This window comes from Mesoplodon mirus, assembly GCF_964341445.2.
Source record: "Mesoplodon mirus genome assembly, chromosome: 16".
Lineage (NCBI taxonomy): Eukaryota > Metazoa > Chordata > Mammalia > Artiodactyla > Ziphiidae > Mesoplodon > Mesoplodon mirus.
In genome coordinates, this window is record NC_138992.1 from 27,117,994 (window position 1) to 27,262,172 (window position 144,179).

General features: G+C 38.6%; 1 protein-coding gene across 1 annotated transcript; it reads right to left on the reverse strand.

The window, feature by feature from the left end:
- Nucleotides 1-1,484: 1,484 nt before the first annotated feature.
- Nucleotides 1,485-117,797, reverse strand: TRHR (thyrotropin releasing hormone receptor). Its single transcript, XM_082601430.1, has 6 exons — nt 117,631-117,797; nt 74,645-74,791; nt 44,534-44,627; nt 38,685-38,906; nt 37,263-38,136; nt 1,485-2,053 (listed from the first exon to the last, which is right to left on the reverse strand). Exons 5-6 carry the CDS (start codon nt 38,049-38,051, stop codon nt 1,646-1,648), a joined length of 1,197 nt encoding a protein of 398 aa, XP_082457556.1. The 5' UTR covers nt 38,052-38,136; nt 38,685-38,906; nt 44,534-44,627; nt 74,645-74,791; nt 117,631-117,797; the 3' UTR covers nt 1,485-1,645.
- Between the last annotated feature and the right edge of the window lie 26,382 nt (nt 117,798-144,179).

Here is a 144,179-nt window from a genome sequence, read left to right on the forward strand (position 1 = left end):
GCCAATTTTCACCAAAGCATATTTGGGACTGAGGTTCTGGATGGCAGAGTCTCCATGAAGCAGCATTTAAAAACTGAAGTTTGAAAAATAGAGTGATATATTCTTCGTAAAGAAGGTGTTTATGTGGGTTATTATCATTAGCAATTAGGTTTCAGGAAAAAATCCACAAGATAAGTATATACCCTGGAAAGGGAAAATGCCAGTCTATGGGGCACTTAGAAGTACACAGTACTTTTTGACCCAGTCATTAAAAGTCAGTTATTACTGAACCAGCACCAAGGACGATTTTTACACTTGGCCAGATCTTAGTAGGTGAGTCAATTGAAAGGGATTAAAGTAGGACCTGACAGATTCACATTCACAACTCTCTAATAATCACTGGAATAGAAGAGCAGGCCTAAGTCATAACTATAAAGAGATATTAATAATGAGATGAAATTAGTTTTAGCTCTATTGGAAATAAAGCCAACAAAATTTTGCATTGCTTTGATTTAGACTCTGTAAACAAAATGTCACAAGCATTTGAAAAAAAAAAAAAAGAGAGAGAACCTACAAATGACAAGCAGGCAGGAAAGAAAGACACTTGCAGACAAGTTAAAATCCATAGACTACAATGCTCAGTGGGGAGTCTTCAGCTGGAAGTGTAATAGCCAGCCTTTGGCTGACTTAGAATAGCAATTAAGCTTTTGAGAATGTGTCAGACTTTTAGCTAGATTCAGCTAGAAGGATTTGCTTGACATAGCTCAGTAGTTTATAGGATTTTCTTCTCAAATGCTCAGATAGGATTTTCTTCCTTAAAAGTCTCAGAGGAAGAAGTAAAACCTTATTTTGAATACTTGGTCTTGTCTTGGCTACTTTTCAATATTAATTATATGTTAGTATGTATCTTCACAGTTATTTAATCTTGATATTTCTCCTGTCTCACCCATCATTTAGAAGCCTTGTAGAGTACAGAGCTGGGTTTATCTAAATATCAAATCTACATGTCTTCTCAATTAGTAATTTTGGCTATTTTGGGGTTTGGCTATTTACATTAAAGTTGAATGGTGACCACCTACACTTTGTAAGATAAAAATCAACTCAGAATTTTATAAGCATTATGACTTTTTTTTCATATCGTGAATATATTTGTCTGAAATCTCATTTTTACTCCTCAAATTTTTTTTCTATTTTTCTCTGTAGTTTCAAATATTCATGAAAATAGCACTGTACTTTATTAAAATGAAATGCTAAATGAAAACATTAAAAATTTTCATGTTGCCAAATTACCACATGTATAAATAATTTGGGAGGGGTGAGAAAATACATTTGATAAAGTTATTTTGAATAAGGTAAACTGATGTCTAGATTTCATCTAAACTTCACAGCCCCAGAAAATACAGTCTCAAATTAAATGGAAAATTTCCACCATTTGGATCTTTCACAGATCTGCTCAGTTTTTCTATGATATACATTTTCTTGATATGAGAAGGAAGCTGTGAATCATTCTAATGGGTTAAAGTATCTTGGGGCAGTAGTGTTAGAGCACTGGTGAGGACTTTATCTGCCCTGTCGTCACATACCAGTATTGTCTGTTTCCTCTCTTGGGTTGATAACTGCACAGATTCTCATTTTCTTTATCATCCATTTTCTTCTACTTCATGAATCAACTTTGGCTAATGGTTATTTCAGAAGCCAAGCAGGTGTCATCAAAAGACACTTTCGTGGCAGACAAGTAAGTGTCAGTGACAGTGATGTCATCAAGCTCTGTGCTGAAATGATCTGACTCCTTGATGACGCTGTAATTGAGGGCCACACTGTAGTTAGCCGGTTTCTCCACCGGCTTCTGCTTACAGTTGCAGAGCTTTCTGAAGGCTGCACGGAATTTCTGGGACATGAGATTGTAAATCACTGGGTTGATGGCACTGTTGAGATAAATGCAAATTCTGCAAAAGAGCAAGAACCAATTTTCTTGGAAAGGGCTAGAGAGAAATGAGTTGACAACCACAAGAGTTCTGTAGGGCATCCATAAAAGGGCAAAGAGAATGACAACCACTGCGAGCATCTTGGTGACCTATGGAGAAACAGAAATGCAAAGCAAACACAAATTAAAACAAAACAGAACCAAAACATGAAAATAAAACGACTCCGCCTCTGCCCTCCTCCAGCATTTAGTTCTCAAGATGTAGTCTGAGACAAGGACTTAAGTGCAGGCAGTTTACAGTGTTTGGGAGATGAACCCAGGAAGCAGGATTAAAGGCATAGAAGAGAGCGTGACAGAGGAGGAAAAGCCAAAATAGGGTGTGTTTTTGAGACAACTCCCACTGTGGGCAACTGTGGATCAAGTAATGCATTTCGGGATCATCTGTCCAGACAGGGAAGCTGAGGCATTTATCTACTGGCTGCCATCTCCCCTTTGTTGAGAGGTGCCTTAGGGGCTTTAAATGCATGGTACTTCCAAGTTTCACCTACCTGGAAACTCCTAAGGGCTTTAGACAGAACCTTGAGGCGGAGAAGAGGAGAGACAGTCAGGGGACATTGGATACCTGTAGTGCAGTGTTCTCAGCAAGCAGGAACCATCCACCGTAGCCATGAAATCATGGCTGAAACCACAGTCTATCTAAGAGGATGTGACCCAGGGCAACAGAAGTGTCTGCGGTAAACACTAAGAGACCTAGGGTCTAATCCCATCTTTACTCACCTTTCCTTCAACAGCAACACTTTACATATTTTAAAATAAGTTTTTAGCTATCTATAGTCTCTTACAGAGTCTGACAAATTTCAGCTTCCTCAGCCCAGACTTTCTAGATGTTCTGAACTTGAAAACTACTGCAGATAGAAGGGGCTGATACTTCCTCTTTCATCTTTCTCAACCTCTCAGCTGTTTTCCTAAAGCCCTCTCCACCAGCCTCTATCTTGTTCTGGCATTGAGAGAGATCCTGTTTGTAGACAGGGCTTTTAAAAGTTCTTTAGTGTAGAAATAAGGATTCCACAGCTAGATACCTACTCTGTCATTAGTATCTACTATAAATTCAGCTCCTGTACTTAATCCTGATAATAGAATCCATCTTGCTCTCCTGTGTTAGAATACCTTCCGTTCCCCTCCTAGCAGTCCTTCTGATACTGGGGCTCTGTCCTACCCTTAACTATATCTTGTCCACCCCAGGAACTCCCCATGAATTCCACATCGTGGGTGTAGTGCTACCCTCTTGCTGTTATTCTATAGTAACTGCCTCCTTTCTTGGCTCATATTATTTGCTGTAATACTTCTCACTTAGGGACACACATAGCCTGTATTGTTTTTTGGACCACTACTATCTCTTTTTGAACAACTCCTACAACTTCTTTGCAATGGCACCTATGAGCTATCTATCCACCTACTCTCAAGTTCCTGTGTTTCCTCTGCTTCCAGGGCCATTTGATCACTTTCTTGAAGTCCTCCCTCCCCTCTAAGAATGTGCCCAAGCCCTCCTGCTCTACCTCACTCACTGTTCCCTGAGTGATCACTATTCACTGTCCCTCTGACTCACTGCATGTAGGATAATTACATTTTATATTTGGCTTACTGGGGTAGGGAAGTTGTTCAGTGGGAAGATATGATTTTCACATTGGTTCATATAATACCAAGTAAAACATGTCAGAGATTCTTGACTTCTTTCAGAGATAAAGAGGATCTATTCAGACAAGAGGTTAATGGAAGCCTGCTTTTTCAAAGCTGACTTTTAAGATTATGAGTAAATACTTTAATTGATCCTAGGAAACTAAAGGCTTAATTCAGTGATAAATACTCTGAGCTTTGGAAGGAGCCATAGTAATTATCATCTTTATCGTCATCATCATCACTCACATCCCTGCCTTTTTCCACTGCCTGGTACTCCAGGTTCTCTGATATCAGGTCACTGCTTCACACTTACCAACATCCTCCCACTCCTTGCCAAGGACTAAGCATCTTATATTTGAGCCCCTGGTTTGATTTACAATTGGATTGCTAGCATCACATTTGAGTCTTTATAATGGCCCGTCATAAAGATATGTAAACATAATCTTATTTAATGTTTTTAATAACTCCACGTGTAAGCTAGTATTGGTTCTCTTCTGCATATGAAGAAATTGAGGTTTAGAGAATATATGTGATTTGTCAAAAGACACATGGCTAGTAAGTGACAGCCATGATTCAAGCTAAGTCTGCTTAAGCCAAAGCCCATGCTCTTTCCTTTATACTTTGCTCTCCCTGTGAAAGCCTTTTGCATTTGCATTAATGATATTTCTACCATGTTAATCCCACATGGTTGCCAAAAACATTTAATCTCTTCTAAGTATAATTTCAACATACTTATTGCTGCTGAATCTCTGAACTTAAAGGTTGAATTTTATCTGTTTATTTTTCCCTACTATTTTCAGATGAAACACTGAATTCACATATAATATCTACCTACCTCTTTTTACTCATTGTCTCAAAGAAAAACAATCTGTTTCTAGGTTAGTATCTCTGCCATGCGCTTCCACAGGCCCCCATGCATACTTTGGCATCACTCCCCAAACTTTTTATTGCAATGAGTTACATTTGTCCACCTGTCCAATAGATGGTGAACTTCTTCAGGACATGAGTAAAGTTTATTCATTTCTCTTTCCTCAGGTATTTAATACAGTATGTGACATAAGATAGCCCTCAATTAATGTTGAATAAATTCAGGCATGGAAAGAATTATTTCAAAATATGTAATCATGATCCTTTTCTGTTTTTTTTTCATTCAGTGAACATTTATTAAGCACTTGCCATATCCTAGGGACTTTTCTAGATGTTGGGGATTCAAACGGTAAGGCTCTCTCCTCTTTTCATGTTGCTTATATCAATGCATTGTGAAGTCACTGACTTTATACATTAAAAATAAGCAGACTATGATATGTGCCTTGTGATATATATGAGTCCAGGGTTATGAGGAAGGATTAACTTACTCCACCGGCAGAGAAGGAGAGGCTTCATGAACCTGGTTCCCTTGGAGCTGCCCCCTATTCACTCCATACTCCATCCTGGAGGAGACACCATTCCTCGAGTATTCCTTTTCTGGGTTTTAATATTCCAACATACTGTTAGAGGATTTTTGCAAACACTTAATTTTTTAATATTAAAAATCCCTTTAAAATAGAGATTGGTTAATTAGTAAAATGAGTCCTTAATATACTTCAGCTTTTTGTCTGAAATATACATTTTTTAAATGTTAAGGAGGTGTTAAAATAAAACAAATGCAGTGATGTTTCTAAGACTGACCCGGAGGAAAATATGTCTCCAGTGGGATAATAGAGAATACATTTAATCTCACTCATAATTATTTTTAGTTAATTACAAATATCTTTGATTGAGCTTAATCACTTTCTAAAATGTTCACAAGTTTTTGGTGTAGCCATAGCTTGGATTTTAATAGTTCTTAATATAGGAGCAAATACCCAGAAAGGAAATGTCCTAGAGATTGTCTTTCATACCCAATTAATTTCACTGTTGGTTGCTGAAGTTTTATTTCTGTTGTGGTTCCAAATAAGTGACAAAAATGCAAATTTGAAAATATCTTTGGGCCATTGTTTTTAGGCATTGACATTTTTACTGGGGAAATGCATGGGATACACAATGAGTTGAAAGATTGCTTATTTATAGAAGCCTCTGCCCTAGGACCTAAAGGTCTTTGAGAAACAGCATGAAACAATCTTCAGGGGAAAATGATCTTACCATATATATACATACATACATACATATATATATATATATATATATATATATATTTTACCATATATTTTTGATTGGGAAGGAATTAATTTACCCATTTACTCTAGGAGATTCATTGGCATTCCTCCTGTGTACCAGTCAATGTCCTGGCTCTTGAGGATTCGACAGTGACCCAGAGACACATTGCCAATGGCTTCATGTATCTTATAATCTGATACAATGTGACAAATGCTAAGACAGAGGAAAGTTTTGGTTCTATGAGAGCCCCTGATCTGGACTTGAGGTTGAGGATTGGTGGGTGAGGATTTGGTCTCAGTGATAGTTAAGCCAAAATCTGAAGATAAGGAGAGGCAGGACAAGTGTTACTGCAGAGACTGGGTGTGTGTGACAATCTGTAGGCATGAGATAGTGGGGCATAACATGAAGACCACAAGTAATTTAGTGTGCAAGTTCTAACTGCAGACCATGGAAAGAAGTGGAGCGATCTCTTTTCTCTAGGAAGCTTGTGGAAATCATAACAAAATCCATCATTTTCTGTGGGGTGCTTGGCATTCCTTCTGCTAGGACAGAAGGGGAGATGCAGCTGCCAAAGGGGATGTAGAGTGTTGAGTCCTAAAAGGGTCAGCTCCATGGAGCTAAAAAAGTCAACGAAGAAGTAGGCAGCCATTTTTGCAGAGTATATTGAGGGCAAGGAAAAGAGGTCATAAAAATCAATTGATTAAAACATAGTGTTCAGCTGGAGAAACTGCTTACAGAGATGGCTGAGAAGAACAGGATGCGAACAGGAGGGTCTAAGGTGGGCAGACCTCTGTCCTTGGCCACCATGGTGAAGGGTTATCTTTTTCGTGAGTATCAGCTGGAAACTTTAGAATCAAGCCCTACTATATATATTTTACTCTTTATGATATTTAATTATGTGGAATAAGTACCATATAATTCTCACAAGAGAGTTTCAATTCAGTCCTCAAAACATCATTTTGTAATCTATAAAATCTCTAGATAAAGACCCTATTCAAGGATTTCTTTTCTTCCTTTAAAAATTTTTTTTTTAAAAACATGAACTGGGTAGATGTCTATCTGACTGTTAAGGTTGAGATTACATTTCCCTGAGTGGACACAAGCTCAACTTTGCATATGTGTGCTGTCTGTGAAAAACCAGAGGCTAACTAGTTTCTCTATTCTAGGCTGCTGAGGAACCTCGTTTTACTAACTACTATCTCTAGTACTAGTACTATGACTTTTACTACAAGTTCTAAAACTATTAGCTAACGTTTGTATATTACCTTTAAAAAGATAGTGTTAGGTTTATAGAAAAGTTGCAAAGTTAATACAGAGAGTTTCCAAATACCCTACACCAAAGTCTCCCTATCACTAAGACCTTACACTAGTATGGTGCATTTCTTTGTCACAATTAATGACTATTCTTACACAGAATTAGTTAACTCCATACTTTATTCAGATTTCATTAGTTTTTCTCTAGTGCCCTTTTTCTGTTCCAGGATCCCATCCAGGATACCACATTATATTTAGTCATTACATCTTCTCAGGTTCCTCTGGGCTGTGACAGTTTCTCTAACTTTCCTTATGTTTGATGGTCTTGATCGTTTTGAGGAGAACTGGTTAGGCATTTTATAGAATGTCTTTCAACTTGAGTTTGGATGATGTTTTCCTCATGGTTACAATGAAGTTATGGAGTTTTTGGAGGAAGGCCACAGAGGTGAACTGCCATTTTCAACACAACATATCAGGGGCGCAGGCTATCAGCTTGACTTATGACTAATGATGTTAACCTCATACATTGCTTTATTGAGATATAATTTACATATAATTAAGTTCACCCACTTAAACTGTTCAATTCAGGTGTTTTTAGTATATCCACAGAGCTGTGCAACCATTACCACAATCTAATTTTAGGACATTTTCATCATCCTGAATAGAAACCCTATACCCGTGAGCAGTCACTAGCCCTAGGCACCTTCCCCAGCCCTAGGCAACCACTAATGTACTTTATGTTTCCATAGATTTGCCTATCTGAATATCTCATATAATTGGAATCATGCAGTCTTTTGTGTATGACTAGTGTCTTTCACTTAGTGTAATGTTTTTAACGTTCATCCATGTTGTGGCTTTTATCAGTACTTCATTTCTTTTAATTGCTGAATAACATTCCATCCTATGTATATACCACATTTTATTTATCCACTCATTTGGGTGGTTTCCACTTTTTGCCTATAATGAATAATACTGTTATGAACATTGGTGTACAAGTTTTGTGGGCTTGTATGTTTTTATTTTTCTTGGGTCTATAAGTAAGAGTGGAATTGCTGGGTTGCATATTGATTTTTAAGTTACAAAGTATTCAAGAATATTAAACATTTAATATTTGATGTAATTCTGAAATAATTCTGATAATTATTACAATAATGCCTATTTTACAGATCAGGACTCAAGAAAGATAAAGAGTAAAAGACAAAACTAAAATAGTTGGGACAACCCTCTTAGGCTACTCTTGTAACTTGGAGAACAACTACAAGACAGAATAGCATGAATAAGAGGAAATGAGTAGTTTTGGAGAAAAGCATTATTTATTTATACAAATAAAAACTTTAATTTATCAGGCAAGCCTGCTTAGAGTGGGTTCAAGAGAAGATGGGAAAAGTGGATAGTGATTATAAACATATCTTTTGAGTTTTTCTGGGAAAAGGAGTAGAAAAGCAGAAGGGCTGCCAGAGGGAGATGAAGAGTCCATTTTTCTAAAGATGAGAGACATCACAGCATGTTTGTATTTTGCTTAGGGAACAATCCCCATAGAGAGGGGAAATCTTATGATCCAGGAGAAAGAGAAAGAAGACAATTGGAAGAACTATGTTCTTGAATAGGGAACACAGTCCAGTGCCCAAGTGGTGTGGCTGGCCTCTTCTCAAGTGTAGACACAAAATTACTTTTTCAATATCTTCTTTTCTTTTCTTTTTTTGTTCTTAGCCACACTTGATCTAAGCAATCAAGATAATCTGGGAGAAAATGCCACTTTCTTGTCAATACCCTGAATCCTGAATGAAGTCCTGATAGCAGTTAATTGTTTAATTCCTTGGAATTAACAAAGTACTTTCATTGTCCTTAAACCATTTTCTGTTCATGTCCCAGTGAGATCTGTAGGACAGGTGTTATTATTCCCATCTCATTGATGAATGGAAACAGCTCAGAGAAGCAGAGAAGTAAGGTCATACAGCTCACACATAAATAGCAAAGCTAGTTATTAAACTAAGCTAGTTATTAACTAACTCTAAGTCTAGTTTTCTTTCTAGATAATTACAAAAATCAACATATATGGTAAGCTGAAGCCTCCAAATTTGCTGTAACATATATGCAATGGAATATTACTTGGTCATAAGAAAGAATGAAATAATGCCATTTGCAGCAACATGGATGGACCTAGATATTGTCATACTGAGTGAAGTACGTCAGACACAGAAAGATGAATATATGATATCACTTATATGTGGAATCTAAAAAAATGGTACAAATGAAATTATTTATAAAACAGAAATAGAGTCATAGATGCAAAAAAACCCAAACATGGTTACTGGGGGTGTATGGGGGGGAGGGATAAATTGGGAGATTGGGATTGACATATACACACTACTATATATAAAATAGATAATTAATAAGGACCTACTGTATAGCACAGTGAACTCAGTACTTGGTAATGACCTATATGGGAAAAGAATCTAAAAAAGAGTGGAAATATGTATATGTATAACTGATTCACTTTGCTGTACAGCAGAAACTAACACAACATTGTGAATCAACTATACTCCAATAAAAAATGTTTTTGAAGTATTTGGAAAGGATAACGTTATTGGCAGGAGTCACTGGTAGCCCTGGAATCACATACGATTTTTTGCCCCAAATTGGAGTGTTACATTTAGAAAGTACTGATTAGGGAGAAGAAAACTGTCATATCAAGGCAGATAGGAATCCTTCATACCAATTTCCTAGGGAAAAAAAATTTAAATGTGAAAGTAATAAAATGGGATAAAAAATAAAATGGAATAAAAAAATAAAATGGAAACTTCTTTTTTGGGTTACAGATCAATTAATAGTATGCCATTTATGAGGATCTGCTTACATAGAATCTGAGGACATTTTGATTAATTATCAGAGATTGGTTTATTAGTCTGCCTAGGAGGTCATGGGGAATGGTTGATACCTCAGTACTCTGGGAAATTTAGTTGGAATTCTTGTACTGATTCAGAAAAAAAATTGATTTTTGATTCTATGTATGATTCAGAAAAAACCCTGTGCCTGGTCATGGGTCCTGCTATTATCTGGACATTCTCTCCTGGGAGATAAATGCTGTGGCATAGTCCTTCTGTATGTTAGGGAGGGACAAAGTGCAGTGGGCATAGAAGGAGCTGGAATTGGTGTCCAGCATCTTGGTTTCACAATCCACCTCTGAGTTCTGAGGAGATTGGGCAGGTCACATCACTTATGTCTGAACCTCATATTCCGAGCCAGTAAATACACAATCTGGATTCCTCTCAAAAGTCTCTCCAGTTTGAACATTCTGAGAAAATCCAACTTATATGTTATTAATGGTAACACAATATTCAGACATGTTTGTGATCATTTTCACATAAATGGGATTTTGTTATTTGGGGATTATAAGGCCAGGCAAAGGGAAATAACACCTGGAGCATATGTATCCCTGAAGATGCTGATGAACTATAGGAAGAGATTCAGTTCCCAATCACAGTGATTGTTGGTAATCATCTTAATTGCTGCATTCAGAGAGGTGATGCAGTTTCTTGAAGTGTTGAAAAATTACTAGAATTCATATTAATTTCCTGTAGCTATCTAAGAACACAGTGCATCTCTAGACCCAGGACCCTGGTTTCCAGACCTACTATTATTTCTTTTTTAAAGTTCATTATAGGGCTTCCCTGGTGACACAGTGGTCAAGAATCTGCCTGCCAATGCAGGGGACACGGTTCGAGCCCTGGTCCGGGAAGATCCCACATGCCGCGGAGCAACTAAGCCCGAGCGCCACAACTACTGAGCCTGTGCTTAGAGCCCACGAGCCACAATTACTGAGCCTACATGCCACAACTACTGAAGCCCACGTGCCTAGAGCCCGTGCTCTGCAACAAGAGAAGCCACCACAATGAGAAGCCCGCGTACTGCAACGAAGAGTAGCCCCTGCTTGCTGCAACTAGAGAAAGCCCGCGTGCAGCAGTGAAGACCCAATGCAGCCAAAAATAAATAAAATAAAATAAAATTAAAAAAATAAAGTTCATTATAACTGAAATATTGTTGAAGACATGGAGTTATAGAAAGATATAGAGGTATCACTTTGAGAAGAAAGCAAATAATTAAATCCTTTTTTAGGAGTACTGTCAATTTAAAAACTGAATTTATAGAAGATTTAAAAAGAATAGCCAGAGAAAAATTACTTAATAAAATGTACCAAGGCCCATTCAAACCTTTGGCTGTCATTTAGGTGCAGAATATCTAAATTTCAGGGCAATCTGAAAAAGCTTTCTTAGAACTAAAAGGGCAAAGCCATATTACAGGAAGTGACAACCATATCAGTAAATGTCCTCAAAGAATATTTACCACTCTTATGAGTGAGCATCAAGAGCATCTTAGGCTAACTTCAGCTTGTAAAGAGGCTCTTTATCAATATTGGATCCCACATTCTATAATGCCTAAGCTCTGTTTTTGGCTTCATGAACAAAGTAAATCAACAACTAACTTTTATAGGATTGCATAACAGGTTGGGAGAAGCCCTTTGTATGCATGCCTGTGATATAATAAGTGTTCAATTAACAGCTGAATTATTATTGAGTAAATACTTATTTTTTGCAAATGTTAAAATGTAATTGTGGAGGTCTGTGTGGGTGTAGGGCTCTTGAAATTAGCGAAGTGCTCTAGTTCTTGCACTTCTGACTGGAATATCTCCATTTTCAGAAGTGTACATCCTTCTGGACACAGTTTGTTGGTTAATGGATATAAAAGTTAGCCTTTAATCTTCTAATGCCACTTTTTGAAGGGTGACAACACATTCTGTGTTTGGAGACTATCCACGTTCTCCTGCATTGCTGCATATTAGCAAAGTGTTCTGTTACTGGGAATATTTTGCTCTCAGGTGGCCTATGATCAATGTGATCGATGACCTCTTGCATTTTGTTACATCAGTTGAGCCAACTGAAGGAAAAACTTTACTAGACAATTATATAAATCTGAATTTAGCCAAGCTTCTACACTGATTGGGGTGCTCTGGAATTTTCCACTTTCAGCTTGTTCTACTTTGTTCTGACTTAGTATCTGCACAGGCAGTTTAAAAAAGACAGTTATAATCAATGTGGGGTGCTTCATATCCTGGTGTGAGATCATTGACGGGATTTAAAAATTAATGATGGGGCCAGAAAAGGGCTTGGAATCAACTCAAAGTCAGTTAAAGTATAATAAAAGTGAATAAAGGCTGAGTGGTGATTCATGGTGGAGAGATTGTGGACTGTCATATGCTGTGTTGTGGATTACTTACAGATTTCTTCACAAGAAGTCACACAGGGATGCTAATGCATGGGTTCTTGACTCCACCTGTCAAGTACTATATCTAAATGTTCTATTCAGAATAGCCATTCTGGCAAGAATTCTGGAGTGTTTTCTGGGCTCTACTCTGATTAAAAAGGTCCATAAAAATGTTAGCAGAGGTTCACAGTAGAGAAACTGTGGTTGTATTTGGTGATGCTGAGGAAGGAGAAGTAGTGATTAAGTGAAAAAAATGGTGATACAAAATTTTTCAAGTATAAATTTGTAAGTGTGGTATGTCCAGTGAAATTGAAAAAAAATTTCTTCACAATTCTAGGGGTGTTGAGGAAGGTGGACTTGTCCAGCAGAACTGTTTCTCGAGTGAGACGACTGGGGGACAGGAACCTTTCTTTCAAGAGCAAAGACAGGCAGAGGCACAGACACATGAAGAGTGAGAAAAAGTGATGGAATGTTGAGTTGTCCCAGTTAGTAGAGCTAGGGTTCAGGGTAAAATGACACCAACACCTCTCAGGGTAAGAGAGACTCTGAGTGGCCGGCCGTGAGCCTCACTTTCTGAGAATCTCTGAGAATCTGTGTTAGATGGGGACTGTGCAGTATTTCTTAACATGTTTCAATCTAGAATGAAGAAAACTGGATGAAAATGAAAGGTATTCCAATCTAGCAATGGGAATTGGTAGATGAAGGAAAGAGAATTAAGACTTATGAAATATTTACTATGTACCAGTCAATGTGCTTGGCATTTTCTTCATGATAGCCCTACTTTATCTGCATTTTACAAAGGGTAAGACTGATGCTGAGAAATGTCATACATTAAGGAATAAAGCCACAGTTTAAAAACATGTATAAACATGTATATTTGACTCCAAAGTCTCCTTATCCTCCTTACTATAATACCTTGAATTTGGGGAAGAAATACTTTTTTCCTGAAGTTTGCAAAACCAAAAAGAAAAAAAAACCATAAAACGTGCTGCTTAAAGGTTGGAATTGATGAAGGCTGTATGTGCAGAGGAGCAGGGAGGATGAAAAACTAATTCTTAAGAGAACCTTCCTACACCGTTGGTGGGATTGTAAATTGGTGCAGCTATTATGGAAAACAGTACGGAGGTTCCTCAAAAACATAAAAATAGAGTTACCATATGATCCAGCAATCCCACTTATGGGCATATACCTGGAAAAGACGAAAACTCTAATTCCAAAAAACACATGCACCCCACTGATCAGAGCAGCGCTATTTACAATAGCCAAGACATGCAAGCAACCTAAATGTCCAATGACACATGATTGGACAAAGAAGATGTGCTATATATACACAATGGAATACTAATCAGCCATAAAAAAGGATGAAATAATGCCATTTGCAGGAACATGGATGGACCTAGAGATTATCATACTAAGTGAAGTAAGCCAGACAGAGAAAGACAAATACCATATGTATCACTTACATGTGGAATCTAAAATATGATACAAATGAACTTATTGACAAAACAGAAATAGACTCACAGACATAAAAAACAAATTTTATGGTTATCAAAGGGGGAAGGGGTGGGGAGGCATAAATTAGGAGTTTGGGATTAGCAGATATAAACTACTATATATAACATAGATAAACAACAAGGTTCTACTGTATAGCACAGGGAACTATATTCAATATCTTGCAATAAACCATCATGGAAAAGAATATGAAAAAGAATATATATATATTTATCAGAATCACTTTGCTGTACACCAGAACTAATACAACATTGTAAATTACTTCAATTTTTACTTCAATTAAAAAAAAGGGCCGAGATGATGTTAAAAAAAAAAAAAGAAAGAAAGCCTCATTCTTAGCTCAACACAGTGTTTATGTCTTAGCACCTAACAGAGATATTCCTATTCATACTGCGATACTAAGTCCAGATAGAACATATTTTTGGAATGTTTCTGATTTCAAGTTCTTCTGCTAAGAGTAGAAAGCAGCTGTGTGCTAGGTAACATGTGCAGCTAGACTTGAGGATTAGATGCAAAACTTCCGGGCCTCCCTGGTGGCGCAGTGGTTGAGAGTCCGCCTGCCGATGCAGGGGATACGGGTTCGTGCCCCGGTCTGGGAGGATCCCATATGCCGCGGAGCGGCTGGGCCCGTGAGCCATGGCCGCTGGGCCTGCGCGTCCGGAGCCTGTGCTCCGCAACGGGGGAGGCCACAACAGTGAGAGGCCCGCATACCGCAAAAAAAAAAAAAAAAAAAAAAAAAAAAAAAAAACTTCCTGCAACGCTAGCAACTATTGTAGTTTCGGTATTGGTTGCAGAGACTGATAACTGTGCAGGATGAAAGGCTGGCTTCCTTCCTGTGGCTTGGATGTTTTCTTGTTCACAGGAGGAGGGTATTTGGAAACATGCTGGGAAGGGAAAAACTCAGCTGCCACACCTGGGATTCAAATTATAATAACATCTCAATTTAGAAAATGAAATGTCAGTCTGAATTCTTTCATGAGCCATGCTGGAACACTGCTGCAGTTCATCTGCCGTGGGTTGAACGTCCTATTTAGTCTTTTCTAAGTGTTCTCTCTTCCAGGTAAATTATTGGAGAATGGCTAAGCATGTGGAAAAGCTTGTCTTAATAAGTCTTGCTTTGGTTTCCTTACCTTTGTACCTAGGGTATGTTTAGTTCCTTTGATCATTTTTCTCATTGGAATGAGACCTTAGAAATTCTGAATGAGGCATCTTGGCTGGCTCTGAGCTGGGAATCCAGTTACTGGCTATCACACATCTGTGAAGATACTAATCCTTCCTGAGGGAGCTATTTCCCGATCTCGTCTCTCCCCTGTGCTTCTCTGGCCTCACACGGGAGACACTGTAGACTGTAATACAGACTAGTGAGCCCTCAGCTGCTCACCACCCCCCCAGGGGACGGGAAATCAATGAGAATATTTTAAGACGTAGAATATGAATGATGGAGGGGAAGGGAGGTAATCTCTAAATAGCAGTAAAGCTCTCAGGGCTGCCAAACTTTTAGTGGGCATTTAGTGGTCTTGCTTCTAAAGGTCATGGACAAAGTCCCTTATCATGGGGCTGAGAGCACTTGGGAGGCAGCCAACTCCTTCTCTACCTGTGTCCGTCCCTGGAGAGACAGCCCGTACCATGCTTGGGTCCATCTGGAGTTACAGAGCTAATTTTCTAGCTGTCCCAAAAGAACCCACAGAGACAGCCAAAAATGGGGGAGATACGTTTCTTTTCTTCAGCAAGCCATAAATTCAGCATTTTCACTGAATTTAAATTTCTGATGTGTTAAACATGGGTCTTAGAAGATTTGGTTTGAAATTTTAGCTTCACTAGTCATTACCATTCAAAGCTTTCTGGAGCCTTGGTGTCTGCATTTAATATAGGAAAATTTATGTTTGAAGATTAATTGCGAGGAGGACATGAAAACAATACTCTCTAAAAATACAGACTGGGGGGTATAAAGCCTCCTCTAAGTTCCTTTCATCTCTTCCTGTTTATTTCTTCTGTACTAATAATCACATTCTGAAGAGATCCTGTTGCTTCATTTGGTTCTTTGTTTATAGTCTCTTTTTTTGTCCTTAGAATGATGAGGGCTGCTTGAGGATCCCTGTTCTGCCTTACATACAAGGAACAACGTGAAGGTCTGGTACCGAGTAGGTGCAATAAATGTTCAGGAAAGAAATGAATGTACAAATGAAGAAACAAGTCACTAACGCTATTCTAAGTTTTGCTCCCTCCATGGAATTCCACGTGGTTGTTTGATACTTCCAGCCCTAATTGCAAACGTCATTCTTATTTTGGGTCTGTTTTCTTTCCTGGTACATAAGATCTTGATGGTGGGAATAATGTGTAGTGCACATTTTTATCTCTAGCCACTGAGGCAAGGTTTGGCATCAAAAAATGCTTGAAGTTAAAAATTAAAATCAGTGTGTAGAGATTCAGTGTCCAGAAGGGTCATGATAGATCAGACTGAAATTATGTTGAAGAAAAATTTCTGGGGAATAGTCTGTAGAAATAGAGAATTGTTGGATATGTTGTTATGAAGAACTTATGAAATGTAAAGAGCTAAAGAGATGCTAACTCAATATGATTTATGCTGAGTTCATTTCCCATTACTGGATGTTGACTGATACTCTGTTAATGTATACCAAAGTAAGGTGAAGGTTGCCTCCAAAAGATACAAATCTCACTTTACAGCCATTCTTGTTCTGTTCTTATCTGCTGCTGTCAAATTTAGTCATCTGTGGCTTCTCTGTCACTCATGAAACTGTAGAAAACTATTTTTCTAGATATCACTCTGCATCTTAAATTTGTATTTTTAGAGCCTTTTGAAATCAAGGATCCTCCCATGTAACAGGCAAAGCATTTTCTTCAGGAGATACAGAGTCAAGTGAAGGCAGGGGATATACTAGCTGCTAACTTAGCCTGTCTGTGATAAGCTTGAACTTTTCTGTTTTGAATAATTTTGTGGAATTCAAACATATTTATTTAATATGTACTTATCATTTGTTTTTGAACACCTGTCATTTACCAGTGCCTGTACTAAGTATATAATATTTTTACAAACTCTTTTTTTTTTTTTTTTTTTTGCGGTACGCGGGCCTCTCACTGTTGTGGCCTCTCCCGTTGCGGAGCACAGGCTCTGGACGTGCAGGCTCAGCGGCCATGGCTCATGGGCCCAGCCACTCTGCGGCATGTGGGATCTTCCAGGACCGGGGCACGAACCCGTGACCCCTGCATCGGCAGGCAGACTCTCAACCACGGCGCCACCAGGGAAGCCCTACAAACTCTTAAATAGGATTAGTTCAGGGGTCAGCAATCTTTTACTATAAAGGGAGAGATAGTAAATATTTTAGCTTTTTGGGCTGTATAGTCTTTGTCTCAACTACTTAACCTGGCTATTGTAATGCAAAAGCAGCCATAAATAGCACATAAATGACCAGGCATGGTTCTGTTCCATTTAAACTTTATTTAGAAAAACAAGCAGTTGAACAGGATTTGGCCCATGACTGTAGTTTGCCAACCAACTGAAGAGTTGAACACTTTAAATAAAACAACAAATGGCATATAATGTATTTCAAACTATTGTTGTATTTTATGACTAATTTTTTTCAAGTTCTTCATTTCATTATCAACAGAGCTTATGAGAAATATAAACCAAGTAATGCTGGCTTTTAGCTCGCGAACCAAATTTTGATTTAAAATTTGATTTCTCTTATGACAGAGTCATGGTTAGCATTACCTCTCTAAAAAATATCACCTAAGGGGCTTCCCTGGTGGCGCAGTGGTTGAGAGTCCGCCTGCCGATGCAGGGGACACGGGTTCATGCCCCAGTCCGGGAAGATCCCACATGTTGCGGAGCGGCTGGGCCCGTGAGCCATGGCCGCTGAGCCTGCGCGTCTGGAGCCTGTGCTCCGCAACGGGAGAGGCCACAACAGTGAGAGGCCCACGTACCGCAAAAAAAAAAAAAAATCACCTAAAAAATGTAACGTTAACACTGTACTTTCAATAATCCTGGGAGCTACTTTTCTAGAAGATATGATGCACTCTCATGGGTGACTAAGTCAGGAGTGTTGCAGAAACCAGTATAGGAGCCAGTTGGAGAAGGTGCATTTACATGTTGATTGGTAGTTGGTCCTCCTGTCCCTAAGCAAGCCAGGCCTTTGGTTTTTATATCATACCCTCCTAATTTACTAATGTCAAAGACTCTTCTTTTACAACAGTCACTCTGTGCTGGTATCCTGGTTCCATCACTTACCAATTGTTAGACTTTGGGCGCTACTGAAACTATTTCTGAGTCTCAGTTTTCTCTTCAGGGAAATGGTGAAAGAAATTTTACCTACCTCCCAGGGTTTTTGTGTGGAAACATGAGATGATGTAGATCAAGTGCTTATGCTAGGGCTTGGGACATAGCAAATGCTAGAACAGCGAAAGGTATTTTTGAAACTAAGAATAGAAAACACTCATTACTTACTATGCATCAAGTGCTGTTCTAAATGCTTCATTTACACATTAACTCATTTAATCTCAACAACAGTATTGTGAGGAAGGTACTATCATCTCCATTTTACAAATGAGGGAACCCATATACCACTTACAAGGGGTAAAACTGGGATTTGATCCAGGCAGTTTGTCCCAATCTGCTCTTTAACTACTCCGGCTACCATCGAAAAAACAGAATTCTCTTATCCTGTCCCTAAAAAGGCAACTGTCTCTTCTTCCCCAGTTGAGAAGGGAAGATAGAGGTTGTCAGGCTTTCTCTTACAAAAATGAAGAGGCCTAACTCTGTATTTGGGTAAAGGAACATTTATCACAAACCTCTCTCAATCACTGACCTACCTAGAGGTCCCTATTCCCACCGCTGGGAAATACTTCAGTTCAGAATTAGAACGTAAAATGCATTTTCTTTTAGAATAAGTGCTATACAAGTTTATGAAATATAATTAAATAGTATCACTAATGCTATACTTCCTGTGCGTAAAAGCCAAATGACTAATGTTAAGCCAGCCTGTTTTAACATTTCATCAATAGGAAAAACCCTGTTATTTCAGGCATTGATTTATAAATGACATTTACTAATGCCTGCATATAGAATCAAAATAACACTGCACTCTGCAAATGGGCTATTTATTTGATATCTCTGACTGCCTATTTAAAATCATACCCCTCCTATTTCAAGTTTTCATATCCTCCTTATCTGCTTAATTTTTCTCTACAATCTGATACACTATGTGTGTTTGTTTATATATTATGTGTATTTATTCCCTGCTTCCCACCTCCCACCCCCCCCGTTAGGGTGTAAGGTCTATGGGACTGGGATTTTTGTATTATTTTTTCATCACTGTTTCTCAAGGTCTAAACAGTGCCTGGATCATTCAAGCAGGTGTTCAACACATTTTGTGGAATGAATGAATCAATTTAACTGTCACATATATAGGAAGAAGTTCCCCTTTTCTTAGGCAGATAGGCCCACTCTATACCTAATCTCTGAGATACTAGTACCGTGGACAGGTATGTGAGGAAGTAGAGTGTAGCGCTGCTATCAGAGGGTTTAGATCAGATGTTAGGATTAAACTCCTTCCCCTCCTATTTTTTGACTGGGGGCCCTGAGCTTAATGTTGCTAAACCTCAGACCCCTCACCTTTAAAACTGAGATGAGAAAGTTATGTCTATGTCAGAGGCACAAATGAGATGAGATGTGAAAATCCCTGAGAAACATGCCTGGTTCAATGTAGCAAAAGCTCAATAATATTACCTATCAAAAAGGTTAATAAACAACTGACATCTAGGCAAGTGGGACAGACTACTTGCCTGGTTACACTGGTGGGAGGAAGACAAGGCAAGTGGCCTGGGGCATGATTTTAACGGAAGAATCTAAGGTAGCATATTTAAACAGTGACTCTCCACCTGGGGTGGGGACGCTTTGAGGAGGATTGTAAGAATCCCTTGGAAGTTTCAGCCTTTTCCGGTAAGCGGCCTGAGGTGACCGCTAAAAATGGTTCACTATTCACTTGACCGAGAAAACCCCACAAAATCATGTGAGTCAAGAGGTTCAAATCTTTGTGCTCACTTTAAGAACACTCATGAAACTGCCCAGGCCATTAAGGGTATGCATATCCAAAAACGGTTTTGTGAATTTTATCCTTGCTAATCACCATGCTTCAAGTTGTCTTCATGACAAATTATTGGTGTTTTTGAAAGAATAGTTTATATTCCTCCATGTTACTAAATAACTTGACTCTACCCTTAATATTGGGATTGTACTGAGTCAGTTTAGTAGAGGCAGGAAGATGGCCTTATTGAATAAATAGAATTCTAGTTCTAATATCTTTACTCTGTAACTCTTTAAAAGATAGCAGCAGCATCTGAAAGTGGGTCTACATTTACATCAGTTTGCAAAAATTATTGTGCCTTCCTTAAATGTTACCAAGAGTTTCATAATGGTCATTAAAAATTATTTGAGAAAATTCATACCATCACAGCCTAGAAATTTCTGTCTTTTGGCTGAGTTTAATAGGACCATGAGTTTTCTTTTGGTGCCTCAGTTTTCATGATTAAAAAAAAAAGTTCCAGAGTGCATGGATAATTTCCTATTTTAAAGCATGTTTAGAAGGGGACAAGAAGCCTGATATGATTTAATAACCTCTTTTGATTAATTATTCTGAGGAAATGGGTGGAGTTGGTGAGGAGCCAGCAACAGAAGCTGTTATTCATTAGCTTAAGAGCCACAGTGAATAACAGCAGTTTCCCACCTGTCTGAATTTTGGGTCTGCATTGGATTTTGAGTGGCTGGCACAGACTTCTTGAGATGGGAGAGCTCCCCTGAGGAATAAAAAAATATTCTGCGTGATGCTGAAGTGTGAAGAGTAGCACTGATAGAAAAAAGTGTTATTATGTGGAGCCTCTCTGGCTTTTGCCTTTAGCATCTCAAGAGTCTTGGTGAGGCACAGGAAGCCGGTATGCTTGAATTTGAACAAGAAGGGTCAAGCACCCTCGATCGTGTGGATCCCTATTTATTAAGGGCGTCTGCACCTCATGATACCCTCTTTCTCTGAGATAAAGTCAAGAGCAAAGTTAAAGTAAAGGACTGTGTGCAAAATGGAGTGTGTTGCTTTTGTCCCAAGGCTAATTGCTTTTACGTGTGTTTCTAAAATCCTCTAAAGATAAAGTGGACAAATATCATATGATATCACTTATATGTGGAATCTTAAAAAAAAAAGGGTACAAATGAACTTATTTACAAAACAGAAGTAGAGTCACAGATGTAGAAAACCAACTTATGGTTACCAGGGAATAAGGGGGGGTGAGGGATAATTTGGGAGACTGGGATTGACATATACACACTACTATATACAAAACAGATAACTAGTAAGAACCTGCTGTATAGCACAGGGAACTCTACTCAGTACTCTGTAATGACCTATATGGGAAAAGAATCAAAAAAAGAAGAGTGGATATATGTATATGTATAACTGATTCATTTTGCTGTACACCTGAAACTAACACAACATTGTAAATCAACTATACTTCAATAAAAATTTAAAAAATAAAATAAAGTGGAAAGAGCCAAGATGTTTGAGGGGAAGGAAAAACAGACTGAACACTAGGCATGTCAGCTGAGGATGCTGATAAAGGAGAGATCTGGCTCTAGGTGATGAGGAAGGAGTTACTGCCTATGAGCTGGTCCTATTCATGATATTTTTTGAGTAAGGGGTTTATCCAGGTACCTGGCTCCTCTCCATTTGGAGGCAGGGCTCCCCATGGCAACTTTGGTGAATGTAGAAATCCCTGCCCTGTGGCAATGCATCACATCTGATGTGATCTGGCCCTTTGTCCCAAGATCCTTGCCTCCATGAAGGGGAATGAAGTGCTAAATGTGAAATTGTACCCATTGTGGATGTGTCACTTGCTGCAACAGAAAAGGAAACAACCTTGAGGACCATGAAGTGGCTCTTCTAAATAGGGCACCACGCATAAAGACCTCTGACTGTCCGAACAAAGTGATGGATTTTCCTAATTTGCTGGAGAAGATGTTTATTGGAATAAGTCCCAGAGGAGGTCCACTGCAAGTACTCAGATGCCACTAAGAAATTAGACCGCCTGTGATTTACTACTCCTCCAGTTCATTTTTTCTAAACAGGAATGCGACTGAACAGTTACCATTCTACCTGTCATCTACTTTTCCCATTTCCCACAATGAACTGCCATGTCCCCTCCCTCTGCCATTGCCCCTTCATTCTCAATCAATATTGTCCATCTTATCACTGAGAAAATAGAGACCAGCTTGTGAGAACTCACCACTTCCTGCCCAGAACTTAAAATTGATCTGCAACAACACAGTCACCCTCATCTCTTTTCCTTGTATCCTATTCATTTCCTCTTTCAATCACTCACTTTTCCATTTATTTATTTAACAAACATTGATTGGGTACCTCTATGTGCCAGGCACTGTGCTAGGCGCTAGGTGATGATGTAAGTGGGTCAGTGACTTAGACACAAACCCTGCTGACGAGGAAAGGAAGGACGCACCCTTTTCTCTCCGAGGCTGACTGCTTTGCCTGCACTCTTTATGGTATCCCTTCTTGCATCCTCAGGAAGGGTGCTCTCTCCATACTCAGTCTCACTTGTGTATCTACAAATAATTCCTCCCACTCTACCAGCTCTTTCCCATCAGGATTTATACAGGCTCAGGTTTCTTCATCTTAAGAAATAAAATACAAGTAAAACAAACATAAATACCCTGCCCTGTTTCTCACTGTCATTACTGTTCTCTCTCTCATAATCAAGTTTGTTAAGACAGCTGTTTACTCTTACTCTCTTTCCAGTCTTTTCCCGCTTAGAAATTCATTGACCAACTCCATGAGATCTGATTTATTCCCCCTACACTTTATGGAAACGTTACTCACAAAGGTTACCAATGCATGTTTTAGGCGCGTTTTCAGTTCTTATCTTTTCCTCTTTAGTGATCACTATTGAAAGTCCCTTCCTCTGGCTTTTGGGACTCTACTTCTCCTGTTCTTCCTCCTTCCCCTTTGGCAATTTTTTTTTTTTTTTTTTCCGGTACGCGGGCCTCTCACTGTTGTGGCCTCTCCCATTGCGGAGCACAGGCTCCGGACGTGCAGGCTCAGCGGCCCAGCTGCTCCGCGGCATGTGGGATCTTCCTGGACCAGGGCATGAACCCGTGTCCCCTGCATCGGCAGGCGGACTCCCAACCACTGCGCCACCAGGGAAGCCCTGACTTTTTCATTTTTATATCCTAGTACCTAATACAGTGCCTGACACATAGTAGGTTTTCAATTGAATCATAAATGAGAAGGTACGAATTTGTCCTTACTTCCACTATTTTCCCATTCCATATAAGAATGCACTGGAAGGGACTGTAATAATTGAACAAGGCCATCTTTAATTCCAGGATCATACCTCCACTGGGCACTACAGTTGGTTTATACAAAGGTAGTAACTTGATTGCTCTTAACTTATTCAGAGACTTGTCTAATTGATTTGTAAAGAAATTCCTGGTGGTCCATTCTAGCACTTTATAATATCTAGTCAAATATTTCTCCTGTAAATTCACCCTGAATCTGAGCTTCTTTCTATCTTTCCCAGTAGAACAGAAACTATCTCAGTGCACACTTTTCTCTCACTCTTCCCAGCCAGATTTTTCTATATGCATAATATTTCAAATGTTTGCCAAGTAGAATCACTCACAAAGCTGAACTCTTATCAGAGGAAACACGGCAGGGTGTCAATACTGCACATGGGTCACTTGACTTTAAAAATGATCTTTGAAAAGTGATGGGGTGCTCTGCTGTTACTCCGTCTCTTTCCTCTCTCGTTCTCATGATCATGCCACCTCGCTCACTGAGTCACTTCCTTATTTTCAAAGCTAAGAGCTGCTGCCTGCGGAAAGTATGCTGAGTTCTCCCATAGTCATAAATCCACATAAGACTCAAACAAAAAAGGCACGGAATGGAGAGGCGAAGGATGCTGTACTTACTTGCAGCTACTATAAAATTATGTTCAGGCAATCTATCCAAGAGAGATAGCTTTTGGCTAAAAGTGTTGTTTATAAAAGGTTGCAATATTTTCTTTTCCAAAATAATATTATCTATTTTTATGTCAACTAAATATGGATGTCAGGTGTTTTACATTATTCATCCTATTCCATGTGCACATGTATTTAGCCTTGTTTAATTTTCAGAGCTAATTTAATTTTTAGTTTATTCAAGTTCTTTTCAGGTGCCTCCCATGCAGCTCTGCAGAGCTGTGTCTGACTCTAGTGGCAAGGACACAACGCCCCAGTTTTAGATAAATCCACTTATTCATTTAACCGAAGCTTCTCGCTCTCCTTGGCTCATTCTTCTTTCTTTACTTTCCCGCCTAACTGGAGTCATCCACTACAGCTATGCCTTTGACACTCTGGGTGTTCCAAGAGGGGGAAATTGTGTGGTGTTTTTTTTTTTTAATCTGTAGCAAAGAATCCAGTCATCTTCTAGCCTCCTAAATGCAGACATTCCTCCAGAACTAGGTTTTTGTCAGTCTGTCCTTCCATTTTAAAAAATTCAACTCTAGGGGGCTTCCTGGTGGCGCAGTGGCTGAGACTCCACCTGCCGATGCAGGGGACATGGGTTTGTGCCCCGGTCCGGGAGGATCCCACATGCTGCGGAGCGGCTGGGCCTGTGAGCCATGGCCGTTGAGGCTGCGCGTCCGGAGCCTGTGCTCCGCAACGGGAGAGGCAACAACAGTGAGAGGCCCGCGTACCGCAAAAAAAAAAAAAAAAAAAAAAAAAAAAAAAAAATTCAACTCTAGCCAGAGTCTGGATCAAGATGGTGCAGTAGGAGGACCCTGAGCTCACCTCCTCCCAGGGACACACCCAAACTACAACTATATGTAGAACAACTATCTCTGAGAACAACCTGAAGACTAGCAGGACAGCTTTTCTACAACTAAGGATATAAAGAAAAGGTCACATTGAGATGGGTAGGAGGGGCAGAGATGTGGTGCAGTCAGAACCCACAACCCCAGGTCAGTGATCCACATGTGGGAGGGATATCACAACCATGGAATTCCCCTCTGAGGAGCTAGGGGTCTGAGCCTTACACTGGGCTCCTCAGCCCAGGGGTCCTGCACTGGGAAGATGAGCCCCCATAACAGCTGGCTTTGAAATCCAGAGGGCCTTATGGCCAGGAGAGCTGGAGGGCTGTGGAAAACTGAGATTTCACTCTTAAAGGGCTTGCACATAAACTCGTTCCTTCTGAATCCCAGCACAGAGGTAGAAGCTTGAAAAGAACCTGGGTCATACACAAAGGAGAATCATTGACTAACATAAAGGCAGGTACCAGAGGCACAGGTATCTGGCGGCACTTTCTCTGGGGACGAAAGCACTGGTGGGTGCCAATTTTCTTTTACTTTCCTTTCACCTAGCTGGCCCAGTGCTGACAAGTGCCATTTCTGTCACACTCCATCAACCTAGGTAAAACCGTGCTCCCCACCCTGGTGTTCTCTGGGACCCACCTCACTCAACCCACCTATCCTGGCTGGCCCCTCTGAAGTGGCTCTTGTCCTCCCCAACCTGTCAGGCTATTCTAGCTGGCACAGTGCCCCTTCAAAGTGGCTTCAGCTACAGGAAGCCAGCCCCACATATCGATGTATCAGCAGCAATCGAGGTTGGACCTCCCAGCCAGCTGCACTGAGGGCCAGCCCCCATATCAGCATGCCTGCAGCAGTTGCAGACAGGTTTTGTAGACAGCTGGGACAGGGACCAGCCCTGTCCACCAGGGAGTCTGCAGAAGTTGTGGCTAAGCCACACAGCTAGCTGGCCTGGGAACCAACTCTGTCCACTAAGAGGTCTGCAGCTATCATGGCTCAATCACAGTAGGAGGACATGCACATCCCACACAGGGGATACCCCTGGAGCACCTGCCTCTTTTGACTAGGTGAGATCATACCATTGAGCCCCACAGAACACCTTCTACATAAGGCCATCCTTTCAAGACTGGGAGACATAGCTGATATATATATAATATACAGAAACAAACGCAGAAAGTTAGGCAAAATGAGGAGACAAAGAAATACCTTCCAAATGAAAGAATAAGAAAAAACCTCAGAAAAAGAACTAAATGAAACAGAGATAAGGAATTTACCAGATAAAGAGTTCAAAGTAATAGTGTTGTAAAGATGATTACAACACTCGGGAGTAGAATGGATGAACTCAGTGAGAACTTCAACAAAGAGGTAGAAACTATAAAAAAAGAACCAATCAGTATTTTTTAGTAACTGAACTAAAAAGTACACTGGAGGGAATAAACAGCTATTTAGAGGATGCAGAAGAATGGATCAGTGTTCTGAAAGACAGGGTAATGGAAATCACCCAATTAGAACAGCAAAAAGAAAAAAGTATAGTTTAAAAAATGAGGATAGTTTAGAGACCTTTGGAACAACATCAAGTGTACTAACATTCACATTATAGGGGTCCCAGAAGGAGAAAAGAGAGAGAAAAAGACAGAAACCTACTGGAAGAAATTATGGCTGAAAATTCCCTAACCTGGTAAAGGAAACAGACAATCAAGTCCAGGAGGCAGAGACGCCCAAATGAGATGAATTGAAAGAGACCCACACCAAGATACATTATAATTAAATTATCAAAAGTTAAAGATAAAGAAAGAGGGCTTCCCTGGTGGCACAGTGGTTGAGAGTCTGCCTGCCGATGCAGGGGACACGGGTTCGTGCCCTGGTCCGGGAAGATCCCAGATGCCATGGAGCGGCTGGGCCCGTGAGCCTCGGCCGCTGAGCCTGCGTGTCCGGAGCCTGTGCTCCGCAACGGGAGAGGCCACAACAGTGAGAGGCCCACGTACAGCAAAAAAAAAAAAAAAAAAAGAAGTAAAATAACATATCCAAAGTTACAGAGATAGGAAGTAGAATTGAACTTATGTTTTTCTGACTCTAGAGCTCATGCTAGACTCTGCCTTCGGGTAGATGTCCAATGTACGGGACCCCTGGCTCTAACTGCAGCCTGAGCTGGGAACTTGAGCTTTTCAGAGAGGTGGGAGGTATGAAGAGTGGGGAGGGCTTTACAGGTGGGAAAAATTACATGAGCAAGGTTGCAAAATCAAATGAGCTTATTATACATGGGAGACTCTGGTGAGACATACCCGCATCTATGAGGAAGGAATAAATATAGTTAAGACTGTTCTTCCTCTTGTATTCTGTGCCATGCTTGCTAACACCACTGCCTGCCCAGTCACTCCAGTTGAGAATGTGGGACTCACTTTAGGAACTTCTTTTTCATTTGCCAAATTAGTAGTTAAATCCCACTGATTTAACTCTTGTATATCCTTCCTAGACTTCTCTACTCTTACGCCCAAATTCAAGTCTTCTTTGCTTTTTGCTTGGATTGCAAAAGCCTCATTTCTGTTTCCCTGGTTATGGGCTGGCTTCATTGTAAAATTTTATGAGTGAAGTTCCCGAAAGTCAAATCCAGTTTGCCACTGGCCTTATTAGAGTTCTTCAGTGGTTCCCTGGTGCCTTAGCACCAGATTTAGTTGCTTTCAGTGGCACACAGGGACTTCCAAGGTCTTACCCTGGGCTCTGCTTGGCTACGTAAATTCTGCTGGTTTCATGTTGGCCTGGCGAATGCCTACTCATTTTTCTGAAGTGAAGTGACTCTTCTCTGTTGAGGGCCTGCTCTCCAGCCTTATGTATGGTGCTCACTCATTCCTTGTTGCCTCTTCTGCACACTGTACAGCCTAACTTTGTATTTTCCAACTGTTTTTTTCAACTTAAAAAAAATTATAGTTGATGTACAATATTATATGTTACAGGTGTACCATATAGTGATTCACAATTTTTAAAGGTTATACTCTATTTATAGTTATTATAAAATATTGTCTATATTCTCTGTGTTGTACAATATATCTTTGTAGATTATTTTATACATAATAGTTTGTACCTCTTAATCCCCTAACCCTAACTTTCCCCACTCCCTTTTCCTCCCCCCCACTGGTCACCAGTAGATTGTTCTCTATATCTGTGAGTCTATGTCTTTTTTGTTATATTCACTGATTTGTTTTACTTTTTAGATTCCACATATAACTGATATCATACAGTATCTATCTTTCTCTGTCTGACATATCACTTTGCATAATACCCTCCAAGTCAATCCATGTTGCTGCAAATTGCAAGATTTCATTCTTTTTTATGGCTGAGTAATATTCCACTGTATATATGTACCATATCTTCTTTATCCATTCAACTGTTGATGGATGCTTAGGTTGCTTCCATATCTTGGCAATTGTAAATAATGCTGCTATGAACATTGAGGTGCATGTATCTTTTCAAATTAGTGTTTTTGTTTTTTCACACCTGTCAGAACGGCTATCATCAAAAAGACCACAAATAACAAATGTTGGTGAGGATGTAGAGAAAAGGATACCCTTGTGCACTGCTGGTGCGAATGTAAGCTGCTGCAGCCACAGTGGAAAACGGTATGGAGGTTTCTCAAAAAACTAAAAATAGAGCTACCATATGACCTAGCAATTCCACTCCTGGGTATATATCTGAAAAAAACAAAAATACTACCCCAATGCTATCACCATTTTTGAATGGTGATCTTTTGTATTTTACAGAAAGTTCCCATAAGACAATGATTATTATTGGTTTTCTGGAGTAATGCCTGACATGAAATTGGTGCTCAATAATTGTCTATTAAATTAAAGAAACAATGGATGAACATAGCCAGAAAAATGATGAAATGGTCAGATTTTAGAGGGCTTTGAAAGCCAGTCAGAGGAGATTGGGGATGTTTCTTTTTTTGTTTTTTATTTTTGTTTTTTTTTGAGGTACATGGGCTTCTCACTGTTGTGGCCTCTCCCGTTGCGCAGCACAGGCTCCAGATGCGCAGGCTCAGCAGCCATGGCTCACAGGCCCAGCTGCTCCGAGGCATGTGGGATCTTCCCGGACCAGGGCATGAACCCGTGTCCCCTGCATCGGCAGGCAGACTCTCAACCACTGTGCCACCAGGGAAGCCCATGGGGATGTTTCTTTTTGAAAGAAGATGATGTGTGCAAATTGTTTTAGGAAAATTAGCCACATAGGAGTGCTTGGATAGATTTATTCTCATCTTAATACTTCTGCTCACACTGTTTCCTTCCTTAAGTTGCCATCCCTCTGCATCTCTGTGCATTCGGTCCAATGTAGCTCTCTCATTGGGGAGGATATTTGAAAGGCTCTTTGGAAAGCCAACAGGATTCTGTATAAAAAGTAAATTATGATTTGAGTCTGCCATGTTTCTAAGTCAGTCTATTCTGTCTGGAAGGGGGAAATCTTGCTCAAAAGTCTTATCTAGTAACAAACTCACTATCATACTAGCTGGTTGCTAGTTTTTCTGTTTTGGAATTCGAAAGACATTCAATAAAAGACAATAAATTTTAATTAAAATCAGTGAAGGATATGGAATAAATAAACAATAATTTTTCAGGGAGCAAAATAGAGTTTTGGAATTGACTTAGCTCCAAAGTATACGTGTATGTACTCTTTTACACTTTCATTTATTATGTATGATACACACACATAGAGAAGTGTACTGATCAGTATTTAACAATTGGCTCTCCACAAAAAAAGGGAGGGGCCCTAAAATGTCTTATTTGCTGATTTCTGCAGTGTTAGTACTCCAACCATGACCAATTTTAAGCAACTAGTGTGATGTCACTGAACATAGATTTGGGAAGAAATGCTAGCCACCTGCTGTATTGCAAAGCCTGTACTCTTTGGCTGCAACACATGACTATCTATAAACTCTTTTGGAAGCCTGTGACATGCCAAATTCAGTGCTGAGGGCACTGGGGATATGGGCCCTACTCTTACAGATGTTAGTGGCAGTGGGAAGACCAACAGGTAACAATTATGATACATAAGAATTACTAAACCAGAAGTATATGCATTGTAATGTGGACACATAGGTAGAATACCTAACACACATGGTTATAGCTAAGCATTCAGTTACATAGATCTGCCTGAGACATTCAGGGAAGGCTTGATGGGATGCATGGGGGGCACCGTTTGATCTGAGACTTGGGTGATAACTGAGAGTTTGCCAGATGAAAGATATTCTGGCTGAGAGAACACAGCAAGTTCAGAGAACTACAAATAATTCAGTATCACCGGAGCATAAAGTCTGAGTTAGGAAAGCCATAAGTGATGAAGCTAAAAACATATAAAGGAGCCAGGATCTTACTTGTTATGCTTAGATGTTTAAACTCTAGGCCTCTGGGAACTTTAAAGCATTTTAATAACATATCTGTTTGTTAGAGAAACCCCCTAGTGAGAAATGTGCAGAATGATGTGGGGGGACAGGGGAATGGGAGTCAGAGAGGCTTGGTGAGGTGTGTCCTGAAATAGAGCAGGTGAGAAATGGTGAACTAGGACAATGGTAGTGTGACGGAGTAGGTCAAATAATGAGTTATCAGCTAGAATCACTAGCACTTGACTATTACTTGGATTTGGGGTGAGTATATAGGACAGAAAAGAACTTAGAAGGACTCCTAGATTTGTGGCTTGGGAATCTAAAATAGGAAAGAAAAAAGAGGTAGGGGTTTACGAAGGAGAAAACAATGGATTTAGTTTTAGACATATTGGATTTGATGTAATTACACGATGTCCAAAACTCAATTAGGCGTAGGGGTCAGGAGATGTCTTTGCTAGCGCTGTGTACTAGACTTTCATAGTTGGGAGTTGTAATCATGGGTGTGGGTGTAAGTAGGTAGAGTGACAAAGGTCAGGGCTGGGGAGGAGAGATGGGAGTTAGATATAGCAGGACCACAATCTGGTTCAGGCTTCCCTCAGTAGACAGTTCACTTTCATTGCCCCACTTCAATGATACTAGACTACTCCCCCCTTGAACGTGCCCAGTCCTCCCCCTATCTATTCCTCTCTTTCTGTTGAACTTTCTTCCTTTTCTCTCTGTCTCCTTATTGCTGCGTTTAGACATTCCGCCCATCTTTACAGGTCCAGATCAATGCCATATTCTCCACAGAGCTTTCCTCCATTCTCCGCCATTTTGCTTTTCCCCTCATGGAGGTTTCGTCCTCTATTGTAGAACATAATGGTCTGCTCAGGATTATTTGTGTACATGGCCAATAGTGAGCTCCTTGAAGATGAAGAGTGTGTCTTTCTATATCCCAGTAGCCCCCCCACCTAGGAGAGCACTAGGTGCTTTTAGGGTTGTGAGTGAATGTTTCATTAAGTTGAGGAGGATAGTGAATATAAAGTGACCTACTGCAAAATTCTGCTTAATGTTGACCTAGTTCTAGCTTTATACCTTTCACCCTTCCTCCAACTCATAAAAAAAGTAAAGGAGACTAAGAACATGGTTACAGCCCAGACTTAATCTGTCTGGAACTTGGAATATCTGCAATTTGAAGAATTCACAAGAGGCTACGTAAAGTAATATACTTTGTCATTTTCAAGGTTAGCTGATTTTAAGGTGTTTTTTGGTGTGTGGTAAAATCAAAAATTCTGTACGAGTGCAGGTTTTTCCTTTTTGTAGGCATACAGGAAAATTTATATTTCTTTACTGGTGAAATTATGTCTCAAAGCTGCAAGCATAACATTGGGAATACACAATGTGCACTCATCTAACCGAAGGACACAAAACATGTAACTACAGGGCACTTTTACTGAGGCAATTTATGACATATGTAGTTTTTCCTTATATAGGATGTGAACTGGAAAATGGAAAACTTTTCTTTAATAATAAAATAAGATTGCACACTTAGATAACTGTGTGCTAAGTTACAAAAATTGCACTTTTTTCCCATCTAAGAGATCTTTATACTATTAAGGATATAGTTGAACCCAGAAAAATGGAACAAATAAAACAATTAAAAATGAAAGGTGGATCTGTGAAAACAGTACCAAAACAGTCCCAGTAAACTTGAGGAACCTCTGATTTAGGCCTAATGCTGGAGAGTTTAGTATCATTAGTACACCCTTTTTTGTTGTTTTTTGTTTTTTGCCGCACCCGCGGCATGTGGGATCTTAGTTTCCCGACCAGGGATCGAACCCGTGCCCCCTGCAGTGGAAGCACAGATTCTTAACCACTGGACCGCCAGGGAAGTCCCAATATGCCTTTTAAGGTTAATCGTTGATGAAGCTACCCACACGGCTTAAGGGACTTTATGTTTCCAAATGTCAGCCCTACTGCCACCATTATGCCTGCTTTCCTTTGTTTCTTAAGTGTCTTTCCTTGTTCAAAATTTCTTCTTTAGGGCTTCCCTGGTGGCACAGTGGTTAAGAGTCCGCCTGCCGATGCAGGGGACACGGGCTCGTGCCCCGGTCTGGGAAGATCCCACATGCTGCGGAGCAGCTGGGCCCGTGAGCCATGGCCGCTGAGCCTGCGCTTCCGGAGCCTGTGCTGCGCAACGGGAGAGGCCACAACAGTGAGAGGCCCACGTACCGCAAAAAATATAATAATAAAAAAATTTTTTTTCTTCTTTAAAAAGTAGGTAACACTTGAGGCAGGAGTTGGAGGGAGGCAGGGGGAGACGAGAAAAGACACATTTAAGCCCTTTCTTTATCTGAGTTCTTAATTTTCCATGAGCACGTCCTACTCAGTTTACTCAGAGTCAGAGTCAGGAGGCTGCCTAGGGGAATGGAAGTCACTGAGAAGTAAAGGACTGATGGAAGGGTAGCTGATGGTACAGGAGGGAGGAGAGACAAAAAAAAAAAAACCCAAAAAACCCTACAAATTTTGTCTGATGCATCTCATCTGATTTGAGTAACTCCATGAGGAATTGTTAGTATCATTTTATTAATGAGAAAACTGCGGCTGAGAAAAACTGACTCACATTCTTATCCATTTTCTTTTACTTTGTGCTATCCTTGAGAAGATTAATTTCACATTTTGTGTAAAAACAGCATATAAAATTATATATCTGTATATTGACTATAATGATATAAAAAAGATCAAGTGAAAACATGAAAAAAATATGACTAAATGCTAATAAATTGTGGCTTTTGAGAGATGGGGTAAAGGATGCTTTTTTTCTTATTCCCAGTTTTCTGTGTTTTCCATAATACGTGACTGCTTTTCTGTCATCAGCAGCAATAACAGCAACAACAGCAACAAATAAAAGGCATATATTGCTTTAAAAGCAAAGCTGCCTTTGTCTCTTGGGTTACCAACATTCCTCTAGGAAGGTAGAAGGCTTTTAAGAAATTTATGTAAACAAAGACTGCTTGGCATTTCAAAGGCTTTTTAAGCCAAACAAAATCCATAATGAAAATTTTCCCATAAACTTTTGGAGTTTCTACTTGGACTATGTTGCACAGTTTCCCACCAGTTATACTATAAAAAACAAACAAAAAATACGTTAGTGTGACTCAACTGAAAATGAAACTGATAGCCTGATCTATAAAATATTCTGCATACCCCGTACCCTGTGGAAATAATATATTTGAATTGAATGTGTTTATCCATAGTGTAGTCCTTTACCAAGATATTTCTGAGTCTCCAAAATACTGAAAGATCCAATCAATTCCTTTGAAATATGCAGTCAATGATAAAGATATTTTATCTACACAATGCTGAACACCTGAACTGACTGAACAGCGAGAGATCTTTTGGGAATGTGTAGATAGAGCTGAAATGGGAAAAATGTGATCATTTAAACCATGTCTTCATTATCATTACAGCCAACTGTAAAGCAAAAGATTTCGTCAATCAGATAATTCTTTTGTCTACACAATTCCAAGCCATTATTCTGAGTAATTTGTTTCATTGAATTTACCAAATATTTAGTTGGTTTCCTAAAACATAATTGAATCTGAATAATAGGAAGAAAAAAGATTCTGGTCTGAATTTTCTGCATAGGGGATATAAGTTAAAAGCAAACAAATGAACGGGCAAAAGCCCCACACTTGTCCCTTACATATAAATACTCTTTTATTTCTTCTTAAAACGTAGTTCTTTTAGGCTATGCACATTTGACTTTCATTACTTGGTTAGAAAGACCTGGTGCAGACAGAATATTTATTAAAATGTAAATTAAAATTGCCTGAAAGAAAAAACATGCAGAGAAAATATTAGAATAATAGTCCTTGGGTTATAGGAGGTGGAGTTAGAACCTTTGGAAGATTTAAGAGAAGAACCGTTTCAGAAGAGGAAGAGCCAGATCAAAGGGTCACTGATTTTGGACAAAACTGACTCCCCCTCATGGCTCTCATTCCATTCACTGGAGGCACGACCGTTCTTCCAGACTCGGAACCCTGAAGCCATATTGAATTGTTCCCTCTTCATCCTTTGTATCTGATATGTCCACATCTCACCCTCTCTTTCTTTGAAAGCTCTCTCCGGTTCACACCTTACTTTACATTCTCCTGATAGAGAGTCGTACTACTTCCTGCCTGAATTACTACCAACAACTTCCAAAGTGGTCCCTCTGCCACAAGTCTCTCAGCCTCCAATCCTGCCTGGTCCACAGCTGTCCGATTTATTGTCCCCAAACATCACTTTCCTCATTGCTGCCACCTGCTCACCACTCACTTTCTTCATTGTCCCTGCACTAAGTTCAAACTCCTTGCTCTGCCTGATAGTGGGGATCCTCCACAGCCCTTTCCCTCACTCTCCTTCTCTCTCTCTCTCTCTCTCTCACACACACACACATCAATCCAATCTTACTTTTTGCTGTTCCCCAAAGACTTCATTTTAGTCAACCAAATCACTACGTACTATAAAAATCCCCTTCCTGACCCCTTCTCCAAATCCATACCATTCTCATCCCAGCCATGTCCTTTCTGTGTAAAGTGCTGTCCCTCTTGACTTTTACTTTCCAAATTATCCTCATCCTTCCAGAGCCTTCTCAAATGCCACCTCTTCCATGAAGGCTTCTCTGATCCCTCTAGACCCATAATTTCCTTTCCTTTCTCTGAACTCTCCTCCTATCTATAATCAAGACTGAATTACACAACATATTACTGCAATACACTTCTTTTGATTTATATGGCATCCCTTGTTTCTCAAGGAGGGTGTTATTGACATCTGTAACAGGGCACTTCATTGTGCAGGGCTGTCTAGCACATTGCAGGTCATTTGGCATCTCAGCTCAGCTCCTGACGCTAAGTGACAGGGATGTTATTGTGACAACCCCAAATTCTCTGAATACAATTCCAAATGCCCTAATTATTAAAAAGATCCTTGGAGAAGTTGCTATATCATATACACACCTGCTCAACAAATGATCTTTGTTTAAATGGTGAATGCATATTTTAAAGAATAAATATTTCCCTTACAGTTGCCAACATATTAAAAAAACTCAGAATGAGACTAATTAAACATTCAGATGAACCAACACTCTATTTTAGGTGTCTTTCATAAGGTATTTCATTAAACCTTCACACCAACCCTGGTTGTTATTTATCCTTATCCTTAAAGATGAGGAAACTGAGGCTCAGAGAGTTCTGCTTACCCATGGTCATACATCCAAGCTTGAGTAGAGCGCTGGCATTTTAAAGCCCAGGGTATTTGGAGTCAAATCTTTGGCTTTTTCTCTTACCACTCAGCCTCTATAAGGGCAGCCTATTTGTAACAGCTTTGAAATAAGAGTGTGAACATGTAACACAATTAGCAATTTAAAGCACATTATTAATGCTGATAGGTGCTAATGACTATAATTGAAAGGGAAGATATTAGACCAGACAAACAATTTTTTAGAATTTAAAACAAGGATCTAAATTAGAGTCTAATGAATGAATCTACTCCCTGACCTTCTTTGCTACAGACATTACCCCATGTTTAGTCTCTAACTGAGATGTACGTATTCTTTACTCTCTTATTGTATTCTTTACTCTCTTAATGTTTGCCTTGGCAGATGGCCAACAGATCTCTCTAAGTTTCCCTTAATCAAGTTTTGGGTAATAGATGCCCAATACAAGGCCCAGTAAATATGCCTTGTATTAGGTAGTACTGCTAGACCCAAAGCAACAGAAATCTAAGAGCTGGCAATAGTTGCTCAACTCTTCCCTAGTTGCTCAAGTCTTTTCTATCACCTGGGCATCTTTAATACTAAATGTTATATAAACCAAGTATCATGGTATCATTTAAAATGTCATATATATTTCTTTCTAGTGACAGTTCATTATTCATTTCATGCATGTCTAAAACACCTACATTTATTAGTAACTTATTTCACTATGTGCCCAATGTCCAATTACAATTCTTCATATTTCAGCTGATCTAGAGTTTAGGAAGTGATAGTGTGGATGATTCATGTGCTTACTTTAAAAAGTACACTCATGGGTTTCCCTGGTGGTGCAGTGGTTAAGAATCTGCCTGCCAATGCAGGGGACATGGGTTTGTGCCCCGGTCCGGGAGGATCCCACATGCCGCGGAGCGGCTGGGCCCGTGAGCCATGGCCGCTGAGCCTGTGCATCTGGAGCCTGTGCTGTGCAACGGGAGAGGCCACAACAGTGAGAGGCCAGTGTACCGCAAAAAAAAAAAAAAAAGTACACTCAGTTTCTATCTGTGCACATAGGAAGAACTATATTCCTGCAGGATTTTAAAAAACAGAAAGAAAATTCAACCCATTTGAAAGAGCCAGTATTGTTGATTTCAGGTTTTTCTTTTCAGCTCTGAGGATGTTTACCATCTATTTTTTTTCTGTTTAACAAAGAAGGAAAAGGACCTGAAAGCCAAGTTCATAGATAACTTAGAACAATTGTGTAACTATAGGTAAATGTGCATATGATATAAAAGTATTTCATTCCTGTATTGTCTTATAAACCATATCTACTGAAACAAATTGAAACCATTTGTTTAACTCATATACAACCATTATTCAACTGTAACCACCTGAGCATTCAGGTGATCTGAAACATAAAAGGATTTTCAGTTATGCTTAGCAAGAAAAACAGACATTTAAAAAAAATTCAATAATTGTTTGTAACAAATTGAGCTTGGTGTTAGCCTTTTATTAGAACATTTCCTGAGCAAAGTGCATTTTGAACTGCTACATGCTGGGACACTTTGTAGGGAGGTGGAAGAGAAGGTAATAGAATCTTTCTCCACTAAGACTAAAAAAAAGAAAAAAGTCCAGTAACCCCTCTCAGTTTCATTATTGTTTTGACTCATCTTTTCTCAAACTATCTTGTGAAATATTTGTCAGACAATAGAATTCTTAAAAATATCCAGCTGCTCCCTATAGAAGCCAGAAATGGTCTAAATATTTTGATAACATTTCTCAGAGAGGCGCAAACACTTTAAAGGTGGAATTCTAGGGTTTTTGTTATATTTCCTTATATCCTAATAGCATGTGAACTGGTATCTGCTGATGTGCTATCAACATTTTCCCATCTATTTTTAGATCTTCAGTTGTTTTAGAGGTGGATTTAATATGTAAAGCAGAAGCTTACACTGTGAAACATTTGCATGATTGTATTTTAGTTTTACCATTAGCTAAGTAGGGCAAAGTTGATCCCATCTCACAGGGAACTCTCTCCCACATTTTCTCTGTGGACTTGGAGGTTCAGATTTGCTTACCTGCTTCCTTGAAGATACTGTGCTGTTGAAATACCTACTAGAGGTCTTTGAATTCAAATTCTTGTTCTGATGGGTTGAGTCATTTTTCCATGTCTTAGAGTTTTCTTTAGGATCTGAAGGAATGGGATTTAAGAAGAGGATCCTAGCTATGAATCCATAGAGGACAGTGGCCAGGATCATTGGAACAACATAAAAGACACCAAAGTCCATTAGGTAAATAGGTGAGTAGTAATTCCTGGAGATCTTGTAGCCACAGGACACCACAATAGCATCTTTATAGGTGCTAATATTGAGATCCAGCAAGAAGAACCACAGCATACAGTAAATGGATGTGAAAGCCCAGACAAAGATGATGATCTTTTTGGCTCTGGAAAATGTGCAGAGAAATTGGGCTTTGATGGGGTGACAGATTGCTATGTACCTCTCAATGGTAAATGCTGTGATTGAACAAGAGGATGCATTAATGCCCAAGTACTGGAGGTAAGTAATGCAGAGGCATCCAACGTAGCCATAAACCCAGGAACCATAGATACTGTCCGTTATGTTGGGGAGGCCTGCGGCCACCAGGACCATGAGATCAGCCACTGCTAGACTCACCAGGTAGCAGTTTGTGGGCGTCCTCATGTGCTTGGTTCTCATGACCACCAGGACTACCATGATGTTGCCCACGATGCCCAGACCACAAATAATAAGCACAAGTAAGATGGTGACCACTTGGTATTCTAGGGCCACCACGGCTCGAGGCTGAAGCTGTGTTTGGTTCAGTTCACTTACTGTCTCATTTTCCATCTCTAGTGGCTTGAGGTTTCTCTGAAACACTTCTCAACACATCTTCTTTCCAGTGCCCTGCCTTTATCACAGTGGTTCTCTCCCCCTGTGAAGAGTTACAGTTCATATTCATTCACAGCATCACCAATTCTGATCAAGTCACAGTCACTTACAGGTAATTCTCCTCTCCTTTCACTTCCCATTTTTCGGCAGTAATAGGGCTCATATGTACCCCCCAAAACCCCTTTTATTGCAACTCTAGTGTAGGATGGAATAACTGTTTTGACTACCTTACCATAAGAGGGACCAGTTTTTTTCTTAATGGAGAAAAATGCTCAGGAAAAGAGACGGAGAAAATGCTCCTTGTTTTGAAAGAGTGCTCAATGGAAAAAAAAAAAGAAACAATATTTGCTACCTGAAAAATAAATACAAAGACATCTCTCAGATGCCTGGGAAAAGTACAATGGAGAAGCAAAAGATATGAGGGGGGAAAAGCCAAGAGGCTCAATGATCAAGCTTGACAGAAAATTAGCATCTGCCTCCTCTGTTCTCAAAGGGTGAGATCCCTTTGCTACAAAATAGCAAGCCTTTAAAGCTACCTCTCCCCATGCCCTCTGCCCTGCAGACCCAACAGAGAACAATTTCTTCTCTTACCTTTTCCTCTGTAGTGTTGCCTGCTTTTCCAGGTGGATGAAGCAGTATTCAGCGCGAGTTTCCAACGCTGCAGAAAACCTCATCTACTTTGTTTGACAGGGAGACTACTTAGCAGTGCTCTGTCTTCAGAACTGCGGTTCTTCTAAACCCTTGCAGCCTTTCCAACTGATGACAGACCATACAGCCGCAGCAGAAGCAGCAGCAGAAGCAGCAGCAGAGAGCCTGTCAAATCGTAGATCGTCCCCTAATGAGAACATGCTCGCTCTCTGTCTCCCCCGCCCCCCTCCCACACACGCGCAAACACACACACAATCTCAAATGCCAGTCAGTCCTCACTGATTCATAATCTTCTCCCCTCGAAGGATTTACTTTTAAATGTGCTAGTGATACAGTTCTAATCTGGAAGGCTGAAATCACCAGCAAGGGGTCCAGAGGCAGCTGGTCTTATAGTTGTTTATAGTTTAAGTTCTACAGAAACTCCAGTACCTGAGGCAGCCCTGAAATATATTTACACTCCCTGTTTGATAGGACTTGGGGATGGCAAATCCTTCTCAGTCCAGACACAGCCCTTGAAGCTTGAGATATGTGTCTGAGCTGAAATCAACTTCTTTCCCTACTATGGAAACCCTTAGACTCCAGTGAACCAGTGAAATTGACTCCCTCCTCTCATATTATATGAATGGAAAATGAGTTGAAATGGATTCTAAACCATTTCAGCTGCAATCTTCTGAGGCTTATAAAGATTTTTTAAAAACCTGTTTGAGCTAAGAACATCTATTTAAACCTACATATGATCTATGAACGTTGTTTTTCAACTCTGGCTCTGCGTCACTTACTAGGATCTCTCTAACTGTTCTGGACGCCTCTCCCCTCTTCACCCACCCTCTGGACTGCCAACCAACATGCACCACCCAGCAATGTTTTGTGTCAATTTATTTCTAGATGGAAATCTAAACCAGGGCCACTCTGACAACCTCCTCTGAAACAAAACTTTATAAACAATCTTTTTTAGGAAAGTGTACTTCGGCTTGATTTTTATTTCTCTGAAGTAGCCCATGGGCAAATCTTTATACTTTTTAATGGGATCTCAGAAAATAGGTCTTTCTTCTCCAGGCACCAACTTTATACACGAAATGTTAATGTTTGTCCACTTTTATTTCAGACTGACAATGAATAACAGCCCTTAACTTAATGCCCTATATAGTGAACAGGTTGATTCTCTACTCTAAGAAGTTTAGATGTTCTTTTTTCTAGAAGATGTTAATGGAAGAATAGATTCGGTGTAGACAGGACCATGAAGGAATCAGAGTCATGTTCAAGGCTAGGTAACAATGGGATGAAGGCGAAGCTTGGATCATATTGAGTGAATTCCACCCTCTGAACCATCGAGGGCTCCTTGAGTATCTACTTCTCCTTCTGAATCTACCAGAGTTACAAATTAATGACCCAGGACTCAGATTCAGGCTTCAGAAATGTATTGTTTGGCCTGCACAATGTAGGCTCAAAGGTAGACTATCGTCTGTCTACCTTTCAATACTGAGAGATTGTATAGTAAATCTGGATTTCTGCCTCTCATAAACATGGAAAGATCTGGCAACCAAGAGTCCATATTCCTGCTAGAAATAATCATCTGAAGCTGAGTAGTGGTTGTGAGTAGCAGACTGTGGGGGGACAGGATGCGTCCCCTCCTCTTTTCCTCCCTCTTTTCTGTCACACAGGCCAGCTTCACTCAGTAATCCTGCACACCTGGCCTCTGTAGCCTTTCGAGTCTTGACTCTTGTATCACATGCAGTTCCTGAGAGAGAAAGTAGAGGGTACCAGCCAAATACAAACTCTTTTACCCTGAATAGGATTTCTGCCCACCTTCTAGTTTGTTCACTCAACTGGTTTAGCAGATTCGGTGCCAGCTTTACTTCTCTCCCTGCCCTAGAGGACAGAGATTACTCTGAACACCTTGTTTCTGGTCGAGTCCTCTGCATTTTGGAATGAAAAGTGCTTTCTAAGGTGAAAGCATGGCCTCCCTACCCCATCCCAACCCCACCACCTCCAATCTGAAAGGCCTCTTCACAAGTCACACTTCATAAAGCACATCTTCCCCTCTCATTGTCCCCAGGATTTTAGTCAGCTTTCAGGCCTTCTGAAGAGACCTTATTTTAAGTCTTGGGTAGTAAACATGAGGGGAGAGAACATCTACAATGCTACCTGCCCTGGCAATTCCACCTCCCTCCAAATCTTAGCACATTCTTCAGCATTTCTATGTAAGGACATCATTCTGAGTCTTCAGTTGGTGTCCTTATTCATTCTTTTAGCACTTAATTGTTAAACTCTTACTATGTACCAGGCATCTAGTATATAACATTTTGTTTTCACCTTCAAATAGGTCATGGTGTGTTGGGAGAAGCGGACTTATGAACAGTTACAAATATGCATAGATACGTTGAGAGGGCTTAGGTTGTGAAGGGGAAAGCATTTGTGGGTGGCAGGCACAGCAGACTGAGGGGCCAGCGAGGGCTTCCGAGGCAAGGTCACATCTGAGAACAGTCTTGAAGAAAAGTAGAGCTTCTTTTTGAAGGGTGGGATGAGTGAAGATATTCTGACTGGAGGAGATAGAATATATAAGGCCCAGCTGTGTAAAATGGCAAGGATTTTGGGGGGTGGGGGGGTAATTTTCTGATTCTGCTTTGGCCGTGAGGAGTATGAGCTGTGACGAGACAACCGCTGATGACCACCAGGCAGCTTGCAGAGTAAGGAGCGCTCCTTTCTGCTCTGACTCAGACCACCCTTGGTTCCGCCTTCCCTCCCCTTTAGCTAGTTCCTTCCTCTCTGGAGAGTACAACCTTCTGCTTTCACCATCCCAGCCTTGCCTGTCCCTTATGGTCCTGTCTGTTTTCAAGCTAATTTACGCTCTGTGCAAAATTATATTTTCAAAGTAACTGTGATTTCATAAGGTAAGTTTTTTATTTGTAAATCTCAATCAGACAATATCTAATAAATGCTCCCTAAGTGTAAAGAACTGCACAGAAATGGACCTAGAGTCTGTCATACAGAGTGAAGTAGGTCAGAAAGAGAAAAACAAATACCGTATGCTAACACATATATATGGAATCTAAGGGAAAAAAATGTCATGAAGAACCTAGGGGTAAGACGGGAATAAAGACACAGACCTACTAGAGAATGGACTTGAGGATATGGGGAGGGGGAAGGGTAAGCTGTGACAAAGCAAGAGAGTGGCATGGACATATATACACTACCAAACGTAAAATAGATAGCTAGTGGGAAGCAGCCGCATAGCACAGGGAGATCAGCTCGGTGCTTTGTGACCACCTAGAGGGGTGGGATAGGGAGGGTGGGAGGGAGGGAGACGCAAGAGGGAAGAGATATGGGAACATATGTATATGTATAACTGATTCACTTTGTTATAAAGCAGAAACTAACACACCATTGTAAAGCAATTATACTCCAATAAAGACGTTAAAAAAAAAAAAGAAATAGTGTACAACTAGATTACACTTTACATTTTGGAATGAGATTTTCTTCTCACAATAATATCTTAAATTCTAACCAACTGTGACTTTTATATCTTTTGAGTAATTCTGACTAGAGAGAAATGCATCCTTTGAAAATAGTTCAGTGGCGTCTGTTTTGAAAAAAGGTTGCTAAGTCATGGTTACAGCATGTAGATGGTGCACAAACTTCTCATTGCCCACTTTCAGTTTTGCTCCATTTCCTCTGACCTTTAGCCAGGCCTTCTCAGTCATGTGCCACTTGGCTAGCATCAATAAGAATGAGCATCACACTTACGGGCTCCTTTGTAAGAACGCCCTTGGACTCCAAGCTGGGAGTTTTTTTTTTTTTTGGCCTGGCCTCAGACTTGACCCTAAAGCTTGAGGAAAGATTTAGCACTTCTGCTTCCCACTCTTGGTGTTCCCACCCACACAGCTTGCTCTTGGTATCTGGCTTTCCCTTTCTTGGCTACCCCAGGGAATCATCTGCTTGGCCAAGTCTCTGTCTCTGAGACAGAGTGGCTGACATGATTTTACACAAGAGGAATTCTACAAGAATTCTACATAAGAGGAATTCAGGAAAGCCCTACCCTGGTCTTTGAAGGTGATCTTAGCTGTCTAGGTAGTAGCTGGCTATCAGCTGGTTGTCATGAACCCTTTAGTAGAAAGATGATTATTTATGCTATCAGCATTTCTCAAATGTTAGCGTGCATCTGGATCTCCAGGAGAGCTTGTTAAAACCTGATAAAACGGTCCCCAAATTGCTGTTTCAGTAGCCCTAGGGTGGGACCTGAGTATGTGCATTTCTCATAAACTCCAGGTGATGCTGACGCTGCTTGTCTGTGGACCACACTTCGAATAACCTTGTACTATATGATCTAGCTCAGCGGTTCTGGTGTGGGAGGTGGGAGCAATGATGAATCAGAATAACCTAGAGAAAATTTTAAAAATTTACATATCAGCTTAGCCCTCCTAAGTATTTTGGGCTTTGGTGTATGTCCTCAGATTGGACTAGGGCCTGAGAAAGAGAGTGGGGCTCTGGACAAAAGCAACTGACTTGTTCTCCTCTGTATCTATCAGTTTTTTTCATCTCTGCTGTCATACATGGAGCTTGGCTTGGCAGGTGGGGGATTGCTGCAAAAGAGAATATCTATGCTCACTGTGGTCAAGTGGCACTGGGGTCAGAGATACTGTAAAGCATCCAGCTAGGTCAGTGGTTTGCAGGACCCAGACCATGCTGAGGAGAGGGCAAAATTTAAGGGGGTGCCAAAAACCTCAGTAATTAATACCATCAATATTTTAATGCAATATTTTTAAAATTAAAGTTTATGCAAAAAAGTCTATGATGAATACAATATCAACTTTTTAAATAAAGACAGCATCAATATAACGAATTTTCCCTTTCCATCCCTTGTTGAATTTCAGAATCGTCTGGGGAGTTTAAAAAAATATAGATAGTTAGGTCCCTTTCCCAGATATTCTTATTTAATTAGTCAGGAAGTGAAGCCTAACCTTTGGTATGTACAGTGATGATTAAGAACCACTGAGCTACACCAACAAATGTTGGTCTCTGGAGGTGAGGGAGTGGTGGTATGTGGGCGTCCAGGCTGCGGGAGGGCCAGGGAGGTGAGTAAACTAGGTGTGGGTAACCCACCCAGATTTGGAAAGGTGACAACAGAAAATGTTGGCAACAGAACACTAGCACAGACTCTGGTTCCTGAGAAAAATTATATAACTATACAGATTTCTAGATTTAGAAGAGCAGAGTGAGGTACAGCCTATCGAGTTGAGATTCTGACACAGAAACCACAGAAGACTGGGTCACTGGAACTGGGATAGAAGGTTTGGGTTCTGGAAGTAGTAAACAAAGTCAACTCAGGATTTGATGCTAAGTCACCTAGATACTGAACTAAGTATCCTTCAGAATTTCCCTGTTCAGGTGTAAGCTTGATCACAGAGCTCTGAGTAAAAGAAAGCATTTGGCAAACATTATAGAAAAGATGTCAAAATTCATTTTCGCTGAAATTTAAATGTTAGCTAGAGAAAACTGTTGGCTGTTGATCAACAAAGAAAAATACTTTATGAAATGGGATTATGAAGTTGTGTTTGTGCTTATTGAAAAGGTACAGAACCTGAAAGGTAAATAAGTTGTACAGTAATGTTGTATATTTTGGGCACAAAGTGCCCTTCCTATTTCTCAACCATGTATACTCTTATTTTTCCATTCCCTAGTGTCCACATTTCTGGAGAAAATAAGATCTTAGATTTAAAAATGAAGTACAGTAGAAGTCAACCTAAAAATATTTTAAAATGAAAAAGTAGAAACACATAGACATAGCTTCTTACCCTCTGCAGTATGTAGCATTTGTTATCTGGTTGGGTGAAGCATGTTCAGGAAGTGTTAACACCAGTTACACAAGTTTCCCCAAAGTGTCATGACCTACACAAAAGATTGAATAAGAATTTTAATCAAAACTTCTGAGCTCATAAATCAACTATACTTCAATTTAAAATAAATAAATAAATAAATAAAAAGAAAAAACGTCTGAGCTTCTTATTATTTTGATTTATTGCATGTTTTATGGAACACTAAAATTATTTTTAAAAATTCATATAATATTAAAAAGTTACTGTAATTTAGTTATTATAAAATTCCATTTTGTAAGCTGAACATGGCTGACTCTGGCTGCTAGGAATTTCAAGTCCGAATTTGTATCCTTACATAAATGGTTGTGTAAGACTTTATCAATAAAATGCTTTTTTTGCTTACTAAGTCTATCAACTTTGTATTTGACCTTCAGTTCCTCCTCTGCTCTTATTTATTTATTTATTTGTTTGTTTGTTTGCGGTACGCGGGCCTCTCACTGTTGTGGCCTCTCCCCCTGCGGAGCACAGGCTCCGGACGCGCAGGCTCAGCGGCCATGGCTCACGGGTCCAGCCGCTCCGCGGCATGTGGGATCTTCCCGGACCAGGGCACGAACCCGTGTCCCCTGCATCGGCAGGCAAACTCTCAACCACTGCGCCACCAGGGAAGCCCAATCTGCTCTTATTTATTATGTCAGACACACAGATGCAGACACATAACACTGCTTCCCAGATATGTATATATCATTTAAAAAATCAATTTTATCGAGGTACAATTTACATAAAATAAATTCACTTTAAATGTAGAGTTTTGTGAGTTATAGCAAATACATATAACTTTGTAGCCACGACCACAATTAAGATACAGAAAACTTCCATCATCCTAAAATGTTTCCTGTGTTCCTTCCCATTCAATTCTGTATTCCCTGAACAATTCTATGTTCAGGTAAATGTTGCTCAGCTTTCTATCTCTAGACTATATTTATCTTTTGAAGAGTTTCATATAAGTGCAATTATACAGTATGCACTCTTATGCACACATAAATCAGCATAATTTTTTTTATGTTTACCCATTTTGTTGCATGAATTAGTAGTTTTTTCCCTTTTATTGCTGCACAACATTCCATCATATGGCTATATGGATATATCATATTTTATCCAATCGCCTGTTGGTGGATATTTCACTTGTTTTCAGGTTTTGGTTAATATGAGTGAAACTTCTATAAATATGTATGCAAATACAATGTCTGTAAAAACATTCTGCCATTTTTCTTGGATAAGAATTACCAAATTCCAAGAGTGAAAATTGTTGGGACATAAATTTAGTATATTCTTACATTTTTAAGAAATCACCAAAATGTTTTCCAAAATGATTGCACCATTTTCATACAAATTTACATAATGTTTTGTTTTCATAGAAACCTATATAATGGCTACATATAAAAAATTCAAAGCAGAAAGTAACTGTACACACTTAGGGTGAACTCTGCTTTATGCATTTGTGTGTCCCCCAGCATGCAGCAGAGAGAATACACAGAGTATACAGAAAAGGCAGTTCGTATACAACATGAATTTGTTGTATAAATGAGTGAATTAATTTTCCCAAATGATTGCCTTAAACTTAATTCATAGAACAGATATGCTGAGTAAATGACATAATATATATCAAGCACTCAGTCCAGTACTTGGCACATAATAAAAGTTTAGTATATTTATTATTCTATAAATGCAATGTGTTCATGGAAAATAAAACTGGTATTATTAAATTTGCTAAAACACCACATACCACCTTTAAAATTTCTAAGTTATAAAATATGTCTTGCTGAATCCAATGGGGTTTTTTAGTGGTTTGGCTAAGATATATCTCTGTGGAGATCCTAGTGCTGTATCTCTTTTATTCTTCTAAAACCCAGTAAATGTGAATTATAACATTAAATGTTTTCATGCCTCCATAATTGTTTACTAATTAATTAACAAAATACAAGCATTTGTTCATTCACCATAATTATGTTCATAATGAATGAGGGAATTTGTAGAACTGAAATTCTTACTGATGCCTTTGAAATTACGATTGTGATAGGAAACATTGAAAAAAGTGGCTTGTTTTAGTTGTCAGGAATTGTTGGCTTACATAGTATGCTAAGACAGAAAGGAGAGCACAGAATACTGAAACTGTACATTTTTTTTTTAAAAAAAAGGGAAAGGAAGACTGTAAGTAGTTAAGAATAAAATCTGGTCACTTAATTATTAGATTGTAGTGGCAGCTGACTATTTGGTGTTACTGATGAAATCATCCAAGCACTGACGTGCAGAAGGGATGCATCTCCCTGAGGAAATGTTTTCGGACCCCCGCACAGGTGGCCCAAACCCTTGGAGAAGGTGGGTGGGGCTTGTTGGGAGTGACGGTGATAGGAAGCAGGGGTTTGTTTGAAGGAGATAAGTAAGATCTGCCAAAATCAAAAGTATAGCATCTTAGAGAATCAAAGGCCACCTCAATACTGAAAATGATTTTGTTAAAAATAAAAAGAGGCATTAATGTGGAACAAATTTTCAGTTTGTGACATGTCATAGTAATTTCCTCTAAGGTGAGATACTGCTGAAGTATTTTGTTACAATGTTTCTTAAACTTTCAGTCTTCTGGGAAATACTTTTCGAAGAAGAATGGCAAGAAAGAAGTGTGGTGAATGAATTGAGACAACATTGCAGAGTGATTTCTCACCTTCAGTGTGGAGGTTCATTTGTCAGTCCACCTGCTCATACATTCACACTTGTTAAATGCTGCCTTTTTGAGTGCCAGTTATTTGACAGGCTCTCTGCCAGACTCTATAGATAGAAATGTGAATATGAAAAGCACAGAGGAGTTCCCAGACTGGCAGGGCTGACTTATACAAACTGCCAATTATAATGCAGTGTGTTAGCTGCTATAATTGACGTATGTACATATTTTTAAAGCTGTAAGGTGTTAGGAGTGACTAATTCTATGTGAAATGGTATGGAGTAAATTCACAAGGCCAAGGAGAAGGACTCTTTGGTCCAGGAGAGAAAAAAGCAATAAAGAGTTGGACAAATGGCCCCTGACCAATCAGCTGGGGTGTAGGGAAGCTACCATGCATAGAAAATTCTCAGTGGACAGCAGTAGGTGCCACGTTCTCTCTGAGGATGTCCCATGGTGAACGCTACTCTATCACACGTGCAGTGCCTGACTCCTCCACCCTTGGACAAACATAGAACCCAATGCAAAGGCATATACAAAGCCCATGGTTCTTAACAGACTGACTGGTCTTTCATCCCGGTTCACTCACTGTCTGTGTGACTTTTGTGAGTCATTTAACTTTTCTGCACGTTGATATCTTCATTTGTAAAGTAAGGATAATAAGAGTAGCTATCTCATAGGGTTGTGTGTGGGTTTTTCTTAGGATTAAATGAAGTAATACGAGTTAAAATTATTAGAACTATGTCCACACAAGGGTGTACTGAGTAAATGTTAATGGCTACTATATTTAGAGGAGAAGAAAAAGACTGTTTTCTAAATCTGCTGATTTAAAAAAAAAATAAATTTATTTATTTATTTATTTTGGCTGCGTTGGGTTTTTGTTGCTGTGCGCAGGCTTTCTCTAGTCAAGGTGAGCGGGGACTACTCTTTGTTGCGGTGCACGGGCTTCTCACTTCGGAGGTTTCTCTTGTTGCAGAGCACAGGCTCTAGGCACGCGGGCTTCAGTAGCTGTGGCACATGGGCTTAGTTGCTCCACAGCATGTGGGATCTTCCCAGGCCAGGGCTCGAACCCAGGACCCCTGCATTGGAAGGCGGATTCTTAACCACTGCACCACCAGGGAAGCCCAAATCTGCTGATTTTTGAGGCATGGTCCTCTGAAGTTGTACCCAGCTAAATTCTTGTTGATTTCAAGAAGTGGCAGGGCTGTCTACAGAAGCTGGATGCTCCTCTGTATTACAAAGAAATGACAAAGCAAAGACAGGATTCGAATCTATTTAATGATGAAAGGAGTGCAGAGCGTAGCTCCTTTTTTGCTGAACAAATTCTTTCTTGTTTTTTTCAAGAGGCAGTGATATTTTATTTTATTTTATTTATTTTTTGCATCTCACTCTATTTATTTATTTATATTTAACATCTTTATTGGAGTGTAATTGCTTTACAGTGGTGTGTTAGTTTCTGCTTTATAACAGAGTGAATCAGCTATACATATACATATATCTCCATATCTCTTCCCTCTTGGGTCTGCCTCCCACCCTCCCTATCCCACCCCTCTAGGTGGTCACAAAGCACCGAGCTGATCTCCCTGTGCTATGTGGTTGCTTCCCACTAGCTATCTATTTTCCATTTGGGAGTGTTTATATGTCCATGCCACACTCTCACTTCGTCCCAGCTTACCCTTCCTCCTCCATGTGTCCTCAAGTCCATTCTCTACATCTGCGTCTTTATTCTTGCTCTGCCCCTAGGTTCTTCAGAACCATTTTTTTTAGATTCCATATATATGTGTTAGCATACGGTATTTGCTTTTCTATTTCTGACTTACTTCACTCTGTATGACAGACTCTAGGTCCATCCATCGCACTACAAATAACTCATTTCATTTCTTTTTATGGCTGAGTAATATTCCATTGTATATATGTGCCATATCTTCTTTACCCATTCATCTGTTGATGGACACTTAGGTTGCTTCCATGTCCTGGTTATTGTAAATAGAGCTGCAATGAACATTGTGGTACATGACTCTTTCTGAATTATGGTTTTCTCAGGGTATATGCCCAGTAGTGGGATTGCTGGGTCGTATGGTAGTTCTAGTTGTAGTTTTATAAGGAACCTCCATACTATTCTCCATAGTGGCTGTATCAATTTACATTCCCACCAGCAGTGCAAGAGGGTTCCCTTTTCTCCACACCCTCTCCAGCATTTATTGTTTGTAGATATTTTGATGATGGCCATTCTGACTGGTGTGAGGTGATACCTCATTGTAGTTTTGATTTGCGTTTCTCTAATGATTAGTGATGTTGAGCATCGTTTCATGTGTTTGCTGGCAATCTGTATATTTTCTTTGGAGAAATGTCTGTTTAGGTCTTCTGCCCATTTTTGGATTTGTTTGTTTGCTTTTTCGATATTGAGCTGCATGAGCTGCATGTAAATTTTGGAGATTAATCCTTTGTCAGTTGCTTCATTTGCAAATATTTTCTGCCATTCTGAGGGTGTCTTTTCGTATTGCTTATGGTTTCCTTTGCTGTGCAAAGCTTTTAAGTTTCATTAGGCCCCATTTGTTTATTTTTGTTTTTATTTCCATTTCTCTAGGAGGTGGGTCAAAAAGGATCTTGCTGTGATTTATATCATAGAGTGTTCTGCCTATATTTTCCTCTAAGAGTTTTATAGTGTCTGGCCTTATATTTAGGTCTTTAATCCATTCTGAGCTTATTTTTGTATATGGTGTTAGGGAGTGTTCTAATTTCATTCTTTTACATGTGGCTGTCCAGTTTTCCTGGCACCACTTACTGAAGAGGCTGTGTTTTTTCCATTGTATATTCTTGCCTCCTTTATCAAAAATAAGGTGACCGTATGTGTGTGGGTTTATCTCTGGGCTTTCTATCCTGCTGAACAAATTCTTGAAGTAAGTCAGGGAGACTAGGATGCCCATTCTTATGACTCTATCTGACTGAGGCTTTAGAGTCCCTCTGCCTGTTCTAAAGGGATTCTCCCAAATGACTGAGGTTTACCAAGCTCTATCAAATGAGTATTTAAACAGAGAATGAAATTGCTAAGCATTGTTACCCTCAAACTGCAAGTTAAGATGCAATATTGGGTTGTGAAATCAATTTAAAATTTCAGGACAATTTTTTTTTTAGATTGCAAATAATATGGGTATTATTTCATAAACTTCTAGTTTCACTTAATTTATATAAGCAATAATATGATGGCTGACGCTGTTATAGTGCCTGACACTGTTCTAAGAACTTTAATGTATAGTAACTCAGTTAATTCTCATAACAATCCTAGGAGATAAAGCTCATTTCCAACTTCATTTTGCAGGTGAGAAAACCAAGGGGTTAAACAGCTTCACAAGGACAGAGAGTTGATATATTCCAGAGCCGAGGTGCAGACCTGGAAGTCTGGCTCTAGATGGTATGAGGTACGTGGTGATAATATATAATATACATCTTACTGTGGGTATGGGTCAAATGGGTTTGAAAGCCACTCTGATGCAGAGAAGATAGGCAGCCCCCACCATACCAGCATCCCTGGGCAAATGCACTAGCTCTGTAGGATTTCCAACCTCTTGGCAATCACAGCCAGTGTTAATATTCAGGTTACTTCTGAATCTTAGCCAAATGATTTAATCAATATAAGAATGAAAGAGGAAGGTAAGTGTATGCAAAAGAGTAAGATGTCAAAGTCGTCAAGGGCATGCTTTTAGGGAGAGAAAATGGTGAACTGCTAAGATGTGCAGATTACAAAAAATTCAGTTAATATCACGCACAAAACGTTATTTCAGAAAATAAATGTTAACTGTGCATCTTCTTATTCTAAGGATTGTGGGGAGCAAAGATAAGTAGAACAGGGTCCAATGTTCTCAAATAGTTTATAGTCCAATGGGCGAGACAAGCAAACACAAAATCTGAGTTAGACTATGACCTTGTAAGTTCAACAATAGAAATGAGAAGAAATGCAGTGAGCTTCTCAGTTGTACATAAGAGTGGCCACCAACTTGGCCTGGAGGATGAAAAAAGCTCATGGAGAAGCCAATCCTGGACCTGAATCTTGAGAGTAGAAGGAGGAGGGTGGATTTCAGGCTGAGGGAAGAATGTGTGTAATCAACTGAAAGGGTGGGAAGGTGGAGCATGTTTCTAGAACTCTGGGTTGTCCCAACTTAGTCACTACCATGTTCCCTAGTAGTAAGAATGTCTTTGGGAATAAACATTCTATTTTTTTCTACAACATCCTAATATTTGAAGACGCACTGAACCTTGCCAAAATAGCTGCATGCTCCTAGGCTCTATTGCGTGTGCGTAACTGAATACTAATGCAGCTGGAAAAAGAAAATTTCTACAACATTATGCCTGTCCCTAATACATTCTAGCTGAATCTGCTTACCTAAGGGCTCAGTGTACTTCAAAGATCGAAACTCGATTGATTGATTGCCTTCCCTGGGAGCTGCTGCAGGCAGCAACTTTCCTTGCTTGTCTCAGTTAGATTAGGGCAAGTGTTCGCCACCTCTCCAGGGCAGAACAAGTCATGGGAATACCTTCTCCTCACTCTAGACACATGCTTTTAACGTTTCAACAAGCAACATTAGCTTTTTGCAAACCAGGTTCAGTTTAATGTGAAGTGATCCAATGTCATATGAAAAAATAATTGGCTTCATGCTTGGAAGAGCAGGGAGGAAAGGTGTATGTGTAATGGAAAGGAAAGCCTTGAGTGTCCCATAATGAGCCTGGACAATTTACTTCAATTCTCTGAGCCTCAGTTTCCTCATCTATAAAATGGAGATGTTGGAATAATTGACATGTTCTGGTTTTAAATGTTTGATTTTGAGGTTATTTTAGACTCTTGTTGAGAATCAAAAGAAATGATGTTTAAGGTTCAGGTGGCCCAGAGTCATACTATATTGTCTCTCCTACACCGACATCTTGAGGGAACCAAAATGGAAAAAGTGGGCTTCCTCTCTAAGCTGGACAAAGCTGTCCTCTGGACCTAGGCTGGGAAGTGGGACCCTCTGATTGTGCCCCTGATATATTATCAGGTCTGTAAAACTGCATTTGCTGGCAGCCTACAAGGCTGCTCTATTTGGGTCTCCTGTGTTGGTTTACCTCAGTGTGGAAAATGCCCAAGTTCTTGTGCATCATACACGTAAGGCCACTAGCTTGCAGAGACTGCAGAGGCTAAAAGCTGCATAAGGGAACAGAGCAGAACAACCCACGTGATGTCAAAGAATCAAGCTCTTGGGAATCCTTAAACCCACTGTACATATGCAGATAAATCCCCTTGAGAGTACAGGGTAGTATCTCCTCTTTGGAGACAATTATTATATTTACTTTCTTGCTTTCTGTTCTTGTGGAATGCACATTAACACAAGAGAAAGCCAGAGCTCTACTGGTCTAATGATATATATTTTATGGTTCTTTTGTTGAAAGTTCACCTCTTTTATTGGTTGTCTACTTGACTGTGGTTAAGGAAATGCCAAATCCTGCTCCTGTCCTGTTGCTATAGTGATTCCTGAGAGATAAAAGCCAGGCATGAAATATTCAGCTGTAAGTTTTATCAAACTAATGTTTAAATTAAAAATGGATTTTAATTTACTTATTAAAATATTTGAAATTTGGTGATCATGGAAGCTTTACTTTCCAATTACCTCTGCCTTTTCCTCCTTGATTGCTGTTTCATGCAAACAGGTGCTTTCAGTGAGTGACTCACTTGTATTTTCTTATTCTCAGGTGAGAATCGCTGGATCACAGTGAAGGCAGTAGAGTGGCTAGATCAGCTGAAGGACCAGCATTTTGTTTTTTCAACAGTTTAACCATCCATTATTTGAAGGGAGCCATATAATTAATTTCAAATAAGAGATTTTAAAATACTTCTTTCCCTTCCCACTTGAACACTGGCTCAAATGTTTTTAAAGTCTCAATAATTATATTTTGGAAACTTGGTTTTGTTTCTACAATAGCTCCATTTTGTAGAATGCCTTCATCCAGTTTTGCTGGTGTGCCATGCTTACATTTCTGTCCATACATTTCAAGACAGAATAAGCTAACCTATTGGTGGTAGGTCAGAAATGTGGTACTGTGTCAGGTTCACACACAAGAGCAAAGATTGGAGAATGAATTATCAATAGATGGCGGTAGGTGGAAAGGAAGGTTTGTTTGGACAGCAGGTTGTCACTTGGGTATGGCAAACTTGGAGAATCCTCCCCAGCCCTTGCTTAGTATTGCACAGACCAGGCACCGGAAAACTTTTTCTGTAATAGGCCAGAGAATAGCTATTTTTGGCTTTGCAGGCCATACCAACCTCTCTTGTAACTGCTCACTTCTGCCATTGTAGCATGACAGCAGTCATAGGCAGTATATAAATGAATGAGTGGCTGTGTTCCAATCAAACTTTTGTTTATGAACAATCAAATTTGAATTTCATGTGGCTCATGTGTGAATTTCATGTGTCACAAAATATTATACTTCTTTTGATTTTTTCCCCCAACCATTTAAAAATGTAAAAACTATTCTTAGCTTATGGCCACTAAAATAACAGGCAGTGGGCTGATTTGGCCAGCAGGCTGCTGTTTGCTCTCCTCTAGCATAGAATGTTTACAGGGTGGAATCTGGGCTCAGATGGTCTGTCTTTGAATTCTGCACTCTTCCATTCTACCTGTTTTACCTTGAGCAGTTAATTTCTCCTTGTCTTGGTTTCTTCATGTATACAGTGAGGTTGGTAATAATACCTACTCGTGGAGTTTTTAAGCTTTAAATAAGGGGATAGATAAGAGTGATTAGAATTCTTCTTAACATAGTAGCAGCTCACTAATAGGAGTAATTATCATCCACAGAGGACCTCAGGGCACTAGGGGAGATGTTCTGTCATTTTGGGACTGGAACAAAGTCAGTCGTAAGATTTGACATCTGTGGAAAAAGCCAGTGTGACTTACAGTGAGAATACGACCACCCCTCCTTTCCTCCGCAGTCACCAAAGCAATACAGGCTGCCTTTTGCCCACCTACCCGGCCACCATCTATGGCCTATTTATGATGAATGCTTCCCTGTGGAAATGGTTGCTGGTGCTTTGCATGCTGGCACCTTCTGTCACACAAAATTTAATCATTTTTATTTGCCTTTCTAAGTGTTGGCACAGTCATTTCAGGACTGGTCTCATCATTTTCAGATCTTAAGATGGTCATTTTTTATACCTCATAAATCCAGAGAGGCAAATTTTTGCAGAACATCACACAGCTGTTGGGCAGCAGAGAACCGTCTTTCCAGAGTTGTCCATGAAAATACAAAGTTGTCTTTATGATGTTTACTGTTTTCTCTCCTTGTTTTACTGTTCCCATTTATTTTTGGTTCCTGGTCCTTTAGGGGAGCTTAGAGCTAAGGAATATTTGTTTTGAGGGGGAGGAATTTTTAAAATATCTTGAAGTTATCCTTCTGATGATTTTCTTTTTTTTTTTTTTTTCGGTATGTGGGCCTCTCACTGTTGTGGCCTCTCCCGTTGCGGAGCACAGGCTCCGGAAACGCAGGCTCAACGGCCATGGCTCACGGGCCCAGCCGCTCCGCAGCGTGTGGGATCTTCCCAGACGGGGGCACGAACCCGTGTCCCCTGCATCGGCAGGTGGACTCTCAACCACTGCGCCACCAGGGAAGCCGTGATTTTCTTTTTTGATGATTGTTTTCAAATCTTGCAAATCAGTTTTCCCCAGAGGCCAAATCATAACCTTAATTAATTTTATTTTAAAGGCACAAGCCATAAGAAGGAATGATGTACCAAAATATTCTAATTTAGGAAAATCCAGGTGGCAATTTGGAGAATTTCGTAATGGAGACCACTGACAACACTTTTTTTTGTTTCTTAAAAATGGTGTCAGACATTTTCTGAGATTGGTGATTTTCATAGGTTTGTGATTCCTATGAAAAATATTTTAGGTGGATGATTCTCTACTGAGTTGTGTTGTAATTAGTTCTGTTTTTAAAAAACTTAATTATATTATTCATTCATTCAAATCATAAAAACCTGGGCTCTGGAGTCAGTTCTAATCTTGGCTCCATCATTTACTAACTTTGTAACTTTAAATAAGTTATTTAAGCTCCCTTTGTTCAATTTTCTTCTCTGTAAAAAACAGGGGGGAAATAATCACATGCATTTCATAGAATTGTGAAGAATAAAAGTCATAATTCATAAAAATTTCTTAGAATGGTGCCTAGCACAGAATAAGAATTCAAGAAATGTTAACTTTTTATTCTTTAATTATTCATTAGGGAGTTCACTTGTCTCTATTATGCTCAGACCTTGACCCTGTTGACCTGAAACAAATAGACTGCCAGATATTTTTCCAGCAAAGATGGGCTTATTCAGGATCAGCAGAGAATTACAATTCAGGGCAAGGCATGTGCAAGTCCCCACACAGCAAGGGAAGGAGAACATTTTTATAGAGGGGGAAAAGAAGTTGGGAGGGTTACAGTAAGCATAGAGCCCATGGCTTTTCATTGGCCGAGTTGTTGCCAGAAAAGAAGAGTCTTTCCTCTCTCTGTTGGGCTCTGCTATCCTCACAGGGTGTGGGAGCTCTCCCAACTCTATTTTACAGAGGTTTCTGTTTATTAATTTTTCACTTACTAGCTGTGTGACCTTAGGCAATTTGCTTTAACTCATAATGAGTATCTTAAATTTTTTTAAGGAAACTTTCTCAACACATCAGATTAACAATTTGAAATAGGAGAAAGAAAGCAAATAATAGGAAAAAAGGAAAAGCAGTAGTTGAAATCCATTGCAAAAATGTACTCCAAAAACAGTCTTTCATCTCGGATTTGAAAGAATTCTGCTTGTGCATTAATAAAGGTTCCCCTTCTGTCTGATTCAAGCTCATGATATAAATTACTTTCAGGTACTGCTTCTACAATGCTCACAATCAGAAAGTGGGGTTATACATGATGCATAGGCAGGGATATCCTGCCTGAGAGCAAATGTATCATTTTGAAGAAGAATGAAGGAAACAGCCATGGCCAAGGCCAGCCACCAGAACATTCTACCTGTGAGCATGAGTCACAGAGTGCTTAAACAGACAAGCAAGAACCTACTTGAACTTTTAAAATCCTGGTAATAAAGAAACATACTTTTGGTCAAAACTAATTTTTTCCATAGCCATCCACAAGTCTGAATTCACATACTCCCGCAAAACTCCAAATGCAAATGAACATTTCTAGAGCACGTCGACAGTTTCATGGCCAGCATGCTTGATTGGTCTGCTGTCCTGGGCTCTGAGTGAGTCATGGAGCCTAAGGGATCCATCTGCACTGGGGCTCTGTAGGTAGAGCAGATGGCAGTCCTGTTTCTACATGGCAGCTTGGGGATAACCACTCCCTTCTTAATGGGGAATAAAAATAGATTTCGTAAGTTCAGTAAAGGTTGCAATTAAACAGTTTGAAGATCTTTAAACTATTCAATAACTGATCCTACTTTTCCAATTTGTTCCCTCAAACTAAATTTGACCTGTCAGACTGACACAACTTTATGTATATTGGATTATTGAAGAGAGGAAGTAAAATCATTCCAAAGCATAGAGCTTAGACTTCACAGTCCTGAAGGCAAACTAATGAGGAACTAGAGACTGCCTTTAATTTCTTAATAACTTTTGTCTTCAGAACAGTAATGCTAATTTAGAAATACCTCGTTCTGCTCTTTCTTTACATTATTATTTTAAAAATTTATTTATTTTTGGCTGCATTGGGTCTTTGTTGCTGTGTGCAGGCTTTCTCTAGTTGCGGTGAGCGGGGACTACTCTTCGTTGCAGTACGTAGGCTTCTCATTGCGGTGCCTTCTCTTGTTGAGGAGCACGGGCTCTAGGCGCACAGGCTTCAGTAGTTGTGGTGCACGGGCTCAGTAGTTGTGGCTCGCGGGCTCCAGAGCTCAGGCTCAGTAGTTGTGGCACACGGGCTTAGTTGCTCCACAGCATGTGGGATCTTCCTGGACCAGGGCTCAAACCCATGTCCCCTGCACTGGCAGATGGATTCTTAATCACTGCACCACCAGGGAAGCCCCTGTACATTATTGAGAATCCGTTATTTTTAAAAGATTTAAGACATTAATTATAAAGGTGTTACATTTTTATTTAAAAAAAAACTGTAAGTACTTGGTTGTTCAGATTTAACTTAAGTGTTTAAGAATATTTTATGAGGTAAAAATAGAAGTTTAAAGTTCATACTTATTTGTTTACCAATACCATATTCCTCTTCTGGTTACTCCCAGGGACCTTATTTTCATAGCCAAAGTTACTTAAACTCTAACCGAAGCCTCAGCCCTGCCTTAGGCCCTATGATGCAGAGCTATTTTTAGTTTCCCCACTTTGCTGGTGAGAAAACTGAGGCAAGGAGATGGTAAGAAACTCACCCAGGATTGTCCAGCTCACGTGGAGCAGAGCTGGGATTTGAACTTGGATGCTCTGTTCCTGGAGCCTGTGCTCTTAACCACATGCTCTGGGTCTCCCCAGTGCCTACCATAGAGAATAGACTCATTCTTTGGGTCCTCCTTTACCCAAGCAGGATGGGAAAAAAAGAAGCACACACGAGAGTGGCAAAAAACCCCACAAAAACAAGGAACACAAAAATACCACAGACTCTGTTGAATTCTAAAACATGAGCTCCCAAAATGTTTGGAACTGTAGCAGCCACCATAACTGCCTTCTTCCCCACGACACTTTGAAGGAGGTGTGGCATTCCCTGGGTTGCATAAATGCCACCACATTTGTGAGACATTAGTCTCACTACACTGTAGTCACATGTCATATATAGGAATCAGAAGGGCTAAATGACAAGCAAATTTTGACAAATCAACTTTCTCTCTCTCTCTTTTCTTAAAATGCTTGAGGGGGAAGGCAGTAAAAGCAAAGATAGAACATTATATTGGTTTCATTAAGGTTTTGCTTTGTCTGGCGTAACATTCTTAATTATGAAGACAAAAAGTGTTTTGATGAAGTGTTTTTGATCAGGTGGATGAATAACTATCTTTAGTAGGTGGGTAATTCAGGTTTACATGCAGTGATATTAAATAGACACTAATGCTGTGGCCAAAGTCAAGTCTGCATAGCTTCCTCCACTTCTGCTGGTCCTCAGAATTCTTACTAAATTTTTCTTCTCAGGGCCCCTTTTTTCTCTCAACTGGAAAAATGCCCACTGGCATTTAATGAACTCCTGTACTCTCCACAACCTGGTTCATATCATGATGGTTTCATGTGGATCTCAATGTGCCAGCCCATCCAAAGCCCTGTTTGAATCAGTCTCCAGTTCCTAAGGCCGCTGGGTGCCCCCCCCCCCCCCCCCCGAGCTCTAGCACTCTGCACAGCTTTCAAGTAGTTAACATTTCATGCATATGACTCGGTATTATCTCCACTGCTTCAGCTTAATAGTTTGAGGACTTTCTTTGTAACACCCATATTGTACGTGTAGTACTTCAAACGTATTTATGGACAATGTTAAATGAAGTCACCTCCCACAAAATAACTGCTTTAAAGCCCACTATTATATTTGATAATATTCTCATCCCTAGGGAAGAAAGCAGAAGAAATCATACTGCCATCGGCTAGTATGATTTGTGTAAGGAGTATTTTTTCTTAGAAATTGTGGCAGATATTGCTGTTTGCTTCCCAATATTCATTTTCCCTTGAGCAACGTACTCAGTTCTGGGCTATAATTCTCAGCTTCTCTTGAAGCTCTGAGATACAAGTGGAAATTGCTTTTCAGAAGTTCTAGGAAAGCTTCAAGAAAGCTATAAGGGATCTGGGAAGTAAGCTCTTTGAATTTTATTTTTTCCTGGGAAGTAAGTGTGGTGGTTGGAGATCTAGCAGGCTTCATGGATCATAAAATAACTTTGAAGGTGCTAAGACTTACTGAAAGAAAAAGCCTGGGTTTCTGATGATCATGGACAGACCAGCTCTAGACTTCCTACTTTTTTTTGTGAGAAAGAAATAAATTTTTACTTTACTTAAGGCATGACTTTATTTATTTGTTTGTTTGGGTTCAAATTTGCAGACAAATGCATTTCTAACCAACAGAGAAGTTAAATGAATATCCAATTACATTTTAAGTGGCACGGAACAGCAAGAAATTAATGGGAATTCAGTAATATTATCATACCTTTATAAAAGAAGGAAACACTGTTCCTCAAGTTTCTAGTCTAAATTAGGGTGGGATTGTTAATAACTGACAAAATAGGAATGCAACAAGTTGTCATGACCAATTCACTGGAAGATATGAGAGGCAGTTTCGTAATGTGTCAACTTGGCCAGGATGAGCTACATTTCTCAGATTCCCTTTTCTGTATATTTCCAGACAGGGTCGGCCACAAGAAAGAACCTTGTAGGATATGTGAGGGCAGAAGTGAAGCCATAGCCATTTTGTAACTTATACAACGTGTCACATACCTGCTAGTTCACCTCATCGCCATGAAGCAGTGGCCAGGCCTGCAACTACTCCCCCTTCCTTTGGATCCTCTTTCAGTGCCTCTGAATCATGGACCAGGTATGTGTGTTTAATTCCATGATGAAAGGCCTAGATTTCTGCAGATACCCACACCATCAAGGTCAGAAGCAACAGGAAATGACACAGGTTTCAGTTCTTCGTGGATTCCAGGATGTGTTTATGGATTCCAGCTCTGTCTGGCTGTCTCCCACTTTATCTCCGTCTTCCCTTCCTGACTGGCTAATGAGCGAACTTCAAGCTGTAACAGCAGATGCAAAGACAATAACCTTACAAAGATCACTTAACCAGCTCCCACAGTTGTAGAAGGTCAAATCCCTGTGACAAATCCCTTCATATTATGCATTCCTCTAGTGGTTCTGTTTAACTGATTGAAGCTTGACTGATGCAATGATATCAATATCATTAGTATCAGCACATTTCCAAAACAGTTTGAAATTTAAGAGGAATAGATAAATGAAAGGTGGACCAATTAGGGATGAAATGTCAAAAATAAATTATAACTAGGCAGAAGCAGAAAAGGAGTCTTGTATGTCATTCTTGATCTCATTAATTAATTCAACAAATATTTATTGGGTGACACATAAATGCTATGTTCTAAATGAAAATAATAGGCAACAGATTTGGTCCTTGCCAGCCTGGTACCTGTTCTAGGAACTAATGAGACAGCAATGAACCTAACAAATATCCTTGTCCTCACGGAGCTTACATTCGAGTTGGTTGAGGCAACCAATAAACATGTAAATAAATTAATTAAATATGCATATGTCAGATCATAATAAGTGAGACAGAAAAACCAAGTAGAGGTAATAAGCCCTTCATTTCATGGTGGGAAGTGGCAAGGATTTAGAGATAATGTGGGTAAAGTATCTGACCCACAGTAGACCTTTCATAAACTATAGTTATTGTTTTTGGCCTTATTAGAATTGTGGCATGAAGATAAAAAAATATATATATATATATATGAAATCTAAAACATACAACAAACTAGTGAATATTATAAAAAGGAAGCAGACCCGCAGACATAAAGAACAAACTAGTGGTCACTGGCGGGGAGAGGGAAGGAGGGCGGGGCAAGATAGGGCTACGGGAGTAAGAGGTACAAACTATTAGGTAGAAAATAAGCTACAAGGATGTACTGTACAACACGGGAATATAGCCAATATTTTATAATAACTATAAATGGAGTATAACCTTTAAAAATTGCTAATCACTATATTATACACTTATAACTTATATAATATTGTACAGTAACTATATTTCAATTAAAAAAATAAAAAAAGAAGGGGGAATATGGGATAAAAATCCATGGAATAGGAATCATTAGAACTCAGTAACTGATTACTCTTGATATCTAAGGGCAGACAGAGTAACGGGATTTGAATCCTGGCCTCCAGAATATGAGGAGTTTAAACAAAATAAAGAAATAGTCCTCCTATTAGTAAGATAGTAAAAGAAGAAACTTCATGAATTAGGAGAACTAAACATGATAAAGCAGTCTGGAATGTGGCAAGGAAGAGCGCATATGGGCATAGGGAGGAAGGTGCGACCCTCTATAACATAAACCCAGGGTTTGCTGCCAAACCCGGATCTCTGAAGAACCCTAACGAGAAATTTAAACAAGATGAAAACTGACTGATTGAGTCCCTTTTGTTTGGAGGGACCCAATTCCAAGCCTGTGTAACTTCATGATCTTCTGATTCTTGGATGATGCTTCTGCTGGTACCTGGACTGGACCATGAAGGGAATCAGGAAGGCAGCCTGGCTGGTGGGGGGGCTCAGCTGAATGATGGACTGCTGGGGCTAATGGAACAACTGTGTGAGACTGGACATGGGCACCAAGCATTGCACCTGCCTTGCAAGCTTCCCTGCAGCCACTGCACACTCTTTAGAAGCCATCCCCATTTGCCCTTAATAAATAAATATACAAGGTAGAAGAAAGTGAGAAGACCTAATTACCATCTTTAAGACACTTATTTTTCCAATGAAGAAAACTGAGTAGTAGGTCCCATGTTGTTAAGAGAATTAAAGAAAATGTTTAGCAATTAATAAAACGAAATGAGATATGATGGGCTTCATTTCAGCAGGAGATATTATAATAATAATTACACTTTCAATAATTGTACAGAGCAGAAAGTCACTGATCATCCCCCGTGTGTGCTGAAAATTGACTCTCACTGAAGGATTATTGAGGGACTGAGGAGAGGGTGGGAAAGCAGTGACAGAAGAGACTGGGTAGAAGTGGGGGGTTCTGTCCCAAACTGTCACCATGACCACCGATGATGACAAAGGATATTGTCCGCTTAGCTGTCTGAGTGAGGCATCCTCAATTACACTCACATTTTTACTGAATTATGTGGAAACCAATTCTTCAGCTTTCTAATGGAGAAAATATTGATATTCTGGCAACATTTCCTTGAAGAAGACAAGCTATGAAAAGGTTAGGATGAAAACAAAGAAGCTTTTGGTTTGGAGCGCTGAGGAATCAAATTAGTAACTCAAATATTCAAAACAGAAGGCCCTGAGATAGAGACAGAAGCTACTTTCATTGACCCTGGTATGTACTTGAAATGTCAAAAGTCCTGATGTTCAAATTGGGGGGAGAAATTATTGAAGACTAAACACATTTAAAACCTGGAAATAATTTGGAGTTAAGGTTTTCAACAGGAGAGTCTACTAAGCTTAGATTAGGCCCCTTTCCTGAGTTAAAGGGAGAGACTAAGCATAGTATTCTCTAGGATAGCCTTGCTTGACACCATGACCCTGGACTGCCTCCCCTAAAGCATTTATAATACTCACATATTGCTCCTTGAGGGCAGTAACCACCTTTATTCAATAGCTTGTTCTTAGTGCCTAGTGCTGTGACTGGCTGAAAGTCATAAGAATGGTAAAATACTTTTGAGAATACTTGCTTTGTGCCAGGTATTGTTCTACACTCTTCTCCTGTATCCAACCATGTGGTCCTCACAATAATCCTAGGTAGGAGGTGTTATATTACTCCCATTTTACAGATGCAGGGTATAGGCAGAGTGAGGCTACACAACTGGCTCAAAGTCATACAACTCATAAAGGGACGGTCAGAAATCTGTTTTCAGAAGCTTGTTGCATACCAGCATATCATCCAGTTTATGGAAATATGGTCATCCTAGAAAAACATCTTTATAAGTATCTGTGAAATGCTCACTGGCAAGAGCAGTACTTAAAATGATCTCTCCTAACTTATCCTTTTTGAACTGAGAAGATATTTGTACTATAAACGTTAAAAGGAGGGTTTTGGGACTCTCAAGACAGAGTATTAGAATACCAGAAGAGATGTGAATTCTTACTATTGACTAAACATAAAATAGAGTTGCTTACAGATATGGTTGGATATGAAATATCTGTACGAAAGAACAAAAACTTCATGTATAATACTTCCTTTTAACTTCTGAATTTTAGTAACCATCATGAATTCATAGGAGCACCATTTAATACTAAATTTGAAGATCAGAAAAGATAACATATGTAAAACTTTCTTCATCAAGATTCTGTCTTCATGACCATTACTACATTTGACCATCACAACAGCCCTAGTGTAATGAAGACCAATGTTCCAATTTCATTTTATAAATGACAACCTTGAATGTTTGACTGACTTGCTGAAATCACAGAGGGTGGAAGGCAAAACAGGATGTTATCTGAAATCTGCAACTCTGAGTCTAAAATCCAATGCCATTTTTACCTCACTTCATTTTCTAATGGTTTGGAATATTTTAAAGACAACTGCAATACACTTGCTCAATATGAATGATGTAGAAATACCAACTGTCCCAGTTTGTCTGGGATCAAGGAGTTCTCTGGACACGGGACTTTCAGTGCTTAAATCTAGAAAGTGTCCAAAAAACGGGGACTACTGGGTTACCTTCTGTAAATCTAATTGTTTAGATAATTCAAAAGAAACCAAAGCAACAGTTGTTGATTTTAGTGGCCATGTGTATTTATAGGGGAAAAAAAGCCATGGAAAGATTAGCATGCCACTCAGTGGGTTGTGACTAAAAGTAAATTAATAAATAAATGAGAATATTATTCACATTAAAAGCTGGAGGAAATAAATGTGGCAAATTGTGAATGCTCGTCTTTCGACTCAGTAGAAACACATAATCATAAATTGTAGAAGCAGGGAAAAACTTTGAGTAGAGGGAGGTTAGTGACCAGTGAGGTTTGAAATATTGTTCAGAGACAGATGGGATATTTTCCCCTGAGTATTTAGTGAGAGTCTGATGAAGTCTGGAACAAAAACTGTTTTTCACAATTAAATTGAAAGTATAAATGGAATTTTTCTAATTATATTGGTGTGAAGTTGGAGAATTAAACTTACAACTTCTTCAAAATATTAACAATAGCTAACACTGATTGAAAACCTACTCTTGTTCCAGGCATTGCTATAAATGTTTTACGTTTAATCCTCAGCACAACTCTGTGAAGGAGATACTGTTCTTATCCCCATGTTATATATGGGGGACTGCAACATACCCAAGACCATGGCATAACAGGAAGACAAAAACCGAGCCAAAAGGTTCCAGAGTCCATGTGTTTAAACTCTATGCTGCATCTAGTTAAGGGTGTGGCAGAAAGTGGGGTACTTCTGTTTATTTATAGCTCTCCCTTTGAAATCATTTCCAAATATGTAGGAAGTAAAGTAGTTGGGAAGAGCCACAAGGAGGAGGTGTTATTGGAGGGTTAGAGATGAAGTTTGGGAAGTAATATATTGGTGCCAGTATACTGGTGCCTTATTAATGGGAATCTTAGAGGCATTATTCTCCCCTTCTTGTGTTCTCATTAAGCAGAATCTTCCCTTGGGTGGCATTCTCTGAGCTTCCCTAACTCTTGTGTTTTTAGAATACCTAAATAAGATTAGAAGAAAAGGAAACGTCAAATCCACGTGGCAGTTCTACCCACCACCCCAGTTTTCCTGAGGAAATCTGTAGTTCATTCTGTACTTTATTCTTTTTTAAATGGAATTTTGTTGAGGTAGATTTTCAATAACTGGAATAAGGGAGGGGATTAATGGTTAATTTATTATAGCAATAGCTACATTCCTGTAGAAAGGTATGATATTCAAGATGATGTTTGATATTCAAGATGAAGGTGAGAAAATGTTCTCTGCCTTTGTGATTATATTAAGAGCCATAGGTGTAAATTTTTTTCTATAGAGTGATATTTAAATGTAAACCTTTATAAACAGAAAAAATATATTAATTCTGGGTCTCTTCTGTTCAGAATACTTTACATAGACTTTTCTACAGAAATGGGTTATTTCAGACTATTTCCCCATGACAATAAAGTATCCCCTTTATACTGAAGGAAAGAAAACTACTGATGTATGAGTACTAGGAGTAAAGTGACTACATATTCCAAGCCACTAACTTCATGTTTTAAAAAACTTATATAGGACTGGCACTTTGTGGATATGTAAGATAAAGCAGAGGCTTTGGAGTTCGATAGACTTGAATTCAAATTCTGGTTGCTCCTGGCTGTCATTGGTCAAGTTTTTCACCTTAATTTCCTTTACCAGCAAAATGAAGATGATAAAACCAAACTATCTAACTCAAAGAGGTTTGAGAGTTAAACTAAATCATGGAACTAAAAAATCTAATAGATACATAGGCATATATTCATTCCATAGACCTCTTATGAAGTTCCCCAAAAATCCTAGACTTTCTTATGGCCAAAAATAGAGCAAAACTGATTAGTATTATTAGTATGGACAAGCTTGTCAAAATTTCCCCTGACTCTGCACTTAGAATGTGCTGTTTCATCCTTGGACATATGCTAATTTGCTAAAAGAAAATGTGCTTATAGGTTTCAAATAAACTTTGATTCTATCTAATGCTACTTGTGTGATTACAAGTTCAGCCAGAAACCCTGATTTTTAATTGCTTCTTAAGAGCTAGTCAGGAAATATTCTCACATGTGTGTCACACAAACCCAGGTCTGGCAAAGTTAATGTCCTGGTAATTAAGGATTTAGGCTGAGAAATTTAAAAATTTTTTACAGTTAAAATATGTGCTCACAGATTAAAATGAATAAATGTTGGCCTTGACAATTTATCTTCTTGCAAGTTTTTCACAAGTACACCTGAATAAGGCAACAGGGATATAAGGGCAATGGGGAAGTATTAACCCTTTTTTTCTAGTGTACTTTAAAATTAGTATTATTACCCTTAAGTATTCAGATGGAAATACATGACCTCATATACACTTGTTTTCCCATTTATGTGAACTACCTAGAAAAGCTCCCGAAGTACAATTGTTACTAATACATTATATATAATTCTGATTTCCTTCTTTTAAGGGAGATGGTAAATTCTGAGGTCAATTACAAGAAAGTGAAAAATGGGTGCCCTTTAGATCTATCTCTTCAGTGTTCCTGTTTTTTTGCTTTTATTCCTGTCCTTTTACATCTTCATTAAAGGCATTTATTATAAGTGGACATATCTAATTGAAATGAAGCTCTCAGAAGCTTTTGCTGCAAGCACAAGAAAAAAATGTTAATTTTCAGACTGATTAACAATATTTTAAATTAAAGAATGATTTTATGAGCTTCCCAACCATGACAACTCACATAAAGTTACTAAGTTGGGAAAAACTTAGAATACATAATATGTTTCAAATAATTATATTTGCTTATATTCAAAATGGTAGATCTGTTTGTTGTGATACCCCCAAAAGCCAAAATGACATATAGAAGGTGGTTTAATGTTTTATTAACTAGAATTATGACATGCTAGAGAATGCTAACCCAGTCTATGGAAAGGGAAACAATTTATTCAACAAGTTCATGATGTCAAAGGATCGAATTGACCAGTGTTTTGACTCAGAATGTCATCTCTAGCTTTCATTCCTTATTAATCCCCTTATTCTCTAGTCTTGCTAGACTAGACTATTATCAGTTCCTGGAACTCATCACACTTCTTGTCCTTGTTTTTCTTTTGCATATACTTCTGCACATGCTATTCTCTCTGCTTAGAGTAGTCTTTCCCATCCCTGAAATGTCCACATTCCCAGGCTAATACTTTTGTGCATCTATCATTCAATCATTCATTCACTTATTTGATGTTCACGAACAATCCAGCACCAGTGTGTATGCTGGGTGTGGGAGGGAGGCAGTTATAGCCCTGAACACGACTCTCATGGCTTCTCCCTTCAGGGGATTTACAGCTCTGGCAGAAGGAGATTTCTCCATCCCATTCCCTTTCCGTGTTTCTTCTCAGCTTTGCCCCTAATGGGGAGAGTCTGTTAGCCTAATAATTTTCACAGTAAAAAGAAACCTGCATCTGTTAGCCTTATAGATTAATTTACCTAATAGATTAATTTACCTAAGAGCTCTATAATGAGCCAATAATTCTAAGAGTCCACCATCACCTTCCTGAAAAGGAGCCATTCCTGCCTTGACCATCAGTGCACTAAAACTTTTGTGGAGCAGAAACCCTGGGTTGATGTTGAGGAGTAAAAAGCCAAAGTCAGAGAGAGAATAGAGCTAAATCCCAGATATTCATCTACTCTCTGAGTTAGAAGTCTCTCCTAAGCGTTACCATTTTACTCTGCTCTCACTATAATGTACTGCTATTTTCTGTCCCTTTGCCCATTTTCCCCACTAAACTTTAAGACCCCTACTAATCTCTGTGTCCTCAGAACGTAGCCCAGAGCTCAGCACATACCAGACACTCAATAAATATTTGTTTAATTAATGAATGAACCAGAGCAGCCACCAGGTCTGGCTGTGAAGGTGACCAGCTGCACAACTGCAGGGGAACCATTCACATAGACCATAGTGTGAACAGTGCTGACTGGAGTCCTCCATTGTACAACCATATGCCCTGACTCTGGAATGGACTAATACTGTTACTCTCTGATAAATAGTAATCCATGCTAATGTGTCTAAGTTCAGATACTAAAAGTATTTCACTTTCATTTTTAGTGCTTGGTCATTCATTTAAGTGTGAGGGAAAATAGGAGGGAAAACTTGTCTGTCCATACCACCCTGTAGTACATAATCTACTTATTTATTGCTGACTTATTGAAAATAAAATGGAATTGAGACTCAGACTTGGGTTTGAGTTAAGACCCCATCACTTAATGGGTAAATGACCGCAAGAACATTAATTCTTCAGTCTGAGACTCGGTTTCTTCATTTGTGACAAGAGGATAAAAATATCTAGCTCCCATATTTGTGATCTAGAGGTCTATCCACCTTATTGTTCTCAACCAACAATCAGCTTTTGGTTTTACTGATATTCTGTATTAACTTTTCTGTTTTCTATTTCATTGATTTCTATTCTTATCTTTATAATTTTCCTTCTTGTGCTTGATTTGAGTTTAATTTGCTCTTTTTTTTTCTATTTCTCAATGTGGAATAGATCACAGATCATTGACTTTAGACCATTCCTACTCGATAAAATTTAACATTCGATGCTCTAAATTTCCCTCTAAGCACTGCTTTAACAGCACCCCACAAATTTTTTTCCTTAAATTTTTTTTTTAACTATGGGTTTGCAAGCAATGAATTCTCTTCATTTTGGCTTGTCTAAAAAAGGGTCTTTATTTCCAGTTAATTTCTGAAATAAATTTCCTCTGGGTAAAGAATTCTAGGTTGCAAGTTCATTCTACCTAGAATAAACTAGAGAAAATTCTAGGTTGAAAGAATTTTGTATTTTAAGGCTGTCACTAAATTTTCTTCTGTCTTGGATAGTTTCTGATGAGAAGTTTGTTGTAATTCTTATCTTCCTTCTTCTGTGTATAATAATTTTTTCCTCTGGCTGTTTTTAAGATTTTCTACTTATTACCATGTTTTCTTTATGCATACAGTCCTTGGGATTTATTGAGTTTCTTGGAAATATAGGTTTATAATTTGTAACACATCTATAAAATTTTTGGTTATTATTTCTTAGACAAATGTTTTTGTCTCACCTTCTTTCTCTTCTTTTTCTGGGACTTCAATTACAATGTGTTAGACTACTTGATGTTGTCGTATGCATCTGTTTGTTTTTCATTCCTGTTTTTCTTTCTCTGCCTCATTTTGGAAGGTTGTATTATTATATTTTCAAGTTCACTGATTTTTTTCTTCTACACTGTTTAATCTGCTCTTAATCCTACAAAATATATATATATATATTTATTGATTTAATATTTTAAAATACTTGTATATGTATAACTGATTCACTTTGTTATAAAGCAGAAACTAGCACACCATTGTAAAGCAATTATACTCCAATAAAGATGTAAAAAAAAAAAGAGTGGATCTAGCATGACACTTAGAGATAAAACACAGAAGTGTAATTCTATGTCAATTATATATAAAGTGTTTGAAAAGAAAAAAAAGGAAAAAAAACTTTTCTAATAAGTTTGCTGGGGTATTATTTTGGCTAGATTAAAAAAAATTGAATAAACCTTGTCCACAAATAACTATTTTAAAATGGGTGTCTAGGTACTGAAGAAGTTATAGGAGAGTAAAAAGAATATTGAGCTTCAAAGCAGAAAATCTGAATTTTATTCCAAATTTCCTTACTTATTAGCTAAGTGATCTTGAGCAAGCTGCTAGTGACTTTAAGAGCAAGTTACTAATCTTTTCAGTGTGCAAACTATGGTTCAAAGACTTGCCATCTGTTTTGGGGACACAGTTTTATTGGAACACAGCCACGCCCATTAGTTTAAGTATTGTCTATGGCTGCTTTCACATTATGGCAGCAGATCTGAGTAGTTGTGACACAGACTTAATGGCCCACAATCTCTAAAGTAACTAATCTCTGTCCCATTTTAGAAAAAGTTTACTGACCTTAGCATTAGAGCCTCAGCTTTTTATCTGTAAAATACAAGTGATAGCACCCATATCACTGGTTTGCTGCTAGGATACTTACTGTGCTATACATGTGTGAAAACCTTTAGTACAGTGCTTAGCACATAGCCATTACACAACAAATGCTTGTTAAATTGGAATTTAAAATTTCCATCCCCTCTTAATGGTTGATTTAAAAACTAAACTATTTTCTTTTTAACCTTACTTTTATAGGGTGAAACAATTATCTGTCAAAAAGCAAAATTTCACATTTTCCCTTTTAAAAAACTCTGTTATTTGCTTAGTCATCATGACTTTGTCAAACAATATAACCTTTATGCTTCTTTGTCATAAATAATTAAAGTAATAATAGGATATTTTAAACTCTCTGGCTGATGCAGTGCTGAACTCCACAGACTTGATACAAATAGAAAGGAAATAGTAGAATATTTCCCAGTTTTTAAATGGTAAAGACCATAATTTTCTTTAAACAGCAGCAACCATAAAAGCCTATAAGTTAAAATTATTGGTGGTTCTTTCTTGAATGACACTGTTAAAGATATAGGAGTATATTTTATTTCTGTTCTTGATGATTAGAAATATATCGTGTGAAAAATGAAATGATAATTTGGAAACAAAAATAAATAGGAATATTCTACTTAAGAGACTGTTCCAGCAACTGCATGCTGTGTACACTGTAATTCTTAGCTACTCATGCCTATTATGGCAAGTAAGTACATAAGGAGAGGCAAGTCACCAGGAAGTATTCCCTCCTTGTAGAACTGCTTTTATTAAATTGTTCTCTACTGCGATCATCAGTACATCCTACAATGAAGTAATATATAAGAACATTATTGAACACATCCTGTCTGATCTTAGGACAATAATCATTGTACTAATCCTGATAAATTGCTGTTTCTAAGTTATGAACCATGTGCATTGAGGAACTGATCAGGTTTCCATTTTCCCATGAACTTGATAGAATTCTCAGGGCCACATTTATGACTCAATTGTGGCAATCATGAGTCTTCATGATGTACATTTTGCATTTTAGTATTCTTCCTGGTTGCATTTTATGTCCTTTGTTTCTTCTTTTTGCTCTGCTTTTATCTGCGCTAAGTATTTTATGTAACTTTGCAAGCCACATTCAATCTTTTCTGGAACAAGATTGGGTATAAATAGATAGGTAATTGGGAAGTAAGTGGGTAGGTTATTTCCCTAAAGTGCTAATATGTCTATTTGGTTCTCTCCTTGAAATACCTTATAAATAACACAACAAAATAACTCTCAGCTTAACACTTGATATATTTTACAATTTGAAGAGAAAGATTTAGTTATATTAGTTGCTTGGATCCCTACACCATACAAAAAGATTAAAATAATTCTGCAACTGATCCTCTGACTTCTCTAAAGTAAGCCTGTGATTTCAATACCAAATTTTCTTTTAAATATCAACAAGAAGGAATGCTTATGGTCTGTATTTAAACCATTCAGTCATACTAATTTTATTTGCTTGATAAAGATTATTGGAATTGGTTGCATTTTAAAAAGCTTTACAAGTGGAACTACAAAAATATATATGTTTCTAAATACATGACAAACCTTATTTATTAATTAAATAGGTATGTATTGAGCACTATGTGTCAAATACTGTTTGCAGAACTGTGGATACAGCAGTGAACAAGACAGAACTCTTTCCTCATGATACTTCTAAGAACAGCCATATCATAGCAGGGGAGTCTAAGAGTTGAGAAACAAATGGAGCAAATTTATAGTAACATTATCTTATTGATTCTGATCTATGTAGTATAATACTAAAAAATGCATGGTATTTTAAAAGAGATTTGTTGCCTACCAGGAGAGAAATCATAGAACCCTCATCTGGTTTTGGAGATAGGGTCAGGTAGATCAAGAAGGTGAATTTGACTCATATTGGCTTGATTCCCCTGAAAAGCCATTGGCCTGGAAGTGGCATCATGAACTTTTTCTTTAAGTAGGGGACTCACACTTCACTGGAGGGTGACTACAAAGACAGAATGGAAAATTAACACTGGTAGAAACAAGTATATCCTAGAGTGGGTCAAGGTTGAGGAAACACCTATAAGCAAGGAGTAAAGATAGAAATTGGGGCTAAAGTTTAGTCTAACAGGAGTTAGAGATTGCCAGAGGTTAAAATAGGGCTGTGGCATCAGAAATTGCCGATTGTTAAAAAACAAAACAAAGCCCTTGCACTTATTCATAGTCCACCTGGTGTTTCATGTCTTCTTCCTTTTATTAAACCTGCTTTTCTGTCAGGAATTCTTTTCTCCTCTATCCTTCTAAACTCAGCGAGGCATCATCTTCTCCAGAACCTTCTGTGGTAATCCAGGTTGAATGAGATGCTCTTTATGGGTTCTCATACTACTCTGTACTTACCTCTATTATTTCTTTCACTATCTTACATATGAAATTCTCCTTTGAAGTGTCTGTAGCTCTCATTAGACTAAGAAGTTCTTTGATGGTCTGGACCATAACTTATTTCACTCTCCTTAATGCCACCTACTTTAGGTGTTAAATGATTTACTGAGTTAAACTGAACTGAATCAGGCAAGCAATAAAAAACCAGGGAACGTGAGGGCACTATAAATATCATGGATCACATACTCAAATACCCTCAGGGACTGACAGATAATATAAATAAATAAGCACATGCTCTGTTTAAGGGGAACAACTAGTCCAATCCAGATGGTTGTTACCATGTAGGATTGCAGCCCCATATTGCCAGACTGGAGGTTTTGGAGAAGCCAGAAGTCTCCATTTTTTAATATAAACATTCCTATCTTAGATCCTAGTGGCAATAAATTCAGTTTAAAGATTCTTTGGGGGCCAAAAAACCTGGCTCTTTCTGGCATGGGACCACCAATGTGTCTCTGCTGGTGATATCTGGTGATATTTCAACCAGGATTTTTTGCTGCAAACTATAAAAAACAACTATAGATATCTGATACAAAAAAAGGTAAGAAAAAAATAAATATATTGGAAGGCTATAAGAGTAGGGATAGACAAAGAATTGGAGGAATAACTAAATTACCAGATTTGAGGCAGGACAGAGCCTGGGTAGTGCTAAGGAATCTTGGAGGCAAAAACTAATGGGTACTGGAGTAGCTGGACTCCATCAGGCTTCTATCTGTGCCAAGTAACCATGACTTAAATTACTGGTAGGGTTGCCAGACTTAGCAAATAAAAACACTGGACACAAAGTTAAATTTGAATTTCAGATAAACAACCAATAATTTTTAGTATGTCCCATGCAATATTTTATTTTAACAATCCTAATACCAGTAACCAGAGTCTGACTTGCTTAATTTGGGTCACACACCTATCTTTAGCTCCCTAAGTGAAACATCAAGGAACACTGCAAGTCATGGAAGAGGAATAGATTTCTAAAAGAAAATCTGGGTCTTCAACCACAGGAAAGGGCAAGGAATGTTAGGATGTCGAAATGGACCATTCCCTTCCTTCTCATTCTCTCTCCTTCTTTCATCATGACAATTTATAAAATAATAATATTTTATAATAAAATAATAATAATTTATAAAATTAGTAAATACTCATTGAACAATCTACCCTAGCCACTAGGACAAGCACTATTCTAAGTACTAGGAAAACAGCATGAACAAAACAGACACAGATTTATATCTTTTCCAAGTCAATTCTCTCTCCATTCTGTTTCACAGAAAAGAAAATCACACATTCTTTGACCCACCTTAAGAGAGGAGTATAGTAACTTTCAATAAGCTGCAGAAACTTGCTTTTGTCCCACTATCAAAGCAGGTCCTGGGCCTATTTTTGCTGCCTTCCAGACTTCTAGAGACAAAGGTCAGATCTCAGTGCACTGTGTCCCTAATAACAAATGGCTCTCTGGGTGTTCTTGTTGAACCCCTCTCCCCAACCGTCTCTCAATCCCTAGACTTGCTTTGAGGGGGCTGGAGCCACCCATCAATCTTATTGAAGGAAGAGGGGCTGGGGCTCAAAAGATGGATTTTGCCAAAGAAAATTCCTCACAAAATCCTCTTTCTCACCTGCACTCTCTTTCATCACCCTTTTGTAAATAAGATTTTATTTTTAGTGTTGTAAAACCAGCTTTTGGCTGGCTGTTTCCTGCAAATCTCTGCATATGGTCAGTCTCTAGAGCTATCTCAGTATTTTATGCAACATTTTTGGTCTGCACTCTAAACCAGGATGCCTGGGTTTAAACCGGAATCTGAGACCCATGACAATAGCTGTGAGACATTGAACAAGTTACTTGGCCTTTTTGTGCCTCAGTTTCCTCACCTAAAGAATGGAGTTTATAGAAATTCCTGCCTCATGTCTTTATCATGAGTTTTAAAATATGAAAAGTTCTTAGAACAGAGCCTGGCCCATTGTAAGCCATTGTTATTTTATAGCCTTTTTCTGGGTCTCATTTGAAACTTCCAAATTAGCATCTTGTTGCTTTATTCTATTCCCTCTTAACCTTTTTATTCTCCTGTCCTTAGACTGATTGGGATTCAAATCCATCCAAGTCATTCATCCATACCTAGGCTTCTGCTGCTGATGACATTCTCACACATAAAAGATTTTTCCTCTTTTCTGCTATGTACAGTTCATATAATTATGAAAAATGAGGCTTTTCATCAAATTTTTCCTAAGCTGTCTGAAAAATCAACTTCTAAACTATTACCAAGCAAGAAAGAGAGAATGGTAATCATTTTTCTTTTTTAGTGGCAGCTAGAAATTAGAGCTTTCTGGAGGAGGAATTTAGTAGTAACTGTCAATGCTGGTTTCTTTATTTTGTCTTTTAAGCAGGTAATTTTTCAGTGATAGTGAGTGACACTTTTGAAGTTAAGGTAATTATTTCCTACTATGTTGATGATGGCTGTGAATAATACTCCATTCTCAATTTGTGGCATAGTCAAGGAAACATATCTTTTTAAAATTGCTTTTCTCTGGTTTTTCAAGGGTTATAATAGTTGAACTCTGAGTTCACAATAAGATCGTTGGAATCATAATTCAAATAATGTGAAACTGTACCACTGATTTCTTGATGCAAGACCTCTTAAATAACAACATAACAAAATTCAACATCTTACCTACTTAGTAGATTTTGGTTGCCAGAAGAGTACTTAGCATCTTTCCTTACTGAAGGTCTTGGAATCTTTGAATATTCTCCAGTGGAGATCAAGGCAGCTTGTAATTCACAGACTTTAGGTAGGTTTTGTGAGCAGAAAAATTCCCAGCTATAAAAAAAAGCAGGAAAACAAATCCTCTAAGGAATTAGAACCTCACCTATCTCAGCAAAAAGAGATTAAAGCTCTTTTTGTGAAACAGTTCTTCACATAGTAAAAAAGATTAGCCAAAAGATTTTTTTCTGAATTGGTTTTTATTAACTAAATAAGTAGTTTTATGAATTCTTCTTTTCTTACTTCTTTGAATTTAGTTGGTTGTTTGACTTAATCAAATCTATCAGCTGTTTTGCATTATGAGAACCAACAATTCCTGAATGTATTCCATTAGATGCTGATCTGATGGGATATTCATTCATTCAGTCTTTATTTATTGAGCACCTGCTATGTGTCAGGGATAGTTATGCGGGATAAAGATGCAAACAAAACAGAAAAGATCTATGCTCACATCTAGTAGGGCAGAGGTGAAATAAACAAATAAACAAATAATTCTACATTTTCATGTAGTGAATAGTACTATGAAAAAGAATAAGATGAGGTAAGAGTCTGAAGGACAGAGAAGGAGCTTATTGTTTTAGATGCGATGTTTTATATATTAATAGAAAGGTAAAAACTTTCTGAGAAAGTGATACCTGAGTAGCAATCAGAACAGGGTGAATGTGAAAGGCATAGAAATATCTGGGGAAGAACAGCACAGGCAGAAGAATAGCAATGGGAAGGGTCCTAAGGCAAAAGAGTGGTTGACATATTCCAGAGACAAGGTGGTCAATGTGGCCCAGGGAGGCATATGTGAGGCAGGTGTTGGTGGAGGAGAGACCAGATTGTGTAGGACTTTGTGGACGTCGGTCAGAACTCTGATTTCCATGCTGAGCTGATGTGAAGCCACTGGAGATATTTGAGTGTGTGTGTGTGTGTGTGTGTGTGTGTGTGTGTGTGTGTGACATAATTTACTTTATGCTTTAAAAAAGATCCCTTGATCATTAAATTAAAAACATACGGTAGGTTGGGAGTGAGGGGTAGGATATTAATAGTATTTTTTATTCTTAAGGCTTCTGTAGTCAAAAAAGTTTTGGAAACACTACATTAAACAAAGGTAAGAATTAATGGATTCTTAATTCTTAATTAATGGATTCTTAATTCTTTTGTTTTCGGGGAAAAAGAAAAGGGAGATTAGATGTACAAAGGAGCAGAGTGAAATAACCCGCATCCTTGGGCCCAGTGAGGCTTCCTGCCTTTCCTCAGGAGGTAGAGTCTGGAGCAAACAGAATGAGCACAATGCTGTGGTGCGAGGGCTTCGGAATCAGGCATGCAGCTGTGGAATCCTGACTTTGCCACTTCCTAGGTGTGGGGCTGCCAGTTGTTGTTTTTTTTTTTTTTACATTTTGAGCCTCTATTTTCTCTTCTAATAAAGAGGTGGTGATAGCTCCTTGATGGGGGCTGTTGTGTAGACCATTCAAGATGATACATATGCAACTCATTTGTCTCTCTCCCTGGGTGGAATCTTGTTTTCACCAGTGTGCCAACTGTGAAGCAAAACTTCACTCTTTACATTCACTAGAGAGAAACCACTCCAAATGTCAGTGAACAATGTGTATTTTACTAAAGATTTGGGGGTACAGTTGAGGTGGGCATTCATGTGGTAAAGGACGTAGCATGTCACTCCAAAACTCGCAGTTACTAGTTATCTTTCGCTGAGTGGGTAGACACTGCTAACTGTAACATTATATCCATACATCCCTTCTTCCTTTTAGCAACAGAAGCCTCCAACTTTTAGCTGAGAATATAGCTGCCCAGCTAGAGGTTGCATAATTTTGGCCTCACGTGCATCCAGGTGTGACTAAGTAACCAAGCCAGGCCCGTGGGGTATGAATAGCAATGATATGTGCAATACCTGGGTCATCTTCTCTTGAGTTAAAGCTGCTTGTCTTGGACTCTTTTTCCTATTTCCTGTGACCTAAAGAATACTGACAACCCAAACCACCTTAGAAACAACGATTCATCCCTGAACTATTAAGTGCTAGCAAAATAAACCACCTCATTTAAGCCATTATATTTTGAGGTCTTCTTGTTAGAGCAGCTTAGTCTATATTCTAATTATACATAGACCAGTTCTCAGTCTCAGATCTCTCTCTCTCCTCTTATCCTCCAGGGCCTAACTTTCTGGGCTACAGTCTCTCCCTTCCCGGATCTAATGCTCCCATCTCACTCCCTTTCACTCCTTCTCATGCAGTTCAATTTAACTTTTTTCTATTCCCTTCAAACATCTGTCCCCCATGCATCGCTTTTTTTTTTCTCTCTTTCTTTTTTTCTGTATACAAGAGGCTCTCCAGTCACTGGGGTGTATCTTCTTCAGAAAGTAGAAGAGAATTATAAATCACAAATGATATTTTCCCATGTTACCCATGGAAAACCCTCAAATAGAACCTGGTAGGTAACAGGTGCTCAGTGATGGGTTGTTCCATTTCCCATTTAGGCCTTTGTCTTCTCCAGGAGTTGACACTAGTTCTGGGACAAACTGGGAAGATTTAAAGATCTACTGTGGTGCTATAACCCTGCTATAGATCAAAACTGGGCCCTGGGAAAGATCCAGATCAGTGATAACCTAAGCCAGGTTTAGACATCTTAGGAATGCTTTGGGTCAAAGAGAACCTTCTCAGTGAATCCGAAACCTGGCTGATAATCTAAAGGTTAAATAATGTATAGATTCCAGGGTCCCACCACTGGAAAATCTGATTCTGTAGGTTTGCTGCAGGGTCAGGAAATTAGTGTTATTAGCAACCATATCAGGTAATTTTTTTTTTTTTTTTTTTTTTTCGGTACGCGGACCTCTCACTGTTGTGGCCTCTCCCGTTGTGGAGCACAGGCTCCGGACGCGCAGGCTCAGCAGCCATGGCTCACGGGCCCAGCCGCTCCGCAGCATGTGGGATCCTCCCAGACTGGGGCACGAACCCGTGTCCCCTGCATTGGCAGGTGGACTCTCAACCACTGCGCCACCAGGGAAGCCCCATATCAGGTAATTTTGATGCAGCCATTTAGCTGGTGCATGGACTAAAACTTTAGATATCATGAATCTAGGACTTTGCAAAACTTTAGGTAGTTCAGGTAATGCTCATTTCCACTACCTTTCCCCCCCTAACTCTCAGCTTCCCTGATAACACTAGAAAAGATTAAACTGATAATTCAGGCATAGGATAAGGAGCCTTAAATTTTTCCAACCACTTCAAACTATGGGCCAGATTCCACTCTCAAGTTTAGTCACATATGGCCAAGGACTACAATGGGTTTTGAGCACATCCAAGTAAGTATCACAATTTGGCTTGGTACACATATAAAAATCGCCAATGCGCAGTGGTTGAGAGTCCGCCTGCCGATGCAGGGGACGCAGGTTTGTGCCCCGATTCGGGAGGATCCCACATGCCGCGGAGCGGCTGGGCCCGTGAGCCATGGCCGCTGAGCCTGCGCGTCCGGAGCCTGTGCTCCGCAACGGGAGAGGCCACAACAGTGAGAGGCCCGATTAGCTAAAAAATAAATAAATAAAAAATAAAATAAAAATCGCCAATGAAAGACAAAGGGAGAAGAACAGGAAATGGGAACACATCTGTTTGGAGGCCCAGCTACCTGATATGTTAGCTTTGGCAAACCTTGTATACTTTGTCCTGCCAAAGAAGCTGCTGACAAGGAAAATTGAAACACTGACTTCATATGGCTGGGATCAGTACCAGTAATGCCACTGTACATATTATTAGGCCTTCAAAACAGTTCCGGAGGTTGATCTGGGGCTCAACTTGGCAGCTCTGAGCCACACAGATCATTACCTACAATGGAAATTATGCACGTTTATTATCGAGATGATTTATTTTGAAAATGTTCATGGCCTAGAGCTCTAGAACTTGCATACAGAGAATAAATTCAACATTTAAACTAAATGCAGCAACTTCCAAACAGAAAAATGGGTAGTAAAATTTCAGAGTCCAAACATTATGCAGCAGATGCTAAAGGTCAGAAGAATGTATTAAAGGGAAAAGTGCCAGGGATCAGGGAATCAGAGGCAAGGAAAAGGCCTTTGGAGGCCCTCTTTCCCATCCTCTTCGAGGACAGGGATGCCCTCCAAGTCGTCTCCCATTGCTGACCATCTCCCTCACAGTGAAGACGATGGGAGGAGAAGCTGGAGGCTGCAGAGACAATGTTCAGGGGCCTTCACCACAAGACCAGGTACATGGGATTTTATTCTCTTTGTATATTTTAGTTTTAAGGAACATCAAGAAACACCATTTATAATGTAGAAAGTCTGGGATTTAATTACATTTAACTTAACGGAAGCACTTATACAACCTTCTGATACTACTTTTGGATGTAGTTGTATTGAACTGTCATGAAAACAAGAGTTATTATTCAAAAGGCTCATCCTCTAGATTAGCACAATGGATTATGCAACTTGCCAAGATGTCAGGCATGAGTAAGAAATTACTCGCTCCTGTTTTGACAGAAATATATTCAAGCACTTTGGATTATCTTCTGGGCCTCAAGTGTTCAGAGAATCCAACACTTGTCAAGAGATCCGTGCCAATTCAAATTATCCTGTTAGCCCGTTTTTGTGACATAGTAGGAGGTCTCAGTTTGGGCAGGAGGAGGGAAAACATATTTGTGTTCTACATATCTGATGAGCATTTCTTCTGGACAATTCTATAATGTAGACTTTCTTATCTTTATCCCATTCCTCTTGTTTTTCTTCCCTCCCTCACCCTGGATCATGCAACTCATTCCCTAGCAAGTTTCCAGTACTAAGGCTTATTGAACCCCTACTTTGTATCAGGTTTTGTACTTGGAAAGTCACACACATACATTTATTTAATACTTTAAACACCTCTAAGTAAATGATATTATTCCCATTTTATAGGTGGAAGAAATTATTACTGAGAAAGGATATTAACTTGATCAAAATAATGAAACTAGCCAATGTTAGAGCTGGAATTTGAATCTATGTCTTCTAATTCCAATCCAGTGGTATTTCCATTATGTTATGCTGCTCTTCCATCATTGAAAACAAACACTTGGAAGTTAAGCACTTGGACTTTTGAAGTAAATGAATTCCAGAGCATATCTGAATTCAACTCAATAGAAATGTCATTTGATGAAAGGATTGATATACACAGACCATAGAGTATGGTACTAAATTCAAGTCATTTTGTTTCATGCCAATTAAGAAGTTTCAGTGAAAAGAACTGCACGAAGTCTGAACCTGAGAGAGCATACTCAACTCCCCAGGGGACAATGACACAAAATAAAAAACTTACCTTTACCAACTGGTACCCATGCTAACATGGTCTTAGAAATCCATGTTATGATGGAGCCTCTCAGGTAAAACAGTATTTCCCCCAGTTATAAATTTATTTTAATGGGGAAAGAAATACATTTGTAGTTGTAACACCTGCTATTGAGCTCTTGCTCTGACCTTTAAAAGCTATGTAGTTCTGGCAAATCTCAGCACCTCTAAGCCACTGTTTAGAGTTCCCTGTAAAATGGGCATTTATAACACTAGCCAGGCCAGTCCTCCTATCCACATTCAATGCTAGATTATACACTCTTTGGATTAGGGACTGTGTTTCTGTGTGTCTAGAAGAGTACTTGGCACAAAGGAGGGATCAATTCTTCATTGAATTTATGAAGTTAAAGTAAGTTAATGAATATGAAAGTAACTTGGAAACTATAAAGAGAGTTCAAAGTAATTATTATTTTTTTAAATAAACTACTTATTTTAGAATAGTTTTAGATTTACTAAAAAAAACTGTGAAGATAGTAAATAGAGTTCTCATATACCTCCACCCAGTTTCTTCTATTATTAAATCTTACACAGGCATGGTACATTTATTACAATTAATGAGCCAATACATTATTATTAACTAAAGTCCGCATTTTATTAATATTTTCTTAGTTGTTATGTAATGTCCTTTTTCTTGTTCCTTGTTCTAGGATCTAACCCCATGGTACTGCATTTTGCCATTATGACTCTTTAGGCTCCTTTTGACTGTGACAGTTCTTAGACTTTGCTTATTTTTGATGACCTTGACAGCTTTAGGAAGGAATGGGTGAGTATTTTGCAGAATGTCCCTCAATTGGGATTTGTTATAATTAGATTGCAGTTATGTGTTTCGAGGAGGAAGGCTGAAGAGGTGAAGTGTCATCTTCATCACCTCATATCAAGGGTACATACTATCAACGCGACCCGTCCCTGTTGGTGTTAACCTCGAGCACCTGGCTGATGTAGTGTTTGTCAGGTTTTGCCACGGTGAAGTTACTTTTTTTTTTCCCGTGGCGGAGCACAGGCTCCGGACGCGCAGGCTCAGCGGCCATGGCTCACGGGTCTAGCCGCTCCGCAGCATGTGGGATCTTCCCGGACCGGGGCACGAGCCCACGTCCACTGCATCGGCAGGCGGACTCTCAACCACTGCGCCACCAGGGAAGCCCTGAAGTTACTTATTTTTTATCCCCTTTCCATACTGTGTTCTTTGGAAGGAAGTCTCTATGAGCAGCCCATACTTAAGTAGTTGGGTGTTATGTTCCATGTCCTTGAGGGTGGAGTATTGACATAATTTATTTGGAATTCTTCTTCATGGGAGATTTGTCTACTCACCCCCACTTATTTATTTATTCAATCATTTATTTATATCAACATAGACTATGGATATTTATTTTATACTTTGGGCTATGATCCAGTACTATTTATTGTGTTGCTCAAATGTAATTGTAAATTTTACTATTAATATTATTACCAAGCAAAATCTATAGTGGACTAGTATTCTGCTGAATTTTATTTGGTAGCCAGAAAGCTGATGGTGAAGTTCAAGATTTGTGTCTATTTTGTTCATTTCTGTACCTAGTGCATGGCTCATGTGCCTTATTAATACTTTTTGAATTAATATCTGAAATACAGTACTGAGTTACAACTGTCATTGATTATAAAGATCATGGGTAAAGAGATTTGTTGTTGCAGGATTTATATCCACGATCACAAATGTTTGGTAGCCATTGAAACAACTTGCAGATTTATCGCTGGACTCCCAAATGTCCTTTCCTGACCACACCACACTCTCTCATAATTGCAGCTGGAGCAGAAAATGTTACCCTCAGTGAACATCCACTGGGGGTACCATAGAGAAACATCACATGTAACACTGAGAAGGTTCATATATTCTATGAAATTCTCTGTTAACATAAAATGACCAGTATGGTTCTCCCCAGCTAGGCTCCAAAGTGGAGTGCAATCACATGGTTGAAATAGCAAGAAGCCTGTGAGAAGAAAGTAAAGCCCTGCTTCTTATCTGCCTTCAAAACTCCCTTCATCTATCACTTAGAAGCACTCAGTTTGAATTTGGAGTGGGCGCCTTTGACTGTGTACCCTGCTCTGCTCTGTTAGAAAATGAATCTTGAAGTTCCAACTAGTGCCAGTAGAACAACACAGGCATCAAGTTAAGTGGACTCCATCCCTCTGGTGCTGCTCCACATGGATATTTGTCTACAGTCAGGGACAAGTCCAAGTGTTGGCTTTAATTTATAGTGTCTGGCGGTTTCTACTGCTGGGATCTTAGCCAAAGCCAAGCTCTCTCCCTCTGTCTGTCTTTATCCATCTCATTCCTCAGTTAATATTTTGAAGTATTCTTCATGAATCCCTAAATGTGCCTTTTGGAACTTCACTATGATCCTCCCAACATCTGTTACACATTATTTCTAAATCATGATTTTGCCAAATTCTAGTTCTTTCTGGAGCAGAAAAATGTGGAGTTGAGTTCTAATTGCATCATTCTTGGGCCAGTCATTAAAACTCTGTGAGCTAATGTCCTTATCTGCATGGAAGATAAAATAATACCTACTTGAACAAGATGGTATGGTGAGGATTAGAATTGATTATATAAAAGGTATTAGCCTACTGCAGGGGCTAAGTAAGTGGTAAATATTTGTTTATTTAAAGGTGCACAGGGAACTCTTCTCATAGAATAAATGAAATAATACACTAATAAGGAAACCAAGTGGGAAAAGGTATTAGAAAATGATTCTGAAGGAATTATACACATCCCTCATTGATGGGAGGTTGAGCAGGTTATTGTGCTGATTTGGCCAGTTTGTATTTATTACTTGAATGCCATTTGTCTGATCATGGCTGGGAACAGTCCAATTAATGAATTCTCTGGGACAGAGGACAATTGAAGGAGCTGAGACCAGGAACTCAACTCACCCCCAAATATGGGTCAATAATGGGAATAATAGATTTGATTTTGGAGTTCACCTCAAACCCTGAAATGAATGGAAGCAGGCAACAGAGGCATCGGGGTGGGGGTAGCGGCTGTGTTCAAGGACAGACAGTGAGCCAAAAAACCAAATCTGGAACACAGGGATATATAAAGGAATATAGAATACAAGGGAAGGAGCAAGGCAAAGTCAAGAACCAAATCTAGTGGTGGTGGAACCGGTCAGGTGACCAAGAGCAGAACTGGAGTCTTGGTATAAAAAGGATTGACTAAGGATTTGCTCTAATTCTAGCCAGTTTCTAAAATAAGCTATCATTTTTAGGGGGTGCATTTGATCAGTTTCCTTTTTCCATACCATTGCATCTGCAAACCTATTCTATTGGCTTGTTTTTCTCCTGCTCTTGAATGAAATTTAAATAGGTTCCATGGCTTCCATGCTAGTTCTAAAGTGTAACATGAAGAGTCTTAATTTTTAAGATAATAAACTGTCCAATCTAACCTAATGTTAGAATTTCAAAGCTTCCTTCAATTTAAAACTTCTACACTCCATGCCAACCCACCTGTTGGGCTCAACTCTGGCTAGTGACCTGCAGTGGAGGAGAGGGCATGGTTAGCTGCTTCTCCACCTTTTCCCAAGACTGCCTGGCTGCTTTCTGCTCTCATTCATAATTCTATATCAAAGGCTGGAAGGGAAGGGAAGAGCTGCAGCACAGAGGAGAAAAGGAGAGGGAGCTTCAGATAAGTATACTTTCATCCATCACTTATGCCTTCCAGGATGTCAGCTACCTAATCATTCTTTCTTGATTGGTGCTTCTGTGAGTATTTGGACGTGTTCTCCTCCTCTGGGGGTCTCTCCAGCAGTTCTCTTGATGTAGGCAATTCCTCCACAGGCTGGCTGCTCTGTATTGTACCTGGGATCAACATATCCCCCTGGGAGTTTACAGGATATTCAAGCCCTGCTCCCGTCATAGGGTCCACATCAGTCACATTGTTAGGGAAGTGTAGACAGCTCCAAGGGAAGCCCATTTTACTGCAGACTGTGTATCCCTGGCCAGCCTCCCACATTTAGACCTTGATTTTTCTGGAGATCTGTTGCTAAGTCTTAGAGTGGCTCCTTTGAAATCACCCTCATATGGCTTGAGAAGGGCAGTGGCAGTGAAGTCTGGCAACAATCTCACAACTCTCCTCTAAGGAAATCATCTCCGTGGCTCTTTAAACCAACTTTATCACATCCTTCCCCTTTATATATCCTGGAGATGAGCACTGGGCTCAGCGTCACAAAACTGGAGTCAGAGTCTCTCGGCAGCTCATGCATAGATGGTCAGGTGCTTATTGCTCTTGGTGTCTGGAGGTTGGCCAGCGTTCCAAGACCACAAGAAAAGTCACATCTAACATCTGGTTACCCAACCAGAAGCCTCTCTAAAGAATTTTCTTCTTGTGCTGCAGTCTTAGCTGCTGTTCTTGCACTTCCCTGTGGGGATGTTCAAGGGGCTTCACAGCTTCTCACACACAGTCTAAACTTCTCCTGAGAAGTCATTACAGCTTCATGGTTAAAAGGACATGGTTTACTTTTAATGTTCAGTTAATAAACTGTGCCCTTTATTTCTTGGTACAAACTGTTTAGATCTCTCTGTGCCATACTTTCAACATTTTTGAATGGCATGATACTTAATGGATTTTTGTGAAGATTAAATGAAACACTGGTTGTAAAGTACTGACCACAGTTCTTTGGAAAATTTGACTTCATGAAATAGATCAGCCTGTTTAAAGGAAGGCTCTTTTTGTGAGGATCTAGGGAGAATTAAAGCAGGGTTCATTTTATGTACTGGAGGTCTTGGCTCAAGAGTACCCTTCTCTAGTAGAACAGAAGCAAAGTCATATTGGTATATGTATGGTTCAGATAGTATGTTCTGGTGAAAAATCAAAATAAAGCAGAGATATTTTGACAAATAAGCTTGCTTTATGATATATATATATATATATATATATATATATATTTAGTGTTTGTGTGTGTATATATATACATATATATAAAATTGTATAATACAATTATATATAATACTACAACCAAATATATATGGTTTTGTTTTTTTTTTTTTTTTTTTTTTGCGGTATGCGGGCCTCTCACTGTTGTGGCCTCCCCCGTTGCGGAGCACAGGCTCCGGATGCGCAGGCCCAGCGGCCATGGCTCACGGGCCCAGCCGCTCCGCGGCATATGGGATCCTCCCAGACCGGGGCACGAACCCGTATCCCCTGCATCGGCAGGCGGACTCTCAACCACTGCGCCACCAGGGAGGCCCCTATATATGGTTTTAAATGATCAAATCTTGTCTCTCTACATTTGATGAAGTGTTTGAAGCAATGATAACTAAATGCTGCAAGGCTGCCCCTCTGGGACCTAGTAGGAAATTACCCTGGGAAAACATGGCCTGTGGTTAAATGCATCTGAGTTGAGAGACTGAGAGAAAAGCTTCAGTGTTCATATTTTCATCACAGTTGCTGTACCAACTGTACTTTTTCTTCAGATTCAGTCTTTATCTCATCTTTAAGAATATTCTATGAGATTTTGCTAAGTAGACTGCACAGTTTCACATAATTTCTAAAGAAGCCCCATCAATAAACCCTGTCACCGTAACTCTAATAGTCATGAATGTGGCTTAATAAACTCCATTTTAAGAAGGCTTGCCCAACAGCCCTCTGTACCCTCTTCTCTGTTATCAGCAGATACACCTAAAATAACCTAGCATGGACTTTCAAGTTCTTTTTTAAGAATCCAATTCTCAGCATTCATTATTTTTACTCTCTAGTTTTTGAGGTATTAGTCTAAATGTATGGAAACCAGTTGCATTTAAGAATGGTCTAAAAGGCCATTCATTAGACCTCAAGGAGTATTTAGACACCCACCTATGATCCAGTTGAGAAATTATATAGCTAAAAGGTTAGAATAGAGCTAATGGATCCAAATCAGTTCTTTGAGTGTGGAAACATTGACTACAGAGTTCAATTTGGTATATTACTGTAATCTGTAAGAAAGAATTAACATAGTAAAATTGGTCCAAAATCTTTTTTTAACAGATACGTTTTGAGTTACCACCTTCCTTCTTATGAACGGGATTTTCTTAATGGGCAACACCAGTGCTCTAAAAGGAACCCTTAATGGTAGGGACAATTGTGGGACTGAATTCACATTTACATGTGTATGTGATCCAGGCTTTCAACTAAATATTGCAACACTAGCTTATCCTGTAATATGGTTGAACTCCAATCCTCCTGAGTTATTTAAACCCAGGTAGTTGAAACACTTCTGTTTTTTCAATATTTTCTTTTGACATTAGTTATCTTCTATGAGAGGTCCAGAGATAGTCCTAGAAAAGACAGAGCCTGGAACAAACCACATCTTTGCTCCCTTTCACAACCTCCCTCATAGTATAAACTTGTCTAGTACAGGGGCAAGTGGTTAAAAATATCTTCGGAATCTGAAAAACAGGGAAGAAGTCCAAAAACATGAAGGCTGAGAGAAGTGGAAATCAGGAGAGGAATTCTCATCACCTTGTCTGTGATGGGTATGTGGAAGGGTGAGCTATAGAGTGGATGGATGGATAGATCTGCCTTTCCCCACATCCTCAAGTCTACCCTAACAGGTCAGGTAACATTTAGGATGTGTCCTCTTATCAAAGAGGCTGGACACAACTATTCTAATTAATCAGAAAAACAAAAGGAGCATAACCGTCCTTGGGGAAAAAAAACAAAAGACCTGTCTGAGTCTGAAGTCCTATTTGGCTATTTAGTGATTGTGTGAGCTATGAGAAAATTCCTCAGTATCTCTGAACTTCAATTTCATCCAATATAAAGTGGGTACATTAATACATACTCAACATGGTTTTGCTAGAATTCAATGAGAAAATATATACTAGAACTTTACAGATAAAGAGTGAATATTTGGACACATCACATGCTATGTTCCTCACTTCACAGGAGGTTTCTTAAATATAAAAAATACAGTGTAAGTTTCAAAGACAGGGCTAGCTAGGTTCAATACCTACCAAACATGTTAGAAAAACCTACAGGCTCTGATATCTTCTGTGCAAATTTGGCTGAACCAAAAAAAGTTCATCCAGACCTGAAGGCTATCTAAGAGTCAAATAAATTCACTCATTCAAAAAATAAGTATCGGATGGACTACTCTGTGCTAGATACTATGCTAAGTTCTGTGCATTTAATTTTTGCCCGGGCAAAGGTAAACTTAAATATGGGATTTATTCTGTCACAGTTGTTTAAATGACACCAATTAAGACAAGTAGTTCCAGAATTAGAGCTTTGTTTGCACTTCCAAATTAAATATGTGACGCAGCCAGGTATTAAAAAACAGGGATTGGTGGGGACTGTGGCACACTGGAGAGCTCAAATCCAACCCAAAGAGAGTCAAGTTCAAATTTACTAGAAATAAGCTGTCCTTCCCAAATAAAAAGATGGCAGAGTGTTGAACTGGCCTGATGGTTCTGAGTTTACAGTTCTCTCTTATATGGTCAGTTATAGACTCTGTTTATGATAGAAAAGAATTTGCAAATTCTAACATGCTATAACATTCTGGAGTTTCTGTTTTGTTTTGCTTTGTTTTTAACTGTTCTCTCTAACATTGATAGATGGCAGAGATAGCTGAAGATAAGAACTATGTGAGTCACCTCTTTTCAAGTCCTACTTCAGATCAGAGAAGAGAGAAGCAAGGAGCAGGTCTGTCTCTAATTGAGGCTAGCAGAATTATACTCTTTTTGATAAAACTCATCAGAAACACAGTAGGGCACCTGCTCTCAGCCACAACATTGGGGCCCCTTTGAAGTAATATAAGGAAACAAATGATAAGTCACTTTTCTGGCCTGAATAACAGCAACATAGGATGGCCACCAGCAGCTACTAAGAACCCACACACTGTGGGCTGTACTAGTTCCTGTGAAGAGCATGTCAAGCACCTTGGTGGACAAAATATTCATTTGGAACCATTTCCTTAGAGGAAAAAATAAGCAGAATTTAATTTCTTGGGGGGGAAGAGATTTTGTGCTAGTTGATAATAGCATAGACAGAGCTAGTAAAGACAAACATGTACATAAACATCAAGGTAATTCAAGGGGTAAATGCATATAATGGGCTGATCAGAGATAATACACGTATTTCTTGGTTTAGGTGAAGTTTCCTATGAGAGGCAGGAATGAGAGAGTATTAGAACATTTCTGCTTGTCATGTTAATAAGGTTCTAAAACAACTCAACTTTTTTGATACATTGAGTTTCTATGAAGAAATACTTAGTATGTTTGTGAGTTATATTGCACATTGAGACCAATGCACACCCTGGTCCACGTAGCCTTTCTTGTGTGCCAGGGCTTAGTTTCTCAATGACTTTTGGGAATTTCCACCTAGATATCCTGAAGATATCTCAAATTCTATACTCTAAAACATTACCTAACATATTTGTCCCCAATCTTCATATCTCTCACACCTCCTATTCCAGTTAATGTCATTTGTATATTTATCCAGTCTCCCAAGCTACAAACCTTAAATTTAGTCACAGTTTTTTTTCCCTTTTCCACATGCATCTAATTGGTCATAAATGTTTACTTCATTGTTACAATTATTATTATTATTATTATTTTTTTTTTTTTTTTTGCGGTACGTGGGCCTCTCACTGTTGTGGCCTCTCCCGTTGCGGAGCACAGGCTCCGGACGCGCAGGCTCAGTGGCCATGGCTCATGGGCCCAGCCGCTCTGCGGCATGTGGGATCTTCCTGGACTGGGGCATGAACCCGCATCCCCTGCATCGGCAGGTGGACTCTCAACCACTGCGCCGCCAGGGAAGCCCATTGTTACAATTATTATTCATCAGAAATGTATTTTGAATCCCAACTATGTGATTCATCCTCTTTGGTGCTTCCTTAGTTCAGATTCTCATCGCTTCACGCTTGGAATTTTTGGAATATTTTTCTTTTTATTCCTAAGAAGATATTTACAACTGGATTTTAAATATTGTGTAAATAGTTGCCATGGAATCCTATAAATTGTACAAAAAATCAGGTGATAAAGGGAAAAACAGCCTCTGAGTTCTGAAGCTGACCCAGCACTCTCAGTGAGGTCTTAGTGTTGCAAGTAGATGGGCTGGAGCTCATGATAAGATTGTGATGTTCTTATTTTTCTCTTCTGTATCTAGTGATTGACAGTCTACTTAGAGAAGGGCTTTCTGTTTTCTCCCATTTATTTATTTATTGGTTTATTTCTTTTTAACAGTATGGGCTCATGGATTCTTATTTTATTCAATTCAATATATAATTTTATTCAGTTTATGATCTGTTATTATAATGAGTTATTTTGATGCTCTGATTGTCCCAGATTTGACCAACAGTAGCCTCTTCAAGCTGGCATCTGTGTCCTTTGACATGTCTCCATCATTCTTTGAGTACTTTCTTACTTTTTGGCAGGACAAAGCATTCTGGATTATAGCAAGCTAAAGAAACATGACAACTGAATGAAAAATGGATCCTGGCCTAATTCCTGGACCAGAAAAATTTTTTTTCTATAAAAGATATAACTGGAACAATTGGCCAAATTTGCTTAGATCTATAGATTATATTAGACTGTATCAAAGTTAATTTCTTGATTGTTAACTGACAGTATGTTCTTGTTTTAGTGACCTACACACTGCTGTGTTTGGGGGTAAATGGATATTATGTATGCAACTTACCCTCAAATGATATTTAGGAAAAAATAACAGTAGAGATTATATGTGTACATTGTAATATATATCAACTATTACATATGTATGAGAGAGACTGATAAAGCAAATGTGGTAAAATTTTATCACTTGAGAAATCTAGGATATGGATATATGGAAATTTCTTATATTGTTTTTGCTATCTTTTTGTAATTCTGAAATGTTTTAAAATATAAAATTTAAGAAAATAAATACATAAATAAGATCTTGGCTGTTCTGAGAAGAATAAATTGTCAGGAAACAAAAATGGAGAAGAGAATCAAAAAAGAAAGCTACTATAGTAGTCTAGGGAGAAATGACCATAACATGGACCAGATGATAGAAGCAGTGGATGTAACAAGATGTAAACAGACTCAGGATAGAAGTTAGAGATAGAACTGACAGGACTTGGCTATGGATTGTACGTGGCAATGAGAAATGGGAGACATAAATGAGGATGTCCGGCTCTGGAGCTTCCGTAACTTGATGGATAGTAGTGTCATTAACAGATATGGGAACTTGGAGAGGAAAATTCTGCAGAGAAGGGGAAATCAAGTGCTTTTATTTGGAAATACAAAATTTGAAATAGGCGCTAGTCATTCAGATATTTGACACACCTGACAAACTTATATATGACGTACCTGAGCAACTCAGGGAAGAAGTTTGTGCTGGAAAAAAACTTATGGGGGTAGCCAGAATAAAGATGGTATTTAAAACCATGGAACTAGATGAAATTACCTAGAAAGAGAATGTGGAGGCAGAATAGAAGGCAGCCTTGAAACGGTAACATATTTCAGAGTGGATAGACAGCACCTGCCATGTAATTTCTGAGGCTCAGTGCAAAATAAAAATGCAGGGCCCTTTGCTCAAAAATTATTAAGAATTTCAAGATGTTGACAACAAAGCATTAAGCCATTTCGAGGCCATCTAGGGGCGCATGGGGGTCCCTGTGTGACTGCCCAGGTGCAGGCCCATGAAACCAGCACTGTGGATAGAGAAGGAACAGAGATTTCAGTCTCTGAGACTGCTATCTCACAAAAGCCAGGTTAGAAGAACTTCCAGGAAAAAAAGGATGTTGATTATTCTGAATATGTTTAGGTAGGTTCAGATGAAGTAGGAGAAATCTCTGTGAATTCGGCAACATGCTTTCTTGAAAAGTGTCATTGAAGAATATTGGACAGAGAGACCAACAGAGTAAGGTAGAGGTAAAAAAGTAGAGAGAGTGAGTATAATCAATCTATTTGAGGAAGTTTTGCTCTGAAGAGAAGCAGAGAGGTTGAGTGATAGATGAAGTGAAATTTGGGTTTTTATTTATTTTTAATGAGAAATGGAAGTTTGTGGACTGATGGTCATAATCCAGGAAAAGGGAGAGTGGTGATGCAAGAGAGTGAAACCTCTCCGTCCAATGGGATGATTTTTCTGACAGTGTTTCTCTGACTGCTCACATATAAGCAGCATGAGTATGGGGAGGAAATCCTCCATAGGAGTGTTTAGTTTCTGCTCAGATTGTGAGTAGAGGCACTGACTGTTATTTGTCCTGGCCTATCTTTTCAGGGATGAAAGTGCAGTGAACAGACTAGGAAAATACTGATAGAAATAAAAGACTCTCAACCTCCAGAGTAAGGGGCAGGCATGCTTACTCTCTAGCATAATAAACATAATGTCTTTATCGTAATGGGTGTGTTTAATGCCCATTACACAATATTCAGGTTCCCTAAGATAAGGGTTCCTCTACTGCAATGCAGCCCACGAATGTGCTGGTGTCAGCCTGTGGGAACTGGGGCTCAGGGAACCAGAGAAAAAGTTTTGATACTCTGGCTACCACTACTGCTGTGAATAATAAAACTCTTTATCTCTGATCCAGGAGGCCTGTGTCTTCTGCCAGCATCCATGAAATTGTGGCATCATGCTAATTTGTTAGTTTGTAAGTAGGGGGAAAAATAGACACTTTACAGTTCTTGACAATGAGTTCCAAAGGAAGCAAGAAGTCAGATAATTGAAGGTGTTTTCAAGAGAAGGATTAAAATCCAGGGATCATAGAATGTAACCTGAAAAAATAAGTAAGTCATGACAGAAAAATGGTGGTGGATAGTAAGTCAGTGTGAGAGAGAATGCATGCATGTGTGCATATGTGTTGGAGAGCTTCGTTAGATGGAAGAATTGTTTGGGTGTATCATCTTTGGGTGGAGATAATATACAGATTATGAAAGCAAGTCAGAGTGTGGAATGCTTGAAATCAGTATTTCAGAGGTAGCATAGTTTCTGGAGATGAGAAGATCCAGAGTATGACTGTGTAGTAAGTGGCTTAGGTTGGGTATTTGGGGAGTATTTCTGAGAAGATCTCAGAGGAAGGAGGGTGTTCAGGCTGTAATCCTAAATGCTTATATCTGCCATGCTAGGGCCCTCACAGTTTCCCCTTGCCAAGCTCTTCAAGTAGGTAGTGGGAGTGGGCAGGGTGAAGGTATTGCTACTCTCGTTGACAATGCTCCTCTCATTGACCCTCAACCCTCAACCCTCACCTGCCCTGCCCTGTGCCCTTCTCTGTTGCCTGGGCCCCCTTGCCCTCAGTCTCCCTACTGGAGTCAGCCAGTGAAAGCACTGACTGAAGCTTGGAGGACAGGAGAGAGGAAAGAATTTAGTGTATTTGTTTCCCTCCTCTATTTCCTCTTGGCTTTTCTGTGGTTCTGGGAGTGACTAAGTCACCCCAGAATTAGAGTTTCTGTCAACCAGTCCCTCTCCGGTGACCCCAGCTCTCAACAGAGCTCTAACACCTTTTCCTTATTTGTCCCTTCAGGCCCATGAGCCATAAGTGCTTCCAAATAGTGCTAGTTCTCATGTGCCTCAAAATCATACGTTGGTTCCCTTAACCCTGCCACACCTTGATTAATAGCCCCTCCATCAGAAACCCCCTTCCCAGTTCCCAGCTGGGTCTGCTATCTGTTTCCTGCTGGGACACTGACTGATGAAATGGTATGGGGCAGGGAGTTAGTGTCATGAGGTGACAGAGGACATCCTGATCCAAAATAGGCTATCCATCTGTTCTCTCAACACAGCTGTGATGGGGTGCTTTATGTGCTGGGTTTTAGTGTCATGGTTATGGCTAACTTAATACAAATGTATTAGAAAGGTTTCCCATGCTTTTCTAGAAACTGAGTATCATATGAATTTTATCATGAAAAGTATTTGCTCTTTGGAGCTTTGAAAGAAGTAATTGACTCAAGCAACTGGACTGAGAGTTTTTTGGAAGCAATTTTAAAAAGATTTTAAATATTTGTGTTCTTGTTATAGTCTCTTTTACAATTTTGTTTTGAGTCAAATTTTGTTATATAATTTTCTTTCATATATGTCCATTTAAATAGAGATATTCAAATGTATAAGCATGTGCAATATATAGTTCTTTTTCAGCACACTTATCAAACGCTTATTGATCGGTTCTTCTATTTCAGGTACTACTATAATTTAAAATATCTATATCTCGATTTTTCCTCTTTACATTGGGTTTCTTTCAGAATTATACCTGATTACATACACCTATTTTGTTCAGTTTCTAGGAATCGGTTCTTTTTTTAAACAATTTTTATTGGAGTACAGTTGATTAAAATGTTGTGTTATTTTCTGCTATACAGCAAAGTAAAGTGGTTATACATAAATACACTCTTTTTCAGATTCTTTTCCCATATAGGTCATTACAGAGTATTGAAAAGCATTCCCTGTGCTATACAGTGGGTCCTTATTAGTTATCTATTTTATATATAGTAGTGTGTACATGTCAATCCCAATCTCCCAGTTTATCCCTCCCCCTCCCTTTCCCCCCAGTAACCATAAGTTTGTTTTCTACATCTGTGACTCTATTTCTGTTTTGTAAATAAGTTCATTTGTACCACTTTTTTAGATTCCACATGTAAACGATATCATATGGTATTAGTCTTTCTCTGTCTGGCTTACTTCACTCAGTATGACAATCTCTAGCTCCATCCATGTTGCCACAAATGGCATTATTTAGGAATCAGTTCTTGAATTTATTTGTCTATTTGAGGAAGTTTTACATCTTCTGCTTTTACATTAATGTATTTGTCTGGTTTTATATTCCTTTATTCACATTTTATCTTGATAATTTACATAATCTTGCATTCTTCACTTTTTATTCTATTCCTTAATCTTCAATGACCACTATTTTCATTTACTTTTGTAAAAATTATAAAACCTTTTTGTGTTTCCAAAATTTAAAAAAAGCTGTCATATAAAATTAAACACAAATAAGATCAAAAATCACAAGTAATCCCAGCAATGAAACTTAGCATTTTAATATATATCCTTTCAATATACTCTGTCTGTCTGTATGTGTCAATACACTTTGGTTTTTAGTTTGCTTTTTATTTTTACAAAATTCAGAAAAGGCTGTACATGAATATTTATAACCTGCTTTTTTTTCACTAATAGTAGAGTGAGAAAAGGGGTTCATACTGTTAAATATTATTCAAAACATTTTTCACGGGTGTATACTTTCACACTTTATTCAATTTCTTATCTCTTATTATTAAGTAGTTATATTATTTCAAAAACTCATGTACTACAAATAACTTTTCAGTAACTATCACTGTCATTTCATAGTTGGTATGTATTTTATACTTATTAGCAAATTACTCTCCACTCTCAGAGAAGGTATGCAAAAAGGCCCATTCTGCCCATCCTCATTAAGATGTTGTCTTCTTAAACTATTGTAATTTTAAACTTAGCACTTTTTGATTAGTAGTAAAGTTGAACTTGGTTTCAAATTTAATATTCAATTGTATTTATCCTTCTTTGAACTGTGTTCATGAATTGTGCCTATTTTCTATTTTAATGTTGGTGCTCTATGTGTAGCAGAGGATTAACTATTTGTTATGTATGTTTTAAATATTTTTTCTCAAGTCATTTTGCTGTATTATTTTGTTATGTTGCTTTTGATGAAGTTTTACACTTTTTTGTGTGTAGCCATGTTAAAGTTCTTTTAAATCATTTCTTTTACGCAGAAATTTTTTTCTACAGCAATCAGACATATAGGTTCCTTTGATTTTTTCTTATTCATCATTTTATTTTTTACATATATTTGTGAATATTCTATTCTGTTTCTATGGAGGACTCTGACAAATACATGTACTAAAAGTCATGAAGATGTTCTCCTCTGCATTTTTAAAAAAAATTATTGTATAATCTTTCACACTTAGATCTACAGTCCATCTAGAATTTACATACCATTTTGTCTTTTAAAACTGCATATCAGACTGGTAAATATTCACATGATATTACTGATGGCATCTTTGCAACGATTTGTAATCTTGATAAATATCTAAAAATGCTTCATTATTAAAACCTGGTTTTGTCTATTTATTTGAAAGAACCATTTTTAAAATTTCTTGATGAGTCTGGCTAATGGTTTATCAATTTTGTTTATCTTCTCAAAGAACCAGAAAGAAGAAAACAAATACCGTATGCTAACACATATATATGGAATCTAAGAAAAAAAAAAAAAAGGTCATGAAGAACCTAGGGGCAGGACAGGAATAAAGACGCAGACCTATGAGAGAGTGGACTTGAGGATATGGGGAGGGGGAAGGGTAAGCTGGAACAAAGTGAGAGAGTGGCATGGACATATATACACTACCAAACGTAGAATAGATAGCTAGTGGGAAGCAGCCACATAGCACAGGGAGATCAGCTCCGTCCTTTGTGACCACCTAGAGAGGTGGGATGGAGAGGGTGAGAGGGAGGGAGGGAGACACAAGAGGGAAGAGATATGGGGATATATGTATATGTACAACTGATTCACTTTGTTAAAAAGCAGAAACTAAAAAAAAACTAAAAAAAACAAAAACAAACAAACAAAGAAAAGCAGAAACTAACACACCATTGTAAAGCAATTATACTCCAATAAAGATGTAAAAAATAAAAATAAAAAATAAAAATTAAGTTAAAAATAAAAAAATAAAATTAAAAATTCTATTAAGGGAGTACCATTGGATTATAAAATTAGTGAATTATTTTTGAGATACTGAATTTTATAAAATAACATTTTAACCTCTATTGAAATATCAATCTCATGATTTTCACTTATTTACTTCTACAATAAATTACATTAATAAATTTCTTAAATATAATCTACTAAATTACCATTTCTTGATTTATCATTTTCCTCATATTGTTCTGCTAGATTTAATGTTAAAACTCTGATTAACCTTTATTCATATGTGAGATTACCTAGTGGAATTTTCAAAATTAAGGATATATTCTATTAATCACAAAAAGAGGAAAAATAAGTGACTAAGTTCTCTTAATTATATATATCTCTTTATATCTCTTTAATAATCTATGAATTTAAGGCCATAGATTTTATCCTGAATATTGCTTTGGCCACATCATGTACTATTTATTTTAGGAAGTGTCCATTAGTGACATTTTGTAAGTGGTCTATAATACAATGATCCAAGAATAATTTGAAATAGTGTTTAAAAATTTTAACTATCTTTTATTCAATCATTTATATTTCAAGCTTTATTGCTTTGTGATTATATAATGTACTTTGCACACATTTTGCTTTTGAAATTAAGGTTATCTTTATGACTTATTGTTAATTATTGTAACTATCATGCTTTTGTTAGAAAAAAATACAGTCTTCATATGGTCAAAGTTAGATACTAGGTAAGTCAGTCTTATTATTTACAGTGTTCAAAATTACATTATTCATCTATCAACAGTTACTTGTCTACTTGATCAGTTAAAGCCCAAAGAAAATATATAAAATTTAATATTTTTGGAGAGGTTGTGGAGAAAAGGGAGCCCTCTTACCCTGTTGGTGGGACTGTAAATTGGTGTAGTTACTATGGAGAACAGTATGGAGGGTCCTTAAAAAACTAAAAATAGAACTACCATATGATCCAGCGATCCCACTCCTGATCATATATCTGGAAAAGATGAAAACTCTTAATTTGAAAAGATATGTGCACCCTACTCTTCATAGCAGCACTATTTGCAATAGCCCAAGACATGGAAGCAACCTAAGTGTTCATGGACAAAGGAATGGATAAAGATGTGGTACATATATACAATGGACTATTACTCAGCCATAAAAAAGAATTAAATAATGCCATTTACAGGAACATGGGTGGACCTAGAGATTATTATACTAAGTGAAGTAAACCAGACAGAGAAAGACAAATACCATATGATATCACTTATATGTGGAATCTAAAATATGACACAAATGAACTTATTTACAAAACAGAAACAGTCTCATAGACATAGAAAACAAACATGTTCACCAAAGGGGAAAGGGGGTGGGGGATGGATAAATTAGGAGTTCGGGATTAGCAGATACAAACTAGTACATATAAAATCGACAAACAACAAGGTCCTACTGTATAGCACAGGGAACTATATTCAATATCCTGCAATAAACCATAATGGAAAATAACGTGTGTGTATATATATATATATATATATATATATATATATATATATATATATATATATATATATATAGCTGAATTACCTTGCTGTACGGCAGAAAGTAACACAACATTGTAAATCAACTATACTTCAATAAAAAAGTTATCTTCAGCTTATACTGACACTTTCTATTTAAATTCAGGACCAGAAGGTTTTCCCTTAATCTCATCAATCTTACTAACAATCTCATCTGTCTCCTTTCTCTTAGGCCAGAAATTTATGTCTCAATATAATTATTCACTTGATTTACCCCAAAATGTACACACAAAAATCTCAGAATAACAATAATGACACCACCCCATGAATATGACCACCAGAAAAAAGCTTGAATTTTTTTCTCAATTATATTTGTCCTTTGCTTATATCCTGCTAGGGATGTACAGTTCAGTGTGTGACTTTCAAAGTCATTTGGAATTGTTCATTTCTGTGAAGTTATACCACCAAATGGTTAGACAATTATGTTCATGTGTTTAAGTTCCTTTTTATTTTTAGGAATTTCAAAAATTTATGTAATTTTTAAAATAATTATGTATACTATTGAATGGTGTCAAGCTAAAATCAACATAACAAACTAGCATCTCTCCCTGGTGTTATTGTCTTCCTTTTACAATAAACATTAATAAAATGATTTTTAGTTTTTCTTCCATTTAAAAAAATAAAATCAGGTGTGAATAACATGTGTTTATATGTGTATAATATATATGTATATGTGTGTATGTGTGTGTATATATTATCTCCCCAAAACCTTTCTTAGACAACTTATACTACACATGCACTTTTCCTCACTTTGTGTTTTTCATGTAACATCACTTTTTGCATTTTTTTTACTTCTACTGTGATCTCCCATGTATCACTGAGAGTTGAATTTTATAAAACTAATTTTTATTTTTCAAATTCAGGACTTTCTTCAGCTTAGGAGGATTTTCTTCTATTAAGTATTTTTCTTTTTTCTTATGGAGTCCCATTAAGTTTTTAAAATATCTTCACCAATATACATAGGAGGAATTTCCATTCTCTGCCTTCTATGTCTCTCTCTCCTCACTTTTAAATCATGGTTGAAAGAACTCTTTTCCTATTCCTGGAATGCTTGAATCCCAAAGGATAGGTCTGCTTTTCCTTGAGATATTTATGTCCTTTAAGAGAGTAAATTCTGATATTGCTATTGAGAGAGACCAGATGAGTGACTCCTTCGTATTGAGTAAATGTGGAAATACCCACACAGAAACAAATAGGAAAAGCTGAGACACACAGGCCTATAGCAAACAAAGGAGTAGTTCTCTTTTCTTACTTCTGGTGACGGTTAAGTCATCATAATTATTATCCATGAGATAAAGATAAAGAGAATATGGAAAGACAGCCCAGGGACACTGTCATAGTTGTGCAAGGCTAAAAATTGACACCATCTAGAAAAGACAGGGCTGCTGAATGGAACGCAATAGAATCTTGTCTCCTGTCCAGGACTTTACTGTATAGCAAGTTGATGCAATACAACTGGTATTTGAAACCTAAGATATGTAAAATAGGTGAACAACAAAGATATATTGTAGAGCACAGGGAAAAATAGCCATTGTTTTGTAATGACTTTAAATGGAATAAAATCTATTAAAATGTTGAATCATTATGTTGTACACCTGAAACTAATATAATATTGTAAATCAACTTTACTTCAATTAAAAAAAAAGAAACCTAAGGAAAGTTTAGCATATATCAAACTTGTCACACATTTATTGCCTATTAAGTGTTAGCTCAGGATAGAGCAGTTTAAAAACATTTCTCTTTTTTTTGTAGGTGCAGGAGAAAAGAAAGAAAGGTTGTATAACTTGGTCAAGGTCATAATGAAATCCTGTGACTTGGAGAATCTGAAATAACATCTCTCTCGAGCCTTACCTTGTGCTCTAACCACAAACACTAGATTCTTTATAAACTACAACTACTCGCGGTCCCATGTGTAATCTCAGCAGTATTTTGTCAGAAATGTAATTCTTTCTTGAGGAGCTATCACTCAGAGTTTTATTTGTCCTTTTCCTGAGTGGAACATTGGATCACATTGTAGATAGCTGTATTGTAGCTTATTGATTTTAGTTTTTCTTGTTGTCTAGATGTCTTCTGTTCTTTTTCCCTTTCCTTTAACAAAGTTTAAATGAAACTTCCAAGCATAAAGATGTACAACATAAACTTCTAAATGCTGATTTGCTGAAAGAGTGTTCTATCACAATTACTATGCAGCTTTCATTCCGGAAAGATGGCAGCTTTACTTCCAGGCATTACATTCTTACTCAGCCCCGAAGAATGAGAATTACAAAGGGCAAAGTGAAAAGGGTTTTTCCTCAGGAGAGTTAATTTGGGAAGAGGAACCCCCTAAGGAACATCTTAGTAACTAGAACTTAATGGCTACTAATAGCTAGAAGCAAGGCTGGGAAATGATGGACTGTGAGTTAGGTACACATGGTTGCCCTGTACTAATTCTGGACCTGGTTAGTAAAGAAGAAGGGAAATGGAATTTGAGAGGAAACCAGGGGATGTGCTAAATGGTTCTTTTCTTTTTGACCTTATTGGTGGCCTTTTGGTGACCTTATTCAGTGCCTATAGAGAAAACACTAACTTAGAAGACACAGAGTCTAACTGATAAAAATTAATTGAGTAATTACTAAACCACAGGACCTGTTCTGGAATCTTAGGATTCATTTATAAACAAGGTAGATATGGTTCCCAATTTCATACATTTTAAGACTTTGTAAGGAAAATGTCCAGAATGTATAGACGTATAATGAGCCCTGCCAAAACAGAAATATACTGTTGAAAACAAATGAATATTATGGGAACCTAACCTAGTTTAAGTGGTAAAAAGATAAGACCTAAAAGATGAATATGATTTTGTAAGTCTAAGACCTAGGGTAAGGCAAGAGGGTGTCAGGCAGAAGAAATAGTGTCTAAGAAAGACTTGTGGAAGAGGAAGAAAATATAATACATTGCATGCATGGAGAATATACAGTGTGCCAGAGCATTAAAAAGTTGAAGGGAAGAGTCACGAGAAAAGAAGCAAGAGGTAGAGAAAGGATCCAGATTATGATGGGCTTCCTATGAGACGTTTAGGTTTCAGATCCTTAAACAAGGGTCAATGAGAAGGCAAGGAAAGAGTTTAAATATGAGTGATGGGGACTTCCCTGGTGGCGCAGTGGTTGGGAATCTGTCTGCCAATGCAGGGTTCGAGCCCTGGTGTGGGAGGATCCCACGTGCTGCGGAGCAACTAAGCCCATGAGCCGCAGCTACTGAGCCTGTGCTCTGGACCCGTGAGCCACAACTGCTGAACCCCTGTGCCAGAACTACTGAAGCCCGCACACCTACAGCCCGTGCTCCGCAGCAAGAGAGGCCACCGCAATGAAGCCCGCACACCAAAACGGCGAGTAGCCCCCACTCGCTGCAACTAGAGAAAGCCCGTGCGCAGCAACGAAGACCCAACACAGCCAAAAATAAAAAAATAATAAATAAATAAATATGAGTGATGTATGATTGAATCTTTATTTTAACCAATCACTCTGACTGCCAGTAGACAGTGGAATGGGGGGAGGCAATAGGGCAAGTTATCATTCACAAATGAGAGTATGGAAGCTTAGGTTAGTATGACAACAGGGGCACTGGAGAAAAGTGGATGGATTCTTGTGGTATTAGGCAGTCGGATTTACCTATCTGGGTCACAGATTGGATGTGAGGGCTGAGGAATAAGGAAAGTCAGGCTAGTGATTTAAGTAACAGGTGACAATTACAGATCGGGAAGAATGACAGATTGGTAAGCTTGGAAGGAATCATTTAGTCCAACATCAATAATTTATAGATGAAAACTTGAAGCTAGAACGTGAAGAAACTTTTACAATAACTTTTTTTTCAGTGGTTGAGCTCAGATGAATTCATTTACCAAAATTTATTGAGCACCTATGGTTTTTCAGACCCTTTGGTTAGTACCTGGGAGTGCAGACAGAAACAATATGTGGTACCTGTTCGCCTCTCAAAGTTCAAGTTCAGGTTGATTAATTTCAGCCTGAGGTATTTTCCATGCAACCTCATGCAGTTATTTGCTTCTTTCTGAGCATTTATATAGAGTTATACTCTATGGTATTTTATCCATATTTATTTATTTATTTGTTTGTTTGTTTGCGGTACGCGGGCCTCTCACTGTTGTGGCCTCTCCCCCTGCGGAGCACAGGCTCCGGACGCACAGGCTCAGCGGCCATGGCTCACAGGCCCAGCCGCTCCGCGGCATGTGGGATCTTCCCGGACCAGGGCACGAACCCGTGTCCCCTGCATCGGCAGGTGGACTCTCAACCACTGCGCCACCAGGGAAGCCCTATCCATCTTTAAATTAATACCTTTTGTGAAAAATTCTTTCACCAGTTTGAATCTGCATAACCTTGCATAATCTCACTTAAAACGTCACCATCATTTCTCCATATTGACTACACAAATAGTCTTTAAAAACACAGTTTTTCTCTAATATTATTTTGATCTGCCAGTTGAATAGCTCTACCTTTTCTATTATAGTTTAAAATAGTTACAGGCATAATTACCTCCAACTTCATTTATATTCTCTTAGTGTTCAAGACAGTGTAAATAATTGTGGTTGAGAATTTAAGTTTTTAGGCTTTAAAATTCCATTAGCTTTACCTAGTGAAGAGTGCTATGAGATTCTGAATACAAGTTTTAAAGTTGTTATTCTGATTTTTGAATGCTTTATATGAGAGAGTTTAAAGTTAAAACATTAAGTTCTTTAAATTTTTCATGAATATTTTAAAAACCACATTTTTTAAAGTATGGATTTTATTTCATACTTTGGTGCTTATTCTATTTTTCTCTCATGCAATGTATTTCATTAGAAAATCAGGGAAAGGTTTCCTTGACAACCATAAAAATAGATAAGTGCTTTTAATCTTGAGGTATGTGTTGCAATAGTGATTTTTTTGTGTGTTATGATTGATTTAATGCCATGTGAAAGTCTACGTATTTTCAATATGGGAGTTTTCCTGGAAAATAAGTCTACAGAACCCCTGACTGTCATATTATTTTGCATTATGTGTTCTATCATTATAAGGGGTTAGCTTTTAAATGGCTTCAAAAACAAATATTGGACACTAAACCTAAGTAAATGAGCTGTGGATCAAGAAAGAATGTGCAATTTCCTTCATTTTCAAATAGAATTAATTTTTTTCTTATATTCTGCTCCAGAGTACATTTTGAAGGACTGAACTTAGATTTTATTTATAGTTTAATTTTGAACTTTTAATCAAAAATCTCCAACAGTAAGATTATACAATGATAGAATCATCTGCCTCTGGAGGTACTGAGTTCCCATCATTATAGAACTTGAATGACAAGATTGAATTTTTAGCATAGCAGATGTGGTGGTGTAGAATCCTGGTACATAGTGCTCATAAAAAGTAATGGTAAAAATGATGGCAGTGATGGTGATAGCAGTAATATATAGTATTTATCATTATTATTATAGTTAATAATGGGATGATTATATGTTTATTATTATAAATAATAATGAGATAGTGTATTGTAAATTCAAACATCGGATGGATGGCCAGATTGCATATAAATTAGGAATATTTCCACACCTTAGATTTACTGGTTCCCTAAGATTTATATCTTTAAATTCTTCTTTCTAGATTACTTTAAATCAATGTTAATATATGAAACACTTTAAATAAAATCTTATATTCTAAACTGAGGAATTATCTTTTAAACTAATATTAATAAATATTATACACAGAACTAGTGTTGCAGTCGTTCTGTAAGCATCAGATTGTCCCATATATCAAGGCTTTGACCTATCTTGAGGAGTGATGGGACAAATTATTTTCCTGGTGCTGTTTGCTGTTCCAGCAATAGGATTGAATTGACTTTGTTCACTATACAATTTGGGTATATAGTCTCAGCATGGGACCCAGGAGGAACCCAGAGGTCTGTAAATATTTTCTTTTAAGGGTATAGATTATTTATTTACATTCTTTCTAACTTGATGTAAAAGCCACTATTATAAAAGGATTGTGGCACATTAAGAAATGAGCTTCTCAGTTCCAGCAATGCCTGACTCTGACCTGACACTGTCAGCTGCTAAGGGAAAGTATACAATAGATGGCTGTATCTGCCCCTGCTCCTAGGGGCCACCTTGTTCCTAATAAGTCCTTTGGAAATTTTATTGTATTGGGAATTTTATTTTACTTAAAGTGGAATGTGTACGTGGCCTCTGGCCATGAATCAACCTCTCTATCCTCGACCTACCATATATATATATTAGTTTTTAGTTATAAACCCTATTTTATTTTATTCTTTTAAAAATATTACAAACAAAACAAAAAAAAAGAATCAAGAAATCTTGAATGAGACAAAATTTAAAGATCAAGAAACATACAATTTAGCTACAAATCGGGGCCTCCTTTCTTCTCTTCCAATTATTAAATAGAATTCGAACTGAACCTTCAGGAATTTCTTTGTATTGTTGCAATCTTTTCAAATTTGTTGTAATTCCTGTTCCTAAAATCCCACAGCGTTATGTTATTCTAGAACTTTGGGACTCAGTCTCTAGAAGAAGCAAAGTTGTCTGAGGACTTCAAAATATTTAAACTCATAGAGATCTGTTACATGTATATTCTTTAAAATAATGTGGTATTGGGGAATTTTAACTTAATTGCTCTATCTTAAAACACTTAAAAAATAGCATAATATCTTTTTCAGAATAGTACAGTAAGAATAGAGGGCTCTCTGCTAGAGAGCATGAAATCAAAAGCATCACATTTTATATTAAAACCCCTAAAAATCTAGTCATTTCCGAAAAGCATTTCTGGCAAACCTTTATTGCTTAATTATTCATTAAGGTCTTTGTGTAGTAGATAAACTTCTGAAACAGAAATTTTAAAATATGATTTAATAGGAGGAGTTAGCAGACTATCTGAGAATTTCTGTTTTTTATTATAAACCTTTATTTGACTTTTTGTCTGTCCAATGTTTTAACTTGAAAAATAGCATGATAGGAAATCAGTAGCTCAGAGTTATAGGAAAGAGAGAGGCACTTTGTGGTGTGCATCCTATAAAACATAGGTTCTTGGTACTTACTTTTTTCATTGTGCTCTAGCTGTTTCCTACTTTTAGTCTCCTCCTCCTCCTTTTAGTTCAATGATAAGGCATCCCTAAGCATAGGGCAAAGTCCTAATTGATCTCCCAGCATGAGATTCTCCTTGTTTGTTTTAAGATCCTGTTTGCCTGGCTTACTGCTGCATATGGGCAGTTTAAATGGCAGCTCAATGGCAACTGTCTATCCCATTGATGGGATTATGGAGGAAATGAACCCAGCCCTGTGTGCAGTCTGGGACATGGCACTGTATCAGTACTGGCTCATTGATTTGTGGACTGCCATTAGAATAACAAACAATAGGAAATCCATAAACTGAATGTCAAAAAAGGGAAAACAGAGAGAGAGAGAAGGCGGGGGGGGGGGGGGGAGGGAGAGAGGCTGCTGCTGTATCAGCTGTTTTGTAAACTAGATTTACACTATGAGAAAAACTAGATTTACACTATGAGAAAATATATGCACTGCATATATTCCTTTCTTGGTAGAAATGTTCCAGCACTGATGAAAAAAGCTTCTTAACTATCTTTTCATTTCACAATTGACAATGTGATTTGAGATAATCACCTGAAACTTGAATTGTGGATCACAATAGTTGTGACTGGATTTCTGTTAACTATTGTTGAATATAACTCTGGTCTTTAAAAAAAAAAAAACTCAATCAATACTGAAAAAGAATTGCCAAATATTATCCAGACTCCCATTATGATTTTTATGAGCATATCACAGGTGGCCAAGTTGTTTTTAAAAGTTATTTTTCTTTGCCCCAGTGGTCTATAGAGTTCGAGATGTCTCTCATTAGTGATAAATCCATTTTGACCTTGTGCAAAGTTAGTGCCGAAGCATGAAGTAGAGCTCCATATTTCAAAGTCTATCCTTTGCTCAATAACACAACCACAAAATATATTGCAAATGATAAACTATATGAAATGAAAGTGCCAATAGTTATCTGGCCATTTTCATTCCAGTCTAGATGGTACAAAACACAGAAATTCATTATTATTGCAGAGAACTCAATTTTTTTAGAAGACCTTCAGGGAACCAAGATCGTGGTATGATTTAAACTGCGTGTATGTGTATCATGGTTTCAACTCATTTAAAAGAAGCTTTGTCTACACGACCTTAGTCAGAAAATAAAAAATTAGAAATTAACAAATGTGCTTCATTTCTCTTTTTTAGGAATACAACGAAGATCTAACAAGTTGTTCACTGAGTCTAAAACTGTCCCTCAGCAGAGAAACCACTTTTATCAGCAATTATTTTGTTTAAATGTATTGGTTTATTAAGCTTATCTTATTTAAGAATTAAAATTCTACTGCAGATATTAGCAGGGTATAATTTGATTTTTGCAAACACATTTTGTCAGAGTTAATTGTAGAAATTGATTTTGCAGCTAAACAAGTATAAAAGAGAAGCTTCGAGGGAAACTAACAATTAACGTTTCATGTTCCTCTTTATTTTAATACTGTACTTTGAAACCACATTTTGTTAAAATTAAACTATTTTCTTTTTGCTCAGAGCAGTGTGGGTAGACTGAAGTTGTAATTTCTGAAGAGTGATGAGATCATTTTTGTTTAGAAAATATGTGAATTAAAAATAGCAAATATTCTGCAGCCACCTAAAAGCTAATATTTCACAAGCTCTTCATTAGGTACATGTTTTAAACTAGGATTTTAATAGCTAGGATTGAAGTTATGATGGGGGAAAAAAACCCAGTGAATTTCATTTACAGACAAATTTTGTGTGTGTTTGTGTGTGTGTGTGTGTGTGTGTGTTTTCTTATGGCCCTATGACTTTCTTCTGCTAACCATAGGACATAATTTGTCTTGGTAGTCATCGTTCACTTTTTACTTGATTACTTGGTGAGGTCCATCTACCTTCAGGTCCCGTTTGAGTCAGGTATTTTTGCCTCAGAGAATATGAACTTATGGTTCTTAATTTGGAACTTTTATGGAAATAATTTCAGGTAAAAATAACAGAAGGAAAACAAAGTGAGTAAGGTGCTCATGAAATTTAGGTTAATAGTTCAATTAAAAATATACATTTAATTGCAGAGACCTTTAAAAATGAGTACGGGGGCTTCCCTGGTGGCACAGTGGTTGAGAATCCGCCTGCCGATGCAGGGTACACGGGTTCGTGCCCCGGTCCGGGAGGATCCCACATGCCGCGGAGCGGCTGGGCCCGTGAGCCATGGTCGCTGAGCCTGCGCGTCCGGAGCCTGTGCTCCGCAGGAGGAGAGGCCACAACAGTGAGAGGCCCACGTACCGCAAAAAAAAAAAAAAAAAAAAAAAAAGTACATATTTTTGAGTTAGTTTATTCATTGGTCATTGGTTCCAAGGTAGTTCTATTGTTCAGTGGTTTAGAGAACTAGGTTCCTTCTCACACTATCTTAAAATCCCTTGGGGCTTAATTTGTTGTGCTCTCTCCATGGGTACCATCTTCCCCTATTGATGCTGCCCTTATACTTGGTTGTCATCTCTTTGTATGTACTTTAGAAAAAATTTGTTAAGTCTCTGAGTACCTCACAAATCAGGTTTTACTATTACTAACAGGATTTGTTGCACTTAGTAAAAAGTCTAGTTATTTCCTAATTTTCTCTTTTAAAACCAAGCTACTGATGCTGTTTCTCCCTTAACTGTTATACATCTTACTGCTCTTTATTTGGCTGAGATGCCCTTGCACTAATTATTTCGGTTTTCTATTCTTGGCTTGTTTTCTGACTCTGTTCCTGGTGGGATGAGTTATATATATTCCTCTCAGTTGGGTAGTAATATTTGGACTTACAGGTGGTGCCCCCAGAAGGAGAGAGGGCCTTAGGAAACAAAGCAAAATACCTCTTGATGGCACTTGAGGTTTTTTCTGTTTTGGGGAAATAACTGTACATCAAAATGTGCAATGACAGAAGTTCCATCACTGCACATAATCCACTGCACATTATATGGGGTTTCATAAATATTTAGCTACATCTAGAAGATGAGAAATGTTACTCGTTCTTTCAAAATGCAACCCATTTTCTGCCTGTGGTAAGCAAAACAGTCTGAGCATATGTTTTTGTGGGGATTTATGTATGTGTGTATGTTCTTTTTTCTATGGTTACAACACTCTAATTTTGCTTTGAGGATCTTTCTTTCCTGACCACCTATAGTGTGGGTGAAACTGCAATCAAGGACACTTGTGTGTCTGTGTGGCCAGTGGGCTGGGAGAGCTTCCCAGGGGACACAATTGACTCAGTGTCCTTCAAAGCTGGTGAGCATAGGCGATAGGATGTCAATAAAAGGGTTTCTCTCCTCAGGCTCCCTGGGCTCAGATCTTTTCAGGATTTTCTCCCTAAATCCACCCTGCCTCTCTTGTCTGCCGTTTGTTGGTGAGCCAATGCTTCAGACCTGGTTGCTGCCCTCTACTTGTCTCTTGTGTTTAACTCTTCTCAGCGTTCCTTGTAAGCTTGTTCTTGTCCGCAACAACTGTAGTCCCCATTTTTACTCTGCTCCAGAGTCAATGTTAACTGCCAGTGCATCAGCTGGGCCAACCCATCCTCTAGTCCCTTGCTTTTTCAAGATAGGTGGTCAGTCCAGGTTATAGTTGGATAGCCTTGGAGAGGCAATTCAAGAAATTGAGTACGTATTGCTTCTCCCAAAGAAATGTAGTGTGGTTTTTTTTTTTCTTTCAATTTTTTCTGATGATTGTCTATAGTCTTTTAATTTAATGGGGAAATCAGTACACCTTCTTTATATAGTATTTAGTGTTAGGTTTTCAAATATGTGAAATAGAAAAAATACTATAATCCAGGACTGCCATCCTGCTCAACATGATTTTAGTATCTTTTCTCTCAGATTATCACCTGTGTGTGAGATCTTCCTGACTGTAGCAAAGAGAGTTTCCATCCTCTTATGATAAAGAGAAGAAATTTAGAACCCAAGAATGTTCCAGATCTGTTGCAGGTTTATGAGACCTTGCTCTGTTGTGCTGTTTTAAGTCATATTATATATTTATTAATGTGAATATATACCATAGGAATCTTCCATCATAATATCCATGCATATCCTGGGTTTATTTACTTATCATATGATTTTAGGAGTGTGATAAAGGAGTGTTCGCACAAGTGTATAACTCCTTGCCAGCTCTGCCTCAGTATCTAATACTCTAACAAGAGAGGGTCATTCTAGTGGGTTGGAATGCTCTGTCTTCTGTTGTGTCCTAGGAAACATGCAAGGATAGCTGTAATAAATGAACTCACTGTTCAGCCATCAATATGGCTTGGATTAATATATGAGATTATTTTTCTACCAGTGTAGAGAGAACCTGATTTTGAGAGGGAGGTCAAAAGACAGGTAGTTTTTTTTTTTTTTTTTTTTTTTTTTGCGGTACGCGGGCCTCTCACTGTTGTGGCCTCTCCCGTTGCGGAGCACAGGCTTCGGACGCGCAGGCTCAGCAGCCATGGCTGCTCCACGGCATGTGGGATCTTCCTGGGCCGGGGCACGAACCCGTGTCCCCTGCATTGGTAGGCAGACTCTCAACCACCGCGTCACCAGGGAAGCCCGACAGGTAGGTTTTGAAAGCGTCAGAGCACCAATTTTATCTTAAGTGGCATAACTGTGTTTCAATGAGTTCAGGTCAGAACATCTTGAAAGAGGAAGCTGTTGGGGAGTAGAAGAACTGAAGTTGGATTTTTAAAATTTAGTTTAAAATTTTTGATATGATCTGCCACATACCCATTGTATGACCTTGGGAATATACGTAACATTATCTCAGTTTCTTAATTTATAAAGTGTAAATAACCAGAGTTGTGTTGTGAGGATTAAGGGGGAGCATACTACATCTGGCATATGTAAGCATCTAGGAATTATTGAGAAAAAAAGAAAGAAAGCAAAATTGTACATTACAAAAAGCAAGGCTTATGGAGCTACATAAAACAGAATTCATATCCATCCCCTACTAGCTGAGTAACCTTAGATTTGTGCTTCAGTTTCCACATTTGACTAATGAAGAATGTAATCTTTACCATAAAGAGTTATTGTAATGATTAAATGAGGTGATACACATTTAGCCTCTGGCACAGTGTCTATTTCTTGGTATGACTCCCACTGAAGCTGAGTCAACTTGAATTCCACTGGAAACCCAGAGCACAAGTGGCTTTTTTTTTTTTAAATCAAAATGTAAATTTCGGGCTTCCCTGGTGGCGCAGTGGTTGAGAGTCCGCCTGCCGGTGCAGGGGACACGGGTTCGTGCCCCAGTCTGGGAGGATCCCACGGGCCGTGGAGCGGCTGGGCCTGTGAACCATGGCCGCTGGGCCTGTGCGTCCGGAGCCTGTGTTCCGCAACGGGAGAGGCCACAACGGTGAGAGGCCCGCGTAACGCAAAAAAAAAAAAAAAAAAGTAAATTTCAACTGCCTTCCAGTAATACTGTTAAAGTGAAATTGTGTAGGAAGTAATCAACTCTGTGTCTGTGCCTGTGACCCCCTACCATTAATCAGTACATACTTAAATTTACAAAATTGAGTTTATTTGGTTACCAGGCAACCTGCCTTACACAAGATGTAATTCCAGACAACTTTTCCATTTTGTGTTTTTGCTACCTTGTTTTTGTTTGATCTACTGAAATGTAATGCTAAGTCATGCCACTCAGAAGTCACTTTTAAGAAAAGAATATTCCTTGATTTCTATTTAAGTTAACTCCAAGTTGATACATAGACTTGCAAGGTGGTTTGGAATTCCAAGCACATCTGTCCATTGAAACAATATTAGCCATGGTGATTAGGTCTTCAGGTCAGCCAGAAGGAAAAAAAATAAATTAATGCAACTCACAAGGTCCCTGAGCTGTAGGATCAATAGTAGTAGTCTGAAGGCTGCATTCTAGAAAGAAAGGACCATGACCCTTGGAAGCAGGATCAGCTCAGGAACATTTTTAGAACAAGTGAAGTTTGTATTTAGCCCTTTCACATTTTCCATTCAGCACTCCTCAAGACTGCTTAATCTTTCTTTTCCCAGGCCTCATACCCACACTACTTTTTAATAAAATACTCCATATAATTCTACTAAATTTCCATCCTCTCTCTGTCCCTCCCACTAAAGCCATCATGCTTTAGAATAACTCAACTTTCCTTCATCTCCAACTCAAACTCGTTCCCTCAGTGCCACTATTTCCAACTAGGGAGAAGCAAGAGGTTCTTTATGTCTTTAGAGGACAATTATTCTCCCAAATTAACACCTAATTAGTGGAATTTTAAGACAGATAAAGATAAAGGCAAAACAAAAGACAAGCTGTGTGTCTCTGTGTGCAGATCTTCTGCCTAAGGTCATTCAGGTTCAAGGTTGGGGGGACCAGAGGAGTTACAAGTCGGGGATGAAATCCAGCTCCATTCTCTTGGCCAAGACTTGCACCCAGGTGCTGAGTGACTTCAGATAGGAGACACCTTTTTCTAATTTGTTTGAAGGTGTGGGAAGGTCTAGCAGTGGCCCTATGTGTGGGCAAGCTAATTTGGGACAAAGGATAGACTGTCCGGAGGCCAGCTCTGTACTGGAGGGCATAACCTGGAGGTGCCACTTCCGCTTTAACCAGCTAGTTTCCAATTTATAAAATCTTTAAATGTTCTAATTTCTTTTTCCCTCTGGAATGGATTCTTGGCAGCATAGCAGTGAGAGAAAACACGATGAGGATCACGTGTCGGTCTATCCTGGGCAGAGTCCCTCAATGATGAGAAAGAGGCGTTTTCTTCCGTGACGTCCTGTACCCCGGTGAGCAGACTTTTTTTTCTGCTAGCTGCTATTGCCTAAGGCTATTTCCCAAACTCTTTAAACAAATTTACATGGTTATTTATAAATGACTCTGCATGTACCTTTCCTCTTGTTTCTTGTCTCTGTCACTCTCTCCTTCTCTAGACATAGTGAAGTACTTTCATTTACCCCCAAAGCCAGGCATTCTCTTGCCTCTAGAGTCTAGACCTTACATCCTATTCGCTTTATTGGGATCCCTTTCACACACTACTTTATCTGGCTAAATTCTGTTTAGTTTTCAGATTAAATGTCACGCTGCCACGTCTGGGTTGTCTTGTCCATGTCCTTCATCTGTTATTAACTCCAGTCAGGCAAGACTGGGTTAGGTGCTACCACCAGGAGAACTTAGAGCTTTATTACTTTTCATTTTAATTACTTGTTTTCCTAGAAAGACTGGAAGCTCTGTGAGGGAGCGGCCCACTCCCTTCTCACAGCTCTAACCCCAGCACATAACGTATCAGAGGTACTCAATGAATACTTGTTGAATGAATATTCGTATCACAGAAGTTGTACCTTTAGATCTACAAGTCTGTGCAGGAAAAACACAAGCATCTGGATATGAGGCAATATACCTAATCATGATTAGAAAATGGTCTGAATCAGTTATATTAGTGAAAGGCTATGCATGATTCAAGTCATTTCACCCCACACCTCCAAAATCATTTAATTTAAAAAACATGTGAAAAGGTAAAAGAAGAATTAAGGGTTATTTGGAGATAGCAGTTGATTTGGTCAGGAAGAGGAAAAAGAAATTGTAAGGCATTTGGTAAGGATTGGGGAGGGCGTGAGGGAGAAGAGTATCCCCACTCTCCACTGGTGTTTTTGGTTTGTGAACAACACTTGGGCGTGAGCTGTTGCCAAAGCCCTAATCTCACTTTCACTCTTTTCTTTCTCTTCTCTGTTTACAACAGCACACCCCAACCTTTTTGGCACCAGGGACCGGTTTCGTGGAAGACAGTTTTCCACAGACGGTGGCAGGGGTGGGGGGGTGGTGTGGGGATGATTCAAGTGCATTACCTTTATTGTGCACTTTATTTCTATTATTATTACCTTGTAATATATAATGAAATAATTATACAACTCACCATAATGCAGAATCAGTGGGAGCCCTGAACTTATTTTCATGTGCCACTCACTGATAGGGTTTGATATGTCTGCAAGCAACTGATTTATTATGGTCTCTGTGCAGTCAAACCTCTCTGCTAATGATAATCTGTATTTGCAGCCGCTCCCCAGAGCTAGCATCACCGCCTCAGCTCCACCCCAGATCATCAGGCATTAGATTCTCATAAGGAGCGTGCAATGTAGATCCCTCGCATGTGCAGTTCACAGTAGGGTTCGTGCTCCTATGAGAATCTAATGCCACTGTTGATCTGACAGAAAGCAGAGCTCAGGCGGTAATGTGAGTGGTGGGGAGGCTACAAATACAGATGAAGCTTCGCTGGCTCACTCATGGCTCGTCTCCTGCTGTGCAGCCCCGGTTCCCAACAGAACACTGACCAGTACTGGCCCGTGGCCCAGGGGTTGGGACCCCTGGTTTGCCACACACTTGGAAATAACAAAATTGTATCAACCCCAAAGGCACAAAGCCAGTTTGTGCCATTCAAAACAAAATTTGAATGCATTTATCCTAACAGGAAGCCAGCAATTACAATGAAGATATTTATAGAAGAGAATGGAATCTGCATATATCTGGAAGCCTAATGTGCCTACCTTTTGCTCTGTGTTCTTCTGCCCTTTAAATGGAGAGACCAGTATCACAGTGTTAAACCTTTTGGCTTTATAATTCCATCAAAGATACATCCAGGAAGGATGTCATTCTATTTAATTCTTTTTTTTTTTTAACCCTAAGAAAAGAGGAAACTGTCTGTATAGCTACTTTGGATTGTGAAGAACCCCCAAGGTTCAACAAGAAACGTTGAGATTTCACCTAAAGACTTTTCTTTATTTAGGAGTCGGTTGGAAAACTGCTAGGCACCACAAGACAGCTTATTTGCATTCTAGCATGGGCTGTGACTCAAGTCTGTAACTCCAGTCATGACTATGTGCATTTCCAGTAGTTGCGTCCCACTGGTGTTTTGTACGGTGCAGTTACATGGTAATTTCCCATGTACTCATGGATGCTGTCACACCAGTGCTCACTTTCCTGGGGCTGTAAGGCAAAGAGGGATTTTTCTCTCAATGCCTAAGCACCTCCTGACAGAGGAAACAGATGAAAACAGAGCATTACCTGTTTTCCTTGGTGGCACCAATTTTAAAGCAGTGTTATTTTAAAACAAATAAACAGATGGAGAAGTTAAAGAAAATGAATCCTATATTTGCTATTTGGAAAGCACTTATGGGTAATTGCTGGGGTCTGACTGATTTGAGGTGGGAAATAGGATGCAGATTTAATGAGATCCAGCCTAAGGGACCATTAGCGGGAGCCCAGAATGGCAATAGTAGAGGGTTATTTTCATACCTTTTAATTTTGCTTGCTTGACCTCTGTGAAATGACCGAAATTTCTTAGTTTAGTACTATGGGATGCATCCTGCCCCATTTCAATGGCATCCAGGGACACCAATATGCAAGAGCACAGAGGCAAATCAATGGCTGGGAACCTAATGCCTTTCCAGGACTAAAGGTCAGCCTGTTCCATTACAGAAGGGTTGACTGAGATGGCTGTGGTATTCTCCTCAGCTCGGCTAAACTTTAGATAGATTTCTTCCTACTATAGCCCCCTGACCTTCCTTTTCTTAGAGCGTTTACTTTAGAAAACTTGCAATTATAAATTCTTTCTCCGCCCCTTTGAAATATATGAAAGTCTTCCCCAACTTTTTGCCAGATTTACAACCCAGGAATGTCTCTCTCAAGGACCTGGGAATCATATCTTTGAAATGGAAACTCCGAAGGAAACAGCACCCCTAACTCCCAGCTCTGTGGCAGGGTAGGAACCTAACTTCAGTGGAGACCAATTAGGAAACACAGATGGCCTAATTACAGAGACATTTGCAAACTCAGGAATAACCTATCATGCTGGACGCATCCCACTGATAAACCTTCTTTGCAGTCCTCCAGTAATTTTCCATTCACTCACCCAGGGCTTAAAAACTCTTCTGCCCTTTTTTGACAGAGTTGAGTTCAGTCTCTCTCCTCTCTATCAATAGTCTTGAATAAAGCCTTCCTTGCCTATTTAACTTTGTCCAGTACAATTTTACTTTGAAAAGCGTCTAGTAAAAAAATTGTGGTGAGGATCTTGACAAACTGGGTGCATTCGTTTGCTGGGCTGCTGTAAAGAAAATGCCATAATAAAATAACAAAATCTCACAGTTCCAGGGGCTGGAAGTCCAAGATTGAGGTGTCAGAAGAGTTGGTTTTGAGATAGTCTGGGATCTGGGACCCTTTACCAGAGTACTTGGGATCTGGTAAAGTACTAGAGTGCTTGCACCTGTACAAACATCTCCTGGAGCAACAGAATACAAAGAAACTATAAGGGACTAAAAATAATTGCACGCAAGTGCAGTTGGGGAAATTCTATACAATAAGACATGAAAAGGCCACAAACCAACTGGCATTCCTGAGGTGCTGAGAGCAAAAGCAGACACTGAGCCTGATCCCTGTACACAGTACCACCAAGGGAGTGGGCAGACCACTTAAGCTACACCTCCTGCCCAACCCAGGAGCCACCCCTGCTGTTACCACGTTTAAGGAACAACCTCATGCCCCCACCCCCAGCAAGGGCACCTGTTACTTGTTCTCATTCCCTCAGGATGCAGCACGAGTCCCAGTAAAGCCTTGCCTTAATTTCTCATCTGGCCTCTTATCAGTTTCTGGTGATTAAAGAGTCCAAGAAAAAAAAAAACAACAAAAGAGTCCAAGGACCTGAGTTGATATAAGTTTCTCCTGAGACCTCTCTCCTTGTCTTGCAGAGGGCCTCCTTCTCCCTGTGTTTTCAAATGGTCTTTCCTCTGGGCATGTGCATCCCTCCTGTTTCTTTCTGTGCCTAAATTTCCTCTTCATATAAGGATACCAGTCAGATTGGATTAGGATGGCTTCATTTTAACTTAATCACCTCTTAAAATGCCCTGTATCTCCACAAATAGTCACATTTTGAAGGACTGGGGATTAGGGCTTCGACATACAAATCTGGGGGGACACAATTCAGCCCATAGCACTGGAATTCTATTTCTTTTTTATTTATTTATTTATTTATTTATTTATTTTTGCTGTACGCGGGCCTCTCACTGCTGTGGCCTCTCCCGTTGCGGAGCACAGGCTCCGGACACACAGGCTCCGCGGCCACGGCTCGCGGGCCCAGCCGCTCCGCGGCATGTGGGATCTTCCGGGATCGGGGCAAGAACCCGTGTCCCCTGCATCGGCAGGCGGACTCTCAACCACTGCGCCACCAGGGAAGCCCTGGAATTCTATTTCTGTTTCTCCTTCTGAGAGGGAATGATATCTAAAAGCTGCATTTTGTGAAATGGCTCCAATCATTTTGTGAAAACTTTCCTCCAGGATAACAACCATGCATATCATATAAGTTTCCTACCCTCAGTACCAAAAGAATAGTAGGTGAATATTCAATGCTTGCCAAATAAATAATATGGAGAGGGCTGGGGGGAGGGGAAGGCAGGGCTACTCAACACGGAATATGGTTTCGGAAGATGAAGATATTTGTTAACACAAGTTGAACTTTTATTCCATTACATTACACATCACCTTGAAGTGCCAATCAGTATATCTCTTTTTTAAAATTCTCTAATTGTGTTGGAACTGACATATTACATTTTTTATGGCAAGTGTGAATCAAACAAATATCAACATTGAATTTAATGACAATTTTGATAACTCCACTTTGGCACTTCTCTTTGAATCGACCATCATCCGTCCACACACACATAAACCAACTTCTAAAGGACCCTGCCTAAGGCCACCCAAACAGTTCTTTGAAAGTGTTCCAAAAGACAGAATACAAAGCTGAGAAGAAAAGTTCCTTTTACAAGTCCACATAAAATCCCCAGAATTATCTCAGACCACATTCTACTTTATATTGGAAAATGCCAGAAATTGTAAAATCTGAATAGAACAATTCCACTAGTACAAGATATATACTTGTGGAAGGCGTGCTATGTTCTGTGACATTTGACTGCTAATTTAAAAGATTGATAAGAAGTTTGTGAGCCAATGCGTCTCATTAGTAGCCTACTGCCTGCCAAAAATTCATTGGTGTTCTCTAAAATAAAAATGTATAAATATAAGCAGAGGCATTTATGAATTGGGACTAAAAACTCCTTTCAGAATGAGAAAGTTGTCCTTGGGCAAGGTGAGGTTAAAAGCCAATTTTTCTGTCGTCAAGCTGTTGGGTGAGCAAGTAAGTAAGGGAATTGTGTACTTGGGTAGTTACATGGAAGTATTGTTGTCCCGATAAATTTTTGAATAGTATGTGTAAAGATGTACTTCTTTCCCATCTGAATTTATTCTTATCATGCACGATTTAAGTATGTACTTTTGTGGGTTTGTTTTTGTTTTTTTTATTTTTCTAAATTTACCTGAGACACATTTTTAACCTTAAAGAAAGAGATTTTACAGATAGATTTTTTCCCAGAACTCTACAACTTTGCCCACACATACTCATTACTTAACTTTCCTGACGCCAGTGTTTAATGTACTGATTCTGCATATCCATGCGATTCAAGTCACCAGGCCCCTGCTCTTATTCCTTTTTTGTGGTTTTTCTGTGGGTCTTCATTTCTCCCAAAATATTTCCAGCCTCCCAAATCCTAACACAGGTCATTGACTTTTCTTTCCCTTATTATTTTTAGCTTTTATCTCATTCTTTCTTCCTTCTCCACTCATCCACTTTTTAGGGGGATTATTTGCCCACATACCAACAATTAATAATAATAATAATAATGACAGTTCAATTTACTTGGTATTTACTATGTACCAAGAACTAAGTACAATGTATGGATTAATTCATTTACTCTCCACAACAAACTTATGAGGTCATTGCCATTGATTGTTATCACATTTTACAGTTTAGGACTCTGAGGCACAGAGAGGTTAAGTAACTTGCTTAAAGACACACAGGCAGTTAGTGGTAAAATCAGGATTTGAACCTAGGTAGTCAGGCTCCAGAGTCTATGACTAGTATGAGTGGTAGGAATATGAGTAGAAATGATGTATGATAACCCCACAGAAACTTTCTAGCAATCCTCCATGCATTTTTCTTTCTCAGTCTATCTTTGGGTGATGAAGATCCAGGATAAGGATGCATAGCCCCAAGACTTGCATTAAATGGTTACACGAGTGAGATATTGGGGGTGAGAGATACAAAAAAAAATACAATGCTTTTAGCTTCCAAAACAAGTAAAACAGCTTGTTTAGTACTTATTCAAGGAAGGACCCTAGATTTGAAATCATAAGCCTATTTGGTGGCAAATGGTGTTAATAAGAGGAAAATTTGGATGGCAAGGCTATTTTTTAAAATAAATACCCATTTCCAGAAATTCTTAGCCATATTTTCCTTTGAGACCAGGTTCTCAAAGTAGACCTACCTTAAGGTCATCTCAGGCAACCTCCTTTAAACACACAGATGCCACTCTCCTCCTTTCAGAGACATAAAGGAGGGGTCCAGAGGTGATTCAGAGAGGAAGAGCTGGAGCTGCTGTAAGTTGAATTGTCTGCACACATTGGATCAGTTAGAACCATAAGTGCAGTGAACTGCAAAAAACAAAGAGCAAATGCAGGGGAAACTAAGATCAGATTGTTAGCATCATGTATGTTTGGATTTAACTTTTAACAAGGTCTTTTGGCACTTTCATTGCTATACAAACTATGTTTTTATAAATTTATTTTAAATTAATTTAAAAAAATTTCTTATACACACCTATGCAGTTTTACATGAATGTTTAAATACGATCCTTACATATCTTTTCATTTTTTGCTTTGTTTTCTTTTCTGAATGCCAGCATTTTTCTTTCCCTCTCTGTCCCCGTTATTTCTCCTACTCTACCCAAACTCTTATCCTTCCATTTTCTCCATGATTTAAAAATAATATGTAAATACACACATTCATATACTAGACAAATATATGCACATAATGGTAAATCTACATATAAACTCATGTATAAATATATACACATATTATGCATATACAGTCAAACATATGCACATATATACATCTATAAATACATAAATATACACATATGTGTATTTATAGATGTATATATGTATATCCCTTTCCTCCCGTCAAAGTCTGCCTCTTAGGTCATCAGTGCTAATTCCATCACGCTCTTATCCCTCTTTAATGGGTAGCCACCCATTACCCAAAGATCCCAGGTTCATCTCAGTCTCTCAGCTCCATATTCTCTGCAATTCTGTTCTCCCACTTGCCTGTGCTCTCTGGAACTTAAGGTCCAACATCAACAAAGTCCACTCTCTTCCCATTCTTTTCTTTGACTCTTTCCTTCACCTGTATATCAGTTTCCTATGTAACAAACTACTACAAACTCAGTAACCTAAACAACAGAAATTTACTCTCTCAATTCTTGAGCCCAGAAATTTGAAATCAATATCACTGGGCTGAAATTAAAGTGCTAGCAGGACTGTGTTCACTCCAGAGGTTCTAGGGGAGAATCAATTCCTTGCCTCTTAAAGCTTCTGGTGGCTGCTGGCATTACTTGTCTTCTCACACCACTCCAAATTTCAAAGTAAGCATCTTCAAATCTCTCTGATCCATCTCCACATCACCTTCTCTTGGGATCTTCTCTTCTATTTGTGTTAAATCTCCCTCTGCCTCTGTCTCTTATAAGGATACCTGTGATTGCAATTAGGACCCACGTGGATAATCCAGGATCATCGCCCACCTCAAGATCCTTAACTTAATCACATTTGCAGAGACCTTTTTTTTTTCTGAATTAGGTAACATTTACAGGTTCCAGTATTAGGAACCGATCTCTTTGCAACCACAAAAGCCAACCACAATCTGCTTTCTCTATCTCAAACCTGATTCTTCCCTGTGAAAACTGCTTCTTCTGCAGCACCCTCAGAGGGGGCTGGGTTTTGTTTATTTTTAACCTCCCATAGGCCAGCAGTAACTGTCTTCCTTGTTCCTGTCAATAGCACTGTCCCTCTCTCCTTCCAAAGGAATGCTAACCTTAAAGCTCATTTTTTCATACTGAACCATCCACTCCCACCCCGCCCTTTCAGCAGTCTTCTACAGGCCCTCAAGCTACTCCTCAAGATTTTGTTACACAGCGTGCTCTCACTCCTCCCACTTGATTTCAATATCCATGTAAAGTGAGCTTGTTTCGCAGTCTTTTAACCTCCTCTCCTTTAATGATCATGAAATTTCATTCTATCTCAGTTTTTCAGTTCTGTGACTGTCTACTAGATCCTGTCAATAATAATAAAAAACTACATCCCTTTCACAATCTTGAATTTTAAGCGCTCCACTCTCTGACCATTGCCTTCAATCTCTTCAGCTCATTCCCTTTAATACTCAAACTCCAAAAAAGCTTTGGCCTGTCTGGGACCTATAATTTCTTGAGCCTATCACCTGTCTTTATCCATCAGCCCTTTTATGTCATAGTTCCTCCCCCGCTTCACTCAGGGCCAATCTTTGTGTCACCCTACCCTGTTTATATTCAACACTACCTACTCCAGATGTATCCCTAGGCTGCTGAATGTGGCTGGAGAAAAATCTTGGTTGTGCTCACCTTAAATGTATGACCTCAACAAGAACATTAGTGGTGACAGGAAATCCTACTGCATTTCTGTACTCATTCACTCTACCGCTCTCCTAGATGTTTATTCCTTACTTTTTCCTCTCTCTTCAAACTTCCAACCTCCTTCCATGTTCACCCTCACACATCACATCTCTGCCAACACCCAGAATCTGTACCATATACTCTGCTTTCCTCTTTGTTTATGATACAGGAAACATTATGCACCTTCTAAGACCATTCCCTTCATCTGTGTACTAAAATCCATTTCCACTTATTCACTTTAAAACATCAGTCTAGCAATTGTCTCCTTATTCTTCCATCAACAATTTTCCTCTACCAGATTGTTTTCATCAGCATACAACCATTCTGAAATATCTACCATCTTAAAAGTCAACACGAAACAAAGCACCCCCTATCAGCTACTGCTATATTACTGTATTATCCTTTCTTTTCTTAAATCAAAACTCTCTTGCAAGACTTGACTGTAGTTGTCTCTTATTTCCCCCATTTTCCCCTTCTGTCTTGAACACTCTCCAATCAGGTTTCCATCCCCATTACAATAAAAAAATCTTGAAAAGATTACAAATGCATAAATTATTTCCATGTTACTAAAGCCAATGGCCCATTCTACTCTATCCAGCAGTAACTGTTGCCACTCCTCTTCTTGAACCACTTTCTTTATCTGGCTTCCTGGAACTTGCTCCCTTGTTTCTCTTCCTACTGCACTTACTAATCATTCTTCTTCAGTCACCCTTGTTGGCTGCTCCCCTACCCCTAAGGTTTGGTCTTTGTCTGGTCACTATTCTATAACCAATGCAGAGAATCAAATACAATGAATAAATATATGGGACACTTTGTTTTTGTTCTATTAAAATAGGGCCATATCATTCACAGTTTTCTATATATTGCTATTTTAATGCAACAACCCTTCATGGAAATTCCTCTAAGTCAGTTGGTATAGCTCTAATTCATTCTTCCTAATGTCTGGATCATACTCTGTGGAGTAGATATGCAATAGTTTATTAAACCATTTCCATTTTATGGGCACTTCTTTGTATGCAGTTCCCTTATACCTCATTTCCTCATTTCTTCATCTCCTCTTTTAAAATGAGAATAATAATATTTTTTGTCTCACTAGGTAGTTGTGAAGATTAAATGAATTAGTGCATTAAAATAACATAGAAGAATGCCTAGCACAGAGCATGACTTGATAAGTATTATCTGTGTTCTTAATGGTAGTAGTAAACATTTGTTAAAATTTAGTTCTCAAGTCATTCTATGAAGCTACCACCACCCTGATAACAAAACCAGACAAAGACACTACCAAGAAAGAAAATTACAGGCTAATATCTTTGATGAATAGAGATGCAAAAATCCTCAAAAAAATATTATCAAACTGAATCCAACAACACGTAAAAAGGATCATACAGGGCTTCCCTGGTGGCGCAGGGGTTGAGAGTCCACCTGCCGATGCAGCAGACACGGGTTCGTGCCCCAGTCCGGGAAGATCCCACATGCCGCGGAGTGGCTGGGCCCGTGAACCATGGCCGCTGAGCCTGCGTGTCCGGAGCCTGTGCTCCGCAACGGGAGAGGCCACGACAGTGAGAGGCCCGTGTACCACAAAAAAAAAAAAAAAAGGATCATACACCATCATTAAGTTGGATTCATCCCAGGGTCACAAGAATGATTCAACATATGCAAATCAACCAATGTGATACACCACATCAACAAAAGAAAAGACAAAACCCACATGATCATCTCAATAGATACTGAAAAAGTATCTGATAAAATTCAACATCCATTCATCATAAAAACTCTCACCAGAGTGGGTGTAGAGGGAACACATCTCAACATAATAAAAGCCATTTATGACAAACCCACAATCAACATAATACTCAACAGTGAAAAGTAAAAGGCTTCCTGCTAAAATCTGGAACAAGACAGGATGCCTACTCTCACAACTTCTATTCAACATAGTATTGGAAGTCCTAGCCACAGCAATCACATGAGAAAAAGAAATAAAAGGTATCCAAATTGGAAGGGAAGTGGTAAAATTGTCATTATATGTAGATGGCATGATACTATATAGAAAACCTTAAAGACTCCACACAAAAACTATTAGAACTGATAAACAAATTCAGCAAGGTAGCAGGATACAAGATTAACATATAGAAATCTGCTGCATTTCTTTACATTAACAGTGAAATATCAGAAAGAGAAAGTAAAAAAAAATGCCTTTTAAAATCATGTAAAAAAAAAAAAAACCTGACCAATGAGCTGAAAGACTTATATGCCAAGAACTATAAAACACTGATAAAGAAAACTGAAGATGATTCAAAGAACTGGAAAGATATCCCATGCTCTTGAATTGGAAGAATTAATATTGTTAAAATTGCCATGATACCCAAAGCAATCTACAGAGTTAATATGATCACTATCAAATTACCAATGACATTTTCCACAGAACTAGAACAAATAATCCTAAAATTTATATGGAACCATAAAAGATCTAGAATTGGCAGATCAATCCTGAAGTAAAAGAACAAAGCTGGAGGCATAAACCTCCCAGACTTCAGACAATACTACAAAGCTACAGTAATCAAAACAGCATAGGGCTTCCCTGGTGGCACAGTGGTTGAGAGTCCGCCTGACGATGCAGGGGACGCGGGTTCGTGCCCTGGTCTGGGAGGATCCCACATGTCGCAGAGTGGCTGGGCCCATGAGCCATGGCCACTGAGCCTGCGTGTCCAGAGCTTGTGCTCCACAACGCGAGAGGCCGCAACAGTGAGAGGCCCGCGTACCACTAAAAAAACCCCCAAAAACCAAAAACCAAAAGCCAAAAAAACAGCATAGTATTGGCACAAAAACAGATATATGGATCCCAGGCACAGAATACACAGCCCAGAAATAAACCCACACACCTACACTCAATTAATCTTCATTAAAGAAGACAAGAATATACAATGGGGAAAAGACAGTCTCTTCAATAAGTGGTGCTGGGAAAACTGGACAGCTACATGTAAAAGAATGAAATTAGAACATTCCCTAACATTATGCACAAAAATAAACTCAAAATGGATTGAAGACCTAAATGTAAGACTGGATGCTATAAAACTCCTAGAGGAAAATATAGGCAGCACACTCTTTGACATAAATAGCAACAATATCTTTTTGGATCTGTCTCGAGTAATGGAAATAAAAGCAAAAATAAACAAATGGGACCTAATTAAACTTAAAAGCTTTTGCACAGCAAAGGAAACCATAAACAAAATGAAAAGACAACCTATGGACTGGGAGAAAATATTTGTAAATCATGTGACTGACAAGGGATTAATTTCCAAAATATACAAACAGCTTATATAGCTCAATATCAAAAAACCAAACAACCCCTCCAAAAAAATGGGCAGAAGACCTAAATAGACATTTCTCCAAAGAAGACATACAGATGGCCAATAGGCACAGGAAAAGATGTTCAACATCGCTAATTATTAGAGAAATGCAAATTAAAACTACAATGAGGTGTCAGCTTACACCAGTCAGAATGGCCATAATCAAAGTCTACAAATAATAAATGCTGGAGAGGGTGTGGAGAAAAGGGAACCCTCCTACATTGTTGGTGGGAATGTAAATTGGTACAGCCACTATGGAGAATAGTATGGAGGTTCCTTAAAAAACTAAAAATAGAGTTGCCATATGATCCAGCAATCCCACTCCTGGGCATATGTCCAGAAAAGATGAAAACTCTTATTTGAAAAGATACACGCACCCCAATGTTCATAGCAGCACCACTTACAATAGCCAAGACATGGAAGCAACCTAAATATCCATCAACAGATGAGTGGCTAAAGAAGATGTGGTATGTGTGTATACACACACACACACACGCACACACACACACACACACATACACAAAGGAATATTACTGAGCCTTAAAAAAGAGTGAAATAATGCCATTTGCAGCAACATGGATGGATCTAGAGATTATCACGTTGGGTGGGCCAAAAGGTTTGAACGATTTTTTCCATAAGATGGCTCTAGTAGCACTTAGTTGTCTTTAACTTCATTTGAAACAATTTTGTTAGATTGTATGTGACAGCTGTCATATCAGCGTGCATTTTAAAAAAGACTTATCAAAATTGGTGAATTTTTGTGTAGACATTTTAATATTGAAGATAACAGGGAAAAAAGCAACTTTTTTGGCATATTATGCTCTATTATTTCAAGAAAGGTAAAAATGTAACTGAAATGCACAAAAAAATTTGTGCAGTGTATGGAGAAGGTACTGTGACTGATTGAATGTGTCAAAAGTGGTTTGCAAAGTTTCACGCTCGAGATTTCTCGCTTGGATGATGCTCCATGGTCGGGTAGACCAGCTGAAGTTGATAGTGATCAAATCAAGACATTAATTGAGAACAATCAATGTTATATCATGCAGGAGATAGCTGACATGCTCAAAATATCCAAATCAAGTGTTGAAAATCATTTGCACCAGCTTGATTATGTTCATCACTTTGATGTTTGGGTTCCGCATAAGTTAAGCAAAAAAAACCTTTTTTGACCATATTTCTGCATGTGATTCTCTACTTAAACGTAAAGAAAACGTTCCGTTTTTAAGACAAATTCTGATGGGTGATGAAAAGTGGATACTGTACAATAATGTGGAATGGAAGAGATCATGGTGCAAGAGAAATGAACCACCACCAACCACACCACAGGCCGGTCTTCATCCAAAGAAGGTGATGTGTATATGGTGGGATTGGAAGGGAGTCCTCTATTATGAGCTCCTTCTGGAAAACTAAACGATTAATTCCAAGTACTGCTCCCAATTAGAACAACTGAAAGCAGCAGTCAATGAAAAGCGTCCAGAATTAGTCAACAGAAAACACATAATCTTCCATCAGGATAATGCAAGACCGCATGTTTCTTTGATGACCAGGCAAAAACTGTTACAGCTTGGCTGGGAAGTTCTGATTCATCCACCGTGTTCACCAGACATTGCACCTTGGGATTTCCATTTACTTTGGTCTTTACAAAATTCTCTTAATGGAAAAAATTTCAATTCCCTGGAAGACTGTAAAAGGCACCTGAAACAGTTCTTTGCTCAAAAAGATAAAAAGTTTTGGGAAGATGGAATTATGAAGTTGCCTGAAAAATGGCAGAAGGTAGTGGAAAAAAAGGGTGAATCTGTTGTTCAATAAAGTTCTTGGTGAAAATGAAAAATGTGTCTTTTATTTTTACTTAAAAAACCGAAGGCACTTTTTGGCCCACCCTATACTAAGTGAAGTAAGTCAGACAGAGAAAGGCACATATCATATCAAATATTATATGACTTAGATGTGGAATCTAAAAATTCATACAAATGAATTTATTTACAAAACAGAAATAGACTCACAGACATAGAAAACAAATTTATGGTTACCAAAGGGGAAAGGGTAGGGAAGGAATAAACTAGGAGTTTGGGATTAGGAGATAGACACTACTACATCTAAAATAGATAACCAACAAGGACCTACTGTATAGCACAGGGAACTATATTCAATATCTTGTAATAACCTATAATGGAAAAGAATCTGAAAAAGAATATATATATTCTTGGCTGAATCACTTTGCTGTACACCTGAAACTAACACAACATTGTAAATCAATAAAATACTTCAATAAAAAAAGAATAATTTAGTTCTCAAATACAATTATCTCCTTTATTAAGGAAGAAAAATTAAAGGAATGGTTTGTTATTTATATTTAACAAAGTAAAGTTATATCTAAAAGGGATTTATAAATATGGAATCATTTTGGTCATTGGCTATCGCTATAAAAAATGCTGAATTTCATTTTACCATTGCTTCTTAGTAATTCTGATAATGCCCAATACAAATATGTTTCTGTTCCCAGTGAAATTTTAATAATTTTTCAAGGAATTGTTGTTGAAAATATTTAACAATAGTAAATTAACTAAAGGTATATTTTGCTTTTCTTTTTTTAGAAAAACAAATAGTTATTTATCTTTCTGTTAAGTTTTTAATACTATCAGTCAAGAAAAGGCATGAAGTTTGGTCTTAAACTGTTTCTCCTATAAATCTACTGCTCTGTATCAGCATTACTGGATGGAGTGTTAATTAGCCTCAAGTATCTGAACTGTTTGGGGCAGTACCAAGAACTGTCCATCAATGTTCATTTCAGAGACACAACCCCTGAGCACAAAGGAAGGTCAAGTGTATCTGAAGAAAGGGAAATTATAGAAAAATGTTTATTTTTTCTCCCCATCACTCTCATGTTTGTTGTCATGGTTCAGGGAAATTTACATGACATCAGGGAAATTTTCCTTTTATCTGTTTTAGAGCCTACCCAGCAGTCATGACATTCATTAATCCATCTCTTTAGTCATTCATTTATTTATTCTACAAGTATTTATGGAGTGCCTGGTGTGTTCTAGCCATTGTTCTAAGAACTGGGGAAAGAACATAAGAAAAACAAACAAAAGCAAAAAAACATCGCCAAAAAAACAAAGTTCTGCCTTTCTTGCTTTTGAGGAATGTACATCCTGGTGGGGATTTCAAACAATAAGCAAGTAGGTAAATAAATCTATAATATACCCAGGAGTCATAGATGCTATGTCTATACAGAAAAGGCCACACTGATGAGGTATCTCATTTGGGCAGGGACTTACAGGAGGAAGAGTTCAGAGTATAGACAGAGGACACCAAGATTACAAACGTGCTTGAAATGTTTGAAAACTGGCAAGAAGGCCAGTGAGTCTGAACACTGAGCATGGGGAGAGCTCTGAGAGATACGGTCAGAAGGAAGCTGGGAGCGGGGTGGCAGGCAGATCATGTGGGACTTTGCAGATCAGAGTAAGAACTTTGGACTTTACATGTAAAAGGAAGACATTAGAGAGGTGAGGATAGGCAGAGGTTTATATTTACATTTTAAAAGGATATTATTTTTATTCTTTCCTTTGAAAAAATCATTATCTCTTCAATCGCTGCATTTACCCTACCTCTACCAGAACCTGGGTAAAGTTGAAAACTTGCTCCACTCGCTAGTGTGGTACCCTGATGGTGTTAAACATCTCCATCTATGGGGTGTAATTGGCTAGATGCCTCTGGAGCCACTTCTAATGCCCCATAAAAAGACCAGCTGGGTCTTGTTGAGTTCTCTCCAAGAAAATGAAAATTAGAATCTCTGGCCTCAACTTGAGTGAAGACTTAAGACACAATTGTAAGCAAGGCTTTATTCATTCTTTTCTTTTTTCATTCACTGATTCCATAAATGTATATTGAATGTCTATTCTGTGCCATCACTATGCTGAGCATTGAAGATACAACCATACATGAGATTGACAAGGTTTTTATCCTCACAGAGCTTTTAGTCTATTGATTTACATATGACTAGGGCATGCTGTTCCAGGACAAAAGTAGTTAGACCTACTCCTCTAGTTTCAGAGAGCACCTATTTTACACCAATGTATTATACAAACTGAACCCTTGAATGGTCATACATTTGCCAGGCATCTATATTTATAACAATGAGATGTCTGGATTTATAGTTATCACTGAATAAATACTTTGTGGCATGTTCTTGGTAGTAGTACCATCTTCAGGCAAAAGGCAGTTTCAAGCTTCTAAGTGAAGGCACTTTGCCTTTGCACACTGGCTATTAACTTATTATGTCTTTAATAATCTAAGACTTTAAAATAACTTATTAAATTTAAGCATTAAAGACAAAAAGGCAATCACGTCTTATGAAATGAAATATATACAACGGGATTAAAATCTCACTCTCTTCTAAGAAGAGAGCCAACAGAGAAGTAACTCGAGATTTGGGATGTGAAATCAAATCATCTTCTCCCTACTTGAGGGAACTGACTATTTTAAGGGTTTATGAAGAGGCTAAAAAATATCTCTCATAGGGCTTCCCTGGTGGCGCACTGGTTGAGAGTCCGCCTGCCAATGCAGGGGACGCGGGTTCGTGCCCCGGTCCGGGAAGATCCCACATGCCGCGGAGCGGCTGGGCCCGTGAGCCATGGCCGCTGAGCCTGCGCATCCGGAGCCTGTGCTCCGCAATGGGAGAGGCCACAACAGTGAGAGGCCCACATACCACAAAAAGAAAAGAATAAAAAAGAAATATCTCTCATAGCTTTATGTAGGCATAAATGGATTCAAAATGTGACCAAATCATGTTATTCAGTAAATGAAACTGTTAATAAACCCACAAGCATTTGCTGAGAATCTATATAGAGAACTGAGACTGTTCTTTGATTCTTTCTGAGGATGCCTGGGTGCCTGACTTTGGCTCTTGGCCAAGATAAGGGCAGTGGGATTTATGATGTGCTGTTTAAAGTTCAAAACTCCCCTGAGGACAGCTAAGCTGGCTTGTTTACTGATGGCTTTCCCCTGTGTGATGGTAAAGTTTAAGTGTCAACTTGACTGAGCCAGAGGATGCCCAGATAAGCTAGTAAAACATTATTTCTGGATTTGTCCGTAAGGGTGTTTTTGCAAGGGATTGGCATTTGGAACAGTAAACTGAGTAAAGATTTGCCCTCACCAATGCCGGTGGGCATCATCTTTTATAATCTAATTCTTTGAGGGCTTGAGTAGAACAAGTCAATTTGTACCATCAGAAAAGATCAGGCTGGGTGATCAGGAGTCTGAGAGGAGTTGTCTCAAAAAAGAATAATCATCTCTAACCCAGTTTCTAGACCTTAGGCTGTTTTCCACTCAGAACTCACTGACTGAACAAAAGCTGGGTTCCTAGGAAGAAGGAACCACAGCAAATGCACATGATAATGATGAACTCAGTTCTTCCCCAAAGGCACTTAGTGCCATTTACTTAGATAAGTATCCATTGGAAAAAGGGAAATAAGCAAACATTTTCAAGACTGTTAGGTACACAATGGTACCAGGAGATCCAAAGCATCATCATGTTCCCATCCTACCCTCTGGTTATAGTGAGAGCATATAGTAGCCATGTGATAAATGAGATTTTATCTGAAGTTTGTCTCACAGTCCACTGGGATCACAGGTGCACCTGGTGATCATTTCCCCAGTTCCATAATATTTATTTGGGATGGAAATACTTGGGAGTTGGCACAATCCCCATATTGGATATTTGACCTGTGGATTATATCATAGTGGGTAAGGCCAAGTGGAAGCATCTAATGCTTTATCTCTTGTAACCAACATAATAAATACTACATCAGTGGGAGGAGAAGGATGGCATAAATTAGTCCCATCTCTCAGAGTGGTGCTCCCTATCATATCTCCACTTAATTCTCCAGTCTGACCCATGCTGAAAGTAGAATAAATATAGACTACTGAAAGCTCAACCAATTAATAAACCTGCCTACAGCTGTTGTGACTTGGTATTTTGCTAGAGCAGATTTATATGGCCTGAGGTACTTGCAGCATTCCTATGAAAGAAGAGGATCAGAAACAGTTGGTATTCCAATGGAACAGAAAATAGTACACAGCTAAGGTTTTGACCTTGGACTAGCTTAACTTTTCTGCTCTCTGTCATAAGGGGAATCTAAAGAGATCTGGATCATGTAGATATCCTGCCAGAACATCCCAGTGTGGAATATGCTTCCACCAGAATCTGAAGGACCCCAACAGGTTTTGTTTTATTCTCCATGGTAGGAAGTGCACAGTGCAAAATTTGTCCTTTTATTTGGATAGGATGTCTCAAAATGCCCCTGACCACTGAACCCCTGAAAACTTTTACTGATGTGTCAGACCTCTAGGTTTCTGTAAAATTTATTCCTCCAGCAACTGGATCTCATGTGTTTTAACAATCACTCTAAAGCACTAGCCATTTCTTGTGTATCTGGCCTAGTAAGCATGGTGACTTTAATACAGTCAGGTCTGTATGGCACACATGGCAAGATTTCTTCCACCTCAACCTGAACCTCCTGCCGAACCCTTTCCTATAGGCCACCACTCAAAACTGGCAGACATCCATGAGGACCAACTGGACTTAGCACATGACATCACATTGATCAACTATGTAGACAACGTCATGCTAAGTCATAAGGTTGAGCAGGCCTCTAGCAACAATTCACTGTAAGATGGAAGTGATACATCCAGGATTGAGCATGAGTGGGATGAGGGGGCACAAACGAACTACACGAGCAGGTAGCCCTGACTCTCATGTTCAACACTGTTGCACCAGCACCCCTCTTTCAACTCATACTTAAGGTCTTATAGGGTATCTCTTATGACCTGATAATGGAGGAAGAAAAGCCTGAGTTCTTGACAGATGAGTCACTTTGGTATTTGGATGCCAACCTAAAATGTACAGTGGCTGTACTCAAGGCTTAATCAGGGGTGGCCCTGAAAGATAGAGATGAGAGGATAACTCTTTCAATGGATAGTGCAGAGGTCATCCACTTTGTTGGACAGAGAACTTACCCAGCATTAGGAGATTAACAGAAAGTGGATCATGGACAGTGGAGAATGTCATTGCTGGTTGATCATATGTATGGAAGGAGAAAGATTGGAAATTTGAAGATAAGGAGGTCTGAGATAGAGGCATGTAGATGGCCGTATGGGAATGGGCACAAAGTGAATCGATTTGTCTGTCACATGTTAATGCTCACCAGAAAGTAACTACCATAGAAGGTGTACTAAACAACCAAGCAAACAAAATGACTTAGGCAGGGCTGAAACTAGCATAGGGCAAGTGAGGCACCTAGGGTGCAAAAATATAAGGAGGCACTCACTCTTAGCTGTGACTCTGCACTGCACAGCCCTAGAGTGAGTGCCTCCTTAAATTCTGTGCCCCAGGCACTTCTCTTACCTCCCCCTAGTCAGTGGATATAAGTTAGGCTTTGCCATTGTTTGCATGAATGGATTAGTCATGGTAGCTATAAATGAACTTGACAACATGGGTTCCAATTTACCAAGGCTGATCTAGCCTCTGCTGCTGTGTTTCTAACCTGCTAGCTACAGAGACCAACATTAAGTCTCTGATATGACATCATCCCTCAAGTAGAACAATGGGCCACTTGGTGGTGACTATGTTGAGCTCCTTCCACCTTGGAAGGGCCAGTGATTCATTCAAGCAGGAATCAGCACACATCCTAGGTAGAGGTTTGCCTTTTCAGCCTGAAGAGCATCAACCAACCCTACTCTCTGAAGGTATATGGCGTGTCTGACCTACCAGCAAAAGATCTTATCAGAATAGGAATTCACTTTAGAGAAAAAGAGGTATGGGAGTGGACCCATGACAATACAATCTACTGGTCATAAAACATACCACACCACCCAGAAGCTGCTACCTGACAGAGTGTTGGAAACAGTCTTATAGAGGCATAACTTAAGTGCTTGTTTAGAGGTGATACTTTTACTAGCATGGGGCATCATCCTCCAGGTCACTGTATATACCTTAAGTTAAAGAACTTTACATGGAAATATGTCTTCCATAGGAAGAAAATGATGGTTCAGGAATTAAGGCGTAGAAGCAGGAGTGGCTCTACTTATCATCATTCCCACATTCCCAGTGACCAACTGCAGGAAGTTGTGCCTTCTGTCACAGCAATGGTGGATCTTTCAGGTTTATAATTCTGGTCCCTTAAGGGAGAATACTTTGGCAAGGGGGCAGAGAAAAGTTATGATTGACGTCTGGGTATTTCATACTCCTCATGTCCAAAGGTCATCAAACAAGAAGAGGAGTCACCATCTTGGCAAAGATGTTTGACTCTGATCATCAGCAGGAGGAAGGGCTGCTATTACACTATGGAGGAATGTTATTGACACCTAGATGATCCATTTGGGCACACTTGGTACTCCCTTGCTCAATTTTGATGGAAAATGACAGTTCTCAGGCAACCTCAGTCTGAAAAGTACATTGTAGCCAGCCCAAGACTGCCAGAGGTGCTTTCTGAGGATAAGGGGAATTTGGAATGGGTAGTAAAAGAAAAAGACAATGAGTCTCAGTTGTGACACTTAGATCAGCCACAGCTGCAGGGTTTATAGCCAGCACCATTAACCTTCCTTTTCTAAGTTTTCCCTAGGTAGAGAGGCCCACCAGAATCCTGGAGGAGCTGCTTTCTGAACATGTATGAAGAAGTGGATGAGCATAACATGGTGATGCAATTCCTGGGTTCCCCTTCAAGGAAGGACTTGTTAATTCAGCTACTGGAAGGGCAGCTGGAAGACAGTTTACAGTTGTCAGTCCCTTTGGGGATTGCTTCAGCTGCATAGAGCTGCTTGGGCAAGGTCACATATGTCCCAGGAGTGCTGATCAAGGCAGCGGTGTAAAGGACCAGCCATTTTGGCCCAAGGCAGAATAAATCTGATGAGGTGGCAGAGGCTATCTTTGGGCCAACTTGACTTTGTCGTTTACCCAATCCTGCTTCTTTCCTGTCTCTGCCACAGGAGTTGATCCCAAGGGTACACCTTGGTAAGCCTCCCAACCACTGAAGTTGTCTAAGTCTACTTCTGACAGTTATCTACTGCTTTAAATAGAAAAATTAGTTAATTCCAATAACCAGTTGACTTTTTTCCATCTATTTCATGGAATCAATGTTAAATTCCTGGAAGATCATTCTGTCATATTGTGAATGCTATTGTACATTCAGTTAAGAAGTTTACCATTAAAGATAAAGTTATTTGTTTTGTGGGGGAAAATATGAATACAAATTTTGGTAGAATATAGCACTGTTGTAAAAACTATTAATACTCAATTAAGAAACTCATAACACAGAAATATACTTGGAATTCATTATATTGTTCGCTTAATTGAGGAGTTGGCAAATTTATGTCTTGTAAAATTGCCAGATAGTAAATATTTTAGACTTTGTAGGCTGTATAGTCTTTGACACAACTACTCAGCTCTGCTGCTTATTGCAAAAGCAGCCATAGAAAATCCATAAACAAAAGAGCATGGCTACATTCCAATAAAATTATATTTATAAAAATAGGCAGAGTTCCAGACTTGGTCAGAGGACTGTAGTTTGCCAGCCTCTGCCTTAATTCATTAGCATCCAAATGAACTCTAAAATTTTATCAATCAAAATAGAACCTATGCTTAAAATTTAAAAATACATTTGTACAAACCAGTAAGAATAATGAAGCTAAAAATTTTATTTTAATGAAAACAATGTCTACTACAAAAAGTATAACAGCATGGCTTATAGTATTCTCTCCTTGTATCTAAGATCAATCATATTTTATGTTTGAACATCTGAATAACTTTTTGCACAATAACTTATGTCCTACAATGACTTTTCTAAATTCTGACTGCATTTTGTTCCAAATTAGTTAGAAAATTTTAAGCAACATGTTCATAAATGGAGTGCCAAAAAAGTCCAGTGTCTGAAGCTCTCAGCGTATTACAATTATTGAAAACAAAGCTTGCAAGCAGTAAGATAGTGAAATTTACCCTTGAAAAAGAGAGAAACAAAAAGTTAACTTGTTAGAGCTCAATGTGCAAGATTTAATTTTGAATTTCAAAAACTGCATTTTTGAGTATCTCAACTTAGAAGAATCTTTTGATGGAGCTCCTATTTTTAATCAGATATATGTATATTTTGCATCAAAATGAAATGAAATTGAGAAGGCCTGTTTTTTTTTTTTTTAATTTTTATTTTTTGCGGTACGCGGGCCTCTCACTGCTGCGGCCTCTCCCATTGCGGAGCACAGGCTCCGGACGCGCAGGCTCAGCGGCCATGGCTCACGGACCCAGCCGCTCTGAGGCATATGGGACCCTCCCAAATCGGGGCATGAACCCGTGTCCCCCTCATCGGCAGGCGGGCTCTCAACCACTGCGCCACCAGGGAAGCCCCAAAAGGCCTGTTATTTTACATCATATATGTTTTGTGAAATATTCAAGAGAATCATAAATAGTAACAATTTACTTCTCAGGTTTTATCCTGTAAGAATATTTGTTGAAGAAAGATACGCTAAATGGAGGAAAAAAGATAATATCTATGAAAATGTTTGGGCTAAAATATTTACACATTTAAAGAATAACATAATTTTTTTCCATTCAGTAGAATTTTTCCAAGCTTATTAGGTAATGGAGCAATAATAGAGAAAGATTTTCCTCAATTAAAACTTTGTTTTACAGAGAAGAGACAAGAATATCAAATTTATTAATCCTAAAGTGCAAATTTAAAAAATGTTGCAGGCAATTAAAAATGAAAATAACTTACCATATAGAAAAAATATAATTTTCAGAAAATACCAGTAACAATATTAAAAATGGACACAGATAAGAAACTGATTAAAGTGCATGAATATGTACACAATTATTCTGCTTATATTCTATTCATAAGCTAATCACTGTAAAAGAAATTTTTTAAATTTTTGCTTTATTTTACATTTTATGTACATTTTAAAAATTCTTACTTTAAAAAGAATTTTAAATTCTTATTTTAGAAAAAATTTAATTTTGAAAATAGTTTTGAATAGAACTATTTTATAGGCCAGTTAAAATAATAAGCCAATATATATATTTTTAATTATATAATTTTAATCGAATTTAGTGTCCCTTCTTATTCTCAAAACTATCCTGTTTGGAATATAAACTATTTGCATCTTTGTGATACCGATCAACAAAACCAAAGAATCTTCTTCAGAATTCATGCTCTTTTCATGGCAAAGAATGAGAGAATTCTAATAATTCTAATATTCTAATAATTTTCATTAAATACCTCTGATAACGTCACACACATAATTTCAACTAATTCTCACAAAAACCCTGCTCTAGATATTATTTTCTCCATTTAAAATGCAAAGAAAAGGAGTCTTAGAAAGGAAAAATGCTGAAGATCACACAGCTATTAATTTTCAAGGACAGAATTAAACCTTTGCTTTGCCTGCCTCTAAAGTCCAAGTTCTCAATTATTATGCTATATATTGGAGGCCAGATATTTATTATTAAAATCATATTTGATGTAATGTGATTATGAAATTGAAAATACAGAAAAAAAAATTTTTAATCTGTGGTAAAACCCAGAAATAACTTTGTTAGTACTTGGGGTATTTCCTCAGTTATTTTTCTATGCATGACTGTTTGTATTTAAGTGACTGAGATCATACATTCCTCTAGTCTGAGAGAAGAAACAATGTGATAAAAATTGACAATAACCATCCAAATCACTTTGGGATGTTGTCCTTATGGCAATTTAGTTTTATCCCATTAAGTGCTGACTTTTGCACCACAAAAACGAACAAACAAATGAAAACAAAACCCATTCTGGATATCTGAACTCTTTTTGCTCTGGCTAGAACTTCCAATACTATGTTGAATAGAAGTGGTGAAAGCAGGGATCCTTTTCTTGCTCCTGATCTTAGAGGAAAAGCTTTCAAGCCTTTCACCATTGAGTATAATGATCACTGTGTATTTTTCATACATGGCCTTTATTATGTTTAAGTTTTTTTCCTTCTATCCTCGTTTGTTGAGTGTTTTTCTTTTTGTTATCAAAAAAGGGTGTTCAATTTTGTTAAATGCTTTCACTGCATCAACTGGTATTATTATGGATTTTTTTTCCGTCTATTTTCTTAATGTGGTACATTACAGTGATCAGTTTCCATATACTGCACCTTCTTGGTATCACAGAAATAAATCCCACTTAGTCACGGTATATAATCCCTTTAATACACTGCTGAATTCAGTTTGCTAGAATTTCGTTGAGGATTTTCTGTCTATGTTCATAAGGGACACTGATTCAGAGTTTTATTATAGTGTCTTTTTCTGGCTTTATCAGTGACTTTAATATCCTTTTTTGTGAAGTACCTGTTCAGGTCTTATACCCATTTAAAAAAAATTGTGCATCTTTCCTATCTGTGTTGCATTGTATGCATTATTTATGTATCCTGTATATAAGTCCTTTGACAAATATAGTTTTATAAATCTCTGCTCCTAATCAGTGGCTTTCCTCCTTAGTATAGTAAGTGGTGTGATTCAATGAACAAAACGATTATTCTTTCATAGTGATTTTTGCGTGCCACTTAAAAAAACTTTGCCTATTCTAGAGAGACCTTAAAGAAGGCAGAGGAGTTAGACATGGAGATCACCTTCCTCCCCACAAATACATAAAAAATACATCTACATGTGGAACAAAACCTACAGAACACCTACTGAATGCTGGCAGAAGACCTCAGACTTCCCAAAAGGCAAGAAACTCCCCACGTACCTGGCCGTGTGGCTAACAGGGTCTTGGTACTCTGGCCTGATGTCAGGCCTGAGTCTCTGAGGTGGGAGGGCCGAGTTCAGGACATTGGTCCACCAGAGACCGCCTGGCCCCATGTAATATCAATCGGCAAGAGCTCTCCCAGAGATCTCCGTCTCAGAGCTAAGACCCAGCTCCACCCAACGGCCAGCCAGTTCCAGTGCTGGACGCCCCATGCCAAACAACTAACAAGACAGGAACACAACCCCACCCATTAGCAGAGAGGCTGATTAAAATCATACTAAGTTCACAGACACCTCAAAACACACCACCGGACGCAGTCTTGCCCACCAGAAAGAAAAGATCCAACCCCACTCACCAGAACACAGGCACCAGTCCCCTCTACCAGGAAGCCTACACAAGCCACTGAACCAACCTTAGCCACTGGGGGCAGACACCAAAAACAATGGGAACTACGAACATGCAGCCTGTGAAAAGGAGACCCCAAACACAGTAAGTTAAGCAAAATGGAAGACAGAGAAATATGCAGCAGATGAAGGAGCAAGGTAAAAACCCACCAGACCAAACAAATGACAAGGAAACAGGCCCATCTCCCTGAAAAAAAATTCAGAGTAATGATAGTAAAGATGATCCAAAATCTTGGACATAGAATGGAGAAAATACAAGAAACATTTAACAAGGACCTAGAAGAACGAAAGAGTAAACAAACAATGATTTTGCCTATTGGAAAAGATACCTCCAGAAAGACTCTTTTTAACCTTGTTGGAAAGGTCCCTACCAAGTACTGCTAACCAACTCTAGTGCTTCCAAACTCCAGGGAATAGACTCTTGGATTCACATGATACACTTAAAGAAAACACCAGACACTGCCTGGACCTGTACATCATCTGGTGACCTGAAAGTAAAGATTTCCTGGAATTGAAGCAGAAGACGTCTGATGAGATAGACCAGGTTATCCAGACCAGGCCTATTGGAAGTTTATCACCAAACCTTTGATGATGACATAACGTTTCCAATGATCTCCAATACCTATGATATTGATAACATATGGACTTTAGATAAAACACCTGAGAGTTCTCTCTCCTACCTCTCCTAGTAATTTGAAAGTCATCTCAATAGATTTCCAGTCTGTGCTCTTTTCCTCTGACAGGAGTCATTACATCCAGGAAAAGTACTTCCTGTCATTTAGGGACAAAAAGCCAATGAAACTGGAAAAGTACTTCCTGTCATTTAGGGACAAAAAGCCAATGAAACTGGAAAAACCTGACTCTTGATCAGTGATGCTTCAGAGAAAGATCTTTTTCAAAAGGGAGAATTGTAAAGAATTAATAAATGGAAACCTCAATTAAATAGAGTTGAGATTCATATCTAATAATATTTTGATTGTTGGCCAAAGTTTTGAGCTGAGCAAAGAAGGACTATAGGTAGGTGAGAGAATTAGGTGCTTTTCTCCATTTATAAAATGGCGCTACTGCTTCATAGTATCAATAATTTACTTGGGTATGTCTTTGACATCTTTTTTGTTTGTTGGTTTTTGGAACAGGGGTCACTTCCTTCAGAAATCTGATCTGCTGATCTCCTCTGATGGGTATTTCTCTCATATTTTCCCATCATATCCCATACTTCAATTGTAATAGCATTTATTACAATGTATTAGATTTACCTGTTTGTATTGTATCATCTTTTTATGGGTGCATTAGTTTCCTAGGGCTGTCATAACAAAGTACTATGAACTAAGTGGCTTAAAACAACAGAAATTTATTATCTCATAATAAATAAACCTCTGGAGGCTAGAGGTTTAAAATCAAGGTGTCAGCCGGGTTCTCTGAAACATACATAGGGGAGAATCTTTCCTTGCCACTTCTAGCTTCTGATGTTTGCCAGAAATACTTTGCGTTCCTTGGCTTAGAGATGCATCACCCCAATCTCATCTTCTGTTGTCACATGACCATCTTTTCCCTGTGTGTCTCTCTCCTTTTCTTATAAGGACACCAGTCATATTGCATTAAGTGCCCACCTTACTTCAGTATGATCTCATCTTCTTAACTAGTTACATCTGCAATGACTCTATTTCCAAATAGGTTCACATTCTAAGATATTGGGGGACTTCCTCTTTGGGGGTAAGGGCACAAGTTAACCCATAACAGAGGACAAGGATTGTGTCTATTGCATCTTTTTTACATTTGGGTCCTTAGCAATTATTCCATTGCCAAGCATATAGAATATGTTCTATTATAAAAAATTGATGAATAAATGAATGTATGAATAGGGGAATGTGTTTGTACTAAGAAATCACATTCCATTCTTGAATAAAGGAAATTCATGTAGGGAGGGCAGAAAGTTCTAAGGCCCTTCCAACTCCACAGTTCTGTGATTCTTTAGTCTCAACACTGGTTTGGTTTCAGCTATTTAGAAAAGGTCTGTGAATAGAAATTGCCTACCAATTACATATCTGTAAATCCCAAATAGGCAAGATACATTTAAGTGCCATAAAGGATATCCTAGTGCATAGACTTGCATGTCTGTTATTTGGATTTTTAGGGCATTTCAAGGGTTTTTGCCTTGGTAGCTGAAGTTGACTTGTTTTTCGGCTATTTAGGAGAGGGACAAAGAATCTATTTGAGTTGTAAGACTGACATCTTCTGGCTAGCACTGGAGAGTGCAGAAAGGTTGAAGCATCAGAAAGGGAAATAAATGGAGTCGTTCTGGCTTTAACAGTTAAACATTGGAAAGGGAAAGAAAAAAAGAAATATATATGGAAATAATAGAAAGCTATTCACAGGTACACAGATGCATTTTTTAGAAAGAGAGAGTGAGCATACAGTCTAATATATATTTTGTGTAGTTCACCAGAATTGATTTTGGTCTTGAAGAAGAAAGTGAGGGAAAGATAAAACATAAATGAAAAGATCATTCAGGAGTTGAACATGAGGAAATGGATTGAACAAAAATGTTCCTGATGAAAGACTAATGCTCTGGAGTTCTTATAGAGATGTGGGACGACTATGAAAGAGTTTCTTGGATACTTTGTCAATTGGACTCTGTTTTGCTGTGGTCCAGGAGCAGAACTATGGTTGGATATGAGATGTCTTGGTAGGAGTTTCCATTTGTACCTTCTGCTATTTTTGACTGGCTCACTTGCCCCAATTTCAGGAATACCATTGAGATAATTATTCTTTCATTTATGAGAAATGTGCATCCTTTCTTACCTTCTAACTTGTTCCCAGTTTGTTATTATCCATCTCTCCAAACTGTTTCATTTTTCCTTTCATAATGCTGTAGTGCAGGGTGCATTTCAGAGCACAGAAGTGTCCTGAGTGCTCCTGATGCCTCCGTGCTAGCCACATCATTCCTTGTTTCTATCAATTCTGAAAGGAGGACAGGAGGAAATAGAGAAAGCAAGTGAAATTCATCAACTGAGCTATTGAGAGTTGCTCATATGTTGGGAGGGAGAGAGTGGAGTGGTTACAAAGTGGTAAGCATGATGGACTGGGTTTCTATCCTTGGAGCAGTGGAAATGGATTCAAGCAAAAAAATTAAAAGAATTAATAATTAATTGTCTAATCATTATCATGGAAAGTGCTTCTAAGGATATACAGGGTACTAGAAAATTATATGTAACAGGGAGTCCTGATCTAACTTAAATGAAAGGAAATGTTTTCTAGACACAGAACATTTTTTTTTTTTTTTTTTTTTTGCGGTACGCGGGCCTCTCACTGTTGTGGCCTCTCCCGTTGCGGAGCACAGGCCCTGGACACGCAGGCTCAGTGGCCATGGCTCACGGGCCCAGCCGCTCCGTGGCATGTGGGATCCTCCCAGACCAGGGCACAAACCCGCGTCCCCTGCATCGGCAGGCAGACTCTCAACCACTGCGCCACCAGGGAAGCCCCAGGCTTTTATTTCTTAAATTGATTTTTGTTACAGACTGTAAGTTACATCTGTATTTACTAAGGAACAAAATATTGAACTAGGATTATAATCTCAGTAATGGTAAACAAAGAAAAATTATAATAGAGTATTTACAGTGAAAATGGAAATACTGTAATTAAAGACCAAATTGAGAAAATTTCCTTTAGGATTAAACCATACATATTCTTTTATTTTTTCATTATTTTTGTTATATTATTTTTTTGTGGCAAGCACTGCTAGTAACCCCATGGCATTTTCTCCACACATCTTTCTTCCTAATAGAACCCCTCTTTGTTTAAAGTAGCAACATGACTGTTAATTATGTAGTTAATAGATCAGCCTCCTTTCCAACTACAGAATATATGGTATTCTGGTCAATGAGCTGTAGATTATGTCCCTATGAAAGGCTTCCCTTTCTTGTTCACAAGGACAAAGCCCACTTAGAAAGGTCCATGCCTTTTTCCTTCCCCCTTTTTTTGCCTGAACTGTGGGTATAAGGCTTGGAGGTCCGACACCCAGCTTGTGACCATTAGGCAAAAAGTATAAGGGTAAAGGACTATACACACAGGATCGCAGATCAGAAAGATGAAAAGATCTTGGGTGCCTGATGACACTGAAGATAAATAAAGAATACCTCTAAGAGATTCAAATCTGAACAAAATGCTAAGTCACATTCCTCCACATTCACAATTAAAATAATTTGGTGATTTGGGTGTGGGGGATGAGGGAGAGGACACAGGTCACAAAAATGTGGTTTTCTTGTTTGGGTGACTGAGTTGCTTATTATGGTATTAGAGGTCAGGCACTATATTTTATTGTGTCTTGATGAATAGTTTTCTCATCACCCGCTTTTTCCCACCAGTAGTAAGTTCTTTGGGGTGGGATCTTCTTCTCTGTTATTCACCACCACCACCCCACCTTTTTTTGCATCCAGCACTCTGAGGGTAAGCATAAACCTCCATTTATTTATGGAAACATAAATATTTACTGAAGAAAGAAAGAAATAGAGAGGAGGTAAGTATAGTTTGGGACATGGTTTATGATTTTTGGGGAATGGCAAGTTTGGAGCAGTACTAATATTAACAGTTAATATTATTTGAGTACTTACAACATGTCAAAAACTGTACTAAGGGTTTTATGTGCATTATTCTTCAAAAATAAAACAAAATATTATTAGGTAAATATTAGCATTATACCCATTTTCCAAGATGAGGAAATTGGGATAACAAGAAGTTAATTAACTGGTCTGAAGTAGAAGAGCCTGGATTTTAACTCAGTTGGTCCATTTCCAGAGCTCATATAGATCTTTATTCATTACTACCTCACTTGGCTAAGGTAGGACACAGAAGCTAGAGATACATACACAGGACACTTAGAAGTCATTTTCTAAACAGAATTGGAATAAGGAAAATTTAAATCAGTCTTTGGGCTGAGATGCCCTCAAGAAAGCTGGAACCAACTGTTGCCAGAAAGCTTCACAAGATGATTATGTTCACCAGAATCCAGCATCTAGCTGTCAGATATGCAAGTTGAAATTTTAGATCTGATGGTGTTGCCATTGTTAATTTAGCTTAGGGAAGTTGACTCACTCATAAGAGACTAAATTATCAAATTCAGGATGCCAATTGACTCATTTGAAATGAGAAAGTTAACTGAAGGTGGGATAAACATCCATACCAGGCAAGAAGTGTTCATAAAAGGTCCTTACAATAAAATAAGAACAAGGGAAGTTAGCCAAAATATGTGAATGCTGAAAGGCACTAGGATCTTCTGTTACATTTCAATAGTGATAGACCTGCCAGGTGGATCTGACTGAGCACCTTGATCTATGAATGGGCAAGACCACTTTCTGCATCTTTCACCCATTTGCATGCTTGCTATGCTGTCTGATTTGAATCCTTTTGGTTGAATCCTTTTGGTTTGAATCCTTCCTTCTTTAGACTTCAGTCAAAACTTGCTAACATGACTATTTTTACCCTCGTAGATGTGTTTATTTATGGTTAAGTCTGAAAGGGCAAACTTATTTGTTTCTCCAAGTTGTTTGTCTCTTCCTACCTCCCCTTCACCTATACAACTCACTGACTATCATCTGCTTCTTTTTAGTCACAGTTCAGGAGACAGTATACAAAACATGCTACCTCTACTTCAAGGCTAACACCTTCATCTGTCCCTTTGTTTCCCATCCCTTCTTTTACTTCCAGGACCCTGATCATTTTCTGTTGTCTGTCCTCTCTTCTGCAGTTTCACCCTCAGCTTCACCAACTCATAAACATGATCAACTTTTTATCATAAAGAAGCCCGCAATTCCACGTTCCCTTTAAAAAAGAACAGGGAGCTCTCCTTCAATCCCATGCTTCCTTTAAATATTTCCGCACCTCCTCTAATCCACAGCCAATCTCCTTGACAGATCTGCATTTACTATTTCCACTTTCTTACTTCTGTGACTTGCCAATTCACAGAAATCTGACTTTAGCTCCCACTGCTTCAATAAATATACTTTGGCACACATCCCCTATAGCATTCCACTTGTCAAATTCAGTGACCTTTTTTTACATTACATCTTACTTGACCTCATCAACATTTGGCATTCTTGAACACTTCCTTTGTGAAGCTCTCATCTCTGTTGTCCCATGACACCATTTCTCCTAGTTTTCTTTCTACGTTTTCTTCCTAGTTTATTTTATTATTTTTTATTACCTAATCTGCTTATTTTATTCAAATTTCACCACTTGTCCTGAGTGTCCCTTATAGTAGAAGAAAATTTAGGCTCATGCATTGTATTCCGTTGTCATATCCCTTTAGTCTTCTTTAAGCTGGAATAGTTCCTGAGCCATCTCTTGTGCTTCATGACATTGCTGCTATTGCTACTTTTAGAGTACAGTCCTTTTTTTTTTTTCTTTTTTTAAAGAAAGTCCCTCAATTTGGATTTGTCTGTTTCCTCATGATCAGACTCAGGTTATGAAATTTTGGCAGGAGTGGAAGTGCTACAGGGCTCTTTATGCAGCATATTAGGGGGCACATGGTGTATGTTTGTCCCATTCTATGATCACTTTGAACATTTGGTGAAGGTGCTGCCTGTCTGTCATTTTTCTCCGAACAGTGCTGGTTCTTTTCCTCTGCATTACAAGGAGTCTTTTCTTTATGCTCATTCAGAAGAGCACTACATGACAGCGTGTTATCTTCCTAGTTTATTTTGTTTGATCTTTTTCCTTTATCTCGCCCTTAAATGTATGTGTTCCTCAAGGCCTCATCATTGGCCCTTTGCGATCCACTATCTACACATTCTATCTCCATGATTATTCCCATTTCTGTGGCTTCAACTACCAATCATATCTCTCAAGCAGATTCTCTTTTAGGTTCCAAATGCATATATTCAACTGCATGGTGGACATATTCATCAAAGGGCATCTAAATATTCCCCTTTCTCTTCTTGTTCACAATATCATTTGTCCAAACAAACTAGAAACCTGTGAATCATTGTGAACTTTTCTTCTATCTCCCCACTCCTCATTAAATTAGTGACAACAGCCAATCCTTTTAATTCTATTGCTATACTTTGGTAGGCTTGACTTTCTATTAGTCATAGGCAGTGAGGGAAATCCTGTTAAGTTTTCATTTTCATCTTATGACACCTTCTCTTAATGTTGTTGCGAAAATCTCACAAAAGAGATTTTTAATATTTAATAGTATACTTTGTCCATAGACTTTCTCTATTGACAGAAAATATCTTCCCTATCTTCTTTTGTTGGGAATGGGTATACCTCCTCTTCGGTACTCTAAAGAAAATGCTGGGAAGAGCCAGGCAGAACTCACTATAGTCATTTCTTACTAACAAACAAACACATTAATATAAGAACTTCAATATGGTTGCCAGATGAAATACAGTACACCAGCTAAATTTGACTTTCAGATAAACAACAAAAATATTTTATTGTAAGCATATTCCATGCAGTATTAGGACATATTTATACCAAAAAAAATTCATTGTTTATCTGAAATTCAAATTTAACTGGGCATTAACTAAATCTGACAACTCTAAGCTCCTTGACTTCCAAATCTATACCCTCTGGGATGCAGGATAAAGTAAAGTCTGGAGGCCTAAAGCTACTAGGTGGTCATTATTGTCACAACCAAAGAAATACTGACAGCATCTCCAATCTCTACCATCTTGGGACTTATATCACTTACCCTGGGGCCTGTGAGACCCCCAGCTGTTCATTATGACCATACCACATTTCCCATTTCCACTGCAGGAATGTGTCCAGATCAGGATCGTGAAGCCCAACTGTTTTTCCTGCCAAAGAATTGCCATCTTGTGGAATTAAACCCTACC

Excerpts from the sequence above, each read along its gene's own strand:
- TRHR (XM_082601430.1), bottom strand. The coding sequence starts at position 38,051 with ATGGAAAATGAGACAGTAAGTGAACTGAACCAAACACAGCTTCAGCCT. Across the intron at positions 2,054-37,262 it reads CAGTATCTTCAAGGAAGCAG|GTCACCAAGATGCTCGCAGT; the intron begins GTAAGCAAATCT and ends GTTTCTCCATAG.